This window comes from Hydractinia symbiolongicarpus, chromosome 2, assembly GCF_029227915.1.
Source record: "Hydractinia symbiolongicarpus strain clone_291-10 chromosome 2, HSymV2.1, whole genome shotgun sequence".
Lineage (NCBI taxonomy): Eukaryota > Metazoa > Cnidaria > Hydrozoa > Anthoathecata > Hydractiniidae > Hydractinia > Hydractinia symbiolongicarpus.
The window spans coordinates 16,635,624-16,749,434 of record NC_079876.1 but is presented as its reverse complement, the minus strand read 5'-3'; the positions used below and the strand labels follow the sequence as shown (position 1 = coordinate 16,749,434).

General features: G+C 33.5%; 11 protein-coding genes, 3 long non-coding RNA genes and 1 pseudogene across 16 annotated transcripts; 7 read left to right on the top strand and 8 right to left on the bottom strand.

Moving 5' to 3' along the window:
- Nucleotides 1–1,518: 1,518 nt before the first annotated feature.
- LOC130629699 (uncharacterized) lies at nucleotides 1,519–10,167 on the bottom strand. Its single transcript, XM_057443005.1, has 11 exons — nucleotides 9,985–10,167; nucleotides 9,261–9,473; nucleotides 8,163–8,362; nucleotides 7,184–7,613; nucleotides 6,637–6,833; nucleotides 5,239–5,671; nucleotides 4,603–4,932; nucleotides 3,656–3,846; nucleotides 3,070–3,379; nucleotides 2,505–2,816; nucleotides 1,519–2,016 (listed from the first exon to the last, which is right to left on the bottom strand). The coding sequence occupies exons 1-11, from the start codon at nucleotides 10,154–10,156 to the stop codon at nucleotides 1,958–1,960; spliced, it is 2,847 nt and encodes a 948-aa protein (XP_057298988.1). The 5' UTR covers nucleotides 10,157–10,167; the 3' UTR covers nucleotides 1,519–1,957.
- Nucleotides 10,168–10,542: 375 nt separating this feature from the next.
- LOC130629850 (mucin-5AC-like) lies at nucleotides 10,543–13,571 on the bottom strand. The gene is made up of 4 exons (XM_057443217.1): nucleotides 12,208–13,571; nucleotides 11,428–12,128; nucleotides 11,041–11,361; nucleotides 10,543–10,946 (listed from the first exon to the last, which is right to left on the bottom strand). Exons 1-4 carry the CDS (start codon nucleotides 13,569–13,571, stop codon nucleotides 10,543–10,545), a joined length of 2,790 nt encoding a protein of 929 aa, XP_057299200.1.
- Nucleotides 13,572–13,650: 79 nt separating this feature from the next.
- LOC130629700 (uncharacterized) lies at nucleotides 13,651–16,372 on the bottom strand. Its single transcript, XM_057443006.1, has 3 exons — nucleotides 16,177–16,372; nucleotides 14,551–14,827; nucleotides 13,651–14,134 (listed from the first exon to the last, which is right to left on the bottom strand). Exons 1-3 carry the CDS (start codon nucleotides 16,318–16,320, stop codon nucleotides 13,794–13,796), a joined length of 762 nt encoding a protein of 253 aa, XP_057298989.1. The 5' UTR covers nucleotides 16,321–16,372; the 3' UTR covers nucleotides 13,651–13,793.
- LOC130629849 (methyltransferase-like protein 22) lies at nucleotides 16,367–18,172 on the bottom strand (annotated as a pseudogene).
- Nucleotides 18,173–20,268: 2,096 nt separating this feature from the next.
- Nucleotides 20,269–34,429, bottom strand: LOC130629693 (RING finger and CHY zinc finger domain-containing protein 1-like). The gene is made up of 11 exons (XM_057443002.1): nucleotides 34,215–34,429; nucleotides 24,783–24,877; nucleotides 24,209–24,328; nucleotides 23,862–23,980; nucleotides 23,625–23,703; nucleotides 23,402–23,446; nucleotides 23,190–23,248; nucleotides 22,975–23,004; nucleotides 22,432–22,552; nucleotides 21,624–21,647; nucleotides 20,269–21,099 (listed from the first exon to the last, which is right to left on the bottom strand). Exons 2-11 carry the CDS (start codon nucleotides 24,825–24,827, stop codon nucleotides 20,824–20,826), a joined length of 918 nt encoding a protein of 305 aa, XP_057298985.1. The 5' UTR covers nucleotides 24,828–24,877; nucleotides 34,215–34,429; the 3' UTR covers nucleotides 20,269–20,823.
- Nucleotides 25,310–26,731, top strand: LOC130629694 (splicing regulatory glutamine/lysine-rich protein 1-like). The gene is made up of 3 exons (XM_057443003.1): nucleotides 25,310–25,858; nucleotides 26,171–26,284; nucleotides 26,484–26,731. The coding sequence occupies exons 1-3, from the start codon at nucleotides 25,814–25,816 to the stop codon at nucleotides 26,568–26,570; spliced, it is 246 nt and encodes an 81-aa protein (XP_057298986.1). The 5' UTR covers nucleotides 25,310–25,813; the 3' UTR covers nucleotides 26,571–26,731.
- Nucleotides 28,245–29,820, bottom strand: LOC130629848 (uncharacterized). The gene is made up of 3 exons (XM_057443216.1): nucleotides 29,392–29,820; nucleotides 28,395–29,250; nucleotides 28,245–28,345 (listed from the first exon to the last, which is right to left on the bottom strand). Exons 1-3 carry the CDS (start codon nucleotides 29,818–29,820, stop codon nucleotides 28,245–28,247), a joined length of 1,386 nt encoding a protein of 461 aa, XP_057299199.1.
- On the top strand, nucleotides 32,175–34,005 carry LOC130629847 (uncharacterized). The gene is made up of 3 exons (XM_057443215.1): nucleotides 32,175–33,132; nucleotides 33,198–33,313; nucleotides 33,388–34,005. The coding sequence occupies exons 1-3, from the start codon at nucleotides 32,175–32,177 to the stop codon at nucleotides 34,003–34,005; spliced, it is 1,692 nt and encodes a 563-aa protein (XP_057299198.1).
- A 1,384-nt stretch (nucleotides 34,430–35,813) lies between the features above and the next one.
- LOC130629695 (probable splicing factor, arginine/serine-rich 5) lies at nucleotides 35,814–37,756 on the top strand. Its single transcript, XM_057443004.1, has 4 exons — nucleotides 35,814–36,309; nucleotides 37,111–37,146; nucleotides 37,423–37,488; nucleotides 37,669–37,756. The coding sequence occupies exons 1-4, from the start codon at nucleotides 36,242–36,244 to the stop codon at nucleotides 37,739–37,741; spliced, it is 243 nt and encodes an 80-aa protein (XP_057298987.1). The 5' UTR covers nucleotides 35,814–36,241; the 3' UTR covers nucleotides 37,742–37,756.
- A 1,437-nt stretch (nucleotides 37,757–39,193) lies between these two features.
- On the top strand, nucleotides 39,194–47,329 carry LOC130629698 (uncharacterized). The gene is made up of 3 exons (XR_008982009.1): nucleotides 39,194–39,616; nucleotides 43,758–43,827; nucleotides 46,171–47,329. It is a non-coding gene; the product is annotated as an uncharacterized LOC130629698 (long non-coding RNA).
- A 473-nt stretch (nucleotides 47,330–47,802) lies between these two features.
- LOC130629692 (uncharacterized) lies at nucleotides 47,803–70,618 on the bottom strand. 3 transcript variants are annotated; one of them, XM_057443000.1, is made up of 10 exons: nucleotides 70,212–70,618; nucleotides 66,707–66,786; nucleotides 58,539–59,727; nucleotides 57,763–58,040; nucleotides 54,742–57,286; nucleotides 54,140–54,406; nucleotides 54,010–54,041; nucleotides 49,273–49,751; nucleotides 48,254–48,314; nucleotides 47,803–48,165 (listed from the first exon to the last, which is right to left on the bottom strand). In XM_057443000.1, the coding sequence occupies exons 3-9, from the start codon at nucleotides 59,723–59,725 to the stop codon at nucleotides 48,300–48,302; spliced, it is 4,803 nt and encodes a 1,600-aa protein (XP_057298983.1). In that variant the 5' UTR covers nucleotides 59,726–59,727; nucleotides 66,707–66,786; nucleotides 70,212–70,618; the 3' UTR covers nucleotides 47,803–48,165; nucleotides 48,254–48,299. The 3 variants fall into 3 exon arrangements, with proteins under 3 accessions (XP_057298983.1, XP_057298982.1, XP_057298984.1); XM_057442999.1 differs by lacking the exon at nucleotides 70,212–70,618 and adding an exon at nucleotides 66,891–67,019; XM_057443001.1 differs by lacking the exon at nucleotides 66,707–66,786.
- LOC130629696 (uncharacterized) lies at nucleotides 67,214–70,245 on the top strand. The gene is made up of 2 exons (XR_008982008.1): nucleotides 67,214–68,668; nucleotides 68,884–70,245. It is a non-coding gene; the product is annotated as an uncharacterized LOC130629696 (long non-coding RNA).
- An 18,325-nt stretch (nucleotides 70,619–88,943) lies between the features above and the next one.
- On the top strand, nucleotides 88,944–92,904 carry LOC130629691 (uncharacterized). The gene is made up of 3 exons (XR_008982007.1): nucleotides 88,944–89,117; nucleotides 92,525–92,594; nucleotides 92,742–92,904. It is a non-coding gene; the product is annotated as an uncharacterized LOC130629691 (long non-coding RNA).
- Nucleotides 92,905–104,985: 12,081 nt separating this feature from the next.
- LOC130629690 (DNA-directed RNA polymerase II subunit RPB7) lies at nucleotides 104,986–108,294 on the bottom strand. The gene is made up of 2 exons (XM_057442998.1): nucleotides 108,147–108,294; nucleotides 104,986–105,699 (listed from the first exon to the last, which is right to left on the bottom strand). Exon 2 carries the CDS (start codon nucleotides 105,692–105,694, stop codon nucleotides 105,176–105,178), a length of 519 nt encoding a protein of 172 aa, XP_057298981.1. The 5' UTR covers nucleotides 105,695–105,699; nucleotides 108,147–108,294; the 3' UTR covers nucleotides 104,986–105,175.
- Nucleotides 108,295–108,374: 80 nt separating this feature from the next.
- On the top strand, nucleotides 108,375–110,912 carry LOC130629689 (ras-related protein Rab-3B-like). The gene is made up of 3 exons (XM_057442997.1): nucleotides 108,375–108,635; nucleotides 109,451–109,562; nucleotides 109,953–110,912. Exons 1-3 carry the CDS (start codon nucleotides 108,401–108,403, stop codon nucleotides 110,266–110,268), a joined length of 663 nt encoding a protein of 220 aa, XP_057298980.1. The 5' UTR covers nucleotides 108,375–108,400; the 3' UTR covers nucleotides 110,269–110,912.
- Nucleotides 110,913–113,811: the final 2,899 nt, after the last annotated feature.

The window sequence follows — 113,811 nt, the reverse complement described above, 5'->3', positions numbered from 1 at the left end:
AGTGTACTACAAGGTATTACAGTGTACTACTGAATACTGCAAGGTATTACAGTGTATTACTGAATACTACAAGGTATTACAGTATATTACCGAATACTACAAGGTATTACAGTATGTTACTGAATACTACAAGGTATTACAGTGTATTTCTGAATATACTACAAAGTAATACAGTGTAAAATACGGGATATTACTATGTACTACACTGTATTACTGTATATTACAAAGATATTATGCTAGGCAGTAGTATGTATACTAGGCAGTATTATGTGTTAACAACATTACGACGTTGATAAATTGCTTAACGTTGTGTGTCAGATGTCGTTGGAAGAATACGACAATGTTGGATACGACATTTTCACAGACTAAATGGATCCTTCCATGAAGTGCTTCCCGTTCATCCAAGCCCTAGAGGGTCGATCCTCTGTCCTGTAAGATCTTTCCGAGGTATTCCGCTGTTTTCTTGACAGAATTTTTACATAAGTAATAGCTGACGGAAAAGAAAACACATTAATAAAGAAAATTTTATGTTTACAGAGAAAATACCGGTGCTTTTAAACATATTCAGGCGTTCAGATTTGAAATAAAAAGGATGATTGCCGCGAGTGCCTAGATTCCATTTATAGACCACTTTTCATGCAAAATGTTTTGATTTTTGCGTTGAGGGGGACCATTTACATGCGCACTTACTCCTGTAGGCAGAAAATATAAACAACGGCCATGGAAGTCGAATAAATCCAATTAAAAAAGAAATACAGTTGCCTCCCGGTTAAACTCGAACACCAGCATCCTCGACCCCAGAGCTCATGAAGATAAACCTCGGAAGTTTTCGATGTTTTAATCTCGAAGAACTCTGGGGACGACAATGGAACACCAGATAACTCGAAATTATATGTGGCCCCCAGTGGAAAAAATCTGAAACTGTCTAAAAGCTGAGAGATTATTCTGGGGACTGCCACTATAAATATACATTATTATTATTATTATTATTATTATTATTATTATTATTATTATTATCTCAACCTATTTCCGTGGATCCCTTGAACTTTCGTAATACTTCCTTATAAAAAACTCCGGTTAACTCGAACCCCGGATAACTCGAACATTCGTTATTAACTCGACCCATTTCGTTACCTGAGACTTATTTCTTTGGATAACATGAACTTTTTTACTCGAGAAGAGGAAATCGAGGACTGGATAAATGTCAGTTTTTTATTCCCGGTAATTGTTTCTCGACGTCGCTTTAACTATAACCTCATTTTTTAAGACTAAGTTACCGGGAGTTAACTGTACTCCCCTATATATGGTTAAAATATAGTTAAAAAAAAAAGATTTTGTGCTTTTAAAAAATTATTTAACCCTCTACGGTCCTACCTACAAGAATGTGCCCGTATAATATAACACTGACAAGTCATCTATTTTTGGACATTTCACGCGAGAAGCTTTTTTTACATGAAAAGTGGAAAAAATAACAATGGTTAGCAAAATATAAAATAACAGAAAAACAAACCAAAAAAATGGTGGTTAAATAGAAATTCTAAATATTTTATTTTTTAAACATATATAATATACAGTGTAATATTATAACTGCGGGTCCGTATATTTGTCGCCCAATGGTAAAATGTTTTTTATTGTCGTCCATCAATCTGTGAATTTACATGAATATACAAAAATAATCAACTAATATTATACTAAGGATCTGTGATGGCATTTACTGATAGTACATTCGAATTGCGCGAAAACTTTTCATTGTTATGAATTCGCCGTTTTAAGAAGACAACCGCTTCTATTGCAGGTTGTCACGAACACTACAACTTCTGTTCGATCTGATGTCTTGTTTCCATAGCAACATCTTATATACTTTTTTGTTGTTTTTACAATGTTTACAACTTAAACCCTAGGTCTCCTAAGTCATCTTGCAAAGTCAAACTTTTTTTTGGGTAAAAAATGACACGTTTTATGGTATCACAAGTGAGTTGGGATCTTCGTTGCCAATGTATGATGATTTAGTCACGGCTAAAAACAACAACAACAAAAATATCTTGCGACACATACAAGAAGAGCAGTAATAAGCTTGATAGAACACCACATGCTCACCCTGGACTCTTTCTTTCCCTAACTCTGCAAAATCCTGGAAACCCTAGGTACAAGCCGAAGATGATTGATATCTCATGTTCACATTGATTAAAATCGAACAACCTCGATCCCAAGGCCTGTAGCGTCTTTTGATAAGGATTAGACGCGTATTTCGTCCTCATATAAAAAACCCTATAGGCCGTGGGATCGAATCGAAAATTGAAAATTGAAAAACACAGGACTGGATTTTTCACTCACATTTCCCGATTTCCCTGTTTGAACATATATTTCTATATAATTTTCCTGGATTTTAGTTGGCTTGCAAGACTGTTTTAGAAAGTTACACAATTTCAAAACGGCGCCACGAAGACAGAAAATAGTTTATTTGAATAACACCAACACAACACAAAATTATTACGCCGCCATACCTTCTGGACCAACTTCATCACAAATAAACTTCACTTTGACGTATTTGATGATTCCAGGACACGGGTTACCTTTCCACATAGAATTCTTCGCAATCAACTCGCATGAATTCAAACCATTGCAACGTTCTCTCGCTGTCGTAATGGCGTTCGGTAACGTACAATTCGTCTGGTGGTGAGTTCCCCAAGCGCACGGCCGCGAGGAGGTACGGCCGAAATTGGCAAAGACAATCTCGATAACTTGATCGGCTGGACAAGATATTGTTCTCGATTGGTATTCGCATATTAGTACAGTTTCTTGACTCATCGAGGCAGCTAAAAAAGAATAAAAATTGAAACAATGGTTGTCACAGCATTTGTAAATAAGATACACGTGTTTTAAAATCTAACTCAATAGCACAACTTTTTTATGCTTCACCCATAATCTGACAGATCTTTAACACACAGGCCTCATTTTATTTCTCACAAACAAAACATTTACATCATACTTAACAATCATTGTTTATATCGGTTGAAGTCGTTTGCAACAATCGAGCAAAAACACGAGTTTAAAAAACGACTCGCTTACTTTCAAAAGCATTCGTAATTGCTCTACCAACATAATACGCAAAAGTGCGAAAACTTTCGCTCTTTGGTGTGAACGTTTTCAGAACTGTAAACAAAGTGATCTGGAAACGAGCGAAAGTATCGCTTTCATTGGCTGTTGATTTACCAATCGCTAAAATATCCGCGCCTTTGTTTTGATTGGTTTGCACGGTTTTCTCCGGACGAATACACACACTTCGAATAACGCCGTAAATATACAACACCATTCCTTGACTTTTGCTCCATGTTAGGAGAATATACAACCAATCATCACTTTCAACTGGTGTGTTAAGCTAGAAACAAGAAACTTGACTAATTTTTTTGCGCATAGGTGATGAGATAAAAATTTTTTTAGCAAAAACCAGGATAAGACTGAGAAGAATGAGAACATGTCAATCTTTTAAAGGTCACTTAAATAATTGCTCTCAAAATTAAATTGGTTTTCAATATTTGAAGGAATTGATGAATTTAGTTCAAATTTAGCGTGGATTTTATGTGGTGCATTTCGACAAAACTTTAAAATATCTCGCCAAACTTTTTCCTCTTAAGCTTATCCAAAAAGCACTTACACTCCAGGTTTTATTTCTTGTGGATATTTCACAGAACAGATTCAAGTATACGGCTACACCGCTGCCTTGACTACCACCAGAAACGACTAGATAGTGCGGCTTGACGTATCTTTCGACTTCCTGATCTAGCCTCACTATTATGGCGATAGTAATACCTTTCTTTGTCAAGGATGGATTGGTCAAGAAGTGGGCTATGAAAAGATTTTAAGGAAATGTAATTAAGCGTTCGCAATGTAACCTAGGTTAAAAATTCTAAATCAGTCAAGTATGAAATTATTTTTTTTTTAAATTACAAGATTAGGCTTTTGAATGTACCCAGTTGGTCAACAAAGTAGCCTCGTTTTCAGTAACCAATCAACATTTAGGGCTTTTTACTTGTTCTAAGTCAGAGCAGGTAGTTTCGACAGTAAAAGGATTAAAAGGATTCTGTCTTCTATTCAGCAGCAGACACTGTGATGTGATACGTATCAAACGGCAAAACAATCATTTCTGGCGAATATCCCAACATCACCCTTGTCCCCAGAACTTTTTATCTTTTTGATATGAAAGAGTCGTCTCTCATGTCAAGAAGGCAAAAAACCCTGGGGACGAGGGTGATATTGAAAACGGAGGCCTTAGAAGTAACTTTTAAGAAAATATGAATAAAATCTGAAAATCTAATTTATAAACATTCTACACATGAACAATATTTTTCGTCTCAGGTCTTGCCAGAGGTTTTAGTACTTAAACGTGTCCCCAAAAAACAGAAATAAAATATTTCCGATTAAGGATTATTCTAATATCATAACGCCAAAAAAGACTTGAAATAAAAACGCCAATGTGGAGCTTGATACATGAATCAAACGCCTGTATCAAGAGCGTGTTTCTTTTAAACAAACCTCACCTCTCTACAAAAGAAAAAAGTTATTCACAATCAAAGCTAAAGTATAAACAGAAAGCGTAATTACCTCCATGTTGGGCTTTTCCATCTTGTTGAATGTCACCAATACATTGATATCTAATATCTAAATATTTAATGACGCCCGGGCAAGCATTTCCCCACACAGAATTTAACGCCTTCAAACGACACGCCCTCTTGCCATTACAAAGTGACTTTGCGACTGCTAAAGATTTTTTCGATTTACAACTCGTCGTGATGTACTTTCGTTTTCCTTGGCATGGAATTTCTGATGTGCGCTCGTAGTTGGCGTATGCCACTTTTATTGTTTGACCTAGTTCACACGTGATCCCTTTCTGGTAGTGTTCGCATACAATTTCCGCGCTTTCTTCCGATGAGTCTGTAAAAAAAAACATGGCGGAGTAACAGCGGATGTAAGTTTAAGAAGTAAATATTCTGTCAGTTTAATGGTACGTGGAATATATATTCATAACACCTGACTTGCTTTTATCACGTGACATTGTTGTTACACGTGACTTTCTCTATCACTTTGTTTGCATGTGCAAGGTATCAATACAAGGTTTGTTATTGCATTTGTTGCTTTAGCTGTGTATAATTTTTAAAAAATTGTTATTTATCAAACTATAAAGAAAGTCGCTTTGAAATTCGAGAATGGTAAAAACCAAAGAGGCTTGGTTAAACTTACCTTGCAAATTACCAGCATTTAACCACCCACTTCTTCCGTCGAACGTTAGTCCATTTTCATTCGATCTTACGTCGCCATTTACTTTTAACGGTGGTGACGTCAGAGTTGAATTGTTCTGCAGCAGCATAAAGAACCAATCAAACGTCGGCCTCAAAACAAGTGGAGGCGAAAACTTCATCAGCTCATCAATGGTTGTGTACGTAGGAAAAAACGAAATCATTGCTAACTGGAATCTACCGAAACTTGCAGCACTTTTTAGAATACTGCAACCAACAGTAAGGCTATCGAAAGGTTTGTATTCTTGAATAAGATATCTATAAGATTTCTTCTTCGCTACTAGCGCACCATTTATATACAAATATAATCCCATATCGTCACGCCACGTGATCAAAACAAAGCACCATGATGTGAACGAGGAGTCAGGTGTTTGAACCTGTGGAAAAAAACCCGTCAAAAATGTCAAAAATAATTATTGACAACAAGAACTACGCTTCGACATATTTAGTCGATTGAGTATTAGTTTGGAGACGAAACGCCCTATTGAAATTTAAAAATCACTTTTAGATTGATGTTAAAAGCAAACAGGAATCATAAGAATTTATTAGTTTTGTAAAGAAGATCTTACTTGTAGCAAAGGCTAAGTTTTTTATCCGTGTCTATTAAACCAAATTTTTCTTAATAATTTTTATACCATTTATATAGAAAATCATATAAGCTTTCGAAAATATATACATTAATGCATCAAAAAGTTTTAGTGAATTAAAAGTTATTTAAAATATGACACCTTTTGGGCACCCTCGTCCCCAGGGTTTTTTGCCTTCTTAATGTGAAATCAAAAAGACAAAAAACCCTGGGAACAAGGGTGAACTTTTTTGTATACTCACTCCAAAAGAGGTTCATTTTGAGATGTTACACGCGCTAAGTACACATAACATCTATAAACAATCCAAATTTAATAAATAAAACGGCGAGTAAGATAAACGAAATAATATTAATCGCGCAAAGAAGGCGTGGTCATTGAGCAAAGAAATGAATTCAAAGAGATAAATTCATTCATGCGAACATCAGTAACAGTTGCCCTTTCATGAAAAATATATATTAAAGCTCACCCTTTTTAGTACCGCTTTATTGACCGTTGAGAAGTTATTCAAAATCAAGAAACAAAAGAGTACTGTGTTTATAAGATTATATCGTTGTTTTCGCTACCACAAGCCTGAATTCCATGAACAAGGTAGATTCTTTTGTTTGTTAAATTATTTTCAGACGTAGCTAGTACTCTATCCCTTAGTAAGGCGTGCCTTGAAAAATGCTGATTCGTTGCGTTTTTTGAAATGGGAGGAGACAGCAAGAGGCTAAAATCTCTTGAGGCGAAGGTACAATAACTGTGTAGCTACATACCACCCAGACGCGTGTACTTCCGACAACAGCAGTCAGCAGGCTGTCATGAACGAACAATGACACACCATGGCCTAGCCACCCTCCAATGTCCAATATGAATTTCTCGTCCTTTGCATCAAGCATGTTTCGATTGAACTTGAACTTTACGGTAAATGTTAGGCCAGCTGGATCTAAGCTGGGCATCATAATAAAAGTGTCTAAATAAATGGAAATGAGAACGGTAAATGTAGGGCAACATGAAGCCAAGCTGGGCATCATAGTAAGAAAATGTACAAGAAAGAATAAAGAAAAATTAGCAATTATAACAATAGAATCTACCTTCGTGTGAATTAGACGCGAAAAAAATTTTATAAAATTTCAGGAAAAAATATGTACATAAAACGAAAATTTTTTTGCTTGTTATATAGGTACATCGCTCACAAATATTTTAATAAATTTTTTTACCATCTTGGAAGATGGCTTCTTCTTATTTAAAAGAACTCTCCGTACTAGTGTTTCTTTGCCAAATTTGTTTCTTATAAAAAAAATAATAAATCAGATAATATACCTGCAAATTTACCAGTGTCATGTAAAAATGCATGAACACCATCAAACTGTAACACTCCCCTGCTCTCCCTCACTGTACCATGCGCCTTCAAATCAGGATAGTTTCGAACGGAGTCACCATTTAATGAAGAGAACGTTAAAACAAAATGCGGCTTGAAAACCGGGGGAGAAAACTCCAAGAGTTCTTTCGTATCGGGGAAATTCGGGGTAATATCAATTGCAGCGATGTACATTAACATAAAAGAATCCACATCTTGTTTCCGATTTGCACCAATGATGACGTCATTTGATTTAACATCTGGGGAGGTGCTCTGGGTGGGTGTGGCATCTTCACCCTTTTTCATTCCGTTGATGTAGAGGTAGAGACCTTTTGATTGTTTCCATCCGAACATTATGTACATCCATTCGTCTGCATACAAAGTTGTGCTCACCTGAAAAGTTAACGCAAAGTTTTAATCTCGTTCTCATGGCTCTTATTCGCTTTTAAACAATGGCAAGTATCTAAAGAGCCTTGGAAACGAGGTTGCCGATGCTTTATTAGCACGTGGTTCTAACGGTAACTCAAAAGTTGAACAAAGAAGCCTTTTCGAGTTAAAGAAATGTGTCTGTGTTAGCGGCCGTTATTTCTTACAAAGTCAGTTACGCGCGGCCGTAAAAAACTTTCTTTTGACGCACATACCAATATAAACCTCCTTGAATAGAATAAAATCGTAAAATAAGTGATCAATTTTTTTTGCTCTTTTTTCACAAAAAATAATGACAGGAATCTCCAATCTTTAAGACTTTCCTCACTTCGCGGGATTCTATACCATGTTGTACACAACAGATAGTTGTCATCCTAAAGTTTGATTAGTTTCGATATAAACAAAGTGGGTAACAGTAAATTCAGGACGTTTCCACACTTCGAATACACAAACCATGTTATAAGGGTTAAACAATGAGAATAAAATAAACATCTATCAAAGCATATACATTCCTACCTGCCACATTTTTTTACTGTCAGCCACGATGACAAACATCTTCGCATCGTCTATAAAAACACTCACACCCTGTCCATCCGTGCCCCCTGAATCAAGGATGTATTTCGGTAGCGAGATATTCACGATCGAGCTGTCGAACATGAGCTTGAACCCAATTGCAAAGCCATCAGTAGCTAACGAAGGATGCGCCAAGTAGGCAACTAGAAAATAATTTTAACCGTCTCTAACAGACTTGGTATGATGGTATTACCTAACGACCATACAAAAATATACTAAACGAATCTGGGGAGGCGAAGCAAACTAAACATTTGCCTCATTTAATCATAGCCCGTTTGCTAAGTATTTTGTATCACATATTTCAGGTCAATCTCGTCCCCATGAAATTCGCCCCGGGTGTAGCGGCTTCAGGCAATAGACTCTGAAGATGAGGCTAGACGAAATACTTTTATTATCAAAAATTAAAAAAACAGACTATTTATTACTTCTCCTCGCTACTTTTTAAAATTTACCCCCTTGCATTTTCAAACCTATGTATTTTTTAAAGAGGGCGCTATATCCAAATTAGCGTGAAATATTTAGACTTTCATAAATGGTGTTTAAACGCAGCACCAGCAGCGTAGGAGGTGATGAATGATGAAAAATGATGAAAAATGATGAAAAATGATGAAAAATGGTGATGAATGATGAAAAATGATGAAAAATGATGAAAAATGATGCAAAATGATGAAAAATGATGAAAAATGATGAAAAATGATGAAAAATGATGAAAAATGATGAAAAATGATGAAAAATGATGAAAAATGATGAAAAATGATGAAAAATGATAGGAGTGAAGAAGATAAATATAACAGGAAAAAGCAAAGGATGGAAAATGAAACAAGAAATAAAGATATATTTTAAAGGAAAAAAAGATTTGGGCGTTTTAATAATTGAGACGTTCTAATAATTGGGCCGTTTAAATAATTAGGGCGTTCTAATAAGTAAGGCGTTTTAATAAGTGGGGCGTTACTTGAAAAAGTATAATGGTAAGGCGTTATTTAAAAAATCAAAATGACTGCTACTATAATACTGTAAAAATAAAAGAAAATTTGTCATTACCATCGAGTATATTAGCATTGACCCAAGCAGTTTTTCCATCAAATTTCAAACCGCCCTGCCACTTTCTTATGTTGCCGTGTGTTTTCAAAGGAGGGTTTGACTTGATGATGCCCTTCTCAATGTCATTCAACAACAGCGTAGCTCCAGTATATCCTGATAACGTTTCTTTTGATCCAGCAGAGGGTAGATTTCTCGCTTTGTCTTCCTCTTTGTCTAACATAGAAAACGAAGTAAGGAAATGAACAAATAAACAAATCAACAAATAAATACACCAAAAAGTAAACGAATAAACAAATTTATGCTCGATAATTTGCTAATTTTCAGTTAACGCTTTTCATTGGTCATAAAAAAAATTTTTTAATCTAAGTGAATCATTTTTTTATCAACTTAATTTTTTTATCGACCACCATTTTTAGTAGCTTTGTTTTCTGTCGGCTAAGTGTTTCGCCAATTATTGCTTGACCTTTTTTAGCGCACTAAATTCAAAATGTTTCAAATTCGTCTTGTTAGAAAAAACATTATTCTAAAATATTGTATAATTATTTACCTATGTCGTGATCGAAAAAACTGACTATGTTACAAAAATTTTATTAGATAAAGAGGTGACTAACTAACTGAAGTGTTTTTTAAAGTAGATGGGAAAAAGAAACACATTACATTTAATAAGTTCTGATTGTACTTTTTTTTAATGTCATGAAAAAAATGAATTTATGTATCGGCCTACCTGTAACAAAATGTTCTGACTTCATGATGGGTAAGCCTTTATTAATGGTGATTAACATTGAGTTTCTCCATAGTTTTCCGGGTGATATATTATCGAGTTTTGCGTTATTGGACGTGTAAATCAAATTCCCGCTCGAAATATCTTTAATCGAGTTTAACATTTCGTCGTCCATAACAGCTTCGCTACCATCTTTAGACTGCGACTTAAGATGCGCGTCTCTCCAATTCAAAACTTGTGGACTTCCAAGAATACCGAAGTTGTTTCCTTGGTACTGCTGTGTATACTGCTGTGTCTAAGCAGTGATTTGTGGGTAAAAATTTTGACCGAAATAACCCACTTGCTGCCCGCCTTGTATAATATTACTCAATGTGGGCACGTTGTTTGGCAAATGTTGATTTTGGTTATACGGAGCTATAGGACGTTGGTTGAAACCACCACAGCAACAATTGGACTCTTCACGTCAAAAACATGATTCTGTACAGTATACTGTTGTCCGTTTGAATGCGGTGTAAGTACGGCCACGCCCATTTGTCCAGCAACTTTGCCATTAAAATTAACTCAAAGTACTGAAGGATTACAGTTAGGAAAATTTAGACAGTCATTCATGTTTTTAGTTGCCGCAACAGGTTTATTATTGTGATTATTTTTCCCCATGTCACCAAAATTAATTTTAGTAAGTTCGTCTATTTGTATGGCTTGAGTTTGCGTTTGACCAGGCAGCTGTTGGTAAACGTTATAAATGTCTGCTTGATTTGGATTTCCACCAGGGTTTGGATGTGGTGTAAGTACGGCCACGCCCATCTCTCCAGAAACGTTGCCATTAGAATTAACTCCAAGTAGCGAAGGATTACAATTTGGAAAATTTAGACAGTCGTTTCCACCAGCTCGACTTGGGATAACTGGTTTCGGATAAGTTACTCTAGACTTTGTAGGCTTCTTCGTTTTCCTTACTGTTGTGGAGACTTTATTGGTGGGTGAGGGGTTTGTGATGTATCTTGTGCTTAGTTCTCGTTGTTGGTATCGGAGAGGTGCGCCATGTTATAGGCTTGGTTGTGCGTTTTTCCATGATGGTTGTTGTGGCTGCAGTTGTGGTAGTGGTTGTTGTAGGTGCTTGCGTAGTGGTTGTGGTGGTAGCGGTGGTGGCGCTTATGGTGGATGATTCTAGCAACAACTTGGGTGTTGTGGTCGTAACGACAGGTGGTGGCGTTCCAGCACACAACTGCGCCCCACCAGATTGCACACAACCACTTTGTTGAGATATTCCTAACTGTGAATCTCCAGTTTGAAACCGCCAGCTTGTGCCAGTCTGTGTTTTGCCAGTTTGAACTGACCCGCCTGTATTGTTGCCCTGTGTTGCACCAGTTTGAATTGATCCGCCTGTGTTGGTAGTTTGAGATGTGTCACCAGGTTGCAGACCTTACCCTGATGGTACATTTGATCCACTTCCTATTCCAAGTTGACTAAGTACATCCACAGGTATTGAAATAGTACCTCCTTGGCCTGTATTTCCACTTTGTCCCACTTGAACACTTGATGAACCTGTCCAACCTCCAGCAGAAGTAGAGGAAGAAGATATGCCTTGTCCAGGCACTGGTAGTTGTGGTAGCTTTGGTTGTTCAGTAGAGGCTACTAAGCGCTGCCCTGGTCCAGGCGAGGGTGTCTGAACCCCTGGTAATACTGCAGGTATCTGTGTTGTGGATGGGGTTCCTGGAATATTACCAGGGTGGATGCTTTGTTCTGCCACAGGTGTCTGAAAATCGATTGGTTTTGTCGTTTGACTAACTGGAGGTATGTCACTGGGATGAGGAAAAGGTGTAGGAGGAACATTTAGGTCAGTGGATGTTCCTGTTGATGTTTCCTGACTTGGTTTTGTCGCCACCTGTTCCGGTTTAGAATCGGGTACGTTTGGTTTGGAGACTGCCTTGTCAGGCTTTGATTCGGTAGTGCTAGCTGGAGTTCCTGCAGGCATGCTACTAGGACGGGGAGAAGGTGTAGGAGAAATATTTTGACCAGTGGATGTCCCTGATAATGTTTCCTGACCTGGTTTTGTTACCACAGGCTTAGATTCAGAAACATCTGGTTTCTTACTTGGTTTGTTGATTTGTGATCCAGAACCGTTCTGGTAAAAACCCTTTGATTCCTGACTAGTAGATACCACTAGCTTTTTATCTTGTTTATTTGAGGATTCACCTTGTCCTGTTGCTTGGGGTGGTTGCTCTTTACCAACTTGTGGATTTGTGGTACCGGTGCTGGGTTTTTTTTTCTTCTTTAGAATTTAGGTCAACGTTGGTGTCCTTCGGTGGGGTCAAGGTTGTTTCAGGTTTCTTGCCTTTCTCATTTGATGTTTCTGGTTTAAGCACAATGTTGAGTTTTTTATCACTTGTTTCTTTCTCTTCAGTTCCCTTTTCTACATGCTGTTGTTCCCATTTCCCTTCCTCCTTTGATGAAGTAGAGCTAATCCCTTCCTTTGACAGATCAGTAACATTACTACCTGAACTCGTGTTTATATTTCCATGGGAAGAGCTCAAAACTTTCATGTTGTCCAGAGCACTTTCATTATTGTTCTGCTCTGAAGATATCACAATTTTCTCTTGCTTGCAGGTAAGGCATGTTCCTGTAACAAGATCCGGCTTTGTCTCTTCTTCTGAACTAGACGTGTCGGTTCTTCCTTCGCCAGGCCTATGCGAGCCAGAGTCCCCAACTTCAGTAAGAGAATGTGACCATTCTTTATTTTCGGTATTCTTAGATCCACTACTTTTGTTGCCCTCAGCTGTTTTGTCTTTATTAGATGTATCACTGTCTAAATTAGAAAGTCCACTTTCTGGTAACGGCTTTGTTCTTAAAGGAAATTTAGTTGTCAGCTCCAATGGTTTTTTCGTTTTTGATTCTGTGACAGGAGCCGCTGTCACAACCTTTTCCATAGTATGCGTAACAAATGCTGTCTGTTTCTTCGTTGTTGTGATCACAGGCGCTACAGTAACTTGTTTAGTAGTGGACAGAGTGGATGTATTTGGTGTTGTTTTAACCTCTGTTGTTGTTGTTTTGGTCTTCATCGTTGTTGTTGTTGATTCTGGAGGAGTACTAGTACTTGTTTCTACAGGTTTTACATCAGGTGTTGACGTAGTTGTCATAATTGGGACTGCAGTGGTTGTTGTTGTTGTTGTCGTGGTAGTAGTATTGGTGGTAGTAGTGGGTAATGTGGTGGTAGCAGTGGTAGTGGTTTCTGCTGCTGCTGCTGCTGAAGTGGTGGTGGTTGTGCTTGCTGGGGACTTTGCTTCTTTAATACTTTTTGTACTTTCTGTTAGACTAGGAGTTTTGGTTGATTTCAACAATAGTTTACTTATCGAAGACACAGTAGTGTTCTTGCTTGACGATGTCACCTGTGGAGGAGACATAGTTGTGTTGATCGGAGTAAGCATGGCGTCCACCACCATTGATGCAACTTGATCTCTTTGATGTCCTCCATTTTTGTTTTGAGTTGCAGTTTTTAACGACTCACTTCCAGATTTATTTAACTTTTCAGTTCCTGGTCTTTTCTCATTCTTTGGGTAAAAATTGGGGATAATGCCCTTTGTTGAGAAAACCATTTTTATGACTTTTGTCTAAACGAAAAAATTAAAGCAACATCTGCAATCTAAATTCTAATAATGAGCCGGCGTAAAGACATCACATTAAACCCTTGAACGAAAATCTCTTGGAATAAAAATATATTAGTAAGTAAGTAAGTATGTAAACACAAGCATCGGTATTTAATCAGATATAAACAACAATATGGATAGGGACAAACCCTAAATACAAGAAGTACATATTCAACCAAATAAGAAATAGAAGAAACAAAACCAAACAATACCATCTGTGATTGTAATTTCAGCAACAACTTGAATATCATCAGCTGCATCAACATGGATCCACTCTTTGTCATTCAATTTCAAAATAACATTTGAATCATTGTTGCGTACCAAGAAATCCATGCCATATGGCAAGGGACCTTCTCTCAGCACAAACTCTAACAAGGTCGAGGATTTTTTAGCCACACCATAACCAATTTGTCTTTTAACACCACGATCAGGGAATATTCGAACATCCGTTTTTCCTTTGTTTATGAAGCGAGCATTGAAATAACGAATATTACCATTTTGTTGACCAGGCGCTAAAGACATACAAAATGGTCTGAAAACATTTTTTTCTTATAAGTTTACATATTCTAAGCAAAAAAATGGTCAAAACCACAAGAAAAATTTTGATACAGCTTTTGAAGATCTGCTAGGTATCTATATAAAGGATAACCTTGATTCTTATGTTTTGTACAGTGTTATTACTAACTTGGATGTAGCTCTTCCATTTTTTTGGAAAAAAAAACTGAAAACAAAACATGCAGAAGTAGACAATGTATTTGGAATAGTAACTTCCTTAGTATATATAAATCAAATTTTGCAATTGTTTATTTTTCATAAATTTGGAAAAATGAAATGCAATAATTTGTATGCATTTTCTTCCTGCTTGGAGATTTTATCAAATTGGGCAAAAATTTGCAAAGGTTCACACAGATACATTTTTTAGACTTACGTGAATAGGAATAAGACATATAAACCCTTCCATCAGGGACAAATGCGTTGAAGACTGCAATCATTTCCATGTTAAATTTCCCAAACGTATCGAGAGCTCCACTGTTAGCTTTGCCGATTGTGATGTGATTACTATTCTCCCGGGTTGTTGCTTGCAGTGGTTGAATGTCGTTAGATGAAGTAACAAGTGGCCCATCAATAAATAAAAATAATCCCTTTGTGGCATTCCAGGTTGCCAAAACAAAATGCCATTTATTCTTTTCAAGTACTGTGGAAACCTGAAATTAAAATGAATATATTATAAAATTCTATCTTTCCAAAATATAATGTTTTATCAAAGCTGATGAAGATTAAAATAAGTAATATGTTAATAGGGATAAAATGAATGTGGAAGAAAAGATTGCGAAGAAAAAGATGATTAAAGGAATTCAAAATTAATGCTTGTGAAGTTACAATAAATTGATTAATTTTTGTAAAGACTTATTTTCGCAAGGTAAAAAAAGTGTATTTTGCAAAGACTAATTTTTAAGAATAGGTCAATTTCAGATAATTTGATTTAATTTCACAAATTGACCAATTTTGACATCGTCAACCATCCTAATCTAGCTATTAGTGGAATTAGAAATGGGTTGCAGAGATTATTCACGGAATGTTTAAAAAAGTGTAAAAAAGCTATAAAGAAAGCTTGTAATAAAGATGAAGGAGAAAAGAAGAAAAGTTTAAAAAAAATTTTTTTAAAGATTAATTTTAACAAATAAATCGTTTCGAGTATTAATTTTTTGAATGGTACAAAAGTAAATTTGCAAAGATTTAATTTTGCAAATAGACACATAATATATTTTTACATTCTGTCTAGAGAGAGTGTTGTTTCTTTAAAGATGTACACGCTTTTAATTCTGTGTTTTTGAGACTTATAATTGCCTGCGATTTAGTGTATTTACAGAAACATGTGTTTTTGTTTTCATTTTTAACGTAAAAATTTATTTTGTCTTATTCCTATATATTTTGGCCTCATCAAAACTTCTTAAAAATCTTGAAAAACAATGATAGATAAGCTGAGAAGAAACATTTCTTTTCATTCTGGAAAAAAATACTGAAAATTTTAAACTTTGTAGGATTGTTTCTTGTCATTTTATGAAACATAATGACTTTAAAGCTTCTATGGGAAATTTTCTTGTTATTTTAGAACAAAACATCACAACTTTTAATAAGCTCCTAGTATCGTTTTCTTACTGTTTTAGCATAAACTATGGCAATTTTTTAGCCTCCTACTGTTGTTTAAGAAATATGGCAATTTCAAAGTTTCGTACAACTTGTTTCCTTTTTTTTAAATGATTATTGGTGTGTAAACTTAGCCTTGTTATTTAAATTCTTAGATCCATCCCATGACACTATATTAATTAAATTACATTTGTTGAAGTGTATACCTCCTGTATAAATATGATTTGTCAATAAATAGAATAAGATAAATAAATATAAATAAAGATTCTTGTGCAAGACATGAACTCTAATGTTTAATGGGTTAATAATATGGGTTAATAATAACAACAAAAGTTCTTAAACTACCGAAAGCTCGTGCAAACTATTGCTTATAGGTAAAGTTACATTTAAGCAGTACTGTACTAACCTGCCACAATCCTTTTGAACCTACTACGACAAAAAACTTATCATTTTGCAAAAATACTGATATGCCTTTCCCATTTTGTCCACCAGAATCAAAGATGAAGTTTTGCTTCGAGTCAGATGCAACATTGTCAAGCTTAATACGCATTCCAAGAGACAAACCACTTCTACATGTTAAAGGCTGCGCAATGCATTCACCTAAAAAAAGTGAAATGAAATTTGATTTCAAATAAAAAGTAAACACATATCATATTTATAATCAGCATCAGGAATTTATTTAAGCAAATATGTGAAGCTTATTGTATTTTTTAAAATTCTAACTTTCTGTGAAAATTTTTACAACCTTTTTTTTGAGTTCAGCCTTTATTTGGTTGTATGTTTTTTTTTATAATGCAGGATGCCTGATGTCATAACGCATAATAGATTTTCACAGTAAATAAGTAATCATAAGAAAAGGGACAGACTGAAATGGAAGACTATAAGGAAATTAAATAGATTATTTTCCTGCATTGATAAACAAGTATTTAGAACATATTTTAAAGTATTGTTCATGGGATGTTTACCAAAGAAAACATCAAAAATTTCCCAATTAAGCTTAACCGTATGGAAACCGTATGGAAACGTATGGATTACACCATTGACATAATAAAATATATTTAAAGATAGCATTGATAATTCAAAAAAATGTGTAAAAGAAATGAAAGAACAACAAATCGATGTCATAACACTTTTATTTTGCAAACAAAATTTTCCACAGCTGTAAATATTTTGTTTGGTTATAATCTATATGCTGAGAAAAGGTAAGTGAGACTTCTTCGATAACGCAATTTCCTTTGAATACATCCCCAAAACTACCATTTTTCAAACGTGTAAACATCAGCATTAAATGAATATATGACGATGCTGCGACATCTAGATCTTCTATAGTGAAATTTATTCTTTTCTCTATGGATAAATAAACGGTAACCTCTTTTTGTCTTGATAAAAAAACAAAGAAAAAAATTGCATTAAATAGTTTTTCTGTAAGAGTTTCATCGTATATACAGTCAGCAGCAAATATTAGATTGGTTTTCTGAAGACACGAAATGTCATTTTCCTGCCAAATAAATTTTTCTGATACATTTCTCTTACTATTCTTATAAAGAAATTCGTTAAAAACACTATTAACTTCACTGTGGTTGAAATCTTTTAAATTGGTATCAAACCAATCCAGATTACGAATTTTTATGTATTCATCAGAAGATAAAAGAGGTGCATCATTGTTATATGCAAGCTCGTTTAAATTAACGTTTTCTGAACATAGCTGTAAAATCTCGTCACTGTAATCTGTGCAATATAAATGTTTAGATTTCATGGCACAAACAATGGATGAAAACCCAATACCACATCCTAGTTCAAGACAATATTTCTCTTTAATATCAGAACTATTCAAAATGTAATCAGCCATTACAAAAGACCCATTTCACATTTGCTTTCCAACTTTATCTAATGGGGTAGCATGGTGATGTTTGATGGTTATTGCAACTTCATCTTGAAGTTGTAAATACTCTTTTCTATATATCACATCACCATCACTGTCATATTTAGTGCAATATTCATTTGAACTTGTATCTTCAACTAAATCGTCTGAAACTTTCAGAATAAAGCGTGAAACAAAAGCATTATCAACTGGTTGGTCTTCTGGATTTATGTGCACTTCTGATAATACCAAATCATCATAGTCACCCATTTTATCGGTATTATAAATTGTTGAAGTAAATACAGTGGAAAGTGAACATAGCCGAATAAAATACTGTAAAAAAACGTTTTTTTAACAGCAAGGAACATTCACTTTTAGATTCGCAGAATTTTACACGTTTTCCCAGATAACTCAAAGGAGGGCGTGTATTAAACAGAACAGATAATGGCAAAGTACAAATAAGCAACCCCGTCGTCCCCTCGCGCGAGCTGGTTAGATTGATCACGGAAGTACAAAAAAAGAGTGGCATCTTTTCGCGCATCTTACATTTCAACAAAGTCAGAATTTTGCAAAAAAAGTCCACTGTTTAACGTTTGAATAAAAGATCAGTGCATTTAGTATGCTCGGGAACAGATCTGCAAATTTGACGACAACAAACAACGCAACAAAATACCACGAGCAACTTCGCCGCCAAAACTGGTCTCATAAAACGAGTTCGGGTTCCAAATACACTATTTGCGCTTTCTGCCGATATAAAAAGTAAATAGCACCCAGGGGCAGGTAAAAGTGATGGCTTTGTAGTAAAACGTTTGTGAGCTGAAACCCTGGCTACGTCAGTCATACTAGAGATTATAAAAGTGTGAATCAATCCTTTCTGATTAGCGTTCAGCAAGAGAATAGGATTGATATCTTGGGCGGTTGTCTCGTTAAGCGAGTGTTGCGCTTGCACGCATTTCGTAACTTAACTGGGAACGAACTTCAAATGCACTAGGTTCCTCTTTGCAGAACCTTCATTGATAACATTAGGAAGTGAAGATGCTATCCTGGGTAGATAATAATAATGTTGACTAAAGTTTTTAAAACGAATTAAAATATAAAACTGTGTACTAGAATCATTTTCTAACTTCCTTCCCCGGGCTTTTTAGTCTCTTATCGGCGTCGCGCTTAATGACAGTCCGATGAAAAATGTTCGTTTTTAGATACACAAAAAGAAAGAAGTCCTGGGATCGAAATTGAGTCATTACTTACCAACAAAATCTCCGGCATCGATTCAACCGGTTTGACCATCAAAACTTAATCCACGATCGTCAAGTTGTTGAATTCCGCCATTTACAACCATTGGTGGAGTGACTGGTATTGTTTGATTGTATATATAAGCTAATGGCCAAATATATGCTGGCAAAACAGCGCATGAAGTTCGAGGTATTATACAACATAGGAAAAATAGACATATATGCATCCATTTCAACGAATTTTTTCTTAGTCTTTTATCTGAGGTAAGCAACTTTGTTTGCGCGTTGCATCCACACAGACGTTTAGTATAAGGTTCATCCAGTTTCCTCGCTATACTTTTTTTTTCTTCACGTAACATTGTGCGTTAATATAACATAACCCCTGCGTCATAACCGCATTGCCTCGCCCTACTACTAAGGTGATCAAAGCCACACAAACTCGTTTTGCTTCTAGCATATATTTCACTTTATTTGAATGTAGGTCGCCATTTTCTTTTTCTTTTTTTCAGCAAGTTTCCTTAGAAATTATTTTATTATTGCAAAAACGTTTGCTGGGTAGTGTTGTTCAAACGACAATGTTTGCTGCGTAATTGTGCAACGCATGTGTTTTACGCACCGAGATTAATATAAAACGGACGTGAACCTAGTATCTACATCCATTCTAGAAATTGCCTATCATTCAGCAAACTTTCCTATCATTTAGCGTAAGCGTATAAAAACCAGTACGGGTTGCATAAAACGGTTCATTGCAGAATCTACATTTTTCTGCCTGATTGAAGGTTGGTTGCACAGAATCTGTAGTCGCAATGTTTATAAGTTTCGATAATTTATTCAGAAGGATGGCCAACTTGCAGCATGTATATTTGCAACTATAAAACACTGCTGGAATTGCAAAGAATATAAAATAAAAAAGAGGAAATAATACACTATAATATAAAGATATAAATATAATATAAAACAGAATAAAATAAAACGAAAAACAAGGTTTCTTTTTTAACCATCCTCGGGGTTTCTATCATCCACGGGGTTAGAACTTGCAAAATTCCGCGAACTACCCTTTTTACAAATATCTCTTTTTTCTTCACAAAACACAAGATGTGGCGAACTTTAAATAGTGAATGTTAGCACTCTTTTGGTTATTAAAATCAAAATCAGTTTTTTTGAATTTTTTTCAGTAATAAGTCTATCAGAAATAAACACCAATAACTTTCTTTTGATTGGTTAAAAGAAGGAAGCAGCAAAAAAAGTTTGCAATTACTTTTCGACGAAGCAAATATTTCGAATGCGATCTAGCCTTTCGATTCGCCTCGTGGAAACACGCTATATTTACTACACCGCTGTATAGTATAAACTGAACAAAGCTTTTCCGCAAATTATAACGAATCTGCCAAAAACTGAGGACAAATTTTGAAGAAAACTCAATATTTTAGATTTCAGACCGTAAAACATTCAAAAATAACAGTAACTGATAAACTTTCCGTATACACTTGCTCTACGAATGTTCCCTAGCAGTATTTGAATGTTCGCTAGCCGTATTCGAATGTTCGATAGCTGTTATTCGTATTTTCGCTAGCAGTTTTCGTATGTTCGATAGCTACTATTTGAATGTTCGATAGTTTGTCGTACATTTATAGGTGTTTATAAATTCACTTTATACATTGGCTAATTGTTAGGTAATCGTATGTCCTCTAGCTGTTTTCGAATGTCCGATAATTGTTATTTGTATATTCGCTAGCTGTTTTCGTATGTTCGCTAGCGGTTTTCGCATGTTCGCTAGCGGTTTTTATATGTTCGCTAGCGGTTTTTGTATGTTCGCTAGCCGTTTCCGTATGTTCGATAGCTACTATTCGCATGTGCGCTAGAAAGCTGCTATTCGTATATTTGCTAGTTTGTCGCACATTTATAGCTGTTTCTAAATTCGCTTTAAACATTGGCTAATTGTTAGGTTAATGAATGTTTGTTAGCTGTTATTAGAAGGATCGCTTTCGTTTCGTGTAATCGTCTCCTCAACTTGTTCATTTGTTTCGCATTCTTCACTATCTAATCTCTCGATAGCATCACTCTCCTCCACGCTAACAGTTTCCCACGAATCCTCGTGATCCGATGCAACAGACAACTCCGTCATATCGTCCAACGCTTCTTCCGGCAGAGGATCGTCACCGCCTATTCGTGTCGTGTTATAACCACCGCACGTTTGACATTTTAATCCGATGACGTGAAACACAACTTTGCTTTCCTTGTTAAAAAAGAAAGAAAGAATATTATAGGTCTACTTCCAAACCAATGTAAGTGACCTTGCTGATAGAAATTCTTGAAGGACTAAGATCACAATTTTTGCGGAACAAATTTTGAAGACCTAATTTTTGTAAATGGAGGCTGTCGTGACAAAAATTAGAAATCAGTGCCGTAAGCACGTTTTAAAAAACGCAAAAACCCAACATTTCCTCGATTAACGTAAGTCACAGAAGAGAAGTATTTTTTGTTTTTTGTTTTGTTTGTTTGTTTGTTTTAGGTGAAAATAAAATAAATCTGCAAATTCAAACTTCTTTTCAATAATATTCCCTGCAAGATTTTGTTTCTTTTCACAGGTAATGCCTTATCAAAAAAACAAAAAAAAACACGAAACTTATTCTAGTCCTTAGTAAACGAAAAGTCTTCCTTTCAATGAGTAACCATGGCAAGTGAGAAATAGAGTCAAATATTTCGAAAGAGAAATTCTGTTAAAATGATTGTGAAAGTTTGAAATAAAATGATTCTTACTTTATGGCAGTCTCGACACAATATCTGAAAAAAATTAAAAAAATACAATATAAACAGAAGGTAAAAAATAAAGAAAAAACTTCAACAGTTATATTATTTCTGGAACTTTATAACACACTAATAACGTTAAGTTGGCTTTTGCCTCCAGCGTCTCAGGCACGGACAGTCGTCCGCCGTTTTTTGAGCATCTCAAACGAAAAACTCTCGCAAAAACAATATGTTTTATAAACACGAGTCAATGAATATCAGAGGGTTTTTTTGTAAGTAAGAATCATTAGTTAAGTCAAAACTAACTACAAGCTTAAATTTCTGGATAACTCTCTGTATACTCATAACATAAACATTATAACTTTGAGCTCTGGCTATTTTTTTATTTTTTTTTGTTCTGCAACGAAATTATCAATAAATTTTATAACCGAAGCTAACGAGCATTGTAAAGGCCATATATTCGGGTTTTTTTGGACAATAAAATACATTTTATTTCATGTTTTTTGAAATCCAACTTCAGTAGCGTTTAAGAGACAATCTTTCAAAACTAAACAATTCTATATGCATCATATTTATACCAAGCACACTCCAGAGCATCAAAACGTTAAGGATGGTTGGATGACCCTTGTCCCCACGTTTCTATGTTGGACCTGACTAAACAGCTGACAAAAAAACTCCAAATCAAAATAGGGTGACCGGTCAGTTTTTCTATTTCAATTACTGCAATTTCGTAACAACACAGAACAATCCTAAAACTGTTTATAGTTCAACGTCTTCCAGGGAACATTTCAATACATTCGATACAGCTAAAAAAACTCACATTGACGTGATATTCTCGATACAATTCTGGCATGGGAGTTTCCGATATAATCCTGTCCAGATGCTCCCAGTGCGATGACATATCAACTAAACTTTTATTACATGTCGGACAACTGGTTTGCCTAAAAATGGATAACACATACTTTGTTTATCTTAAAAGTTTTAACAATTATTTACCACATGGATGGAATGCTTTTTTATAACCATGATATTTATAAGCATCCGTAGGCTTAAATTTGGTCATTTTTAGGCATATGCTAAACATTATGTGAAGCCTAAGAAAATGTTGTGAAGAGTTTTCATGTTTTTCTTTTTATTCTTTATGTCTGAATTAACTAGTATGTGGTTAGATTTAAGTTGTAATTACTGATATCCAAAATTTAAATGCAATATTTTTTTTTTAAAATAAGCATATTTTGAGCCTAATCATGTGTTTTCCTGAAGTTTATCGCTTATAAAAAAACATGTTAACGTTTCTGATGAACAAAATGTTCACAATCGAAATTCTTTATATACTCGTATACATTTACGTCATGTTACTTACCCATGTTGTAGCATACCTTCGAAGCATTTCCTGCAAAGAAAGAAAACTTTAAAATGTGAGACAGCCGAGGAAAAATAACCAGAAAGACGTTTTGTAAATTTAATAGGGACAAATAAGTAAATTAGTAATGTTTTTGTTTCTACGACATTATGAACGTAACTCACGTAAATATATGCAAAAAGAATATATAAAATATAAACAAATATTGCTCTCACCGATGGATAAGATGGCCGCAACTGGGAACATGACATGACATTCGAGAAGTATGCAAATCCTGAAAAAAGGATTAAAAAAATACGGCATTCGTAGGGTATTATTTCCTAGTACGGTATTTCATGTTATCTACAGATGTTAAAATGATTTAACTTCTTGCAAGATGTAGCAAAACAGTCAAGAATATATAAAAATCAAACATGAAGCTACGCACCTCTAAACACACAGCACAGTTTTTTCGAGATACATTCTCCAAACACTGAATATAACAGAAACGGGAAAAAATATTAACAATGTATCAAAAACGATACATAAATCTAAGTTATCCAAACAATGGGCAAAGAAATTGAAATATCTGAGCATGAAATACTTGTTAAGATAGGAGTTTAGTACATCACATAAAGTTAAAATAAATCAGCTTTAACTCCCACGTGTACCTTGTGAGTATCTTTAATACTTTTTGGTAGACACAAACCACATTTTGTACAGTGGAAAAAATTATCCCTGCCACCAACTCTGAAATTCAAAATATGATAAGAACATATTAATAAATAAATACAAAGAGTCAAGCAGACAAATAGATAGACAGACAAACAAGCAGACTGACAGACAAAAAACATACAGATAGACAAGCAGACAGGCAGACCAGTAGAGAGAGACAGACTACTACATACCTACACATCCCACACTCATCACAATGGTACTGTTTTTTATCAACATCATCAAACAACCTGCAGATCAAACACGAGTATTTTCCAAATAATATTCCACAATCAATGCAATGTTGGTTGACCTATACACCAAAACGAAAATCATAAGATCAACAACAACATAAATAAATAACCAAGACACAGCAAAATATATTTTTGAAAACTTCAAAACAATAAAAAATACAGCAGGCAGAAGTTTAAAATTAGCTTTCATGGATCAGAAAAACTCTTGTTAACACTATTTTTGAGCAAAAAATACACTACAATGTTATTCAGAGACAAGCATATTGAACAACTATGCAAGAATGTACCTGTTGTTGTTTTCTGCACTGCATGCAAACAATGTTCTTAACTTTCCTTCTATCTAATACATGACCCTCAGCTTCGTCATGACATACTCGACATTTGTATTCTTTATTGCAACAGGGGGTCTAAAACATTATATAAAAATATGCCGTCAAAGGACATTATGCTAAAAAAACAGTTATCATTCAAACATAAAGTATAAAGGATTTTGAGTGATGATTTAATATCAAACTTCTAAAATTATATTCTGTTTTTTTCTTCCTAAACATGACATTGCCATGGGCATCAATCATGAAAATATGATTAGCCCTTAAATTTAGAATTTTTTTATGTCGGCAATAAAACTGCCGACGTGAGATACATTTCAACTGATTTGCGTCGGCATTTTTTTTTTGGTAATAAAATTTTCAGCTGGCAAAAACTTTCGTCATTCATCTTGTATCGGGGCTAGACCTCACATAAATTCGATGTATTGATCTCCGAAGACGATGATTAACAGATTAACTTGACCAGGTACATTTCAATTAAATGGATAAAAATGACCATTGTTGACCTGTAGTAAAGTAACATATAACATACCAGCAATGCACATTTCCTTTGGTAGTGTTCACATCTATTATCCATGACAGTGTGATTTATTTATTTATTTATTTGTGTTTTGGAATCATAATAATCTAAATAGTATAAGAACAATAAAAGAGGTTAAACATATTTTTTAAACTTATGTGAATTTTCCAGTATTTTATCTCAGATTTTCATGGAGTTTAAAAACATATTTATCTTTGAATGATCAATATAATATACATCATTTATTTCAAACAATAAATTTAATAGTATTAATCCTTCCGGGTCTCTTTTTCTGTTTTTTGTCATCAAATCTTACTTGATCTGGATGGTGAGTGTCAAAATCATGTTCAAAACACTATTTTTCAGACAATTGTGAAATCACAAAACACTAAATATATACTAGTCTTCTTTCAAAAAAAATATTTTATTTGCATATTGGAAAATAATTTTTACAAAAAAAAATGTTTCAAATTTGTTCCAATTAGTTTTAAAAAGTTTTAAATCGCTTCGTTGAATTAAAAATCATTTCGTAATCGTTTCCAAATCGCTTTTAGTGCAACACATGTATATTACACAATTTTTGAAGAAATTAATTATTATTTGGTAATTGATATATTCAATATCTTTATTCTTTATCACAAAACTAACAAAACCACATCATATAGGGAGCAAAAACATCGCAGTAATTTGGTTAAAAAAATTATCAAAACAGGATCCTGGGAAGTTAAATCATCAACATAGCTCATTTTAACACCATCAAAATATGATCGTACAAAGCAAAAACATCAGAGGGAATCATACAAAGTCTAAGTCAAACAAACAATTGGTTTCAAAACTATCAATACGTCTAACTTGTTTAAAATCAAACGTTGTATTGAAAAAATATTTAAATTTATTGATATCCCACCTCCCACCATAACCCCCCCCCCCTGCCTTATATTTAACCACTGCTAGTTTTATGAATAATTTTTGTTTTTTTAGAGGAAATTCCAGAGGAGGTAGAATGTCAGCATTTACTCAACACAACAAACGCATATGCCCAAATGACAGCAAATGGGTACTTATCACAAGCCTTCCCTGTTGAAGATGTAATACCATTTTTATGTTTTTTTTATGATAAAAACAGGGTATTCATTTACAACTTTAACAAAACAGACAATGGCAGACTTCTTGAAGATTTTGGCATATGTGCATCAAATAGGTTAGGTACTAAATTGGCACATGTGGTATTGATAGCACATCTTACTTGACTTATATGTCTGTGGGTAGGTGTGTGGGCATGCTATTGTACACTTTTCTTTAAAAAGCCTGCTGTAGATGCTTCGATTTTTACAAATTTTGTATTTATTCTTAATATTGCAGTTTTGTCAACCCGAATGTTTTATTTTAGGATAATTTAGGTACCCACAAATATACCAGGTTTGCCTCCACCACCGGTGATAACATGCACCACAGATCCGATGGAGTTGGAAGAAATTAAAAGGACAATATTTGTAGAAAACATTCACGACTCGGTATGTCTGCAATGTTGCTTTAAAGTTTCATATATGTTTGCTGATCCATGCGGTACTTTTGATTGGCTTTTCAACCAAATATTTTTAGCGCTTTTCCTAACTTTGATTCATTATCAACTATTTGGTTCTTGCTGGAAATTCCTTATTTGTGGTATAAAGCAAATGTTATTTTTGTTCACTTGTTGATCTCTTTTTCTAGATTACCTCTGAACAGTTAATGGCATTCTTTTCTGGAGTTGGTGAAGTGAAATATATGCGACTTTGTAAATCTGAAGAACAAAAGTAAGTTGATTCGAAGTTAAATTTTTCATTAAACTCACACATAAAAACTCATCATTGTAGAGTACAGTTCTATTGCTGTAGATAGGACAAAAGTTACAAAACATTTAAATATAGTAATAGCTGAAAATATATACAAGCATGAAATGAAAGTAGAACACATATATAATATAAGCAACAACAAAGCCAAGGTAATAACACATCTCTATATAATATTAATAAGCGTGAACAAAATATATAAATACATAGCATAGCTCACAACCTAAAATATGTGAAAACATAGAGGTATATATAATAGCAGCAGGGCGGGAGGAGGAAGAAAAACTGCTAGAACTGAAAAGGAAAACCATGAGGCAACTGTAGCTTAAATACTAGCAAGACTGCTGACCAAAATATATGCTGCTGACCAGAAAAGGCACATAGGTAAATGGTGAACTAACTATGGGCAATACAAACCAGAGTACTGTAGGAAGAAGATCTATATATGTGTGCATTTAAAATATATATTTATGAGTCACTTAAACTCACACATAAAAACTCATCATTGTAGAGTACAGTTCTATTGCTGTAGATAGGACAAAAGTTACAAAACATTTATATATAGTAATAGCTGAAAATATATACAAGCATGAAATGAAAGTAGAACACATATATAATATAAGCAACAAAAAAGCCAAGGTAATAACACATCTCTATATAATATTAAAAAGCGTGAACAAAATATATATATACATAGCATAGCTCACAACGTAAAATATGTGAAAACATAGAGTCCAAATCCAAAGTAGTAGTAGAAAATAAAATAAAATAAAATATGTCATGCAAGGTGTGATACCATAAGTCGTTGGGCAGAAAACCGCTGAGCAAGGGGCATGTGAAGGTAAAGAACATACTATCAGATTTCCAGTCCCCCAATAAGGATATGACATCCAGGGGAACACCTGCCTCTAAAGCCAAGGTGCCCCCACCCACGGCGAAACGAGTGGGTACCATATTGGGAGGTAGAACACCCTGTCAACACTTTTTTCATAACGGACATGAAAGTCCGATATGTCAATATAGTGTTGGGTAGCATCGAGGATTTGCGCCAACAAAAGGCTTGAGCATCAGGCAGAACACCTGGAGTGAGAGAAAAAGCATGCAAAATAGCCCGAACTGACAAAGAGGAGAAGAAGGAATAGCCACCAGTGGAATTGTGCGCTGTCCCAGTTGGATGGTCTTACTCCATCTAACTAGAACGAGAATATGGTCATCATGAAAAGTAAAATCAGACCGAACTAGTTGTTTAAGCGGATTAAATATCGTAGAAGATGCCGGCAATAAATGTGACTTACGGAAGAGACCAAAAAATGAAACTAAACAAACAGCCCAAAATGAAGCATGAAAGCTACAATTTAGGTTAAGGCGAGAACGAATACCAAAAAGAATAGCAGTGGTAATAGGAAGACGTGGCTTGGCCGGAACACCAAGCATACGCTTCATACCTTTTAAAACTGTGGATAGTGTCCAATTGTTGGTTAGAGGATTAGCATATCCCATCTCAAGATGTAGAAGGCCAACAAAATTTAGATACATACAAACTGATTGTGGTAGTAAAAACCTAGCCAGATGGGCAATATATAGGCATAAAAAATCTGTGGAGGCAGGCACAAGTGGCGAAGACATCTGGCTACAAAAACATTCATAAGCCTTGCGATGCGTGCTTTTTTGCATTCTCAGCATAGGTGGCCTGCCGAAAAAGGACAACGTCGTGCACCAACTGCGAAACGAAGGGGGGCAACTCTAGAGGAAGGAGAATACAAAAATTAGCTACCACAGATGGTATACTTACCAATGAGAAAATAATAAGAATAGGCAGACATATGATTGATGGCAACCATATCACAGACTGAAGTCAGTGAGTTGAGCTGCAAAAAGTGCAAAAATGATAATAAGTGTTGTCTTGAATGAAGACGTGATATGTCGTCAGCAAGGACATTCTGAGCACCAGCTACATGGAAAGCCTTCAAACGAAAATTGAAGGTAGCCGATAACCAAAACAACTGACATAAATAGTCCATCATAACAGGGTGATGGGTAGTTCCTTTATTAAGCATAGCAACAGCAGCAGTATTATCGCAGAAGACATGGATAGTTTTGTTCTGCCAAGTGGGAGCCCAGCGAATAGCAGAAAGAACTACACACAGGGCTTCCTTATAATTAATATGCAAAGAGGCAAGAGGGGAATGGTCTACCCATAGATGAGAATAGAACCAATCACCCTCAAAAAAGGCACCAACAGCGTCAGAGCAAGCATCAGTTTGCAGACTGGTAATAGGTCTTTGGTCATAGAAATCGCATTGTCCATTAAACACACCCAAGAACTGATCCCACCAAGCTATATCCCTGTGAAATTCGAGCGTCAAGCGACACTTCGAGGCAGAGGAAGACAAGGTGTTCATCAGATCCAGGACACGTCTCAAGAACGTTCTACCACCATACACGACTTTACAAGCACAATTTAGGCGACCAGCAAGACGTTGCAACTCTTTCTTAGAGGCTCTCTGCTTGGTTAAAAAATGTGACACTACTTCCCTCAATGCATCCAGTTTAGCAGGTGGAAGAGAAAGGGTAAGTGACACAGTGTCAAGCAGAATTCCAAGAAAAGTAAGTTGCTGGCATGGAGGGACCAACTTAGCAGGGCTAAGCTAAAACCCTAGTGCAACAAGTAATTTACAGAGTGTGTTATAGGCCTCATAACATTCAGTCTGTGTTCGGCCAATAACAAGAAAATCATCTAGGTAGACAATAACGAGAGGAAAACCTCATCTTAGCATCATACGACGAACAGATAGTGTAAGCCGATGAAATATTCCAGGAGCACTTCGACCTCCAAAAGGAAGTCGAGTATCGACAAGATATGAGTATCGAGTGCTTCCAGAAAACCGCCATTTTAGACCAAGCGCAGCATAGTTTGATGGATGAACAGGTACTGACCGATATGCATGGCGTAAATCAACCTTGGCCATAAAATATCCCTGTTTGATCATAGCACAGGCAATATCAATGTACGTATTGACACCCTTTCCAACTGGCATGGAACAGTCATGTATAATGCGTAACTCGTCAGAGTCAGGTTTGAGGACAGCCCCAAGAGCACTGACAATGGTAGGTTTACATTGAGTAAGAACATAGTTACCAGTTTTAAGTTTATCCAGCAGAGTAGCTTCTACTTTCATATGAGCTGTAGGACTGGTAACAGAAAAGTAGTTATTCATTTCGGCAGGCAATAAATCAGAGTCCTTAGGAAGAAGCTGAAAACCACAGTGAATTCCATTAAAGAGGAAGTCACGATCTGGGTCTTCAGCCAGTTCATTGGTCCATAAGTCAACATTAAGATGAGTGCGAAATTCTGAGGGTAGTCAATTGTCAGAATTGTGGTTTTGTCCAGAATGAGGTTTGCCACAAGCCTGATTACCAATTTTGCGGTTGCAGACGTGGGTGAATTTACATTCTGTTTTCTGGCAACCTTTTTGGCAGTTAAAATTACGACATATTTCCACACCGGAAGAAGTATGTGTAGGAAACCCTGAAGACGATCCTGAGGCAGGTGAACCTGAATTTCCCTTACTTAAGGTACTGGAAGGGTTACAGACAGGAGGGGAGGCCCAACGAGGTATAAGCATCACTTCAAGTAAATGGCTATTGTCAAAGCTCCATGGATAGCCATAAGTGTGCTGAAGAATTCGATATTCATCGTCATACTTTAGCACAGACTCCCAGGTGTACTTTCTAGCCAACTCTAAGATCTTAATGGAATAAGACAAATAGTCACGTAAATCGGACAAGGTTGGCAATCTGGCAGAAGACAATAATTCATAAAAAATTCTCAAATTAGCTAGCTATGTTATATTGTTCCGTGGAAAGAGATTCCAGTCTTGGCTTCTTATTTCCAATGGCCAACAATAGCGTAGTTTGCGAACCAGAATCAGTAGAAATAACTTTCTCCTGCTCCACAGGACGAAGTCGAGACACAAAATCGACTATACGAAGTGGCTTACCATTTTATTTCCCAGTCTTCTGCGCAAGCAGAGTATGAGAGCAAAGCTCGATAACCCAAAACCCAAACAAGGAAACCTTATTGTAATAGAACCATCCATTTTATTAAATTTGGCTAAAGATGCTCTTTGTCTAATCGGTAACGCCAACCAGCAGCTAAATCAGTATCGAAGAGTCGGATTAATCGGTGCAATGCCTCACCTAAAAGGATTGGCAAAGGATGTGTCTGAAGAAGACTTGTTGCTGTTTGGAGAGATTTGGACAAAAGAATCCAATCATTGCAAGATGAGGAGAAAACTAGCAAAGTGCTCTCACGACCATCTACACCATATTCAAAAAATAATTTTAAAAAGTACAAACAGCCATCCTCCAGTTATTCCTCCTCTGCAAAATATAACCAGTCAAAAAACGAGAAGACCTTCTCAAAAGATCGAAACCACTCCCTGAGAAGGTACACTCAAACCCTGAAGTACAAAGGGTACAAAGGGAGAACACAATGGTAGGTAAAGACCTTGTTGTTGCTGACCTTGAGTTAGCAGTTAGGCGTTATCAAGCTTTTAATACTCACAAATTTTTGGAAGTTTGGAGGACTATCACTTCAAACCAGTATATTCTAGACATAATTGAGCATGGGGTTGAAATTGAATTTATTATTGTCCCAGTGTCATCTTACCACCCAGTGAAGTTTTCACAAAAAGATTGTATAACTATAAGTAAGGAAATTCAACAACTTTTACAAAAGAAGGCAATCCAGCAGGTACAAGCAACAAATAACTGTTTTCTTTCATGTATATTTATTGTCCCTAAAAAAAGATGGTAGCTCAAGAATGATTATCAACCTTAAACAGTTAAATAGATCTGTCAGATATCGCCATTTTAAAATGGAAACACTGCAAGATGTTTTATGTCTTATCAAACCAGGTGTTTGGATGGGAAGTATGGACTTAAAGGACGCATACCACAGCATCCCTTTTCATATTGACTTCCAAAAGTTCTTAGCTTTTTCTTGGGATGGACAGTTTTACCAATTTCTAGCTTTACCCTTTGGATTTGGTCCAGCTGTTAGGATCTTCACCAAAGTTCTTAAAGCACCCTTTAAAGTACTAAGAGGGGCAGGTCATGTATCTGTTGTATATATAGATGATTCTTATTTGCAAGGTGATACTTATGAATCATGCCAAAGAAACATTACGGCAACTGTCTCACTTTTGAGCAGCTTAGGATTTACTGTACATCCAAACAAGTCAATTCTTGTGCCTACCCAATGTATGGTCTTTTTAGGGTTTGTGTTAAACTCTGCTCAGATGACAATAGCCTTAAGCGAGGAAAGGGTCATAAAATTAAAGTGGCTATGTAAGGACTTGCTGTACATGCATCACCCCACAGTTAGGTTTGTTTCCAGGGTTATTGGAACATTAGTTTCTGCCTTTGATGCCGCGAAGTATGACAAGTTACATTACAGGTCCTTGGAGACAGATAAGAATCTAGCACTCAAACTATAGGCCATGGAAATTTTGATTCAAAGGTTTTTATTTCAGAGTTTTCTATTAAGGATTTACAGTGGTGGCTCACAATGGCTCAGTTTACCAGACCTATACAATTGCCTAAAATTGATCTTATTTTATCCTCTGATGCTAGTCTTCAAGGATGGGGTGGCACTGACGGAAACTCTCAAATAGGGGGGCGTTGGTCTGAAGGAGAATTACCTGAGCATATCAATACTTTAGAGTTGTTAGCTGCATTTTTTACACTCAAAGCCTTCTTGAAAATAAGACATTATAGACATGTTCAGTTAAGATTGGATAACACCACAGCTGTGGCCTACATAACAAAGATGGGGGGCCTTCACTCCATTGCTTGTAATAAATTGGCTGTTGAAATATGGGATTTTGCTAGAACATGTGATGTTTGGTTATCAGCTTGTCATATACCTGGTGTATTAAATACTATAGCTGATTATAAATCAAGACAATTTCAGGATAACATTGAATGGTCCTTGAATGTAAAACAATTTAACATAATTTCCGACATTTTTTGGAAATTTGATATTGACCTTTTTGCATCCAGACTCAATGCAAAATGTGAGGATTATTTTTCTTTAAGACCTGATCCAGATGCTAAAGCTGTAAATGCCTTCGCTCAGACCTGGTCGAATTTAAACTTTTATGCCTTCCCACCATTTAATTTGATTGGAAAAGTTCTTGCAAAGATAAATATAGATCAAGCCACAGGCATTCTTGTAGTTCCTTTCTGGTCTTCGCAGCTTTGGTTTCCTCAAGCAATTAATATGTTATACAGGACACCTGTGTTATTTCCTCCTTCATCTAAATTATTGTTTCTACCGGGAACAAAAAGACAACATCCTCTACACCAAACCTTGTCGCTGCTCATGCTGCCTGTCTCCGGGAATCGTTACAAGGTAAAGAGCTTCCATCAGACACTGTCGATATCATTGCAGCATCATGGAGAGAAGGTACCCAGAAACAATACTCGGGTCCAATCAGACGATGGATACAATATTGCACTGGGAGGTCGATTGATCCCTATCATCCAAATGTGAAAGATGTGTTAATACACCTTACTGAATTATTCAAAGGTGGGTCTGGATATAGTGTTTTATGTACAACTAGAAGTGCTATTGCTTCAGTTGTTTCAATCAGTGGTTACAGTTCTCTTTCAGAGCATCCATTGATAAGTCGTTTTATAAAAGGAGTTTTTAATATAAGACCAAGTACCCCCAAATATCTTTAATATGGGATACAAATGTTCATTTGACTTATTTAAAGTCTCTTAGTCCTAACAAAGATTTATCCTTTAAGGATATTAACATCAAGCTGGCTTGTCTCCTTACTATTTTAGCAGGTCAAAGAGTTCACAGTGTCCATAATATATCTGTTCCGTATATAGATTTGACAGACGATGTGATGCTATGTCACTTACCTGGCTTGCTTAAAACAACACGGCCTAAAAAGACTGATAGGACCCTGATGTACAGGGCATTCCCTTCTGACCCAGATTTATGCCCACTCCAATGTACCAAAGCCTACCTGTCAAAAAGAGAACAATTGATATCTAAGGAAATTGCTCCGCTTTTTGTAACTTTTGGGAAACCTCATCATGCTGCCTCTAAGGATACACTATCAAGATGGATAAAATCAGCTATGACCTCAGCCGGTATTGATACCAGTGTTTTTTCCCCAGGCAGCTGTCGTTTAGCCTCTGGGAGTAAAGCAAAAAGTACCGGGGTACCTCTAGATGTCATTTTAAAGTATGGTACTTGGAGTAGGGATTCTACCTTTTATCGTTATTATTGTAGAGATGTTATTGGTAGTGTGACAAGTCTTCATGATCTTGGTGCCTCGCTCTTGGACTCAGTTATGGAAGCGACAAGTCATGAATCTTAGTTTGCGTTCTTTTTAACATTTACATACTGATTGTAACATTATATTGTTAAAAGAAGTTTGCTCAGTTATTCAAATTTTCTTTATCTTATCCTTCTCACCCTTTGTTTTGTTTTCACCACACTCGCTGGCCGCGTTTATGCTTTGAAGTCTCATACTCTGCTTGCGCAGAAGATTGGGAAATAAAATTGAAGGATTAATCGAGTACTTACGTATGATGAGTGATCCAGATTTTATTTTCCAAATCTTCTGCGTAAGCATGAGGGTGCCCTGCCCTCCCTGCCCTATGCCTTTTTGGCTTTAGCAGGTACACTCGGCCAGCGAGTCACGTTCTGTCTTCAAAGTAGGATTTTGGGTTATCGAGCTTCGCTCTCACCCTCATGCTTACGCAGAAGATTTGGAAAATAAAATCTGGATCAATCATCATACGTAAGTACTCGATTAATCCTTCAATTTCCAGTGTTGGAAGAAAGTGCAGGGCGCAGAAACAATTCTGAACTACGGTCTTCTTGCTGGCGAAAAACATCCGATAGGGAGCGTGTTTGTTGTTGTGACAAGACAGTGCGATTGGTCAACAAATTGGCGGACTGTTGCGGAGCATGCAGGGAAGCAAAGCAAGATGGCGGTTGTACGTCAAGAGGTGAAGGGCGGAGATTGTCTTGGACACGATTGGTTGGATTTACAGTTTGCTGCAACGGGGAAGTGCTTAAAATTTGTGCTGGGCAGGCATTTCTGGAAGAAGCTGAGCGAAGCCTAGCTAATTCTGATTGTCGAACAGCAATCTGATTAAGAAGGTGTTGCTCTTCTGTTTGTAAACTTTCCCTTAGGGATAGCTCTTCCTGTTCTAGGACAGCCAGCTGATTTCGAAGAGCAGCTAGCTGAGACGGTGAAGAAGATTTGTTTGGGTTGTTTAGGTGAGACTGCAGAGGCGAAGATCTTTGGATTGAAGACATTGGGTTATTAGCGATAGTTGAGGAAAGTGTTGAAGCAGCTGATGTGACAGTGTTGGTAGCGCTAGAACGACGACCTGGACAGTGACGACTGGGAATACCAAAGTCGTGTAGAGCCAGAAGTACCTTGCAGCCAGGACATTTTGGGATACGTTTCTTTTTGAGTGTGGACGATTCCTCAAGAGCGACAGACATTGCAGCAGATTGGAAGGTTTGAGAAGTTGAATCTTCATCTTCTGAGCCATCTGGCGTTTGAGTAGGTGAGATAAAATATAACAGCATCCATATAGGTGATAAATTCATGTTTAATTAGCCAAAGATTGGTTTGATTGCAAATTGATTGATTAGATATAAGTGGATTAATAAGCAGCAGACATAAGCATAAGAAAAACTGCTAGAACTGAAAAGGAAAACCATGAGGCAGCTGCAGCTTAAATACTAGCAAGACTGCTGACCAAAATATATGCTGCTGACCAGAAAAGGCACATAGGTAAATGGTGAACTAACTATGGGCAATACAAACCAGAGTACTGTAGGAAGAAGATCTATATATGTGTGCATTTAAACACTCATAAATATATATTTATGAGTCACTAAAACTTGCAGTACTGTAAAAAGGTTTGTTAACATCGTGGTTAGTATTTTTACCGCGCTACACACGAACCACGAAAGTCCACGGTGCATATTTTTTTACTAATCATGGACTCCACGAACGTTACATCGTGGCTTAGACAATTAAAGATTAAACTTTACATTGTGGCATCTACAATAGATTTATTGTATTGTTACAACAACAAAGAATAAATTACTTAACAATTAAATTAAATTTAAACCAGCAGCGATAAAAATGTTTAACATTTTTTTTTTATTTGTTGGTAGATGTAGTTATATTATTAGATTTTGATCCTTCGTCAATTGAGCGACGACAAAAAGTTGTTTAAAAATCATGAGAACGGGATTGTAGAAAGCGAAAAGATCGTTGTAGATCGTAGAAAGCTAGACTATCGCCTCAGGTCATCGTGAAAACGGGATAGTAAAAAGCTAAAAGATCGCTAGAGATCATTTAAATTTCAGGAAAACGGCATTGTAGAAAGCGAAAATATCGCTGACAAAACATCAGTCAACTTTAAAGTCATTCGTCAAAACTTAAATTACATCAGTTCATCTGATTTAAAAATATTGGTTCTAGCATTGAATTAATATGGCACTAACTATATTAAATTTAACATAGTTACCAGGTATTTGCAAATCTAAAATTGCTAGTAAAGAAATATCTTAGCATCAGATTCATGATTTCCCTTCTTTATAGATCTCCCAGACGAAGCAGTAGACGAAGTCGAAGTAGATCTCGCTCAAGGTATTTACGTTCTTTTAAATCTTCCGTGCTTGAAATTACAGTTTTTTAACTTCCAGTGGTTTGATCTTTTTTGTTTGTTTTTGTACACTTTTGGTTGTTTCACACCACACACTGCAGCACGTTTTGAATGAATTAATACTTCCTCTAAAAATTCACGCTGTGCCATAATGAATGCAAACTCACACTTTTCAGTTTCTTCAATATTCATGGTTGTGGCTGATTAATTTGCTTAGTAATTTTTTGTTCACTTCATTTTGAGTTACCTTTACCAGTCTTTCAATATATGACAGCCACGTGAAATAGAATTTTAGGGAAAGCAAGTTTGTACTTTCCATATTTGTGTCTGATCAATTTCCTCCATAATTTTTTGTTCACTTCTTTTTAAGTTACCTTAAACAGACTTAAAATATGGAAGCTACGTGGAACAGAATTTTTAGCAAAGAATTTTATACTTTTTACATTTTGTGGCTGATCAGTTTCCTTAACAATTTTTTGTTCACTTCACTTCCACACCATCCAAAACCTTCAGTAAAACCTGTTTATATCTTCCAGCTTTGGTGTTAATCAATTCCCTCGATCAATTATAATCTAATATAACAAAACTTTTGCAAATTACCGAGCTATAAATTGCCCCATACTATTCAAATTAGTTGTTAACAGCTAATTAACATCTTCTATAAGGTGGGGTTAAAATCAATAGGTTTAGTACACAAAATTAAAGATCTGCAATGAATAATGTGTATCTACAAAATAATTTTATAAAAAGAGACAAAATTGTAACTTGGGTATTTGTTATTTCAGGTCTCCAAAACGTCGAAAATCAAGATCTCGTTCCAGGTAAGTTATAAGTTAGATTTTTGTTCTAGAAGCCGCTTATATTTCTTTCACATCACATTCACAAAAATAAATACATGCAGTATTTATTTTTATTACACCAATGTTTTCCTAAAATCGTTCAAACAAAAATATATCTAACATTGGTTAATTTATTTACTGGTGTCAGGTATAATGCCCTTAATAAGGTATTTAACTTATGAAGGACAGTGTTTACTTCTACCCATTAATTTCTGTTGATAATGAAAATAAATAAATTTATAAATAACTGCTATTTAGAGATCGACGCAAAAAACGAAAGTCTGTTTCCAAATCTTCATCGCGGTCTCCTAGAAGACGATCCAGGTATGAAAACATTTTATTTCTCACGAATGAAGTGTTTTTGATTGGGAAGCCCTGCATGGAGAACTGCATCTATAACAGATGTCAAATCTTTACTTTTTGTAAATTTACTTCACAAAAAGAACTGCTTGAAAAAGAGATTTTAAACTTCTTTTGAACTTCATTTTTATTAAATTCATTTAGAAAAAAATCAAAATCAAGATCTCATTCTCCTGCAAGAAGAAAATCCCGGAAATCAACTTCCAAGTCTCCTTGATAGATCATCCTCCAAGTATGTATATGATCACTGACTTGTTGTTATTTGTCACTTGATACAAGTTGTTGTCAGAATTTGTTTAAATTACGATTTCTTCATTATCTAATAAAGAAATACTGTATGTTGGCAATATCACAGATACTAATGTGTCCCATTTTTCCCAAATAGACTAGAAATGTAATTTGCGAAATTCCTATCTTGAAAATATGATAGTTCTTGCGTGCTTGTGTATTGGATTCTTTGTTACCTTAGTTGTTTCTTTATCTATTTTTGGTTTTGTGAATTCTGAAATGGCTAAGTTATACAAATTGTATAATTAAGATCTTCCTCTTCTTGTTTTTTTTGGACTTTTACAATTGGACAAAAAAATTTAAATTTGTCAAACTTCATTACCTAAATGTAGATAAATGTTGATTCTACATGGTTGCTTTAATGATTTCAAGAGAATAAAGTAACATAAATAAGTTAGATAGCAATTTTGCAGCATCAGCTTCAAAGTATTGTGGATCCGCCTGTTCAACCTTATTAAATATTATTCGTATTTTTTAATTAAATTAATAAAAATGTTTTGCCAGGACTGATTTCTGCTCTAAAGAAGATAAAAACATGGCAAAAAGTGCGCACCTGACTGGAAATAAAGTTGAACAAAGCAAAAACAGACTGAAACGTTAAAGAATTGTTGTATTTCCTCAATTTAAAGTTGAGTTTACTGCCGTTTGCTACGAGATGTTTAGAAGCAGATTCGATTAAAAAAGAACAAATGTTTGTTAAAATAATCAACTCAAAGTTTTTATTTAAGATTTTTTTTTTTATAATCCAAATCCTGAAGCCAATGTTGTTTTCATGGCTGTCAAAATTAGATGGCTACTTATTTGGATCTAGATACTAATAATATAATTTTAACAATAGATATCTAAATTATTTTGTAGTTGACACTCAAGTTAACAATTAAAATATTGACGTTTTCCCTAAGCTGACTTTTACAGCGGACAGTTATAGCTAGCTAGCTATTTACAGAGATATGCAAAAAAATCACAAGTAAAAAGTTACCCTAAAATAAATTGTCACGCTACCTATCCAAACTGAATATTGTTTGTAGTAGCCATCTGCTATTGAATTTTTTAGAATTTATTACTTTAAGAGGATTTGGTGTGGATTTATTAGGTGAAATGGAAAATGATGTAACAATCTTTTTATAATATGCTATAAATATTCTCACTTACTATTCACTTATATTATAGTTATATATCATTATAAAACGTATTTTTTCTATTTTTATGTTTTTATTCCATACATTTGCAACATTTGATACCTATATTCTGCAAAAATATTAAACTCAAAATTATTTGTGCATCGTTTTTTTTGAATAATGGAAATATAATGGTAACAAACATGTGTCAGATATAATAAAAAAGTAGCTGAAAAAGTTGTTTGCAGGCTGGTCACTTAGTTTACCTCAATACCAACTTAAAAGAATGCATCAGGGTGAATAAATTTTTTTTTATGTTATAAGCTAAAGTTACTCATTCACAAACAAAAAGCACTGGTATTTCGTAGCACGTTTTCAAAAGCATTGACGAGTGCTTACGTTTCGGTGTGTTTAAAAGTAGAAGTACTTGATTCTGCTTTTACAATGCCGGATCAGATGTTTAAAATTATTGTTTAGTTTGTGCATGCAGTATTTTTTACCATTGATAATCCTCTCAACCTATATAACTTGATTTATTTTTTTTAAAGTCAGCAATGCATTTGTTTAGGAAAAAGAAGAAAGAGAAAGATCGAGAAAAAGAGAAAAGGAAGGAAAAAGCAAGAAAAAAGAGGAAGGAGAAGTCAAAGAAAAAAATAAAGACAAGGAAGCAGAGGCTGATGACCAAGGTAATGCAGAATTTGATAAATATTCTCATTTTGAGACTACACGTTGTTTGGAAATGTGTAACATCTTGGAATTACTTGACTATTTACTTGTTGTATTAATTCACAGCTTACCCACTAGCTTAAATAGCCCCACAGTCAAAGACCATGGACACTCAATCAGAGTGAATGCATACTTGGGCATTAGGCGCTTTTCGACACTAAGTTAAAGCGGTGTTTCTTCAGATTGGGCGGTTAATTAAGCACTGGGTAAAAAATGGGAAAATAAATGGGACCTTTTCTCACAAAATTTAAATCTTGATATCTCAAAAGCATTGTTACCTGGTATACCTTAGTATGTTTGGGGATTAAAAGTAAACGAAGTTATAAATAAAATATTAAACATGCTTAACCCTCAACGACTGGTGTCCTTGAGGCAGAGCATTCACCATAAAATGGTGGGTTTGTGGTAGAGCTTTCGCCTCCAGTGCGGAAGATTGTGGGTTCAATCGATAATTGAGTCACGTCAGGGGCCTTTCTGCAAACGTTCCACCAATGAAAAAAACAAATTCACTTTTATTATAAAATGTTCTTTTTTAAACCTTAAATACGTGTTTTTAAAGCGTATTTATCTCGAAAATTCTTACACTGTATGTTTTGCAACTCATATTTGCATAAAAATATCAGTATTCCTTTGATGTTTCTTTATTTCATGAAGTAAAGAGGAACAGTACCAAAAAAATGTAGATGTCAAGTTCACGTTGTTTCATGAAACTTGAAGTTTTGAGTTTGAAATAACACAAACTATACATGTTTCCACTTTGAACTAAGAAATTATGTTCAAAAATTAATTATGTTATTTCGCATTAGTCACCATTGAAAACGAAGCCTAACCCTATTTGGTCCGGGGTTTTCGAACATATTATGACCGGGGGATTCCCTCTTCCCCTCCCCCTCAATAACCTTTCATAGGATTGTCTAAATTGAATAAAACTTGGCACACTTATAGTATGTCAAAGGGAACAAAATGGCAGCAATAAATTTTTACTTGCATTAGCACTTTTTCTGTGACGTAATCAAAAGCTTGAAATTTGTTCAAAATACCACTATCTGCTTAAAATTCAATTACTTTAGTTCTAGAGCGAATTTTTACATTCAGTTTGAAGTTTCTGAAAGCTAAATAAAAGTTATCTAACATATTTTCCGGTTTTTACATAGATCGTATGAAAAATTGCCAAATATTGCCCGAAAATCCGTTTTTTTCGATTTTCGGGTAAAAATTTAAAATTTTACCCGAAAAAATCGATAAATCGGATTAACTACGTGACTAAAACATGCAAAATGTTTCTTCTTGATAAAACAAAGTTGTGTTGTAAGTTTCAAGTTCTAAACATAATCTTAACAAGAGTTATTATATTTTCCCCATTATAAGGGTTTCAAAGAGATTTTTAGGGGTAGTTTCGAGTAATAGCCAATATCAAAGCCTCTGAAAGATATGGGACCTAAACATTTTGCATGCTGGTGTCTAATGCTTTACACGGCACAAGTACTGCTTTAAAAAAAAATGAGCAATTTTTCGTTACTTTTTTCTTTAATTTTTATTCTTATCATTTTGTTACTTTTATTATTATTATTTTGAGTCCGAAAATGTAACGAGTCCGTCCTCAACTTTAATATACTTTTCATATAAAAAATTATTTTTTCAAATTAGTCGATTGCCACGCTCGCAAATTAAGAGGAAGTATCTCTTGAAATAAAACGGCTGAAACACCTTTCCTGAATTTTATAATCTCTATAATAATACGCTAATTCCGTGTGTCTTTCTGTCACTTTTGCAAAGTGGATTACATTCTTCAAAATTTTCTTTAACAAATTCTATAAAACATCTCCTATAAAATTGTTCTGTAATTTACCAAACTTTACCGATAAAATAGTATTGATGTCAAAGGAAAGTTAATTAAGATTAGTGAAGCCATTACAATGCACTTAAAACTTTGAGTGCAGAAATTTGTTCTGTAAATTAGCAAACTTTGACGTTAGAGCAATATTGACGTCAAAGGAAAGTATATTAAGATTAAATTTAAGGCTAAATAACTTGGAAACGAGTGGAAATAACTGACGTCATCTCCTTCGTAGGTAACTAGGGACCACTTTGGGTAAGTTTCCCAAACTTAGGTCCCCGAATCCGTTTCGGAATGGACGGCTTGATGACGTCGCCAAAAAACCTTCGAACCCTAATATCTCTGCAACCGTTTGTCAAAAATACGCGATCCTATACATTTTCTTGATCAGCGTTTCAAGACGTATACAATAAAGGCAGCAGGTATACAAATTTTTTAAAAAAAATTTTTGGGGGTTTGACTGGCCATTGTTGACGTCAGCAAAATTTACCGTTATATCTCATTAACCGCTTATCAAAAAGACATGATCATATACATTTTCTTAGTCAGCGTTTATACCTCTGCACAGTACAGGCAAAGAATAAACTAAATTTCGCCAAAAATTTTTGTAATTGCACTGCTGACGTCAGCAAAATATCTAAAACAACCTATTTTTCCATTGTCCTTCTGCCTAAGTGGATTTTTCAACGGGCCTTATCGACTAGTAAACAATAAACAGCTTGTGCTTTTCATGACATGCTCTTTAATACCAAGCTAATAAACGGTGTATAGCTTTATGTACTATTTTGTACATTTTTGACCGATGAAAGCTAGCTAGCTTTATCTTATATTCTGATATAAGGAAAAAAGAAAAGGCGTAGCTAGTCTCTTATAATAATACAGAGACTGTGTCTGTTTGTAACAGGCAAAGTGGATGTCTTCATTTTCCTTTGATGTTGCCGAAAGACTTATGTCTAATATGTTAAATTTTCTGACGTTACGGCGCGATGTCAATAACACTACTTTAACGTCAATATCCTATATTAAATTAATGAAGCCATTACAGTGCACCTAAAATTTAGAGGCCAAATAACTTGGAAACGAGGTGGTGACGTCAATGATTTTTTCACTGCGTAGGTAACTAGGGAGCACCTAGGACCAATTTGGGTGAGTTTTCCAAACCTGGGTCCCCGAATCCGTTCCTGAATGGACGGGTTGATGACGTCATCAAAAAACCTCTAAACCTTGATATCTCTGCAACCGTTTGTCAAAAGTACATAATCCTATACATTTTTTTGATCAGCGTTTCAAGATCTATATGATGAAGGCAATAGGTATACAAATTTATAAAAAAAAATTTTTGATCTTGATGAGGCCATTGCTGATTTAAATTTTTAAAACTCTCCTTATATTTCATTAACTGCTCATATCAAAAGCACATGATCATATACATTTTCTTGATCAGCGCTTTAATCTCTACACGATAGATGCAACGTGAAAACAAAACTTCTAAATTATTAATGGTAGGTTGCTGACGTCATCAAAATTTTTATCCTGCCTCAGTGGATTTTTCCACGGGCCTTATCGACTAGTTTGTAATAATTATGACGTTATTCAAAATTTTATAATAGTTCTATGCTTTTCAAATAAGGACATTCAGATAGAATATCAAATTATCATGACAAAATTTGCATGCAGGTGTCTAATAGATAAATATTGAAACTCAATAAGTATTCTAGCCATGCAACATAATATAAAGAGTTATTAAAAAAAAACCCGGACCGAATAGGGTTAAACAAGCAGCTATTGTGCTTAAATGTTTTTCATAGCTCAAATTAGAGCTTTAAAAGCAAAATAGCACATTTAGCATTATTAGAAACTGAAAAGGCTATCCTGGGTAAATAATAACTGTGCTTTAAAATGAAATTGTTCTCATACAACAGACAAGAAAAGTAAAAACCTTTTTGGTACAAATTCGGAACTAGACCTTATTACTGCAGAGATTGTGAAGGTTGTGGTTTTTCTGTTTGTTCTTCTGAGCCTTGAGAGTCGGTAAGTCGAAATACTATTCGATAACAAATTTATCTTACATAGTTTTATTTTACATCAATTTGGGTAATGCGTGTTTCATATATCCTGGGTACCTTAACACGTGCATAGTAAATGCTTTCCATTTCAAATGGCGCGTATTAATGTGCAGGATAGATTGTAATCATATATAGAGATGAAAATCGCTAATTTGTTTTTGTAGGAAGTAATATGTTGTTGTTTTTGTTGTTATTTAGAGCTAAACAGCCTACTCACAAAAATCTACACGTTTGAAGAAGGTTTTACGAATTTATTCATCTAGAATTTGTGAGTTTGTATACACCCCCTCAAAATGTTTTTTTATATTCTGGAAAATACCTTAGAAAGTACTGGTTCACACAAAAAGTTATTTCCAAGTCGCCATTTAGGAGTTTTTTTTCTTTCTCAAGTAAATCTATTTTCTTTCTTTAACATAATATTCCGAAATGTATCTAGACCAACTTTAACCAAAGCTTTGGGTATTTTCCACCTAAGGCTAGGTAACTTCTGTAACAGATTTACCAAAGCTATGAGTGTATACCATTTTAAAAGAATAACAGATTTACCAAAGCTATGAGTATATACCATTTTAAGAGAATAAACTTTTGCAACAGATTTACCAAAGCTATGAGTATATACCATTTTAAAAGAATAACAGATTTACCAAAGCTATGAGTATATACCATTTTAAAAGAATAACAGATTTACCAAAGCTATGAGTATATACCATTTTAAAAGAATAACAGATTTACCAAAGCTATGAGTATATATCATTTAAAGAGAATAAACATTTGCAACAGATTTACCAAAGCTATCAGTATTTACCATTTTAAAAGAATAACAGATTTACCAAAGCTATGAGTATATGCCACTTTAAGAGAATAAAATTTTGCAACAGATTTACCAAAGCTATGAGTATATATCATTTAAAGGGAATAAACTTTTGCAACAGATTTACCAAAGCTATGAGTATATATCATTTTAAAAGAATAACAGATTTACCAAAGCTATGAGTATATACCATTTTAAGAGAATAAACTTTTGCAACAGATTTACCAAAGCTATGAGTATATACCATTTTAAAAGAATAACAGATTTACCTAAGCTATGAGTATATATCATTTAAAGAGAATAAACATTTGCAACAGATTTACCAAAGCTATGAGTATTTACCATTTTAAAAGAATAACAGATTTACCAAAGCTATGAGTATATACCATTTTAAGAGAATAAACTTTTGCAACAGATTTACCAAAGCTATGAGTATATACCATTTTAAGAGAATAAACTTTTGCAACAGATTTACCAAAGCTATGAGTATATACCATTTTAAAAGAATAACAGATTTATCTAAGCTATGAGTATATATCATTTAAAGGGAATAAACTTTTGCAACAGATTTACCAAAGCTATGAGTATATACCATTTTAAAAGAATAACAGATTTACCAAAGCTATGAGTATATATCATTTAAAGAGAATAAACTTTTGCAACAGATTTACCAAAGCTATGAGTATATACCATTTTAAAAGAATAACAGATTTACCAAAAGCTGTGAGTATATACCATTTTAAGAGAATAAACTTTTGCAACAGATTTACCAAAGCTATGAGTATATACCATTTTAAAAGAATAACAGATTTACCAAAGCTATGAGTATATACCATTTTAAGAGAATAAACTTTTGCAACAGATTTACCAAAACTATGAGTATATATCATTTTAAAAGAATAACAGATTTACCAAAGCTGTTAGTATATACCATTTTAAGAGAATAAACTTTTGCAACAGATTTACCAAAAGCTGTGAGTATATACCATTTTAAGAGAATAAACTTTTGCAACAGATTTACCAAAGCTATGAGTATATACCATTTTAAGAGAATAAACTTTTGCAACAGATTTACCAAAGCTATGAGTATATACCATTTTAAAAGAATAACAGATTTACCAAAGCTATGAGTATATACCATTTTAAGAGAATAAACTTTTGCAACAGATTTACCAAAGCTATGAGTATATACCATTTTAAGAGAATAAACTTTTGCAACAGATTAACAAAAGTTATGAGTATATACCGCCTTAAGCGTAGTAAATTTTGCGGGGTTTTTAGTTCCATAAGTGAATTTTTTTATCCTGCAATATATTAAAATCAGATACTAACTGGTTTGTGGAAACATATTGAAAATCACAACAAATAGAATTTCACAGCACACAAAGAACTGTGTAATTGTGTCATCACACAAAACCGTTTTGTCTTAAACAAATGACGTTTTGGGTAAAGGTTAACTTCGAACGATGTTTGTATTCCTATAGTACCCGATGTTGTGTATATAAAGTAAGCTAGGTGACAGCACCAGCTGCAATTTATCTATACTCCTGAAACAAAAAAAACAATTTTCTGTGGACGACATTTGTATACTGTCACTAAATAGTTATTTAGAAACACATATTTATTTTTGATATTAATAAACATAAGTTATGATATGTTTTTGCTACTTCCTTGTCTTCTAGAAATGAAAGTTCTAGGGCAGAGATATTTTAAACAGGGCCTGTTCTGTCGACCTCAAAATTCTAAACAGACTCTCTGTTAAAGATTGACTTTGTAATGTATTTTACTTATTTTTGGTAGAGAAAAAGAGCGAAGAGAAAAAGTCGAAAGATAAAGAATCAAGTGACGAATCATCACAAAAGTTAAAGAAAAAAGAAAGTTTGTGAATACTTTACACGAACTCGTGTACTGTCACCAAATATACATTCCACAGATATTCTCACTTTGCTCATGGCCTCATTTAACGGTCTTTGATTAGTAGTATATTCGCATCCTTAAAGGGCCATAGTATTTGTGGACGAATGAGGTATGCAGGATAACCATAAATGCACAATAACTGTTCATGAGGAGAATGTGAATGTTGTAAACTTTGAAGTAATCTGGAAGTATTCAAAAGAGCACAATCGCGTCTCCTACCCTCCGTAGGTCCATACAAACTTGCAATTTAACCGTTTAGTCCAACAACGCTTTAAAATTTAAAAGAATATATCTGTTTATTGCCATTGTATATAGCTTGTTGACATCTTTTGGTTCGACATATTGGACGGATAGTTCCATCAACAAATAATCCCCAGCAGAATTTTACTCATGACCAGCATCAGCATACTCTCTGAGCTTTATTAAAGCTAAGCAATTTTTGAGGTCGCGCAATTTGTACTTAAAATGCTGATAAATCAAATTTACACGAATTTTAAAATCATACTTAGTTCTAGAACGGATCTCCCAAATCGATGGATCATGTCACCATACCCACATGGATAAGCGGTTTTATATATATCATACGGTTGTTTTGTTTTGTTTGAAGATGAGATTGTAACAGGTACTGGAGATGAGCAATAACTTATTTTGCTACTTCCCTCTCGGAAAAGTCCGCAAAAGTGTAGAAAATGTATAGCAATGCCCACATGGACAGAGTTTTTGTTGTTTACACAGTTTAACTCAGCAAACGTTTTTGATTCAGATAGCGTTGATCATCACATGTCCTGTGATCGATGATGGAACTCACGCAAACGGGCAAAGGTTCCGGCAAGCAAAAATAACGCGCAGATCAAAATAGAAGTCCGTAAATTCCTGTATTATAATAAGGGAAGCCCTAGGTGCAACGTAAAAGACGAGTGCATATTGAAACTGGCGCAAGATCTATGCTGAAATTTGCGCAGGACTGTATTTACTATGATTAAAATTTACCACAGGCTTTTTAAAAGCGTTGATCAAAACATCCGGTGAAGTGTTCATCTTATATTATACTCGTTTTGAAAAAGTATCTACCCTGTTAATGGCTCCACGCACAACCACGTCCCCAGGGGTTCTTGCCTTATTGAGATGTAGCCCGAGCGCTAGCGGATTTGACTTATCAGGCAACAAATCCTGGGGACGAGGATGGTTCACGCAACTCGTTGATTCTTACCTGTTGGGAGGCTGAAAAGAAAGAATGCTTTTTGGCACTACTTCTATTTGTCCCAGACATTAATTTTATAATTATTCACAAAAATGTTTTATGAGTTTTGTGGCAACATGTTCATGGGGTTTCTTTTACCATCTAGGAGATGACGTCAATCTGGATTTCACAATGTAAAAAATATTTATATAAAAATATTTAGATAAAAATATTTATATTAAAATATATATATATTTTTTTCTTATTAATATTATTTTAACCATTCTAAATAATTCTGTCAGTTCTTTTATTTTTTTCTCGACTGCTTGTGTATATTTTGGAAGAGCGAGACAAATAATTATTTTCAAAATACCCACTATACGTGGGTATTCTGTCGTCACGTGACCAGCCAGGGCCAGGGCCTTGTTCAGGCCTTCAAAAATAAAAGGCCTAACAAGACTTGGGGACGAGGTTGAGAAAGTATATCAGTTGATGTTTGTAATAAGATTTACATTGCACCATGCGGCAAGTTTCAGACAGTTAAAAAAACACGTGACCTTTGACATGTGTCGCTTCCTGAATGAAATATAAACGAAACCAGGCTTGATAAAAATCGAACAGAAAAATTTTCAGTACGTTTTACTACAAATAAATTTATTACAATATAAAATAAAACTAAAAAATAACTCGTTCCTCATCTAAAAAATAAATAAATTTCATGAGAGAAAGTTAAAAATAGAAATAACAAAAGAGAAATATATCCAATTGTATAAAGTACCGTCTCACCTCACAAACTGATTGTTGTTTTTCAAAACAAAATCATTTGAAATATTCACTTCGTCATGTCCTGAAAGATAAAAAGATTTGTTATTTCAAAGTATAGCTACCTAAGTATTAGAACAGCCATCGTCATGGCCATGTCTTCTAAATGAGAGACAATCTGTCAATTTGTTCATAAAATCCTTTTATAACGCGAAATTTGTACAATCGTTATGCAAAAAATAAAATAATTTCGGATTACGAAAAAAAAGTTTAACATCGTGTCATTCTTATTTTAAATGTTTTAAATATCTTTTATTTTAAATATTTTCACATCTATAATGTTTAATTCATGCTAACAATAATAACATTCAATTTCAGAAGATATAAAATAAAAAACAGTCTGGGTTCGAAATTGTATTTTTACTTCTTCTTTTTCTCTTATAAAATTTATTATTTTTAATTTCGTTATAATATATACTTATCTTTTCTTTATTACAGTATCTCCTCTCATTATTTTTACATACATAAAAATTAATGCTATCAGAATTATTAACAGCTATAATTATTCACTATTTTTTATTAAAAATACTTTCTACTTTGGATTGTCACAATAATCTACTTGACAACCTCAACATTTTATTCTTAAGTATTTTATTCATTTTATCCAATTTGTTATAAATATTTTTGACATTCAACATTTTATTCTTAAGTTTCTTAAATTTGAATTCATTATATCCTTCAATTTGTTAATTAGTTTACTTCACTCAAATAAAAATCATCCATCATTTTATTATTGCGAATCATTACATTCGTTTTTTAACTTTCATTTATCCTCATTATTATCAAATTAAAATAAATTACAAATTCATTCTTCTTTCTAATTTATTAACTTTTAATTTCTTCACACCAATATTTAAAAAAATAAAAATATTCCATACCTAAATATTTATTTAAACATTTATTTAATCCTTTTTATTATCAAATAAAAACTAATTACAAATTTATTCTCCTTTCTAATTTATTAAATCAACTTAATAACTTACTTCGTAATCTTTTATTTTTCGTCTTATTATTTCCCGGTTTTGTTCATTCCATCTTGCAGCATCATCATAAGCTGTTCTTCCATGTATATCTTCGATCGTCACATCAATATTTTCATAACGTAACAAAACATCAACACATGAGATGTGACTATACTTTGCAGCCCAATGTAATGGTGTGCGGTTGTAAACATCTACACGGTTGATGTTTGTTACATCATGTTGACACAACATATCTAATATTGTGTGACGATCATAATATGCAGCCCAATGATAACTGTTTCGTTTCAATATATCTTCCGCCCAAACATCACTCCCATATGAGATGAGAATTTCCACCATTGATGTATTGTTGGTGTTCAATACTGTCCACAACAATGGTGTGTTTTCATTTGCACCTCTCATGTGAACGATGTTTGGATGAATGGATAGTAATTTTTTCAATTTGTTGATATCGTTAGATTTAATAATTTCTACGAAATCTAAAAATAAAAAAATAAATTAATAAAAAATATAAATTAATGAAACATGATAACGAAAAACTTATGACATCATTAAATACTTTTTTTTATTGTAAAACATTTTATAATGTATTAAACATAAAAAAAGTAATTGTGAAAACGCAGAAACAAAAAGTATAGTAATAATTTATTTTTATTCAAGTAAATATGTTGACGTCATCATGTATAGGATAATTTGCATCAGGAGGAAATTGTTTTACTTGTATGAACCACGGAAATGTTTCAGTTAAAGTCGAGACCCTAAAATTTTTCGCCTGTTAAAATAATTTCACATGACATTTTTAATAGAAATCTCGGAAGTAAATATAGGTATTCCTACAATTACTACGATAACATAATGCGTTTTTATAAACCAACCTAGTCTAGCACTTTCGTCCCCGAGGATTTTTTATCTATTTCTTATGCGGGAAAAGAACGTAAAGGTAAAGATCCCTGGAGAATAGGATGGCTAGCTGTTTATTTCATGACTTATTTAGCCTTTTTCAAAACAAGGGGAAAAATGTACCAAATATTAATATTGCCTAGTGTAGCACTCTCGTCCCCAGGGATGTTTTATAGCGAAAAGGCAAAAATCTCTGATAACGAGGGTGGCTAGTATGCTTATTCCATGACTCTATTTGGCTTCTTAAGAACAAAAGAGAAACTTTACCAAATATCAATATTGCCTAGTCTAGCACTCTCGATTCCAGGGATTTTTTATCTATATGGCATGTGGGAAGACGGCGATGAATCCCTAAAACCGAGGCTGGCTAGTATGCTTATTCCATGACTTTATTTAGTTTCTTACGAACAAAGAAAAAACTTCACTAAATATTAATACTGAACTTCTACTTTTTATTTTGCACTCCTTGTGCTTACCTAACAAATGAACAAATAACGCTTTCTTCAGATTGTATGGAGAAAAGTGCAGGATAAAGGTAGAAAATAATCTCAAGCACGCAAAAAGAGTTTCTTAGTTTTTTCAGTAAAAATTGTAAAAATAATGTATAATAAAAACTAGCTGCTGCTTTTATCAAAATTAAAATTTCTCTCACCTCACACGACCAGTTTCTATCAACATTATTTGTTGAATGAAACATATTCGTTTTGGTTGAGTATGATATAGTGATAAAAATAGAACGACTGTACTCAATATATTCGATTTCGTCTGCACGAATATTTCAAAGATGTTTCTCTGACACGCGATGGGTTAAAACTGCGCGGGTTTCTTTATAAGAACAATTTTTAAAGAACATGAGACTTAGGTATTGCAAAAATTGAAAATAAAATGAGAACAGCTTCAGGCTATTGGTAAAACAAAACTAACCGACTTAAATTTTACCATGAAATGACTTGTTGATTTGCTTGTAATTGTGTTTTTTCTCATGATTTCTATTAGGAAGAATTTTCAATTATGAGCAACTTAAAAAAGAAGTTATTCATTACTATATTGTAACTAACTTAAAACCTAACTTAATTATTTTTATGAACAATTTGATGCGAGTTAAATTATTCACCTCCTAATGCAGAATTTACATGCACATGCAACCGATGCAACTGGATACAGTAGCTAATTATTTTCTCCACTAATGTCCAGATTGGTATACTAGCGATAATTCTTCTATTCTTGGTCGGAACGTTTACAATGAAATGTCTTTTCGATAAGTATGATTTTAAACCGACCGCGGTTTCTTGTTTGTTTTGATTGTGCTTGGAAAAATTCGCTTCGGTTTAAAGTAGAAACAGTTCCTACTATTTAGCGGCGAAATATTTTGATGTAAACTTTTAACTAATCAGACTGCAATATTCAGTGTTTATTCTTAAAAAAAACACATTACTTTCAAGAATTCAAAATAATTGTCTTGTTTTTAATACCCACAAGACCGCTTAAATACAGTATCTTAAATTCGCCAAACGTTTTTTGTTTCCCGTTAAAATCAAAAAAATATTTCGCTGCTAATTTGCCGCCCAATTCGGTTTGTCGGTCAAGGTAGGTCTCAAAAGGACGTTCTCCCTTTGCATACACGTGTTGAGTTGTCCGGTAGTGACACGCAAAGTACAATCTTCTTTTCCGAAGTTTGCATCTGAGTTTCAAAATAAAATTTTATCTTGGATATCTATAGAAATCCCTTGTTCCAAATTTGTGTGCCATTACGTTAGATAAAAAATTATAAACAGGCTTAATTAAAGAATTTTACACCACATACCGTGTCTTTGAAATTTACGAAAAATATAAACTACACTCAGCCAGGAGATTTTTATTTAATTTTACTTAAGGTGTTTCACCCTAAATTACGCTGGGTCTCACACGATTTTTCTGGCATCATAATACTGACTGCGCTCTTTGATTGGTTAATTCTATTGTTCTTCGCTCACGTGATCAATATAGGGAAATCTTTTGTTTTAGGCGCAAATGACCTCACTCACCCGAACAAATAATATTTAGGATGTTAACCACGCCAGCTTTGTGCTCATGGCTTGATTGTAATGACGAGTTTGCTGTGAGGGGGAATTGAATTTTAGGGAATTGCTCTTATTTACTTTTAAATTATTAATAATTTGTGCTAAATATATGATTTGAATAAATCGAGCAACCACGAGATAATAAAATTAATGGCAATATTTGAACAAAATTTCTTCTATCGACAATGATGAAAAGTATGGGTTAATATGGAAAATATGGAAAATATACTTTATTAATACCAAGTGAGGTTTCGTATCACTTTTATTGACACCCTTCTGTAACAGGCCAAGTTGAATTATCGATTTTTACGAAATTCGTACGAAATTATTATGTGGGATAAGTTTTATATTTTCTTGTCATGTATTCTTGTATAACAAAGAAAAACACACTGATTGGTTTTTTCTTATCGCAAAATATGGTTTATACGAAGGGATGCGTGATCTAATGTTGTTCGGTTTTCTGTTATCTTAAATAGCTGCGGCTTATATGAAATGGGGTTATATGCGGGAAATCCGGTATGCATTTTTTCATACGAAACAGAATTTTATTGCTTTGTGTTGTTTAAGCTGTGTATTAGCCATAAAAATATTGAAGAATAAAAAAGTGTTTACTGCGATCTGATAGCTGTTAAAAATTAAATAGAATTTACTTCAGTAAAGATAAAAAAATAGACTTGAGTTATTAGGAAACTAGGGTTATTAGGAAAATTGCATCCTATTTGTATCATTTTTGCACCCAAATTGGGCTATTAAAAAAGATTTATCTACTTTTATCGGAGCGTTCCAATGATGTAATCGATAACTTACATTATCGTATCTCATTTTTAAATATTTTACAAGTTCCCATTCCCTGATAAGGAAATTGGGAAAACTTGAAACTAATAATTTTCTTCATCGAAAAAATAAACTTCATATATACGAAATGTCAGCAATTTATAAGAGATTTTAGGAAAATGTCAAGTTTAAGTGGTCGATCAGAGTTACTTTCCATTCTCAAAATATTTTATACCTATTATTATCTATTATTTGTTTAGTCATTGTCATAAAATAATATAAAAATTATCATGACAGAAACTAAGCGAGTTTAGTTTGGTCTATGACACAACAGCAACAGCAGCGCGCCACATTTTAACGGCTCTGGTGTTTTGGTACTGCGAAACCCACTTTTAAAAAATATATTACGAATATGCAAAGTAGCTTTATTTCAACTTGATAACACTCAGTTTTTCTTACTTAATGTCATATGACCAAAAAGCAAAACGTTGTTAAAATTTTATAAAAAAGTCAATAACGTCTAATAACCTCTTACGTTTTTGGTAAAGGTCTGTTTTAAAAGCAACACTAGATGAAAAAAAGTAGCGAAAAATTTTTTCTTAAAAGGTTCTAGGACTAAACTCGTTTCAGACAATAGTGCCATTAAATTTACTTTGCGTGTCCCATGGTATAAGTACAGTAAACATAAAAGTAAACATAAATGTACTTTGAAACAAATTAAATGTTTAACAAAAAATCAGAATCATTTTATTCTTTTAATATGGGTAGCGACATTAAATAAGCAATAATTATAAATTTTCATGATTTTTAACATCTAGTTTTAACGAAATTTTTAAAATAAATATTACTTTCTCCAAACCACACAATTAGTCAACACTCCTGAAATTATTTCTGCCTATTTTTTCACACTAATGTTTTTTATATGTCTTTTAATTTTGACAAAGAGTCTCGTGGTGATTTTCTTGCCTAAAAATATGCTGATAACGATAACTATTTCTCTTACCTTTAAATCTGACACCCTTAACGTTTGGAAGTCTAAAAAAATTGAGCATGTTTTAATATTTCTCAAGAATGACATACTTCTCAACACATGGCTACAAAATGTTTTAAATAGGACTTGAATATAATCTTACTTGTGACGATAAGACACAATGCTGTCATCAGATACACCAAGATGATTTTTAGCAACTACACAAAACTTGCACGATTTACCAATTTCCATGTCATCAACGATGTATTGATTGCAAGAAATGTCATTTGCTAAGTTATTCCAGGTTAAACTATTACTTTCTTGTCTACTAACGGTGTACTTATCAGCGTCCTGTTGCCATCTCAATATACATGATGTACTTGAAAAATATGAGCAAATTATATTGCTCACTTTTCCAGGAGGATAAAGGCTAAAATTATTAATATTGCATTTATATCATATTTTTTAACAAAACTAATGACTTTTACTTAATAAAGTAAATTAAAAGATGATCAAAATTTTGTCTAATAATTTTTTGTTATTTTCATGCTTAGCAGCAGGTTAACATTTTTAACATCAGAAAACTCCTACAATGTTTTTATTAAGTACAGAATAGGCCCTGATACACATGTCGTGATTTTTTTGCCTCTCTAGAACAAATTTCACAAAAGAAAGGAGAGAGGATTGTGAATGATCACACTCATCTCTCCTTTGAGAACTATTCAAAAGAGAATTTGTTCTCTATTGTTTAAAAATTTTACTTACTTTTTCCTAACGATCTCATGCGCATTTAGGCGTTCATCCGTTGCCTGAAAACCAACATGTTCCAAATCTTTTATCATTTTTTTGAATTTCCAATATTGTGGTTTTATGTTAAAAACTATTTTATTGTTACTTTTCATAGACTTTGTGAACGGTATTTCTGTATCTTCATCGTTTGAGACTTCTACATTGTATTCAACCAAATGTTCAGTTAACAGTTTACTGATGATATGACCAGTTGATGATTTTACTGTATCCGATTGGTAGACGTTGGACGCTGAAACAAGGACCAGATTTTGTGTCGCTCTGGACATTGCTTCTAACGTCAAATGTTTTAACTTGCAATCATTGCTTTTAATTATACAGATGCATTCGGCTGCTTCAACTCCACGACTTCCCTCAATAGTAGTGAGCAGGTTATAATTTTGACTCTGCAAGGGATTTTTAACTATGATATCATCACAATTTAAAACTTTCCAGTCAGTGTACTTGTCGTAGTGAAGAAAATCAATTTTTAACAGTTTTAGTAATCTGTAAAAAATATCCTTTTGAGGGAATGTGTTATATATGAACAAACGTTTAGTGGCATGATGTAAACATACATCTTGTAAAACAAGCGCTAACATTGGTATAAGCTCTTTGTCTGTTGTTGGAGTATTTGCCGGATGTATCAATAACGGTTTTGTTCCTTCGATATTATGACCGATTGAATACGCTGTATTGAATTTTAATGAAGTATCAATTCTAACATTACCCGAAAGATCCCCATCTTGTATTGAAGCTGCAACGACATCAATATCAACCGGTGTTTTAAATACTTCTTCTTCTCCTTTTATTATCGGCGTGGCATTGCTACTGGTAGTTTGTCCTTGTTCTTGTTGTTGTGGTGGTGGTGGTGGTTGCTGCGGCTGCTGCTGCTGTTGTCGCCGTTGTTGTTGTGGTTGTTTTAGTTGTTGCCAAAATTTGGAAAGGAGATTCTTTTTTTTTTCGATTTTTGTTTTGGTGGATATTGCATCTTTTGATTCCTGATCGGGAAGCTTAATTGTTACCTTGTCTTGTTCTACTTCATTTTCAAAAGCCTTTAAAAACTGAAAGATTATCCGGGTTGTTCTCATTGCTCTGTTAAGTTTTAATACTTTCATTCCTGTTTCTTCATACTTGTACTTGTCATGTATTGTGACTTTTTGGTGTGAAATTAATGTTCTATGTTTCTCAATGGATTGTGGGAAAAAAATGATGAAGGAGTTATTTAATTTTCCTTCAGTCTCCAGATAGTGTTTAAGCAAAGATGATTCTTCCTTGTTCAATAACTCTCCATTTAATTCATCAATTATTAGATGCAGGTTTTGGTCAACATGTTTCTTAACCAATGACTCTATTAACTGGTATGGTGTTGGCACTTCATTCATTTTCAAATCCTGAGCTAACTCGACATTATCCTTTACAACAACTTCGACAGCGGCTTTGTAATTAAATCTTTTAGTATGATTGACAATATCCCGTTTCAGCAATGTGTTGCCGTCCCAAACTACGTAGTATATGATCGATCTATTCTCAGAGCGCTCGTAAGCAATTTCCAAATGTGCTAAAGCTAGCACTGTCTTACCACTGCCTAAGGGACCGATTATAATTTTTTTTAAAGAGTTGTTGTATAAATGACGGAGTTGCTGTGGAGAAAGTATTAACGAGCTTATTTGTTCGTGGACGTTTTTACTGAGTGAAGGAACAGAATAGAGTGCTTTTCTTGTAGCCATAAAACACATGACTTTACCGGCTATGTTGATATACCGTTCCTTGTTATCCTGAACTTTATTTTGTGCTTGTGAGCTTTGCAAAATATTTGAAAAGAACTTCATCATATTTCTATCCTCAGCCAAAGTTTTCTTGGAGAGTAGGTTGCAGTCTACACAAAGGTGGATATTTTCGATATCTTTGAAATGTGGTGCAGCTACAACATTAACCATTTTCAGGTGACCATTTTTAAGATATTTTTTAGTGATGATAGATAGCTCCTTCAAGTCCTCTTCGCCCGCTTTGACTTCATCTTGTATTCTAACTGCGTCGGTTGTTTCTGTGTATCTAATGTTGACGATATAATTTGGCAACACAAGTAGAATTCTTTTGTTATCAGTAATTGTGCTTTCCAAACTCAAAGAAAATTCTTTATCCAGTTTTAGAAATCGAATATGTTCCTTCGTGTTATAATGCGTAAATATTGTAAACAAATGTTGTAATTTGATTATAACATCCTTTATCTTTTGTGCGAATAAGGAATGTGTGACGTTTTGCATTGGAGGTGGAAATTGGAGTGGTTCTTCCATGCATTTACCATTGACGGTGAAATAACGCTGGATGTAATCTCTTTCAAATGCTTCGTACTCCTTAGGTTCCATTGTTTGCAGGCTACCACCACATATAAATTCAATATCTGCTTCTTCTCTTTCTGCTCCTACAATGCATTTTATCTGTTCAGATATTCTTCTACTGTTGTGCGTTGTTACATCAAAATGGCTGGTTTCACACATATGCGCTTGAACCAATTTAATATCTAATTAAAAAAGTTATTTTAGTTTGCAACATTTCTACACAACCAATTTTAATCCAAAGTAATGTACAAAACAACGCGCTAGAGTCGTCAAAGTTTTGGTGTAGAATACAAAACGTTATTTTTTAAGAATCTTTGCAATAATTTTTATATATTTTTGCGTTCGCATAGCCAAAGTAAAACTTTTGTCGAGATAAGTGGCTTGCATCGTTAAAATGATTGCTATTCTAACAAAATCTTGACAATGTTTTTCATGGTTCGAATAATATTTTAAATAAACCCTTACATTTGCTTGTAAATATAGCTTTCCAAACTTGTTTTACTTGTGCTCTGCCCTTGTGCACATCCACATTAGTTAGTAATGTATTTTTTGTGTTCTATTTTTATTTTCATTGTTCCAACTCCTTATTTATTTTTTTCGAAGAAAAATAGCGCCTTGAACTTTTTCTGGATAGAATACGTCATCTAAACTTACTCACCTTCAATTGAAATCAAATGAGTTTTACTTTCACTGTCAACTAACGTAATGGATAACCCATTGATAGATTCAGCATTGATAGATTTGTGATTGTAAATAAGCAGTAATAGTTTTCCTTCTTTTTCTTCTACAAAATAATCGTCGCCGAAATTAAGTTCTTTTGATTGTCTTGTAAAATTTTTAGTAATAATAGTTTGTATACTTTGTGCAGACCAGTTGAAGCAGTCATCATCAAATTTTATTACAAAATCTCCTTGAAAATTTTTTAGTAGCATATAACTAAAATAAGGATTAAAATATAAATTAGAATAGAACCGTAATTTCTTTCTAAATCAATAGTGTTTAAATGACAAGTTTTTGAACAACACGATGACAACAAAGGACTTTACTGTTCCCATTCCGTCTTTCAATCTTTCATAATCATTTTGAATGTTCCTAACTCCGTTTTTTTTTTTTTTACATCAACTTGAATATAAATAAGTCCATTCTTTAAGTTATTTAGATTTTACTTAATGTTGTCTTTGTTTTTATTTACTTTACATTTTTGTATTTCAATCGCTGCTGTCATAATTTCAATCTCCTGGACTCTTATTGCTGATGACTCTACTAACTTGACACGCTGGGCATTGAAATCATTACACAAAAGTGATTTAGTTACACAAATATAAAGTGGAATTTAATTGAATGGTAATTTATTTACTTTTCCATATTTGCCTTTTATGTTGAGTTGACAGAATCAATTTAATGATGGAACAACATAGAAAAAGAATTACACACCTGGGTTGTTCTTTTATAGTTTCTTTCAACTGAGAACTCTTCTGATCACATGATGATGAAGAAATAGTTTGCTTTACTATTTCCACTTCGGCTGCTAATCGATTATAATTCTCTTTATTCTCTTTAATACCATCTTCGTTTTGCTGAATACTGTCTTTATTTGCTTTGATGTCATCTTGATTTTGTGTAATACCACCTTTGTTTTGCTGAATATTGTCTTCATTTGCTTTGATGCCATCTTGATTTTGTGTAATACCATCTTCGTTTCGCTGAATATTGTCTTTATTTGCTTTGATGTCACCTTGATTTTGTTTAATACCACCTTTGTTTTGCTGAATATTGTCTTCATTTGCTTTGATGTCATCTTGATTTTGTTTAATACCATCTTCGTTTTGCTGAATATTATCTTTATTTGCTTTGATGTCATCTTGATTTTGTGTAATACCATCTTCGTTTTGCTGAATATTGTCTTTATTTGCTTTAATGTCACCTTGATTTTGTGTAATACCATCTTCGTTTTGCTGAATACTGTCTTTATTTGCTTTAATGTCACCTTGATTTTGTTTTATATTGTCTTGGTTTTTGTTAACATTGAAATTTAAAATTTCAGTAACTGCTTTCATAATTTCAATCTTAAATAAGTCCAAGTCTTTTAAACAACCAGACTTCAAATCTCTAATTTTCGTTATGTCATATCCGAGTCTTCTTAATATACCTTCTATGGCGTTCCATAACCGATTATATTGTGCTGAAGTCATTGCTCTTCCATGCATAACAATATTCCGCTCATTTCTGATTCGAATGATCTCCGCACCGACACTGAAATCATTCGGTTGCGGTTTTCTGGTCCTCCACCCACCGATTGGTGCTTGTATACCGTTACAACAATTAATTAGAACGTCACATAAAATAGTGATGTCAAACAATCCCGAATCTGTTTCCTTATCTTGTGGAAAAACGATTTCCAGCTGATCTCTTTTCAGATGGTTTAAATCTTTCGAATATTTTTTTAATGACAGATATAATTGTTTCTTATCCCTTGGCATATTACCACGGGCTGGGTCATGAAAAATTTCACGTAAGTGGTCACAACATTCGTTGAGAAGCGTGACCAATTTAATTTGATATTCATTGTTTGCGATCAATGCGTGGTGAGAAGATCCTGTTGGAGGTACTGCCGTTGCCATGACTATAATATATATAAGATAATTTCAATTTCAATTCAAGAAATATCAATACAAGTTTTTCATACTGTTTATCAACAAAATTACTAGAAGTTCATGGAAATTCGCCTATCGCAACAAAGTCGATAGAGATACATTGCATTTGTTATTTTGTGTCCTGTAGCAACATTAGATCAATTAATTAAAAGAACAACAAAACACCCGCGTTGACGTTCTTTCTTCAAAAATGCTCTTAACAGAACGTTTCTTCTGTTTCTACATATAATGTTTATTAGTGCGTTTTTTCGTTGTTTCTACGAAACAAATTATAGTTTTAATACTACTAAATTAATTATTCAGCATATAGGTTGTAGTATACCGATAAACAATTTGTAAAATGGCTATTTTTAAATTTACCGTATTGTTTTATTTGTTTTTCATCACAACTTTTTAAAACTGATGTGAGATCACATTTTTTTACTTTCTCTTACAATAATATTAGAGAAAGAGAGACTATATAACGAATTCTTTACAACTTAAGACTTCACAGTGTCCCAATTTGTTTTTAAGATATAATTTTGCGGGTTAAAGTTTTGTATAACTGATTTTTGATTGGTTCGAAAAAACAAAAGATAAGATTGGAATTTGAAGTCCGTTTTCGAATTTTGCTCCACTCTACCCCTCTTTACTTCTTCAGTCTGAATGGAAATACTCCAGATTGTGTTTAACACCCATGTGTTACCACAGTCTATTTACGCAACGTTATCAGTAAGGAAAACAGCCCAAGACTTTTAAAAATATACATAAACTTAAATTCCGACAAAGTGCGAGTATAATAAGACATTTGGCTGTTTGGCAGGCCAGTCAAATGATCATGCAATCATTCAGTTGAGTCAAGAGATATATCAAACCTTATTGATCTCAGCACAGCATTCGCTACAGTTAGTCATGAAATTCTATTATTATGGCATCATAAATACATGATTAATATATTTGGTGTTATATTGAATCGCCGGTGGTTCTTGGATTTTCCACGTAATGCCAACAAGTGTAATTAACAACAGACATATTCTGCATGCATGTCGCAAAAAACATATCGTGTTACGGGCACACAAAGTAACGTGTAACTTAAAGACGGGACACCTCGTGTGTTTTTTATGGGTTAACGACTAGTCTATATTAGGATACTCACTGTGTCAAATGGTAGCTGCAAATGGTGACGGGAATATTTTCGTGGATATTCCTGGCAGATGAATTCTTGTGAATTTTTTCACGAGATAACGACTAGTTTGTAGTAATAAGCACACTTCGAGAGAACTAATTTACTTATTTAATCCTTTATCATAATATGGTGACAGTGTATAAGAAGAATGGGTTGTTTTCATTTTCTTTTGAAGCCGCTAAAACCGTTATGTCTAATTTGTTAACTTTATCGACGTTACGTCACGACGTTAAAGCCTTTTAGACTGCCGTCAATCCGTTATGAAATTAGCGAAGCCATTACATTGCACTTTTGAGTGTGAGGCTAAAAAAGGGAAATCTTTTAGAGGCAACTGGCATCAGCTGCTCCACCCTAGGTAACTGGGGATTACCTACATTCAAAACTTGATTAATTAACCAGCGCTGTTTGCGACAAAAAGCAGACATCTCTGTTCACTTTCCCTTTTTTATCACGTCCAACACAAAATTTGAAGAGAATTCAAAAGGTGTCTAATAAAAATTCGAAAAATAAATAAAACTACAATAATACTATTTAATAATTATTATACTGTTCGCATTTCGTGTTTCCGCAACACGACTTTTTTTCTCGCGCGCAAGCAGACAAATAGAATACGGGTTTTATTAAAGAGATCAAAGAATGTTGACACAAATGTCTGTGGTCTGGTGAGTACTCTTTACAGATGACGCATGTGATTAAAATAAACCTTCGCAAGTAAACCACATATAAATATTTGTGATAAAAAAAACTTATAGACAGTTAACCTGAAATAGCTGACTGGTAAATGATAAAAAATGATCATAAAGCAAAATAAATTCAAAACTAGACTTATTTAAACCGAAGTTGCGCAAAATTTTTCAAAAAGGTTTTTACGCGTTATAAAGGTACTGCCCGGTAAAAAATCAAAACTTGATATTAGTTACATGGAAAAGTAAAGAAAAAAGTATTTTAAATACAACCAAAATTGTCTCTCATAAAGGTGGGTTTCCATTAGAGCGAAACTTCCTATAGCTCTAAAATTACACAAAATTTTAGTGCGACAGGAGTTCTACGCTGTAATGAGTTTCAAATTATTATTCAAATTATTATTTGTGCGAAATTTTCTTATGTGAACACACGCATTTCAAGATGGCAGACAGTTCAGAAAAAAGAAGAAGCTGTGGCCTTAATAGTAAAAAAAAGAGACGAAGAAAATCGCCATTTTCTCGTGTTCGTCAAATTTATAGAGAAAGAGAATTGAAAGGAGTGCATAATCAACTGCTTTAAGAAGTGAAATTGCACAATGAGGGCAATAGTTGTCATCTTGGCCAAACTTGGTGATTTTGTTGTAGGGTCATTCTTGTTATTTAAATAATTTCAACCGCCGCCTCCGAATAAGAATCAATATCCTCCTCATCCTCCGGAGCCGTTATATTTGATTTTGTGTCTCTAATTTGAATACTTATCAAGCCAAGACAAAAAAGAGTATTCCTTTAAAATTTGCCACACGATTTAACGTCAGCCAAACTTGATCCCGATGCAAATTTCCTTTTTAGGTTATTCCTTTCCTTGCTGTATCTTTTTTAAGTTGTCCCATCTTTGAAAAGCTTAACCTTAAAACAGTTGAATATAAAAACCTTTTTTCCAATTAAGTAATAGAATAAGCTGAATACGCTCAAGGTTTAACAGCGCAAAAATATAGCGCATTGAACTGACGAAAAAGGATAAACTTTACCCTCTTCACATCCTCAACTTTCCCCCAAGCATTTGCCACTCGATCTTTTTTCTCGATACTCCTTTGCAACTTTTGCCGTATAGACATAATAAAATTTCGAACAGCCTCTGCTAAGTACTCATCTTCCCTTTAAGTTGCACCTATTTGTTTTTCCCATTTAATAACACTTGTTTTACAACACTGCTCGCTTCATAACACATATGAAACTATTTCTTGTGCTCAACACGTGTAAGCATGTGCTGAAGTTACACTTCAATAGAATCTATTCAACTTCTTTAAAAGGACATTCGATATTTCGTTGAAGTTGCACTTTCAGGCGAAAACTCAGAGCGATAAATATTAAAACTTTGTGATAATTGTCGCTCTAACTATCGCACTGAAATTGGGCGATAAGAGCAAAAAAAAGTGTCGCTCTGGAATTTCCACCAGTGCGAAAAAAATCAATGGGTCAAAAAAGCCAGAAGAGAACTCGCACTGATGGAAATCCAGCTTAAGTTTAAACTGAATTTGTTTACATGTTCACAAACAGAAATGTAAACATAATTGAATTTCAGTTTGAGCCAGAACGACCAAATACCAAACAACAAATTCCCTCTTATAATGACAATGAAGCAGACACACCAGATCAGTGAGTGGTGCCTATGTGCAAAAGTGCGAAAAGATGCCTATAGCTGTTGACTGTTTATGCTGTAACGAGGTGGACACTATAAATTACTTCCAGCTAAGCTACCTATAAAATTTGACCTCACATTTTTCTTTTGGTTGTATTATAAATGAGCGCCTGGGTATAAGGTTTCTGTTGTGTTTTTGAGAAGAAATGTATAACAAAGCACGAAGATTTCAACGCTGTTGTGATTTTAAACAACACTTTGTGGACAGCGATAGTCGCTCTTCACAATCAGGAAAGCCGTAGACTTAAAAAAAAGGACGAAGTTTCTAACAAATAAGTCGCTAGCACTCTTGCTTCTAATCTTTTTTGAGGATGATATTTTTAGATCTTATCGATATGCGGCATACCGCCAATTCTATTGGTTTGTTCATAACCACTTGGGAAAAGGTGTTCGTCGGGTGATACCATCTTGTGTCGTGTCTAGGATACGTAGAGAATATCCAGGTCCGAATGGTGGTGTATACTGGCTTCAAAGAAAGTGAATAAATACCTGAAATTGATTTTTCTCACACAAATTAAGTTGACGACGAGAATATTTGATTGTAAATTAAAAATAACAGGCTTTTTCAGAAGAGGCGTGCGATCGCACGCGCATGCCTTGGCATACGCGTAAAACACGTGCGATGGCACCCTTCGAAATAATTTTTGGAGACTCGTCAGACAAAATGCCCGCCACATTTCCAGTTTGTTCGGAGATGTCCTTAGCTCGTTTATAACGTTCATCGGACAAAACGTCGATAGATTTCCGTCTTGGTCGAACACTTTTTATCCATCAGCAAGCCTATTCATAGCCAACCTGACCATCCTAGCTAATTCACCGATTCCTGACTTAGTTAAAAGAACTACGTAGACATGAATCTCTTTTGCCTGACCCCTTCGTCGTTGGTAACCAGGTCTTACACAAGAAATCCAGCCATGCGGTTCTTAACTAATGCGGAGGTGAACGCCGACGAAGCACGGATGAAGCAAGTCTGCAAAACTGCACTTACAGGCGGAACAGACATTTTATCATGGATTTAATTGTAGATAATTTCTTCATTTGACAAAACAATTGGAATCCATAGCAAGTCCGAATTTACCGGATTTTTTTCTTCATGCCCCAAGTGATATTTAAACAATATAAATTGGCAAATGTGAAATGTTGCTACGGCTATTTTTTTAATCAAAAACAACACATCTACTTTGCTTGTTACAGACAGACTAGAACTAGCGTAGTAATGTACTAATTTTTAAACCCGCGGAAGAAACCACGTGCAGAAATTTTTTTTAATTTGTTGTTTCTTATCCTAAAACGTTTGTTAATTCAATGAAAAAGATTTAAACAAAATAGGCAACGTGAATATGTCCCAACATAAATTTGTGATAAAGTATTTACATTCATTGTAGTTACACAACCCGCCAGTAAGATTAAATTGGCAGACAATGAAATTCCTAGCAAGTGAAATGACTTTAATTTTGTAACGTGATTTGTTCTAACCAATCAAGAATGTAAATGGAAGTTTTTAGGGGAATGTTTTTTATAGTCGCTTTTGTAAAAGAAATATTCTTACATACAAAAATAACATGCAATTATATATTATTAATGATTATATCTAATTACAAATAAGGTCGTTCTGCATAGATATAATTACAAACTTAAACTTATGGAATATATAGCTTCATCCACGACTAATCTATATTATTAATACCCGTCTACGTCTGTCTGTTACGCAAAATAGTACGGCAAGTAGCAAGACACACGCAATGCGGTGTAAAAAGGGCAAACAAATCCGTGGACTAGCTTTAAATAGTCTCTTCACCGAAGAAGGTTTCAGTAAACAATAAAAAGTGATGTCAGAAAGATACAAGATGCCCTGGGGACGAGCCTAGTCAGAAGGTTAGGAAGTCGAACTGGCTTAACTTACATAAAGGCCGAAATGCACGATTGTATTTTAATGTCTTTTATTTATTTCCATTTTAACATTTGACGTCAATAAATCAATACACGTCCATTTTTATTTAATTACTCTCATTCTCCTATCGCTATCACTTTCGTCTACCTCGGATGATATGTCCAAAGTTCATATCGCTCTACTTTCGTAAACAACAAAATCCATGGTTTTAATTAAGATTATCTTCTTTTTACTTTCGTCTATCTGACCACGAAATTGTTTATATGTAATATTTTCTAGCACAAACACACTCCTCCATATTATAAAAAAAATTATCGTTTTAGTACACCCCTATTTTTAATTTTTTGTGAGAAACCTACTGTAATGCTTTCGATAAACGCTCGCTACGTTTATTTAAACTCTTTCTCAATTTATTGTTTTGTCCTTTCAGTATTTTCTTTTAATAAACGCGCATCTACTAAGACAACCACCTTTTTCTTTAAAGAGCTGTTTCAAACTCGTCCCAGCAACTTTTGTCTGTTCATTAAAAAAAAGAAACAAAAGGCGCTGGGGACGAGTTTGGGGCTGTTTAATAATGATATTCATGAAGCCCACTTTAAACATAAGGAAGAAATAAGATATGATAAATGCTGCACTAACTTTTAATATAATGATAGAGATAAATTAAAATTGTAAAATTTTATCAAAAGTTTCTTTCTTAAACCTTCATCTCCAGTTCTAAATTGGACGCCCCTAAAGATACACAGCCGAGCGTTTTTAAAGCATTGTAGTATATGTATTAAATTCCTTTATATTAGTACTAAAAGTATTAGTACTAAAAACGTCAACGAAGGAGAGTTTTTGTTACAAAAGTGTATTTTGGAATGCAAACATTTTCAAGTATTTATTTATTTAATTACACACAACTTGTCATGAGAAGAACATGAGTCATCATTTTTTACTTTTTTACACTCTCTTGCCAAGTTCTATACTTCACCAAAGTTTTTGTCATCAACTCCACTTTTATTGCTCATTTAAGGTTACATTTCTAATTTTTTTTGCAAGCTATATTTTTAGTAGCCATCACCGTCAACCTCAACCGTTCAAGGGCCTCTAATTGCTGTCCCTGACTATGAGAAGAAGAAATATTGTTGGATGAGGTTGATTTTACTCAATTAGCATTCATTTTATATGAAACATGTTTATAGGAAACTCACATATGAGTCTCTGTATTAAAAAAATTAAGAACATTTGCTACTAGATCGCTGTGATTAATTTTAAAATAAAAGGTTAAGAAAAACCTGAGTCAGACTGACAATTCTTACATCAACATTCTATCTGTTTTATAGATGACAAAAATGCAAGTGAACAAACTTAATGCAAGAAAGCAAAATAAAAAGACAAGGAAATAAGGAAACCAAAAAAACACAACATGAAAAACAGACAACAGCAGTATAAAATCGAAAATATCACTTCAATAATATTTCAAAAAAAAAAATACTAAAAAAGATGAAGAAGTGACTAAACTCACCAGTGTAACAGATTTATTTTATATATATATGTAATTATATGTCCTGTCCTGATATTCTTTCAACGTTAAATGCTGTTCGGCTGAAAAAAAAAAGAAACTTCGAAGAAACAAGGAGACTTAACATCGAAATTATCAGTCAATAAGATTTTATCAAAATAGATGGAGAACAACTGACTAAACTCACCCGTGAAACAGATTTTATATATAAATATTTGTATATAAATATATATTTATCTTTTTTTAAAAAATGTGCTGACGTTAAAAGCTGTTGAACTTTCTTCGCTGAAATCTAAAAGTTTATGACAAACCAACCCTAAAATATATTATATTGTCTTATTGGTAATCGTCATGCAACATTGATTACATATATAATTATTCTTTTGTTCAACATAAAACAAATTATTTATATAGTCATGGTGTAATATAAAAAGTATTGTAATAATAATAACCAATCATATTTCTTTTCGTGTTTACGTAAGCGTATTTTCTCTCTCTAAACGACGTAAATCTAATCACATGACTTCTAAGTTGCTTAGAACTTTCACAAGAAATTCTTTCTCATGCTATTCTTTAACTAGAACACAACAAACTTTAACTGCGTCCTACAGGACTGAACTATGATCTGAGCGACGCGTCTGTTTACGTGAATGTCTCGGGGCGAGAAACACGGCGAAAGGTGTTTGTGTGCCCGCGAACAGGAAAATATACCAGCAGGTAGCAGTCACTGATGCTTACTGCCCTTGTTCTGCTAATAATCCATGGGAGTAGCTCATTTTGACACAGTTGTAAATAAAAGAAGTGCTGCAATGAACAGTTCTGGTAAGTTAATAAATAAGGTAGCATTTGCTTATTTGTATAAAATCTCGCTAGTATTAGTAGAGAACGATCTCGTATGTCGTTTGCAAGTAGCAAAAGAAAACGATGTAGTAATGTTACGCACACATTTGGCAGTCAAGTATGTCCGATGGGTGTCATGGGACTATACTCGTCTATGTGTACAAGTGAAAACATGACTAAAAGTAATTGATTGTAGCATATGTTGTCATTATATAGTAGACATTAATCACTGAGCATGGCAGTAACCATAGATGTGTCAAAGCGGTAGGTTAGAGTAAAAGCAATACCAAGATTCTTTTCAGGAATATATAGACTACGGGTAGGTGACGCCGGTTTTTACCTCAAAGGTGCACTTAAATACCGTTCTATTGACTAAACAAGGGCTGAATTTATTTTTTGCGAGGTTAGTAAAATATTCGCAAAAGAAAATGTACGATGGAACTGCTTTTTCATTTTCTTGACGAGAAAAAACGGAGATAGTCGTGTTACTATTCTTCTCCGTTTGTTTATTAATTTTCCAAATTTAGAGTTTTAAACTCCAGCTAAACAATAACAAACAAGCATCAATTCCGTTATGTTTATACCTTTTTCCAATTGTTGTTTCAAAACTTATTTTTTCATTATATATATTTATTTTTGCTCAATTGATTGCTAAAGCAACAAACTTTGTGGATTGTATTTACAAAAAAAGGAACAAAAGTGGTTGCTATGTTGATATTGAAAACAAAATTAGATACATACAAATAAATAATTTTGCTGATGTCTATGTTAGAGTGCTATGGTTAGAGATAGTCAAACTGTTATTACAACTCCACAAAAAGGATTAACGAAAGTTTTGAAACCGGAGATTTAGTACTACGAATTATAATATTCTTGTGTTCACGGTGGAAGAAAACTCAAAGGAAGAGGTTCTTGACAACGAGCTGTTCAGTATATGTTTTGTTTATATTAATTACCAACCTCGTTTCCAGACCTTTTTTATAACTTTGTTCTACTAACTGAACTTTTATATTTTTTTTAGTACTATAAAGCAAGACTGCAAGTTTTCACTTCCTTAGCGAGTAGATGAATCTGGACAATTTTAAGAAGTCATAGAAATTCACGCATAATTACGAATTAAATGGGGTGGGCAATTCTCATCTACCTAACGATTATCAATAGTCATATAGTTTCATTAAATATATAAAAAGATAAGAATCTTAGTATAAATTATTGTTTGCATTTTTTTTTATTACTTCTGGAAGCTCTACAGGCTTACTTAATCAGAAGAAACTAAATGACAGTAAGAAAATGGATCTTGGAGTATAATTATCATGATGTACTTCAATATTATTTTTTAGATAACAAATCAAAGTTGGACGTAAAATGCGCTGTTTTGAAATTTGCCCTGTCGTTTGTCCAGGATTTATGAAGATTAATTCAACAGTTGAAGGGTGGAAATAAATCCGACAAAATAGGCATCTATGTAATGTGTTAAGTAAGCTAAGATGTTTTCCCGCCACATTCCAGTTAATTTAACTTTACTTTTCTACCAACTTCGTCCTTAGGGGGTTTTGCTGGTTTGATATCCAGACCGTTAAGTAAGCGCTAGCGGCCATGACATAGGCAACAGACCCTAGGGACGAGAATTCTTTTCTACATTTTGAGAATCAGTTTAAAACAAAACTTTGCTTTCAATTTGGTACATGGAGAAAACAGTGAAATATCGATCCTGTTTTCAAACTAATCTTAGACTTAACAAGAATGCGTCACGAGAAAAAGATGAGAATTCCTACATTCATAGCAGGAGCAAATTAATTGGCAGTTCGCTTACACTTTTTTTTGGGGAGGGATGTACTTTATTTTATACTATTTCAGCCTTCAATGTCTTGTTGTGTTCTTCAGAAAAAGTTGCAAAATCCATTTTCATAATTTAATGCCAGTTGCGAAATTCATTTTCAAAGTTATTGTTAGTTCTATACTACGTTATTTTGTTTTTATTATCTATGAAGAAATTCTGACTAAGAATTTCCTTAACATGTTCTTTATTTTTGACACAATCTTCATCTCAAAGTGTTTTAATACAACCTTCTTATTAAAATATTATCTTTTTTTGTTTATGAAAAGCAAAACAAATATTCCGTGAAGCGTGTATTTTGTGTATAACTTTTAGTTTTATAAACAACCCAATCTTCTTGACTATCTATCTACAAACGAAAGACGGCAGACCATTTGGAACCATGCCACAAGTCAGTCCGACCTTCATCGTCACAGAGAATACTGCGAGAAGAGTGCGCACCCATGCAAGTTAAATAAAACCAGAACATGGGAGAGGTTAGGTGCTGTGAAATTAACTTTTTAGACGAATGTTCCTATAAACAATTATCATACCGAGGAGTGTGCTTGGGATGGGTCGTTAGCTTAATTATTTGTTTTATATAATATTTTTAACTCTTTTTACTTTCGTCTGCCTGACCACATGATATGTTTAAAGTTCATATCGCTTTACTTACGTAAAAGCCCATAATGACTGTAATTGAATATGTTTTGTTTTTAGTTTCGTGTATTAGACCACGATATTGTCTATGCGTAAAATCATCTAGCGTAAACACACTCCTTCGTAAAATTCAAAAATAATAAATCTTTTTTAGTACACACATATTTTGTATTCATCTGTCAGAAAACTTACCTTATTGTTTTCATTGCACGCTCGCTTCTATTATTTAGGCTTCTTTATGATTGAATCCAAGTCCCCAATCTCTGTAATTAAAAGAAAACAATCTATCACTATTACTTTTTTTCGGTTACCCTGACAACTTATCGCTATCACTTTCGTCTACTTGACCATATAATGACGTATATTCATTATACGCATTGTGATCAAATGTTTATTTGATCACAATGACACTAGCCATTTAAACATTTACGGTTTCAAGCTTTTTTAATTTTCTGATACATGGGATAAAAAATAATATTAAATAATATACGTTAATGATATAATACAAATTTTCAATTTTCAATAGAAGTACGTGCTCTTTCTTCGTATATGCTAAGAAAGGAGAAGTTTGGAATGCAAATAAGTTCAAGTGTTTATTTATTTAGTTACACATCTTGTCATAACCATTGTCATGAGATGACAATAAGTCATCATTTTTTAATTTTTCACACTATCTTACACAACGTTTTTGTCATCAACTAATTTTTTTTGGAACGTATGTGAAAATACAGTACCAGTGTTTTAACTCTGCTCCCCTCCATAACTTTTAATAGGCTTTTCTAAGTGCGACTAAACTTGATACAAAATGGATGCAGTGGTACCTGCTTTAAATTTAATTCCTTTAATTTTTAATGATAGGCAAACTCGTTATTTAAAATATTTTTTCTTTTTTAATTTTCGAAGAAAATCCGAAAAAATCGGGAAGTCGGGTTAATAAATACAAAACAAAATTATTCCCCTTGACGAAATATAGTTGTGTTAAGAGTTTAATGTTTTTAAGATAAGAATTTCTTTTAAATATAAGGGGTATTTTTGAGTAATAGCCAATACATACCACTCTGAGAGGGTTAAAAAGGTTTTTTGGTACTCCGTTTTTTCTAAGCAATAAATAGGGCGACTTTTTGTTTGAAATTTATATCTATTCAAGTGTTTATTTGTTTAATTGCACACAGCTTATCATAAGATGGCATGAGTCAGTTCTTGTACTTTCTGTATCGATTTCTCTTATCAAAGTCTATACTTGACAGAACTTTCGCTATTTTATTGAAACTTGCCATTTCATTTTCCAATATCCTATAATTACAGTTTCTATAACCCGTCATGACAACAACAATGACAATAAGTTTGTACTTTTGTTTTATTTTCAACGTCAACTTAGACCAAACAGACTAAGTATAAACAAAATAGAACAAAATTCAGTACAAATAAAAGAAGTTGTCTGGAATGTAAACATATATAAGTGTTGATTTGCTTTCTTACGTAACATTTGTCATGAGATAATGACAACACAATTACTGTACTTTGTACCTAGTACTCTTCTCACGAACTAAGTTTATAATTCACTTTCCGTATTGCTTTGGAGTTTTAAAAAGATAGGAAAATCGCTTAAACTTTCTTGTTGGATATCCATAGCTCAAAAGATTATTTAAGACATCAGATTTTCTTAAGTTTTTAAACTTATCCACAAACTTGTAAGACTGGAAAGTATCAAAAATTATATTCAGGTTTAAGTACAGCCACGACTAAAGACAAACAAACAAACAAACGAAGAGAAAAAGAAAGAAAAAGAAAAATAATAAATTGGTAAACTTGCCTTTTTTTGATTTGTCTTTTATTTCAAAAATCTGTATGGCTTTCCTCACTGAATGGTAAAGTTTTTTTCTAACAATTGACCAACCCCGTCTGATTTTATTGATTGTCACGAGTTCTATGATTGGTTTCATAAAAAGCCATCTCTTTGTTCACAATGTTATAAAAACATTCCCTAGTAACGTAATACAAAACCAATTGTGAATGTGATAACCAATCAAATCCATTTTCATATTTACGGTAGCCGTTTATTATTGTAAACAGAGATCACATGATTACAGCATTTTTTTTAGCTCTGCTATGATTAAGATTACCATGGTACATTATCCGTTATTATATCTTTTGTTAACTTACCTTATCGATAAAGAAAGGTGGTTAAAAAGTGACCACATGTTTGCTAGGCAACCAATGTTTTTTCCGGTTCTTATTTGGCATTTCTTATTTTCTGCCCAATTTTTTTTGCCCAATTTTCAATTCAGTATCTACATGTGAAACCATAACAGCAATAAAAAAACATAAAAATCAGATTGGTATCAGTCTCTGTGCTAACTAACGTGACCAGTGAGTGTATTTGAGCAGAGGGAAATGGAAGCGGAAAATATGTTTAAATGAAAGAAAAAGAAAAATTAATTATTAAAATTGACAGATTTATAGACAGACTTCTTTGTCCTCTTCTTTAAACATCTTATAGAGGAAAAAGGCATTGGAAATTCAAACTTTTGTTTTGTTTTAAAAAAGCGTGAATCGTCATTCATATTTTTATTCATATAACTTAACGCAACAAGATGGAAAGAAATATCACAATTGTAAACACGACATATATGTTAACATTCCATGTATTTTGAAATGGTCTTAGCTGTCAAATTTAGAAAAACATTTAATATGTGTGTAATCTCTATAAATCTAGGAAACCAGCGCATAAAAGATCCGTTTTTTAAGTTGTACAAAGTTAAACACTTTGAAAAGCTTTATTAGCCAGAATCACACTGAGTAGTATGGAAAAATATGCTGCCTACAAGTTACCGTCCCTTAGCTTTAATTGGAAGTCTCATTAAAATCAAGTTGTTGTTAGAAACAGTGACGCATTTAGTTGTCATTCAATATGAACACTCAAACTTCTAAATACATCTGTCAGATTGTTTCAAAAATACATTATAGGGTGTTTATTTTGTAAAATTCCTTGCAATAATAACCTAAGAATCTGAAAGTAAAAGTTTCAAAAGCCTCTTCAACTTTTGTCTTGTTTAACCCTGTTCTCTCTTGTTTAATCCTGTTTTGTCTTGTTTAACACTTTTTTGTCTTGTTAAACCCTGACTGGTGCATTAAGATATATAGGAGAGACAGAGACCTTTTTGTTTGTCTCTTAGTAATATATGTTTTGCAAATGTTATGATTTCGGTGTTTCGATTTACTTTCAAAACTTGAGTAAACTTCTTTCCAGTTACTTTATTCAAAAATTTCGAAGATATAAACTTTAAATACCTTTTTGCGTGAACAAAATCTTAAGAACTTGTCTTAGAACCAAATATAAATGAACGAACCAGACCCGAAATTAATTTAAGAAAAAAAGCGATACCTAAAATGTAGACATGATTATTCTGGTCGAATAATAATTTGCTAATGACGTCATTGCAAAAGTGCCGACGTAACCTTAACTTTAACTGCATTTCCTCTTTTCTACAAACTGTTCTCTAGTTGTCACAAAAAAACAGTAGTTGTACAAGACACATTATCTTATATGTGAGAACCAATTATGTAGGAACATTAGGTTTTAAATCTTGCCAAAAATAGGGACCGATCAAAAGGGTACGAAACAGCTCAAGTAAGATCTCCGTCATTAATGTCACTCTCCATCCTTTCACATACTTAATATAATTGTTTAATCACCAGGCCACTCAGAAGGTTGAGCTACAAGAAATTATTTTTTAAGAAAAAAGCAATCTAGCTTAGGTCGAAAAACTTTAGAGTTTTAATAGGAAAATTGACATAAGGACACCGTAATTGTTCAAAAACATATTCGGATAGTCATTATATCATAAGTTCTTTTTTTACAAAACTATTTAATTATTAATATTAGACATAAAAGCAAATTAAATTGTCTATAATAAGTTCATAACAAACAAAGGTCTGCATGTTGGAAACATAAAAGGTCAAACAAAAATCACAATCTCAACCTCAAAAGAATCAAATTCACAATACCTTCCAATGTATAACAATAATGTTAAATTTTAATGACATCATTTAAAAATGCAGTATCAACATGGCACAGTAAGTTTTGTTGAACGCTGGTAGTGCCGTCGAATATGGACTTCTTTTTTCATAATATGTCCCCTGTTGGGGTGATAGTAGACTGCCATTGACTAGAAAATTCTTAGTCCATTATTTGCGACATGACTAGCGTGCAGGGCTTTTTTTGACTTGTGTAAAAATACTTCGAATAGGCTTCACCGCCTGACAACTGGGGGTTTAGGGGCGTTGTGAGCCCCAAACGAATTCAGTGCGGCGCCCTGGAAGCCAACGGCCTTTAACGCCCTTAAACGGCTGAAATAGCTTTAAATAATCTCTCAGACTCATCTTTGCTAAGTAGGTGTAATGTGGGTTTTTTAATTTTTTAGCTGACAAAGATTATATTTTGGAATGTTTTTTGTACAACTTGAGTAATTTAATTCATTTTTTTAAAAAATTTGATGTCATGCGTTATTACTTTTAGGGAATTTATGTATGGCGACATTTAAACAACAGATAATAATATACAAGATTTATATTTTTATCAAGACTGCTACACTTTTAATCATCGTTCAGGATATCTAACATTTTAAGTCTTTTTAGATATTTTATTGCCAGCATATCGATTACGTCATCTAAATTTATTTTCATCTTGTTGTGGATATTTAGCAACACCAAGCCATTAAATCGATCCTGAACAAAAGTTTTAAAATTATAATTAAATGAACTTAATGTGGTGTTTCACAATCAAAACAGATAACTCAATAAATTAAGATACACGACAAGATTAAAAATGTTGCATTCTCCTTACTACGCAATGTTATATTGTAGAAACATACCTGGGCCATCGAGCTTCTTAAATATGTCTTTACTCGTCGTAACGATGATATAGATCTCTCACCCAAGAACCTGTCGTTACTGGCACTACAGCAAGAATATGTAAAATGTTGAAGATATTTGGGTACAACATAAAAATATGTGCAGCTAATGCATTATTAATTATTTCTAAGAAATAAAGCTCAATGTTTACTTGCAATATATAGAACTTTTTCTTTTAAAAACACAAGCAATAAATTACTTCTTAGCTACCTCTTAAAGGCGCGTAATCACCCTCATCGAAAAAAAATTAACATATACATTTTATTTATTTATTTCAAAGTTCAGACGGAGTTATGGCTTTCCTGAAAATTTGAGGATGTAAAAGGTATAAGAAATCGAAATAATGGTACTTTAATATCTTAATTTTATTGTTGTTTTTTTCAGCCGCCATATTTAACGATTTTGTTGATCTCTTATTCTTGTCTAATAAGCGGGCCGTCACAAAATGTTCGTGTGAAACCGTAGGTAACCAAACGGCCTTAACTTTAAATGAGCTCTGAGATGGAGTTCGATAAAATCACAATATGGTAGCTGCCAAATCACAATGCTGTTCTTTTTGGCTTGTTTTGTCTTTGCAAAAAGTAGAAAGAAATTTTAATTCTGTTTAAAAAAGTGACCGCGCGTAAAAACATCCGTATCACTTTCTCCACTCAGATTTAATTTTCTTCTATTCTATTCGTAAATGTTTTTAGAGACCAGACAAAACAAAACAGAAAGAAGAAATCACAGCATTGCCTCGTAGTTAATAATTATGATAATTAATGCTTATAACGCTCTCTCTTTTTTTATTATCATGACCGGGATTACTGCATATTATAAGCCAAAATACCCAACGGGGGAGAATGCTCATTGTGATAGTTGAAGATAGTTGAAGCACTATGGAGATAATTAAATTTAAAGCATCAAAGAGGAAATTCTGAAGATTTAGGTATTCTAATTGTCTGGATCTGATACCGTCTCCATAAAGAAACGACTAACTGTTTGAACAAAGGAAAATAATCAAAAGGTAAGACAGCTAACGAGGCAAACACAAGCAACAAGAGGTGGTCAGTGTTGCAAAGAAGTCTGATTTCAGTAATTTAGAACGTTTAAATAATAAAGAATAACACAGAAACTTCGATTGATTTATCTGATTTATTATGTTCGGAACTTTATGGATACATTTATAAAATAATTACGATGGAAACACAGCTACGGAGACACTCCCTCATGCATTATTTTTTCTGTAATGTCATGAATCCAGCAACAATGTGATAGGTTTTGCCGTACGTTTATTATCGCATGATTCGTGCAATGAAATGCAATGGCGGTTCTGTAGGCGAAGAGAAATTGGGGTTTATTTCTATGAAACATTTGAACATGTTCTGTTTGTCAGTTTTCAATAAAATCTTCAGGATAATGTTTTCTTATGTATATCTTTCATTTTGTACAATAAAATAGGCACTCCTAAAAAAAGTTGCCTACAGGGTGATTACGGGCCTTTAAACGTTTGTAAATTAAATTCATTGTTGCTGACGTTTTGTCTTTTTTCAATGTGGTAGGAGATATATACAAAGGGGTTTGGCTCAAATAACCCAAATGGCATTTTTCTCACCTCACCCATTCTTGACTACTAATGGTGATTCATTCGCTCGTATATTCTGTACTTGTTCTTGGGGTAATCAACCCATTATCATAACTTCCATGGATATCATCTATATCATGGGGGTATACGGTTTCAATATTTTTTCCAATAACTATTGCAAGAGCAAGCATATCCATTAAAGAGCAGAATCTTGTATTCTTAGGATTAAAAATGGCTTCCTTGGTAACACATGATATTCTATCTAAGTTTTTATTTCCTGTAAATTCATCAGCAACATCATGAGGAAATATTGATTCAAAAAGTCCTGTTTCAATACGAGGAAAGTTCTCCATAATTTTTTTATCAACATTATGTGAAGCATAAAAGTTTGAATGTAAACGCAGCTCAATCGAATCGACAGCTCGAAGTAGATAGCAAAGGCTCTGGAATTATATAAACAATTGCCGTTTCCAGTAGATCTAAATAATAATGTTGTTTCTATTATTTATAGACGATACTTAGCTACAAAGTTTTCTGCAAAAACATAATGTTAAAATGAAAAAATAAAACAAAAAAATAAACTATAATAACTAAGTCTCGCTGTATATATTATTGATTAGAAAAAACACTGATTCGGAAGACCGGCAAACTTCACAGAATTTTTAAACGATGTTTATATGTACGTCACGTGACAACTGAATAGCCTAAATAGGCTATGAAAGCCAAATTAGGCGAAATTTATCTCCTAACTATACGATGGTTCCTATGGCTCACTTCTCTTCCAAATCAAAAACACTTCTCTTCTATATAACGAAACATTTCTCTTCTGTATTTTGACACTTCTCTTCAGTACTTTGACACTTCCCTTCTGCACTTAACACTTCTCTGCATGTGGCTCTTTAAAACTTGAATTCTAAAATCTGCTTCGCAATTTTACATCATTGGTCCGTAGTTTTAACCTTTTGTGAGGTTTATTACATGGGACCAGTCCCCTCGCCATGTGACATATTTTTTTCAACCGTCGTCAAGCATGAAACCATCAGCCACAAGGTCTTCGTTGTCTTGTGTAACTAACACAAGTCATGCTAACAGTAGTGATAGAACATCAACATCTGTTAGCACCAAGCAAAGGTGCTACTGCTCCCCGCGGAAGGACTGATTCATTGTACTTTGTTCCAGAAATATACGGTTGGGAGTTTTTTTAAAAAACTTTAGATCTTAATGAGCTAGAAGAGTTTAGCGAACTATCTGTACCAGATCAGGTACAGATACAGCTCATGAAGTTGTTGATTATTATATCGCCTTGATTTGTGCAGTAGAAAGTATATGTAATACAACACCTGTAACAATGTAAAATGCTTGGATTTTAGAAATATATATATATCTTGTTTTTTGAAAACCACGAGTTCTTTTCCCAACAAACATCACAATGTTTATTGCTACAAAAAAATATCTTGGTTTTGTAAATCACAATCAATGTTTATTCCCGGACAAGGTGAGGTCAATTGTAAGCCGCAAAACGTTCTAATTTCGCCGAATCGCAATTATAAAAGTTCAAAGTTAGTGGAAAGTAGATAAAAAAAACAATCTTGTATTAGGCTTCTGGGACCGTATAAGAATATAGCTTGATATTTCGCAAAGTTTTTCCTGCGAAAAATCTTATTTTAAACGCGCAGGGCCCGGGGTGTGCCATTTATTCATAAACAAGATCTGGATAAATTCATATATTAGGGACTAGATTCAGTCTGGGAAATTTTCAAGCTTATGGAAGAGAATTTTTTCGCACTTGGAAGAGAAGTGTTTCGAACGGAAGAGAACTTTGGGTATCAAAGTAGAGAAGTTTTTTATACAGAAGAGAAGTGTTCTTGTACAGAGGAGAAGTGTTGTTATACAGAAGAGAAGTGTTTTGACTAAGAAGAGAAGTGTTTTTATTGAAAAGAGATGTGAGCCATAGGGGCCATCGTATAACTAGGCTATCGGCAGTAACTTTTCTTATTACAGCTTTCTGGTTAGTGGTCGCACCGACTGCTAAGGTTAATAATGATCTAACAAACCTCCTAGGATGTAGAAGTATTATTTTCGTAAATGTTATGGTGCGTATTGAAGATAGTGCTTTTAGTTTATCCCGATGCGCACAACGTGTTTTTCCGGCGTGTCTTTGCGAAGCAATTGAGCTTTGAGAGCAAAGCGAGATTGTGGAGCACGTTTGCTACCCCGGGAAGCACTTCATGAAAGGATCCATTTAGTCTGTGAATATGTCCTATCCGACATTGTCGCATTCTTCCCAAGACGACAACGGCATCCGACACACGACGTTAAGCAATTTATCAACATCGTAATGTTGTTAATACATAATACTGCCTGGTATACATACTACTGCCTAGCATAATATCTTTGCAATATACAGTAATACGGTGTAGTACGTAATAATTTCCCGTATTTTACACTGTATTACTTTGTAGTATATTCAGAAATACACTATAATACCTTGTAGTATTCAGTAATACACTGTAATACTTTGTAGTACTCCGTAATACACTGTAGTACCTTGTAGTATTTAGTAATACACTGTAATACCTTGTAGTACACTGTAATACACTGTAATACCTTGTAGTATTCCGTAACACACTGTAGTACCTTGTAGTATTTAGTAAAACACTGTAAAACCTTGTAGTACACTGTAATACACTGTAATACCTTGTAGTATTCGGTAATACACTGTAATACTTTGTAGTACACTGTAATACACTGTATTACTTTGTAGTACACTGTAATACCTTGTGGTATTTGGTAATACACTGTATTACCTTGTAGTATTCGGTAATACACTGTAATACCTTGTAGTACTCAGTAATACACTGTAATACCTTGTAGTATTCGGTAATTTGCTGTAATACTTTGTAGTATTCAGTAATACACTGTAATATGTTGTAGTATTGAGTAATACACTGTAATACTATGTAGTATTCAGTAAGACACTGTAATGCTTTATAGTATTCGGGAATACACTGTAATACCTTGTAGTTCACTGTAATACCTTGTAGTATTCGGTAATATGCTGTAATACGTTGTAGTATTCAGTAATACACTGTAATACCTTGTAGTATTCAGTAATACACGATAATACTTTGTAGTATTCAGTATTATACTGCAATACCTTGTAGTATTCAGTAATACACTGTAATACCTTGTATTATTCGGAAATACACTGTAATACTTTGTAGTATTCAGTAATACACTGTAATACCTTGTAGTATTCGGTAACATGCTGTAATACGTTGTAGTATTCAGTAATACACTGTAATACCTTGTAGTATTCAGTAATACACGATAATACTTTGTAGTATTCAGTATTATACTGCAATACCTTGTAGTATTCAGTAATACACTGTAATACCTTGTATTATTCGGAAATACACTGTAATACTTTGTAGTATTCAGTAATGCGCTTTAATACTTTGTAGTATTCAGTAATGTACTGTAATACTAAGTTAGTCACAGTATCAACCTGTCCTTTTGAAAAGATTCTGATAAATATTTAAAGATTAATCGGATCACCTTTTTCACCATTCTTGTCCCCAGAGCTCTCGAAGCTAGCTCTGAACCTGTCTTGGCACGTGGTGACAAATACCCCACCATATGTGGGGTGTTTTCCTTTTTTGGATTACCTCGATGAAAATTTTAACATTTTCTACTATTTTTATTTTCAAACAAATTTTTTGCTGCCGCAATTTTTAGTTCTTACATAAAAAACTTTTAATGCAAATGAAATGATTATAAATTTATTCTCAGGAATAAACTTTTGCGAGATTGCTTCAGAATTTCCAACATAAGTAGGACTCGAAGTACTTGAAACTTGCAAAAGCTTATGCTCCTAAAGTTGGATGAAATATAGTTAATTAACAACATTTATAAATACACGTTTTTTCACCGCGTCTTATTCCACGAGATATAAAATAGAATAGCCTATCGTTGAGCGTTAGTAGGAAACACCAATTTATATTTTTATGGGAAAATAAGTGTTTAGCAGTGTGACAGTATTTAGTTAGCTATAGCTATATATATACTTTCCAGACGAAGCTGTGAATTCCACCTGGCTTACTAAAAACAATTCCCTACAGCATAAATAAATATTTGCATAGCATGCAGTAACTTTTAGCTAGCTCACTAGTAGAAAAGTAACGTTTGCTAGCTAAAGACCATTTCCCTTCAGCCTCCTGGCTAGTTATTGGGCCACATGTGTGCGGCACTAAAAGTTAGCTATCTAAAGAATAGTCAAATACTAACAGTGAATGTTGGAACGGAAGGCCGAAGCGTTGTTTGAATTTTGATGACCTTAGCAACCCATCCACACACACAAAAAAAGTTGGTTTCACGTTGCCTCCATTTTGTAGAGCTTAAACTGCTGATCAAAAATTATGTATATGATAATGTGGTTTTGGTGGGCGCTTAATCAGATTTTGGGGTTTATTATTTCGCTGAAGTCAGCAATCGGCCGTCAAAACCGAAAAAACATATTTTTTAGAAATATGTATACCTGTTGCCTTCATCGTATAGATCTTGAAACGCTGATCCTGAAAATGTATAGGATCATATACTTTTGACAAACGCTTGCAGAGATATTAGGGTGTAAAGGGTTTTTGATGACGTCATCAACCCATTCATTCCAAAACGGATTTGGGGACCCAGGTTTGGGAAACTTACCCAAATTGGTCCTAAGTGGTCCCTAGTTACCCAAACGATGAAAATCATTGACGTTACCACCTCGTTTCCAAGTTATTTGAGCTCAAAGTTTTAAGTTTTTTTTGTTTTGTTTTTTTTGTTTTAATCATGTATAATTTTCTTTTTCATCAACCTGTCTACAACAAAAAACACAAAAGTACATAGACGTTATATGTGGAAAGATAACAAAGAAACATATAAAAGTAAACATTGACGCAACTTGGTAATGATTTAACAGTTCAACTTATTCACAAACCAATCTGCTTTCAAACGGCACAATGTTTACGTCTGTGTCGCGAACTAGCGATGCTTCAGACTTTACTCCTCTCGATCTACGAATACAAAGTAGCTTTCATCTTAGCACATTGAAACTTTATTCAGTTCTCAGCCAATTTTTCGTGATACTCAGTGATTCATTTCGCTTTTCAGCAATCGAACAAGACAGTTTGTTGTAAACCGTAGCACATTCTCGAGACACCCTTCCAAAATACGTGAAGATTAGGGGAGTGAATTATCCTTGATAAACAGTATTGAGTCTCGCATTATACATTCTTATTTTAGTTGACTCATTGGTTTTGTAGCATGCTTTCAGATCACGGTTCAGGTGCATTTTGGCCGTTGGGTTAAAAACTTTCACATCAAAAAAAGCCATTTGCTCTCTGATCTAAAATCCTCTAGCAGCTACGTCTACTCGTGTCTCGTCAGTAGTTATGGTTGATGAAGAAAACTGTTCACCAGCGATTTCCTGTAATACGGGCTCTATTCTCACGTCCTTGAAACATTCCTGAAGTAGTTCGGCAGTGAAGTCTCGGATTTTGTTGTGTCGTAATGTTATGAGACAACCTTTTGGACAGAATAGCGCGTGTTTAATTGTAAAAGAAACACCACAAACACATCTGGATGGTAATCGCTTTAGCAGGATGCAGTATCATATGAATAAACTGTCCCAAAATGATTGTTTATCCAAAACGAATCCATGTTCTCTAATTGGCAAGGCATTCAACCAACTCGAAGCACCAGTTTCCAAAGAAGCCTCGAGCGCTCTTACTTTTAGTTTAGTTTAGTTAGTCAAAGACTTTTTTATTGATGTTAACGTCATTTCACAAGTCTTCCTCTTTATGTTTTAATTTCATTTTTTCGCTTCTTCAATACGTCCTCTATTAATTCGTCATTATTATCGTCTTGACATTTCACTTTTTCAACCATTTTACTTGTCAGGAGCCTAGAATTGCTGTACTCAGTGACGCAACGTTTGGACGGATCAAATATTGCTAATCCTCCATATTTAACTGGAAGAGAGAGTAATAATCTCTACCAGTCGTTGCAAACATATCCATTCAATATCCATGTACGAAGACAGCGTAAGCAGCATGCGGATAAGCTTCTCCAATTTTAGACAACGTTTCCACTTCTAAAATCCGGTTTTTCACTCTCTCTTCCACATATTTACGTTTGAAAGCTTCACTACCAACAGAAAATGGAAACTACTTAAAAAAAAAGCTTTACTGTCAACTAAAGTTTTAAGTGCACTGTAATGGCTTCATTAATTTAATATAGGATACTAGTCTATAAAAGCCCGTGGAGAAATCCACTTAGGCAAAAGGTCAATAAAAAGAGAGTTATCAGGGATTAAAAATTTTGCTGACGTCAGCAAAAACCCGTCAAAACCTTAAAAATTTTTTTTAGGAATTTGTATACCTGTTGCCTTCATCGTATAGATCTTGAAACGCTGATCAAGAAAATGTATAGGACCATGCGTCTTTGACAAATGGTAGCAGATATATTAGGGTTTTTTGATGACATCATCAACCCGCCTATTCCGAAACGCATTTGGGGACCTAGGTTGGGGAAAATTACCCAAATTGGTCCTAGGTGGTCCCTAGTTACCCACGCAGTGAAAAATCATTGACGTTACGACCTTGTTTCCAAGTTATTTGGCATCAAATTTTAAGTGCCATGTAATGGCTTCATTAATTTAATATAGGATATTGACGTTAAACTAGTGTTATTGACGTCGCGCCGTAACGTCATAAAGTCTAACATTTAAGACATAATTTTTTCGGCGACTTCCAAGAAAATTTCGGCGATATTAAAGGAAAATGAGGATATCCACTATGACCGTCACATACACTTCTTATTGTTATAAGAGATTCATGTTAAAGTAGTATTATTGACGTCGCGCCGTAACGTCAGAAAATTAAGGTTTTCAGACAACTTTTTCGACGACATCAAAGGAAAATGAACACATCCACTTTGCCTGTTACAGACTGACACACACACACACACACACACACACACACACACAGTCTCCGTATTATTATAGCTAGCCCTTGATATCTGCTCTAAATTCAGTCAAGACATAATCAAAGGGAGCGCATTTTGATCCTTCGTCCCTCCCACCGCCATCTTTGTTTACATTTTTAAATGCTAAATACAATCTTTCACGGAAATACATAAAACTCCTATAATAGGCCAATCAGAATCCATCACGCAAGTCTACTTTTGAGGTTTATCTCAAAGAGCTCTGGGGACGAGAATGCTTTTTCGCTAATATACAAATTTCAACCGTAATAATTATAATATTTCGGCTACCTAGCTATAGGGACCAAAAGGGATATTTGTTTGATTTTGAATTAACCTAGCTAACATACATCCAATAGTGATTCAGCTGGCTCCAAGCAACAGATTTATACAAACCTTCTTCAAACACCCTTTACTCGGTTTCCCAATTACCTCGTCAACAAGAACCCATTAGGTTCTCTATTAAAAAATCTTTATGCGTGCAGTTCTTAACAAACGTACTCTAACCTATACTTTACATGAATACTTTAACATAAATACTTTTTTCTGCTAATCAAGGTTCCAAAATTAAAGAAAATTGATAGGTAGTTAGCGAGTGCCTTGTTGGCTCTTCCTTGTTTTGATTTTGTTTTTCTAGGGTTTAAATTCACGATTTATTATTTCTTTCTGAGAGTGTAATGTGTATATTTACTAGCAAATTAAAACTTTAAATAATACTCTAAAATGCCTCCAGAATTGGCGTATATATGGTTGTAAAAGGAGGCCTCATCCGTCTTTTTTTTTTAAATATGCTACTAGCTACTAAAGTTAATTTTGTTTTAGGCGGCGATAGCGGAGAAAGAAGTGAGTAATTTACCTCTGCTGAAATTCCTTTTTCTTAAAAAATTATGAGAATGTGATAATTTTGAAAGAAAATATATCGACTAAAATACTTTAGTTGTGCAAGGTCCCTAGTATATCTCGCAGTCGTAGAGAAAACCATGAAGTTGTAATAATAGTCCGTGTTAACTGGGATATTTGAAATTATTACCCGGTAAAAGGGCGGCATCAATATTTCCAAAAATCGCCCAATGTCATTGGTTAGAACTTACGTCATAGCGGACAATATTCCATGGTATTGCCCGCTACCATAGCAACCAAGATTAAATATGGTAGCATTAAATGTAAATAAACACGAAAAACGGTAAACAAAAAAGCGAAACAGAAGTAAAACTTACTTTTATCTTTTAAAGAATTCTATGTTGTAGCTACACAATGAAACCTGTAATGTTTACACGATATTCGATTTTAAAAAAATATATTTTTAGTTCGAATGTACGTTCCATATGGGAATAGTTTCTATAAAGACATGATTTCTACATCTTGCTTATAATGTTATATTTTTGTCGCAAAATGCAGTGGCCGGATAATAATCCATATAATAACTGTTTATTTCGGGCAATACCTTCGAATATTGAATGGTTGCTATTGTCGCGTACTGCCTTCGCAAGCTTGGGCAATACTAAACTTTAAACACGGTTGCTATTGCCCGCTATGACGTAAGTTGTAACCAATGACATGCCGCCCTTTTACCTGGGCAATAAAGCTATATATGGAACTTTCCTGTCATTTGTAGTTATATTTGGATGTTCAGTTTGATATTTAAGATGATTTAAGTTGTTTTTTTTTCCTCAGTGATCATACACTTTCCCCCGCCATTAGCTTGACTTTCGTGTAAGTCACTAGTCGAAAACCAACAACCGTTGCAAAGAGGCTACTTTAAACACTCGACGACAGCATGTTGAATAAACAGTGGTACTCTGTAATTTGACAAATTATTAGTATTATCCCTATTGTTTTTGTTTGATTTTTTATATTTTCAAATATCTATACGCCAATAAGATGAACACTACTGTGTTACCTAAATTAGACCAAAGCTAAGTTGTTTATTTTTGAGCTTCTAAGATTATCTTTAATTTTGTAAACTTTGGGACGACAATATTTCTAATTGGGAATTTTTAACATCGATCTGCGTGTGGCGTGGTGGAATGCAGAGGCAAGGGGGGTTGCGGGATTCCTTCAATTTCGTATCCTGATACTATAATATGCACCAATCATTGCTCCCCATGTTAGGATATATATAACTTGCCTCAGAGGTCCTGCAGTGTTTAATACTGGCTGCAATATTCCTTGACGGTGTTCTTGTTAGTCGAAATATCGAAGTTTTTTTCGTGCATTCTTATCACCCTAATATTTTAAAAAATGTTGCAGATAAAACATTTTAAATGAAACAAAAAAATACCAATACACCAATTTATAACAAAACAATTACATTTCCCGTTGTAAAAACCAGCGTATAAAAAAAATTCCGACGAAATAGAATCTCTTTAGAAAATTTTTAGGCGATGTTTTATAGAACTGGGGTGTTGCACTAACTAATCGTTCATAATCTACACTTTGTGCTAAAGATGCATGAAGTATAAACTAGTATATAAATAACTAGCTGTATTACACTTACGTTTAGAAAGCGTTATACTATTTGACAGCCTGAGCACTAATGAGAGGGTGGAAGGGAAGCGGAAAAGAAAATGAGATAAAAGACGTGCTGAATTACCTCCTTTCTTTTACTGCGTAATATTAAAATAATGGTAACAAAATATGAAATGTCGTGCATCTTTGTTTTGTTTAATAACTTTTTGTGTCTAGTAGTATGATTCGGACAAATACGATTTTACACGTTTTTATAAATGTAGTTTATATCTTATGTAATTTTGGAGATATCGTAGATATATATTACGTTAATTATGCTGAACTTTATTAAGTGCACAATTTGTCAAGGCTGTTATTGGTCGAAAAGTAAAAAGGACATATATAAAATCACTACTTTGTCCAGAAAGTGTTTAAAATTTAGAACGATATCTTTTTTATTTGTACTTACTATTGTTTTGGTAGTGTTGAAGTGTTTTGTTTTCTTTCTATTTTGCTTATTTACATAGGTTTATTACTTTTTTATTCTACTAAACATTTTTTACAATTACTTGGCAGAAATATTTCATAGTCCTAAAGGTTCTGGACTGATGTGCAGCTCTGCTAACATTGCTTAAGAGCACAATGTATATATGTTAGAAATCAGATTATATTTGTATCAGTTATTTTTCTGTTTATGTCTTTCTCTATGAAGTATTAACGAAAGTTCAAGAGACTGGAGAAAGTGATTTGATATCATGAATGATGGAGTTATCAACAGGATTGTTAACAGGCTCCAGAATAATCTAAGGCGTTTTGTACGTTGAATGACTTGGGACTGGGTCAATTTTAGCAAAAAATGGGAATATAAAAATATCTTTTTCTCTCCGTACTTTCAGAAATGTTAACAACATGTATGAGCTGGTCCTACCTCCACCATGTTTTATAACCAGAAACGCCGCCCAAGATTGTAGGTTTGGCATAGTCATGACTATTGATTGAGCGTTGTTCAAGTCAGTTCAGCCAGTTTTAATATCAATTCTCTAGTTAACTGACGTCAAAGATTAAATCTTTTTAAAACAAAATTAAGCCTGCAAAGGAATAGCGGCCGAGTGGCTTATTTCAATGCTAAGAAAGCAGAAAGGTTTAAAGCCAGTCAACTTTCAGGAACAAAAAATTTTAAAAACAAAATAATTAGCAGATATTTAATCAAATTTCAGTATTTTTATTGCTCCTTTCCAATTTGTTTGATTTTCAGTGGAAATCCACCTTAACGGAAATGGTTTTTATATTCTTACGTGGTTAAGTTTTTCTGTGATTGGTTAATATGCACGAAATATACTACGGAAAGACGAGTGTAATTTGCACCTATTTTTCAATTCCATACTCCAAAAAGGTTACACTTTATAATTTGCTGAATATCGAGCAAAATGACAATTTGTAGAGAAATTCATTCCAAAATTTTTTACTCAAATAAAAAATTATTTTTATAAAACAGACATAAACGTTCGCAGTAATAAGAAACACAGGTCAAACTTTTTTTTTATTTTCTTCACTTAAAATGAAGTATGATGTGACATGACAGACATGTTTTTATTATTTATTTTTACTCTAATGTTGACTAGAAGCAATTTAAAATTTCAATGGTTATGATGTCATAGTTGCGTTAGGCTATACTCATAGTTAGTATGTAGGTCAGATTAAACAAAATTCAGTAAACCTAACAAATTATTGGAAACTTTGATATGTTACCCTGAGGCATATTTATACATAATAAATTGATAACATACATGTGAAAATAGAAACCTCTGTTCTCCTATAAAGAGCCTTTGAGACTACTATACTGAGATTCTTTAGTTCACAAAGAAACACATTAAAAGAGACCTACGTTTATCAAGATCTATGTTTAGATTCAGGATCTTTTTAAGACCATTCGCGCTTTTGTTCTCCCTTTTTATTAACTCATTTTTAGGGGATTACCGTAACATAGCCCCGTAATCCATCATCAACCCCGCGCACACGATCCCCGAAATGTAAAGAAATGTCATGAACCGTAATGATTAAATATTTGGATTGAAACATTTAATAACTTATGAAATATTTATAGCCATTATTTTGCTAAGGGCTGACTTTCTTTTAGGGCTCATTTTGAGAGCGCGCTACAATGAAATTGATTACCCTTAGTAAATAATTAACGTTAGCGTCAGAAAAATTTTACACAAACAGAAAAACCTCTTCAAAATTTGTTATTGTTAACCTGACATATCCAACTTCAAGAAATAACCAGGAAGGAGATCTGGAAATAAAAAAGAAAAGTTATTTTTTCTAAAAATACTAAATTAGAGTTTTTAACTCTAAATTTAAGTTTCTAATTTTAATACTTTTTTAATTGCGATAGCGCGATGGTTTCGGCTCAGCTCTACGGCATTCAAAAGTCACATTAATACAGTTATTTTAAGATAACAAGTGCTATCTTAAAATAACTCTATCAATGTAATTTTGGAATGCGTGGATATTCACATTAATGTCCTAATTGTAAGATAACTAGAGTTATTTTAAGATAACATATTAATGTAATAATTATATCTTTATATTTTTAATGTTCGTTACGTTAATGTCCCTGAAGAAAGTAGTTTTTTTCTAATAAAAGTTTCTGAAAACAATGAAAGTTCAGTCTTTCTTCGCGCATATGTGTAAATGAACGTTGCTTAGGGTGCCGGTACGTAAAGTAGCTCGCAAAACAACAGTCTACATGAATTTCCGGCCGTATTGACATTTATTTTGATACGTCATTTGTATTGTCCTTGTGGTGTCGCGTATGTGCTCTTCTGTAGAGACGCTCTGCGGTGGAGAACAAGATGCATTTTGTTAGTTTTGTGTTGTGATGTAATGTCCCGTGTTAATTATGTAAAGAGAATAATTGTAAATTTGTTACTATTTTTAGTAAATTTTCTGCACATCTTGCACATCTTGTTTCTGTGCATTCAGTCTTCAACATGTAATGACAGAGTCGAACAAACATTTTTGTAATAAATTCGCTGTTGAGTGAAATTTTTCTTTCATTCATCACAGGAGTTGTCCTGAATCTCAGCATCTGTTGTATTTGTTTTCTCTCACTTGTAGTTGGCTTGGCTTACGCCACTATATTTCTAGTAAGTGTTTATTTCTTATTATATTTTATGTCATCTTACATGTGTAATTTGTTGCTTAAATTTCGTCTTGTAATTTTATTGTTTAGCGAGTAAAAATAGTTAACTCAGTTGAAATCGTGTAAGCACCTACACTAGCCGATAAGGCCCGTAGAAAAATCTACTTAGTGAATACACAAAAAAAATTTTTTTTGAATTTGTTTCCCCATCGCCTTTATTGAGTAGAGCTTAACCCTATTCGGTCCGGGGGGGGGGCGGATTCCGCCCCCCCCCCCCCCTGACGGTTTTTTTTAATAACTCCTGATTGCTTTCTTATATGGCTATGATACTTGCTGAGTTTCAACATTTATCTATTAGACACCTGCACGCTAAATTTGTAGGTTTCATTCCTTTCAGAAGCTTTGATATTGGCCATTACTCGAAACTACCCCTAAAATCTCTATGAAATCCTTATAATGGGGAAAATATAATAACTCCTGTTAGGATTATCCTTAGAACTTGAAACTTGCTACACAACTTTGTTTCATCAAGAAGAATCATTTTGAATAATTTTGACACGTGACTAATCCGATTTCCCGATTTTGTCGGATATTACCCGAAAATCGAAAAAAACGGATTTTCGGGCAATTTTTGGCAATTTTTTATCCGATCCATGTAAAAACCGGAAGATATGTTAAACAAAATTTATTTAGCTTTCAGAAACTTCAAGCAGAATGTAAAAATTCGCTCTAGAACAAAAGTAATTATATTTTAAGCAGATAGTGGCATTTTTAACAATGTCTAAGCTTCTGATGACGTCACAGAAAATGTGCTGACGCAAGCAAAAATTTATTGCCGCCATTTTTTCCTTTTATGACGTACTATAAGTGTGCCAAGTTTGATTCAATTTGAGCAATTCTATAAAAAGTTATTGAGGGGGGCGAAATCCGCCCCCCCCCGGTCATAGTATGTTCGAAAAACCCCGGACCGAATAGGGTTAAGACGCTGCTGAAAATAAATGTATACAGTATTCTCTTCCATTAGCGGACACTGCACTGGCCGGTCCATGCACTGGCCGTTTTCTGGTCAAAGTCTTATAAAAAACTTTCTAATTAGCGGACACTTAATTAACGGACACTCTGATGAGCGGACATTTTTTTTTGCACGAAATGGCAACTATAGGATTTTTCACAATAAAAGTCTGCTTTTACAGTCTCAATTTTCTTCGCAACCCAGTCAATCAATTTTTGCTGTCCATAAAACTTATACACAACTGGTATTTCCAGACCATATCCACCTCCACGATTAACTCTCTTTCCACAAACTTAAGCTGTAATCGAACTGTTCAGGACTTTCAAGAACATGAAACATATTTTTTATTTGTTTTGTGGCATGTGTCCCACAATGCTTTCGTTTTGTAAAGAATCAGTTCTTATTATTGCTATTGCATTTCCGTCCACCTCGTTAGATGGCTCATGCCTGAATTGTAACAGCTCCCTGTACTAGTACTCATTCCAATCCTTTTCGATGAGTATGGGTATGTTGACCTCAATGTCTATGTTGAAAGACAGTTTGAGCGTTGAAGTGCAGTGATTAGTGCAGATATACGTTATGCTAAACTCTGTTGAGTTGTTATAGAAAGAAGTTTTCTTCAAGTGCGATTCAAATAAAATTGAGTTATTTATAAGACATTGAATGCCAGTTGGATTACTTAAACCATGTCACACATCATGGCGGAGCGCTTTATTCAGATGTACTGTACCCTCTACCTGATTATATATTTTAAAATCTTGCAAGTAGCGGTGAAAAAAGCACGAAATAACTACACCATATTAAAACCTTTTCCAGCAGGATTAGCCACCTAACATTTTCTATTTTGCAAAAACACGATGGCTCAAGACACATAAAAACTAGTCCGTTAATTATAAACCCAACATACATTTTAAAAATCAGGAAACATTTTTTTGTTTTTTTAAGAAAAAAATACAGAGTTTATGTCAATATTTCTTTGTGTATCAAAGCTACATTGGCCAAACATGCGTTTCCTACTGATCACAGTGTTTATATTACGTGAATTATGTTTAGCATGGGTAAAATTCATGGTATTGTTGTTTAAAAAAAATTTGTCAAATTAAGTCCACTTGAGATATTTGAAGTAAGTCTGTCTACAAAAAACAGTTATTCACATTAATTAGTCAGCTCAAAATATATCTGCAAACTAATGACAGACGATGTGACATCCACAAAAAAATAGGCCACATGGAATTTAATTCATGTGAAACATAATTCAGTGGTTCTATATTGTTATCCATTAACATCTTAGCTTTAGCTGATTAACTGTACAGAGTCAAGCATGGTATTCCAATATTCCCGCATATACTTAATAAAAATCATACTATATATCACAAAACTTTGTTAAAATTTAATTGGAATGGAGTTCTCTAATAGTCTGGATGTAATACAATTTTCTCAATGAATGTGTAGTCTACAAAGTCTGTTTATTTCTATTTGTCTTTTTGTGACTATGTCAACAGAATTGAAAACATTGTTTGGATTTTTATAAAGCAATAAGGAAAAAAGAATCAACAAGCATGTGCAGTTAGTGAGTGACATACATCGCTACTTTTTGGCCACAATTGGCCAGTGTCAGTGTTGCAAGTGTTTAATTGTGCGTCAAAACCAATACATATGTGTTCAGGCTGAAAATATAATCAACAAATCACCAAGCTCAAAAAATACCGTCAATTAAGAAACTTTATGAAATTCCTGAAACTTGTACTTGGAAAGAGCAATTGCCTTTAAAAATTCTGGACCTATTTGTATTTATGAAAACGGCACACAGTTATAACCAATGGTATAAAGGCACTAGTACTAGTGGAACAAATACTCCACATAAATCTTTTTCTTTTTACTTCAGCCTAAAAAACAGCAAAAATGCATATAAAAAAATTTGTTCAATTAAGAACAACGAGTTTCCATTCATTACTATCTGCATGCATAAATAGATGGGTTTTTTTATTTATATATTTCCAGCATTAAAAAATAATTATTTGAGGAAACTTCTTAAATGTTTCCATTCATTACTAATGTTTTTATATTTCTTATTTTTGCAAGATTAAAAAATAATTATTTGAGGAAACTTCTTAAATGTTTCCATTCATTACTATTTGTACATATATAAATGTTTTTATATTTTTTATTTTTGCAACGTTAAAAATAATTATTTGAGGAAACTTCTTAAATGTTTGTTAATTTTCACACAACTGTTTAAAAAGTTATGTAGATTTTTACTTTGGACTAAAACGATCTTTTACTTTATGTATTTATTGTACATAAAGCAGAGAACAGTGTCCTTCTAGGGTTATTAAGAAATATTTTCGTTATATTTACGTTATTTTTTGCTTTGCTAAATTTTATTTTTGGTAATATAGAACGGACAGCCAATTACTGATATGAAAAATCGTAAGAATAATATCAAACGAAGATCCATACAATGTGAATGTAAGTCCTTGCTTTTTTATTGCTTTAGCTTTTTTAAATATAAATATGCGAACACATCTTTTTAGAATACTATTAGACCTCTATGTATTGTCTGCAAATTCCGGAGAATTGCTTTAATATTTTATTGTTTTGTATTTTGTTTTTTAGTGAAGAAACTGGTTACATTACAACGAACGAGTGAATGATTAGTTAAAAACAGTCTAAGAAATGTATGGATGCTGAGTCGTTTACGACACATGTAAAAAAGTGCGCCAAATATAATTTTTTTAAAAAAATCTGCCGAATTTATGTCGTTGATAGCAAGCATAAACTGTGTATTTGCTTTCGCCTCTTGAAAATTTTAGCGAATGTGTGCATGAGAGTTCTGTAACCATGGAACCAATATACGTCTTCTGTGTCTTTAACAGAACACTGTGTGGTAAAAATAAATATAAGAATTGCGTCAATGCTGTGGCGGTTTCATGCGCTGTTAGTAAAAGTGTGGATGCTGTTTCTAACAAAACATTATAATCAATGCAAAAGGTTATGTCGTTTTGCATATAGCCTAACAAATTTATAGATGCTCGGGAACTGCAATCTTTCTAAAAAGAGTATGAATGCCATGTCAAGCAAAAAAGTTGTACAAGCTATGCTGTGGAAATCATTGCAGGAAATATAAGGTCGTGTACCTATAAGTTTTTAAAAAGATGATCGATTTAGTGCAGCTCTGTCGGTAGAGCGTTTAAAACATCTCCTCTACTTGAGATTATAAGTTCAATATCCCCCCCATTGTCTAGTTAGTTTGACATTTCATAGAACCTTTTGTTGCAATGGGAGCTAAACACTGGAAACCTGGTCCATCCTGAAAACCATTGACCACAAACCACATTAAATATAAATCACCATCAGCAGTTTGAGGCAGAATTGCAAGAGAATTTACATACTGGATGGTTCTTTTGTTATGAACGTTTTTTTGCAGTAACTATAATGACCAGGGTGTCTTTTTATACCACTACCTGTACACATGATAGAGCTTAAAAGTACTGCCAAACTCTTTTTCCATGTATTGGAATAAAATGTTAGTGTTGATCATGTTGTTGTTATTTGTTTGTTACAATACATATTATGACTGCTAGGTGATATAGTTCTCTGTTTGCTATTAATTTTCTTAAAATTCATAGTTTTCAAATTACTTGTATTCATTTCCAAAGTTTTTTCGTGTAAAACTTCTGTGATCTAGTAGCAAGATTCTTACAGATTAATTGTTTTTTAGCGAAGAAACTGATTATTGAAATCCACTAGCTGTTACTGTTTTGCCAATTTATATGACCAAAAATTGCAGCAAGCTCAATGGACATCAAGTTAAACAATGGCAAATGCCTTAGCACAAGCAGATCGATATTAACAAATATGTTCTTGCTTAATTAGTCTTATATATCAATTCGGTATATAACTTCACAATAAAAATAAATACGAAAAGTTTGATTTATGATGACATTTTTTATTTTATTTTAACGGATATTTCATCTTGTGACTACAAGACAATTATCAACGTAAATTGTTACAATTATCTCAAAAGTTTTTTAAATATAATTTTTAACAACTACGCAATACACAGAGGACGTATAAAACAATACTTAACAAAACATAAAACACATAACGGCAAACCCAAAGGTATATAAACTATATACCGTTGGTAAGAGTAACGTCCACAGCGCGGAGCACAAATGCACTCATCTCCTTGTTGACTATAAATAATATTTATCTTAAAACAATTTTATTGGAACAGATAATCCCTATACATTAAGCGTGGGACTGTTAATACCAATATACATGGCTTCAGCTATTTTTTTCTTTTCAAAGTGGTGAACATTATCTATCAAAATACTGAAGTTCTTTTGTTCAGCAAGTTGGTAATTCTCAATGACTGAATGTTTTAAAATGTGAGAGTTATTAACGCGTTTTTGGTAGTCTATCTTTCATTAAGCCTCCTTGCTGTTTCACCAATGTATGTAGCATCGCACGATTCCACCGGACAAGTATATTTGTACACAACACCATGTTGTGTTCATCCTTGGTTCTATTTCACAGAAAATAGCAAACATAACTTTTGACATTGATCAGCAATGCGTGACTTGACATTGGCTGATAGAAACTGTTTAAAAGTGTTAGACGCTTTACTAAGCAGTTACCATTATTTTCTAATTGTTTTTTTAAACGAAATTAACCTTATTTTTTTCCCGTAGCCAGACTTGAAAGAATAAAAACCATTAAAGGTGTTATTGGAGATTCATTGGTGTCTTCATCAGAAACAGTGTCGGCATTTTGAATGTTGAAATTTCGCAGTGTGTTATTAATTACATTAGATACAACTGCTTCTGGATAAGTTTTTTATAAACACATTTTTTAAGTGATTTAGTTCGTATTTTAGATCTTGTCATGAAGAGCATATATTGAACGCTCTCAACACCAACGATTTAACCGTTTCAACTTTCCATGGGCGTAATACAGGTGAATTCTAGTGCATTTATATGTCAGTGTTCGTGTCTTTTCGATAAATGGATGTGTTTTTACATCAAGAAAGGCTATGTAGTTATCGTTTTTAACTTCATATGTGCACTGGATATTCGAATGGTAACTATTAAGTGTGATCAGCACTTTATTTATCTGGTTTTCATTAACAGTGTCATCTACATATTTCTTCCAAAATTTTACTGAATTTTCTACTTTTGGGACTATTTCATCATGAAGATATGCTAGGACTGATCCTAGAGGCGAGCCCATTGCTACACCATCGACCTGAATATAAGTTGGTTGTTAAAACTGAAATGTACATGTTTTGTACATGAGATTAATAGATGTTTCATTTCCTCTCGCTTAATTGTTGTTTCTATAACTTTTTCAGCATATATCTTTCGCAATATTATGTCTATCTTTTGTTCCAACGGAACGTTGGTGAATAAACCAGTGACGTAAAAAGGTACTAGTTCGTAATTATGAGGTATCTTTTCTCCTTTCAATGATAATATAAAATCTAAAGAGCTTTCAGTAGTATATGTTGACTTTGTCAGCGGTGTTAAAGATTTCGCGAGGTAGTTTGATGTGTTAAAAGTAGCAGATCCGATATTTGATATGATGGGTCGTAATGGTAAATCGTCAGCTACTGTAGAATTAGGTGGTATCTTGTGAACCTTGGCGGTACCATAAAACTGAGCAGGGTTGGAACCTTGTGAATACAACTTTTTGTATTCGTTTTCTGTGCTCTCTGAACTTGATTAATTTGTTTTCTTATTGACATTTGGTGTTATATACATAGTGTTTGTATTATAAGATGGAACGTAAATATCTACGCAAATGTTTATCGTCGTCTTGTGTTTAATCCCCTTCTAAACTGCCTTATCCCAAAAGAGCCAAAGCTCTTTTGTTAAAATTATTCTTCTATTTGATTTTCAATATTAATTGTTAATCAACCGCATTTGATGTGGTACTTTAATATCAGATTTTTATTTCCTTAAAGGGCGGAAGAAATTTACATCTGTAAATTTCTTCCGCCCTTTAGGAAAGAATTGGCAAGTCAGGAGCAATCCATACACATAAAGTTGGCTAACATTTGCGAAATTGCCTTAACAAAATATTCAGGTGAGAATTCCCGATTTTAAAAGCAATCCATACATAACACATTCAGTTATTTTGGTAAATCGAGCCTCTGATAAGTAAGAGATACAGTTATTTCCGCAAATTAGACCTTTAATAAACATTCAGGAAAGAGCTCCTGTTTCTAGAAGCAATCCATACATCACAGATTCAGTTGATTCGGTGGATTGGCCCATTGTTAAGCAATCACGAAAAAGCTTCTGTTCCTAGAAGCAATTCATACATCACAGATTCGGTTATTTCGGTAAATTGAGCCATTGGTAAACATTCAGGAAAAGGATCCTGCTTCTAAAAGGTATCCGTAAATAATAGATTTGATTGTTTCGGTGAGCTAGGTCGTTGATAAAAGTTTAGGAAAATGGTCCTGTTTCTAGAAGCAATCCATACATAGCAGGTTCGTTGTTTTGATGAATTGGGCCTTTCATAACATTCATTCTCTCGTTTCGCTTAATTTTGGCCGGAAATGAATTGTGTCTAAGGTATTATCACATATACGAACTCTACTTGTCTTGTTTCGATAAATTAAGCCCTGAATACTTTTGTATATAGCGATTATCTTTTGGTTGAACGAAATCTTTTTTTGTTTCACAACATTAAAACTTGTTAACATATACTGGAATGAAGTTTAGGCAAACATTTATCACATCGTCTTCGTTAAGGATTAATCTGTTATGCTTTCGAATATAGAAGAATCCGTTTTTTGTGAAACAATTGTTAATATATATTGAACGATTGTAGTTTATAGTTGTAGAGTCTTGATGAAATCTAGTGGTGTTTGTGTATTTCACAGACTAAAAGTTATGAAATATACTTTCAGGTTTATGGAATGGTTTTATGATGGTTCTCATAATGTATATGAATGTACTGACAGTAACTCAAATTTTCTTTGTAGTTTCCTCAAATAATTATTTTTTTTAAAAAATATGCTCATGCACTACGAAAGTCAAAACCATTAGCATCCGTGGCATCGCAGAATGTTTCACAAGAAGATTACTACTTTCTTTATATATTGATTTTTGTTAATATAGAAAGTTTTTTATGTGATTATTTCAAAACAAATATGATCAAGCTTGTGGCCATCCTTTTTAATATATTACATAGCATGCCCGGAATTATATTTTGAAACATTCACTTTCCGTTTGATATCCCATTGTGATTGATTTCAATTTATTTCCACAAATGAATATATATAATACAGTGTCACGTATGAGGTGAGCTAGTTATACGTATACTATACGTCTTGTATTATTATAAGAAGCAAAAAAGTACTTGTTAAAAAATATATACAAATAGTATACAGCTAATAGTTTTTCTCTTCTTGATTGAAGTAGAATGAAATGAATGCGGGCTAAAAGACTTTGGAACAAACTCAATTTCTTTATTCCCTTTATAGTTCAGAGACATACTTTAATGACTTGACACAAGTTGATAATATAAATTGATTACAAACAATAGAAAATGCTGCGTGGAGTGAGTGGGAAGGAGAAGGAGAAAACGAAAGAGGAAAAAGCCCGTTTAAACAAAATTTCGGATACGATACGAAATCTTAAAAATATGTAATCCCGAAAAAAGCTATGGTGGTTCAAATAATAAATACGGACGATAAAAGCTACATTATGCCGGAATACTGTCTGAGCCGAGCAAGGAAAAATCGCTTTCACTGTCACTTTTTTGTCGCTCAAATCATCTTCATTGTCTATGGTAGATATGTTTTGATCGATGGAAATAAAACCCTGGCAATAAATTCCTGACACCCTCCCAAAAGTTCCCTTTCCGCGAAGTCTATGCTTCTCTTCAGGATTAACCTTTTCGCCATTGGTAAGCACTGAAATATAAAGAAAATGCCATAGCGAATCATTTGAGAAACCATATCTAATCCTAAGTTTTAAAAGTGCAACAGCTGTTGTCAAGATATCCAATCAGAAGCACACAATAAAGAAGAATCCTGTACATTTGACAAAACTAAAATAATAAATATAAACTAGCACAAAAAGAAGTATTTACCATACCTCATTTGCATAAAAGTCGGAGTTATTGACCATTTTTCAATTATTCCATAATATAAAGAAATGTCTAGCAAGTAGCTAGACATTTCTTTTTTGAGTATGCCGACTTCTTCTTCACATCTTTTCAACAGCTCTAATTCAATCAGAACAAGACGTATGATATACGCAAACAACCTCGCGAATAAAGTTAAAAAAGCTGTCTATCAAATTGGGATTTTTGTTACGAAGTTAGACACGACATATTTTACTATTCAGATACGCAATAATATTTGTTACACACTTATTTTTCAAAATTGATTTATGAGACCTTCCTGAACGGAAAATTTCTCGAACTTTTAATTTTCGATGGGTCCGTCTTGGGTGAACCGACTGACAGGAAGAAGAAAGACCACAAACCCACAAACCCCAAAATTTGCGAAATTCATTAGTTCGGTTAATTCTGCGTACATTCACTTTTAAAAAGTTTGGTGCAAACACCTTTATTTACTAGTTAGTTAAACAAGTGTTTTGAACACTTGTCTTATCTTTTTAAAAAAGAAAAAAGAAAAAAAAAGTAAAAATAATTACCAAGATGAGATTCGAACACACGACGACTCCCGTGTCGGTGCTCAGAGAGGCAAAAATTTCCATTCTTGTAGGACACATTTGCGTTTTAATACAAGCTCACGAGCTTGTAACAACTCCTTTAAATTTCATCGACAATCCTTTAAAAAATACGATGTAGTATATATTGGGAGATATTTTTGTGTAACAACATTTTCGTTGTTGTCACTATTTTTTAAGCCCTACAGTACCTCTATCCGAATGTTTTCACAATAAGTGTAAAATCGTGATATACGAAGTGTCAAGAAATTTAACAACAATTCTACTTACCATCAATTCCGGTATTTTCCATCCATGGGATGACACTTCATGAAGTCTACCCATAGTTGAGAACTGTTTTGTGATGGCGGCATTGTAGCCAATAAATCCAATGCTAATTGATGTGTTCCTTCAAATCTGAAAAAATAGAAAAAAAAGTATGATGACACAACATGTATCAACAAAAAACGTATTGGAGTTTGTTTCACTATCCAAAATTCAAAACAACAAACAAAATGTTTTTGAATATCAAGCCATAAAAATCTGCAAATGATTTGACGTATATTTTAAGATAATAATATATAGTATGTTACCTAATTCTAATAACCATATCCTAATACTGTATATATTTAGAAATAAAAACACATTAAGCAAAATATTTCAGCATCAAGCATTCCTTGTAAAGTTTAAAAACTTTAAAAATTGTAAAATTTAAACCCTCTACTTCTATTTTATACATAAACAGTATTGGCTCTCAAGTTTTACTACCATACAATATAATTTTCAACATTTATAATTTTTATCAGAGTCTTCACAGAAATATGTAATTCAATTCTCCTTTCATTATCTGCTGTCGTTGTCCTTTTCGCTAGCTGTTGTTATTTTTAAATTTTTCACGGAGGAACTTTCCCATTTTGCTAGAAGGATAATTCTTCGTTAAGATCCACTCTAGAAAAGATATATCCAGAGGATAGAATATATCTTACCTACTTTGATCATAAAAACTTTGCAAGATTGAATTGAATTGAAGAAGAATTTCGAAAAATGAAATTAAATTTCATGAGATAAATTTTCGCCATGGCACCATTGTGTGATTGTTTTATGAAAAGTACATACACATTTTCAATGTGTTTATTGAAATTTCAACACGTTCTTGTTTCAATTATTCCTTTTGAAATTTACTATATTGGTCAGGAAGGAACCATTTTTAGCTCGAAATATAATTTTATTTGCACTTCACGCACAAGCTACCTAGATATACAACCACCTTCAATCTACATTCGCTCGACGTTCATTTTTTTAAATCATGGAACAATATTCAGCAACCTTTCACAACAAACTATCTGATGCTGATTAATTAAGTCTCAAATGATCCTCCATTATAGAAAACTTCATAGATTGTTATTAAACAATTGATATTTTATACTCTTAGCCTTTTACTTTGTGTTTAGTACTCTACTGTGAGTTCCTGTGTTATGATAGCTATCTTTTTTAAGCAATTTAGTTTTGTGCAGTAGACTATACCATGGCAAACAACTCTGTTTGTGAGTGACCACGGTAAAATAAACAGTATGAATTAATGGCCCCTTAACTCACCGCTGGAGGCAAAAAAGAAGGTGAGATAACTCTTGTACACGCCTAACTGGCTGGCCATCTCCAAAGGCTTTCAGTCTGTCTAGCCATAAATTTGGCCAGGAGACCCAGCGTTGTCCATTCAAACCACCCTTATAATCATTTTTTCTTTCTCTATAAAAGAAAGCTTAAATAACTAGGCCAGCCATAAATTATAATATGAAATGTTGTGGAAGGTTGAGCTGGGTATCCTGGCTACAGCCTCTGTTGTCTAGTGTAAGTGGTGGCTTCTCAAGTTTGTAGATACCGATGATGGCGTAAATAAATAAATCTTAGTGTTATATTTCCTTGTCTGAAAACAGGGAAGAGGGTAGGGAACAAGGATGCAGTAGTCCGTAAACCGCGGAGCGCCTTGCAGTGCAGCGGATAGACGCAGCAGCAATGCGCTCCGTCCTGACATGGTCACCAGGTCTCTATATTATATGGATTCTCGGATCTCCTGAAAAAATCATCATTATATCCATTTTTTATACACATGGTCAATACATCAATATTTAGAAGCCCGTTCATTCCAGTACATATGGACATAATATCCATTCTACATTATCAATATATTGTCCGTTTTTTATAGTGAGTATGTTGTAAAAACAAAGCCTTTAGAAGTCAAAAAAGTCATAAGGAGAACATTTTAAATCTTGTCAAAACCCAACAACTTTACTATTCAAATCTGACTGTTCATATCTTCGTTGTCGAACTATTAAACAGCAATGTAAAGAGCCTTAACTTTTGATTAATCACGGTAGAAAAATTCGAAAGAGCTTAAATTTCTGATTTGTTTCCATTTTAAAAAAGCTGCAAAAGATAAATAAGAATTTCATCCATATCGTTACTTATCGGTACTGGCTTGGATAGAACTTGATGAAGTGGTTACAAAAGACTGCGCAACAAAGCGTACGGCGGTTCTTATTATTAATGACAATTAAAAATAATTAAAATACCGCGATATCGAATTGAACCTTCGATTTTTTTGTAGATTAATGGAGCTTATTCTATCACACCGCAATTTTGCACACAAAGAGACAGAATAAGGGTATAACTGTATGAATTTTTTGAATTGATTTGGATTATTGTTTGTTGCAGTATGAAACTAATTACTGCATACCATGTTGTTCTTCCATTTGAACTACCACCTTTTAAAGATGGATTGGATTCGAACCAATAACTTTCATGGTTTTGCAACAATAGACATTATTTGCTTGGAATTCACAAAATTCAATGTCACTTCAAATAAAAACACATCATAAAGCTTGTTGTTACAAAATTAATTGTGAGTTAAAAACCGTAGCTAAGTATTACAGGTTTATTGAAACTGTTGTCTCCTTGAATTAACAAACTTTAGACTTTCGCCAAAGTTTTTATTAAAGTAAAGGGTGTAGCCAGCTATTTGAAAATTTTGTTCCAGCCAACTGGTATTCGGCTATTTTTGCTTTTTAGGCAAATTTTTTAAAAAATTCACGTTAATTTAAATACAACCTAGACCAAGGACGAGGTTGTATTATTATAACCTCGCTACGGACGACGATGTACTTATGTAACATAATACAAGTTACCTGGGAAGAGGTCAGGGAAGGGCAACAAAAAGTTATTATGTATCACTAAACTCGACAGCATGACTGCATGTATTACTGTAACTGTTTCTCTTTTATTACTTGCAGAGTAATGAATTACCCAATGGTATATGGCATATGCTTGCCATTTATAAAACAACGCCTCCATCCATGCCGTACGCATTTAATTTTTTGCAACGTGAAATTCATCCTTGAACAAAATTTAAAATTTTGGTTAAATACTGTGAATTAAAACGCAAAGGCCTACTAAATATCTTGAATTAACATTTAAGGTCGTTTTGATCACATGAAACGTGCACAACTGTTCTAAATTTTACCGAGCTTGTTCGAAAACGCATGCTGTACAAAAAGCAAGGGGAGACTTTATTCTAGTCAGTAAACAAGCAAGCGAACTGAATTAAGCAATAGGGGAAGATGTCCTGTTAGGGTAAATATTTAGGCAAGTAGCCAGGCCCATCCATATCTACACATACAATACTGAAAACAAATTTTAGGAAACTATTCCCGCAATAAATACGATATTGAATGTATTGTGAAGCTAAACAAGGTAAAGCTTATTCTGATTAAAAAACAATTAGATGAGTATCTAATTTGTTCATGATAAAGATTTACTTAAGAACAATAGTTAGCTCTATTATACCTGAGCTATTTTCCCTAAGAAGAAAGTTTGCTATTTTAATGATACAGATAAAAGATCCATTTTCTATAAGTATTGACAATCATGTCATTAAACTTTTTATGTTGTATATTTTTTCATTTAAAAATGTTCAAAGTACGGAAAACGAAATAATAACGTGATTGAGATTAAAAAAGACGTCATTTTTCTGGAATATTTATTCCTTCAAAGCTAACTAGTTAATAAGGCCCGTGGAAAAATCCACTTGGCAAGAGAACAATGAAAAAATTAAAGATTTTTTGTCCTGAAAACAGGTGAGTTGACCAATGCTTAGGAAATTGGTCTCATATTGGTCCCAGCCAGTTCTCAGTTACCCACACAAGGTTATTTTTATTTATTGTTTCTTTAAAGTTGATATACAATAAAGGGCTAGAAACTTTAAAAAAATATATAGCTAAAAATGACGTCAGTTATTTCCAACTGTTTCCAAAGTATTGGCTTCACTATTTTTATTTAATGAATCAACGTCAGTCTAAATGCATCAGGCTGTTAACAAGTAATACATATGTTTTCAGCCACCTGAAAGAGAAACAAACACATCCACTATGCCTGTCACAGACACTTTGTATTATTATATAAGATATATTTTATCCCTCATACCCAACAAAAGTTATTTGATCACATGTCTAGCCAAACAGTCTTTGCACTTGCCCCCTTCCAGATAAAATAGGGTAAGTGATACGTCTTTCAATTTTTTTTAAATTAAGATTTAATTTACTAAATATTGCAGAGATTTCCATAAGACGTGTATGATTGCACGCACTTATGCTCACACATTCTCAAATGTTATTTGGGTGTTTTGACTATCGCACATGTAAAAATTACCAATTGCTCTTGAAAAATTGCACAATTTACCTGCAAAGCTATATTTTAGAACATTTATATTTATATTTTCTTCTTAATGAAGGATTAAAACATTGAGCATTATTCATTAAAGCTTGGTTTGTGTTTTCCAATATTATTCTTGAGTAAAATTTTAATATTATTTTTGTTTTCATGTATTAATTTAGTTTTTATATTATTTTCATATTCTTAAATGTATAAAAAATGTTTGTTAAAATTTTTAATTTTTTTTTCCTTTCTTGAAAGAGAAGTGTTACACAATAATTGTATGTAAAGAATATTTCGGCATGGCTCATTTGCAATTTAATTTTTGCCACAAGCTCTTGAGGGACCTGTTTTATTTTTAATACATACAATGTAAACACATGCTGCTAAAATAAATCTTAAACTCATTCTCATTTTTTTTTTTAAAAAGGATAGTCTTTCAGTATAAGTCTTTCAGTGCAAAAACCTTTAAAAACTTTATTTGTTAAATCAAAGGAAATAAATGATCTGACGCAGCCTCTCTCTTCGTTTAGTCTTTCAATGTAATCCTGCAGTATATATTTGCTATAGGTTACTTCCTAAGAAGAAATATGTTTTGCACTTACACCACCTAGGGGCTCTAAAAAGTCCAAAAAAAATCGCACACACAAATTCTCTAATATGTAGTTGCTTTCTTCATGGAATTCCCTGCATTGTTGTCATTTTGAGCATAATGCTGTATATGTTATATAAAAGTTTTTTCCATTATATTAATTCTAAAAACTATTATTTTATTGCATTTAAATAAGGCGTAGATGCAACTAATGAATTATAAATATGGAATTGTATTGCCTGGTTTATTTTACTTTACACAAATCATTTTGTGAATTTTAGTGACACTCCACCGGTAGCCGTTAAATTATGTTATATTAAGTATGAAAACTCTGAACAGTGTGGCGTGGCTCAACATTTGACAAACACAGTTTTCATTGACAAGGCACTTATTGTCGTGCCTTTAAATCAAGGTAAAGATATTTTATACATAATATTCAGATTGTTAGGGATCGTCTGCCCTATCATTTTTAAACTGATCATTTCAATATGTATAATATTTTATTTGAAATGATCTCTATACGATTTAAAAATTAAATTGGAAATAAGGAAAGTTTATTAAAACACCACAGAAAAGAATTAACGTTCTTGCCAACATGACTCCAACATGACTGGAGATGTCCAGGAAATTATTGCTTCAAAAGCTTCAATGTTTTTTAGATTTATGTCGACTTGTAGTGGTTCTGGTCAAGTAAAAATAATATTAGTATTAACTTTTGATATAAATAAACAAAATGTACAATCAATGATTAAAATTTCTTTTTATTAATTAAATCGCATCCAACGAACGATTTTTTGTTTCAATTCGGTCCAATGAAATTGTAGTTCTAAATTGAAAAATACATCTTTGTGTTCTTTAGCGTATTAAAAATAGCTTCTTGTAACACCATGAATTTTTTTACATTTGTTATGTTGGTCAAATAATACAAAATATAATATTTTAATACATTAAGTATATAAAACAATAAGTTATTATATCCTAGTTGGTACAGTGTCATCCAGAACCAAATTTTGTTAAGGTAAGACCAAATATTTTAAAGGTCAATCTCGTGACAATGCCATGAATTAACTGACAAGTCCCAGGTAATCGTCCATCAATGTTCCTATTGCAAAGATGTCATTTGCATCAACTCGAGTTCCAACTATTTTCAAACGAATTTCATCATCCTGCTGAATAACTACTTCCTCATCTTGAGTTTTGTAACAAGGTGGATTGGAGTTGGCATCGAATTCCATATCTGGTGGAATTGAATGTCTTGAAATGAAACAAGACAATGGTCCAATTTCTGTGAAAAGTCCAGCTTTGTTAACTTGTGTTACAACAGCGTCTAGCACTTCTCCTTTAAAAGGTCGAAAAACTATAGCTTTGTATTTTACTGGATATACAACAAATCCTCGGCCTGGTTGAATGTATCCAGCACCAATATTATCAATAGTTGTTACAGCTATAACAAAACCATACTTTCCTGTACATGTACCTTCTACCTCTGTAAACAATTTCTGCTTTACGGTGTGCAAAAGATTAGGCCCAAAATATCTTGGATGCAAAAGAATTTCGTGCTCCAAGGAAATATGATAAAACATTTTTTCTAAAAGAAAGAAGGTAAAAAGGTCTATAATAAAAAAATCATCGCACAAGTCTTTCTAGTTCATGCCAGGCCTTGGCAATTGCTGAAGAAAACGTTGACATATTGATAACAAAAATTGTTAATTCACATTACCAGGTTTTTGCTAACATGCTCTTTATTTAAGTTAGATGTATAACTTGACCTTACAAATGTTTCGCTCATATTTTCTTTCCTGATCTAACTGTTGTTGGTGTCTGGGATTGGAAAGCAAAAAAAAAATGCCAAGAGCTACAAAAGTCTCGCAAGCAAGCCAATTGCTAAACTAGACAACTGACAAAAAGAGCAATCTCAGCAACTTATTCTAATGCTATACGCTAAGCAGGATGATAGAAGCGATGTTTTTATTTTTCATTTTAAATTTATTAAAAGTTTAAAATGAAAGAAGAAGCAAAAAAAAAAAGAAAAAAAGGTAGGCAAAGCACAGAAAGTTTTATCTTTTTGTTGTACTACAAATTGGACATGATAAAACGATTCTCCGGTTGGTTAGTGCAAAATGCAAACATTGTTTATTTCCTAGCGCATTTAATGCTTTTATGTGCCTATGAGCACATAAAGGCAGGACTATTAAAATGCTTTCTCTTATTAAATTATACTAAAAATGACTGCAATAGGGAGACTACACCTTAAATATACATCTGTATGTCATGACACTGTTGTGATGTTTAGTAACCATCTTGAATAATTAATTATTATTAATAATTAGAATAATTATTATTACTACAAAGAAATTTATGTAAGGAGTAACCAGGACTTTGAGACGAGTGCGATCGCACGCGCACTCGCCCGCACACTCGTAAAAAGATTTGCGAGTGCTTTTTATCGCACTCGTGAATTTTTTCTTTTTCTAAATATTATAGAGCGATGAAAAAGGCTATTACGCTGATTACATAACATTAATTTCTTCGTGATTGGTTTGTTTAAAAAGTATAGAGAACATTAAAGTCGGTCCCTTTCCTTCATGCTGACACCCTTATGCTCAGCTGGTGCATTACACTGAGACTCGAACGAAAGACGCATGACCATTTGGAACCATGCCACAAGTCAGTCCGACCTTCATCGTCACAGAGAATACTGCGAGAAGAGTGAGCATCCATGCAAGTTAAATATAACCCGAACATGGAAAAGGTTAGATGTCCTGTACCTTATACAGCTTTTGGACGAATGTTTTCGTGATGTAATACCAAAGAAAAAACATGTTGAATAAAATTTAAAAAATCTTTTTAAAAGGGGAAAGAGAAATCAAAAATGTCTAGAAATTTAATGCCAAAAACATATAGCGAATCCGTCAACACATCATCGCGTTCAACATTGTTTCAACCTTGCACTTGTGGTTAATAGGTTTTACAAAATTCATTTCTATACAGTTTAAATAACATATAACGTTGGGGTAAACAAAAAATAGTTAAGTGTGAATCACACTTGTAAATATTCACATCACACTTGTAAATTTTGCTTACGAGTGCGATTTTCAAAGGTTAAATTTGATTTCCGCAACACTTTGGGGTATTATAAAAACACCTTAATCAAAACACAGCAAAGCAGCAAACAATATTATCTTCCCTTAAACATTTTTAACACACATCATAGTTCAGACGTTCGGTTTTATGTTTGGTGTTCACGGTTTAAACGTCCCCTACTTGTCTCCAGATGCGATATTTTACATGAAGAGACGTAAAATATGCACATCTAGAAAATAACACAGTAGTGTATGTGCCAAGAGCTGCCAAGGCAATACATTTTTACGATAATTTGATTGTACATGCGTTTCTACGGCTCTCCATCGTTTTATAATATCGAAAAAAAAGGAGGTAAAAAACGTGTTTTAATAAGAGTTTATTAGAGACGAAAGCGTGTTTTCTCCAGTTTTTTAACTTCCTTCGTATCAATTTCTTTCAAATTTTCAGTAAATATTAGTTATTAATAATAAGATACAACTTATGTGTACTTTTCATTAAAAACAAAATGCAACAAGAAACGAAAGAACGTGTTTTCTTCTTAATAAACTCTCCTAAAAGTGTGATGTTTACCTCCTCCGATCGCAAAAAAACGCTGATAGAATCTTAGTTTTCCTGAATTATCGTAAAGGTGTATTTTGATTTGCGTTCTAGCTATTATTTGTCAAGTGCTTTTTACTAAATTGCAAGGGCTGAAGCAGTAGACAGACAAGATGCTGCATAAAACATTCAATATTACATTTGATATTTTAAAGTTGATTCAGAAATAACTTGATCATTTAAGGCAAAGTGTACCATAACAATTGACTCTAGCTAGCTATAACACATTGTGCAGTAGTTTGCAATTTTCTTAAATATATTTTATGAAATCTTGTGCGGATAACCTGGATGGCTCGTTGGCGATTATACCTGTTGCTTATTGAATTGGTTAAGAAAAGTAACTAACTAACTCACTAACTAACAAAGTTGGGAAAGGTCTATGTGGTGGCGTCTTTTCTTTCAAACGCTGGCGGCTGAAATTAAGTAACACAATACTGATTTCTTTACATTTTATCTTTTAAACTATTTTGTTGAATGCTGGTCAATTTAAACACATTGTACTTTCTTGCGAACTCTTCCTCCCAAGAATCTCCATGATTGGCTGATACAAGTCACATGTCAAAAGTTTACATCTGCGCCTGTCCCCATCACATAAACATTCTTTCAAGATGGCAGCCGCTTCATCCGACAGGCACCGTAGCAAAGATCCTGCGGATCAGAATTTCGATTATATGTTCAAACTTTTAATCATAGGAAATTCTTCCGTAGGAAAAACAAGCTTTTTATTTAGATACTCAGATGATTCTTTTACATCCGCATTTGTATCTACTGTTGGAATTGACTTCAAAGTTCAGACAGTTTTCAGAAATGACAAACGCATTAAACTGCAAATTTGGGATACAGGTAGGTTCCGCTTCAGTAGTCATGGTTGTAAACACCCCTGAATTTTTGGAAAACAATTTTAACTTTTAGCAGTACTTTGAAATTTAGAAAAAAATATGCTATTACTTATATCTTACAACCTTGCAAAAGCTATATAGCTAGCTGATCAGTGTTTTTTGCAATTTTTATTTTTTATTTTAATTTTATTTTTAATTTTTTTCAACCATATCTTCTGTGAACATTTTCAACGAGCTTTTTTAACAACTTACTAATATTAAACAACTTGTAAAAATATTTGCTCTTCTGTATTTTTGTTCTCATTATAAATTTGTTTGACTTGCAGGTGTTATTTTTTTTCAATTAATATTTCTCATGCTGCTTGGCAGCCAAATGAAAACTTTTGTAGCAAAGTTGAAATATTCAACTTTTTATAAAAAAATAGCTACCTAGCTAGCTATAACTATTATAAGCATTTACAGCTTCCAAATTTTATCCTTTTTCGCATATAACATTTTGTAGTGTTTGTAAGCCAATTGCAAATTTTAAAACTTTGAAATCAATAATAAAATTATTTACCATATACATACATTTACTTAATTTAGCAAAACCAGCAATAAATATTTTTGAAAAATTTTCAACATCCTATATTTTTTAAGAATCCATGTAAGATATTCCATACACATGTAATTATGGCAACAATGCATTATAATATCTTTGGTATTATGTTGGTATTTTGACAAAAATGTAAATTAAATTATAATTATAGAATTTTAAAAGAACCATTATCCGTGAACAAGCAATATTTTAATAAAATATATTGTTTCACTTCTGTTTAGCTGGTCAAGAAAGGTATCGCACAATAACAACAGCTTATTACAGAGGTGCCATGGGATTTATTTTAATGTATGATATTACCAATGAAGAATCATTCAAGGCGGTTGCAGATTGGTAAGGGTTATCAATTGTTATGAAAAGGGTATTGAGTCACGAGAAGGGTATTTTTAGTACTTATTCTCCAAGTTAATTCTAAAATAAATTTTCTCTAAGAAAAATGATAGCATTAGAAAGTTAATTTGAAGAGAATTAATTTAAAAAAGACAATTGGTTTTTAATATTACAATTGTCTTATTTAAATGCGGTAGGCTAATTAGAGCTTCTGCATTTGTGTAAAAAATATTTTGTAGTCAAAAGAAAAGTTTAGTGATATTACTACTACCATCTTGCATCCAGCCTCTGATATTTAATTTTTTTACAATTTTATAAACCAAACATGTTATATACAATTTTATGCTCAGATTAATCAAGTTACAATACTCATTACACCTATGTACTTTCTAGGGCTGGTCAGGTAAAAACTTATTCATGGGATAATACTCAAGTCGTATTAGTTGGAAATAAATGTGATATGGAGGAAGAACGAGCAGTAACTTACGAACAAGGAAAAAAGTTAGGAGATCAACTTGGATTTCCATTTTTCGAGGCTTCTGCGAAAGATAATGTTAACGTACGTCAAGCATTTGATAAACTTGTTGATGTAATTTGTGAGAGAATGACAGATACAATTGACGGTGACCCAACGTTAGTTGGAGGAGCAAAGCCCGGAACAGCTAATTTATCGAATAAGCCTAATCAAAGCGAAGGTTGTTCATGTTAGATTATGTTGCAAAGTAATTATGCCTTCACAAAAGTCATTATGTTTTAACAGTGGTGGATCTTTAGCCAATAAAATATGGTGATGTAAACTCTGCACGTCTTAAATTATTTTTCATTTAAAAGAATGATTTTTAGATATTGTTTTTGTATATGCACAAAGTTCGATGTGTTATTTGACTCAGTCTGTAAAAAGGAATAGTAATACTGTCTATGTTTGTTCTTTGGTGTTAGACGCATATTTATTTTTGTTAATTTTTATGTCCTGTTAATAAGAAAAGAACCAATTGTAATAAATATTTACGAACCTAACTTGGGGGTATTCCCACAAAAGGTGACTGCAAATACAGAAAAACCATCAGAAAAAATACCCTTGACTGTGAGCGTTTTTTCTAGTCACTTATCATCTCATTACAAATAGTTTTTATCAAAAATTACAAATGACTTGCGTTTGGAAGATTTTCGCTTCTTTTTGTAATGTACTCATGGGGAAATATTGTAAAATTTCACACCAGTTAATTTACTTGGTGTGTTTCTCATATCTGAATTTATTTATTTTGATAACAAAATATTTTACAATTAAATGTGTGTTTTTTTCATTGTATTTGAGCCATCAGAGCAATTTTCATACATTCTGTGAAGCTCTAACCCTTTAATCATATGCTTTCCTTTGGACTCCTGTTGTTTTTCCCTCCCTACTGTAAAGACGACTACGGAAAAGAAAATTTCGTGCTCTGTGAAGTCAACTAAAAGGGGTGTGTCTCTACGAGAGTAGATCTTGTATAGCAGTTTACCAATAAAAAACAATTGGCTGAAATAAGTAAAAATTATTTTTAGCAACTTGCACAAACTTTGATAAAATGTCATCAGGGTTTCATTTTTTTTTTACTAGTTTGAAAGAATAAATACAAGACAGTTTCTTTTTTAAGTAAGCATTCACACATGAAAAGAAAATTTACAAGCTTTTTTTTTGTTTGCCATTTCAAGTGAAAATGTAGACTAACAATATCCAAATGTTATATTTATTTTCAATTTATTTCTATTCTTAATAAAGACAAAAAGAATAAAATCTGTAACAGAAATTTAAAGCCGGCTATACCTTGAGCGATTAATCTTAAAAGATTTGTGCTGCAAGCCCTAGAAACAGGGTTGCTAATCGCGATTTGAAGTTTTTATTTTTCTTAAAACTTTTTACCGCTTAGCAATATTTTTAAAAAGAGTGATTAACTTTTCTTTACGTTCCGCGCACTGTACGAAACTCGCTTCAATATTTTGCGTACAAGCACAAACCGCAACCTATCTCGTTCTACAATGGTTGATTTTCTACCATCGTTTTAATGCTCAACATTCAAGATCTATTTTTTGTCATATTGAAGAAGAACTACTTTGTTCATCACTAACACATTGCCTGGCAATGAGCGGGATTCGATCCGCGGTCCCCTAGCCGCACGTAGTGTTTTATAAACAATCGGTAGGGAATTATTCGTCTCTCGCAGCTACCAACTTAGGATCGCAGACAAACAGGCTGCGAGAGAGACAGATGTAGGGCGAACATTATAACATAGAGATTAAAAAATGTTTTTCAACAAGAATTTTTTTATTGAACAATGTAATGCAAAAATCAACAGCTTAGGTACATTGTAATATAAGGGAGGCCTGGGATTAAGTGAGCTGTAACGGGCGCAAAAAATATGTTCAAAGGCTTGCCGAAGAAGTGCAAAAGTTTAATCTGAGTATTTGGAAGTTAACTGCCATTTCGGTAAAACGAAAATTGAATGTTTTAAAGCCTCTCATATTCAATTAACCAGGCATATTTTGCGTCATTCTCTTGCCAAAAATATAATGCAACCAACTCAACCACATTCCAGCTTGTTGTCTGTCTTTTTAACCTCGTCTGCAGGACTCTTTTTCACTTTTTGATATGGGGAATATTAAAAGTGTGGAAAAGAGGCCTGGCGAAGAGTTTCTGTTCTTTTTTAATGGAAACTCGCTGACAAATACGATCTCGGAATAAGTATATGCAATTAATTATCGCTTAGGGTTGATAAGATTATCTTGCTTTGAAGATAATTATTTCCTTGACAGCTATACAAAGAACGTCTTCGGACTTTTTATACAATATTTTGAATCATTATCATTTTCGTTTTTTATACAAACACTGGAAACTCCTTAAAAACTACTGGAAAAGAATCCAAATTTTCGACGAACAGAAAGTTCACCATCACAGCTCTTCCGGTCGGAATATAGGAAACGCACTCCCAATCTTGGCTCTGGGAGAACAATTGTTTTTAGCCCAGATGGTTGTTAGTAATGTTCACTGTTCAGAGTTGATATAAAAATTACGAATTACGTCTTTTTGTGTACGTACGTGCGTGCGTAACACATCCGTGTCATACACAGAATACCTCCTAGTGTAATGCACAGAATACCAACCTGTAACAGAGAAATAGTTTGGTTTTTCGTTGAATTATCTGGTAATTTGAGAATGCAGATTCTAATTCCTCCCACATGTTTAAAAAACAAGATGGTAACCTTTGTTAGGAGAAAACCATCTTTATGTTAAGTGGAAATCATATTACACAAAGAAGATATTCTCCTAACTGGGTAAACCCAGCCAGGCCTGTTTGATGGTATCTAGAGCACGTCAGGATAGCTCAAATGTTGGCATCAGATGGAAAATTGACGGCGCTTGCATTTTCTTGCGATTGAGTCGAGGTAAGGTGATTTTAGTTGGAGTTGTAATAGGTTGCATTTTCTGCGGTATGTATTGCCGGCACCGATTTTGTTTAGCTACCTTGGGTGGTGTTGGTAAGAAGTTGATTGGCGGTAGTTTGTTTACATTGTTTGTGAATCCGGTCGCGAATGTGGATGGAATTATTTTGTTAGGTCTATAAAAAAAGGATGAAATGTTTAAGTCAACTGAAACAGTAGTTGGAGTGTAACATTTGGCATTTCGAAATAACAACTTATCCCCAAGCCTTTTCTGTTTTAGCCCTAGTTAGTTAGAAAAAAATGTTGACGAAGTTGGTGTTCACCCTACCTTTTTTCTTCCACCGATGCACAAAATGTTTTCAATTTATCCAGTTGAGCCAAAAGTGAATCCTTTTCTTTTTCAACCTGCTGCCACTTCCCGTGAAACTCTTTTCGCTTTTGCTCACAAAATTCAAGCTGTTCAATCAAAGCTTTTGCAGTAATTTCTTGAAGTTTTTGTTTATCTTTGACAACAGCCAGTTCCATTTGTAAATCAATCACCTTCGTCTCCAACTTTTCGGTTCTCACCTTCTCATGAAGCTTTGCAACTGCATGATTTGTTTCTTTACGTTGTTGCTCACGATCTTTTTGTTGGTTGATCAAAACATTCGCAGCTATTTCGCGAAGCTTGTTTCTATCATCAGCAACAGCTAGTTCCATTTGTAAATCAACCACCTTCGTTTCCAATCCTTCATTTTTCATTTTCTCTGACCTGTAAGCTTGCTTGTAAAGCATGTCAACTGCATGATTCGTTTCTAAGGTACGAATACGTTGTTTCAACGATTTTACTTCTCTT

Coding starts and splice junctions, on each gene's coding strand:
- LOC130629699 (XM_057443005.1), bottom strand. CDS start 10,156: ATGGACGACGAAATGTTAAACTCGATTAAAGATATTTCGAGCGGGAAT. Junction 2,817..3,069: donor AATTACGAATGCTTTTGAAA/GTAAGCGAGTCG, acceptor ATTCTTTTTTAG/CTGCCTCGATGAGTCAAGAA. Junction 2,017..2,504: donor TGATGAAGTTGGTCCAGAAG/GTATGGCGGCGT, acceptor TGTTGTTTTTAG/CCGTGACTAAATCATCATAC.
- LOC130629850 (XM_057443217.1), bottom strand. CDS start 13,571: ATGGTTTTCTCAACAAAGGGCATTATCCCCAATTTTTACCCAAAGAAT. Junction 12,129..12,207: donor TACCACAAATCCACAAGTTG/GTAAAGAGCAAC, acceptor GGTATCTACTAG/TCAGGAATCAAAGGGTTTTT. Junction 11,362..11,427: donor TAGTCAACTTGGAATAGGAA/GTGGATCAAATG, acceptor CTACCAACACAG/GCGGATCAATTCAAACTGGT.
- LOC130629700 (XM_057443006.1), bottom strand. CDS start 16,320: ATGCGTATTAAGCTTGACAATGTTGCATCTGACTCGAAGCAAAACTTC. Junction 14,828..16,176: donor GTTCAAAAGGATTGTGGCAG/GTTAGTACAGTA, acceptor TTTTAATTTCAG/GTTTCCACAGTACTTGAAAA. Junction 14,135..14,550: donor TATGTCTTATTCCTATTCAC/GTAAGTCTAAAA, acceptor GTATGTCTTTAG/CGCCTGGTCAACAAAATGGT.
- LOC130629693 (XM_057443002.1), bottom strand. CDS start 24,827: ATGGATAATAGATGTGAACACTACCAAAGGAAATGTGCATTGCTG. Junction 24,329..24,782: donor AAAGGAAATGTGCATTGCTG/GTATGTTATATG, acceptor ATAATGTTTTAG/ACCCCCTGTTGCAATAAAGA. Junction 23,981..24,208: donor AGTGCAGAAAACAACAACAG/GTACATTCTTGC, acceptor TTTGGTGTATAG/GTCAACCAACATTGCATTGA.
- LOC130629694 (XM_057443003.1), top strand. CDS start 25,814: ATGACAGCAAATGGGTACTTATCACAAGCCTTCCCTGTTGAAGAT. Junction 25,859..26,170: donor AAGCCTTCCCTGTTGAAGAT/GTAATACCATTT, acceptor AGGATAATTTAG/GTACCCACAAATATACCAGG. Junction 26,285..26,483: donor TAGAAAACATTCACGACTCG/GTATGTCTGCAA, acceptor CTCTTTTTCTAG/ATTACCTCTGAACAGTTAAT.
- LOC130629848 (XM_057443216.1), bottom strand. CDS start 29,820: ATGAATAACTACTTTTCTGTTACCAGTCCTACAGCTCATATGAAAGTA. Junction 29,251..29,391: donor TTCATCGGCTTACACTATCT/GTTCGTCGTATG, acceptor CTAGGGTTTTAG/CTTAGCCCTGCTAAGTTGGT. Junction 28,346..28,394: donor TTCTTATTATTTTCTCATTG/GTAAGTATACCA, acceptor TCCTTCCTCTAG/AGTTGCCCCCCTTCGTTTCG.
- LOC130629847 (XM_057443215.1), top strand. CDS start 32,175: ATGGCTCAGTTTACCAGACCTATACAATTGCCTAAAATTGATCTTATT. Junction 33,133..33,197: donor ATACAATATTGCACTGGGAG/GTCGATTGATCC, acceptor AATTATTCAAAG/GTGGGTCTGGATATAGTGTT. Junction 33,314..33,387: donor TAAGTCGTTTTATAAAAGGA/GTTTTTAATATA, acceptor ACTTATTTAAAG/TCTCTTAGTCCTAACAAAGA.
- LOC130629695 (XM_057443004.1), top strand. CDS start 36,242: ATGATTTCCCTTCTTTATAGATCTCCCAGACGAAGCAGTAGACGAAGT. Junction 37,147..37,422: donor AAATCAAGATCTCGTTCCAG/GTAAGTTATAAG, acceptor ACTGCTATTTAG/AGATCGACGCAAAAAACGAA. Junction 37,489..37,668: donor TCTCCTAGAAGACGATCCAG/GTATGAAAACAT, acceptor AAATTCATTTAG/AAAAAAATCAAAATCAAGAT.
- LOC130629692 (XM_057443000.1), bottom strand. CDS start 59,725: ATGGCAACGGCAGTACCTCCAACAGGATCTTCTCACCACGCATTGATC. Junction 54,407..54,741: donor CATGAGATCGTTAGGAAAAA/GTAAGTAAAATT, acceptor TAATAATTTTAG/CCTTTATCCTCCTGGAAAAG. Junction 54,042..54,139: donor ATTGTGTCTTATCGTCACAA/GTAAGATTATAT, acceptor CAATTTTTTTAG/ACTTCCAAACGTTAAGGGTG.
- LOC130629690 (XM_057442998.1), bottom strand. CDS start 105,694: ATGTTTTATCATATTTCCTTGGAGCACGAAATTCTTTTGCATCCAAGA.
- LOC130629689 (XM_057442997.1), top strand. CDS start 108,401: ATGGCAGCCGCTTCATCCGACAGGCACCGTAGCAAAGATCCTGCGGAT. Junction 108,636..109,450: donor ACTGCAAATTTGGGATACAG/GTAGGTTCCGCT, acceptor ACTTCTGTTTAG/CTGGTCAAGAAAGGTATCGC. Junction 109,563..109,952: donor TTCAAGGCGGTTGCAGATTG/GTAAGGGTTATC, acceptor TGTACTTTCTAG/GGCTGGTCAGGTAAAAACTT.